Source organism: Podarcis raffonei, chromosome 13 (genome assembly GCF_027172205.1).
Source record: "Podarcis raffonei isolate rPodRaf1 chromosome 13, rPodRaf1.pri, whole genome shotgun sequence".
Classification (NCBI taxonomy): Eukaryota; Metazoa; Chordata; class Lepidosauria; order Squamata; family Lacertidae; genus Podarcis; species Podarcis raffonei.
Window position 1 is genome coordinate 549,618 of NC_070614.1, and position 144,179 is coordinate 693,796.

At 45.4% G+C, this 144,179-nt stretch overlaps 3 protein-coding genes across 6 annotated transcripts in view; all 3 read right to left on the bottom strand.

Moving 5' to 3' along the window:
- LOC128400777 (beta-crystallin B3-like) overlaps positions 1–5,585 on the bottom strand; it is a 13,259-nt gene extending 7,674 nt beyond the window's left edge. The window contains exons 1-2 of one of the 2 annotated variants that reach the window (XM_053363262.1): positions 5,540–5,585; positions 4,578–4,670 (exon numbers count right to left, since the gene is read on the bottom strand). In XM_053363262.1, coding sequence (XP_053219237.1) covers positions 4,578–4,652 — 75 coding nt within the window. In that variant the 5' untranslated portion in view covers positions 4,653–4,670; positions 5,540–5,585. Of the gene's footprint in view, positions 1–4,577; positions 5,151–5,539 lie in introns of those variants that run through there. The other variant, XM_053363261.1, reaches the window with a different exon arrangement.
- Positions 5,586–8,942: 3,357 nt separating this feature from the next.
- On the bottom strand, positions 8,943–93,370 carry KIAA1671 (KIAA1671 ortholog). 3 transcript variants are annotated; one of them, XM_053363259.1, is made up of 8 exons: positions 93,305–93,370; positions 40,507–40,625; positions 29,438–29,678; positions 29,170–29,347; positions 27,707–27,831; positions 23,480–23,610; positions 22,072–22,189; positions 8,943–9,796 (listed from the first exon to the last, which is right to left on the bottom strand). In XM_053363259.1, exons 1-7 carry the CDS (start codon positions 93,353–93,355, stop codon positions 22,111–22,113), a joined length of 924 nt encoding a protein of 307 aa, XP_053219234.1. In that variant the 5' UTR covers positions 93,356–93,370; the 3' UTR covers positions 8,943–9,796; positions 22,072–22,110. The 3 variants fall into 3 exon arrangements, with proteins under 3 accessions (XP_053219234.1, XP_053219233.1, XP_053219235.1); XM_053363258.1 differs by lacking the exon at positions 93,305–93,370 and adding an exon at positions 66,542–67,925; XM_053363260.1 differs by lacking the exon at positions 93,305–93,370 and adding an exon at positions 45,711–45,865.
- A 7,947-nt stretch (positions 93,371–101,317) lies between these two features.
- LOC128400775 (uncharacterized protein KIAA1671-like) lies at positions 101,318–106,222 on the bottom strand. Its single transcript, XM_053363257.1, has 3 exons — positions 106,115–106,222; positions 103,857–105,578; positions 101,318–101,399 (listed from the first exon to the last, which is right to left on the bottom strand). Exons 2-3 carry the CDS (start codon positions 105,539–105,541, stop codon positions 101,318–101,320), a joined length of 1,767 nt encoding a protein of 588 aa, XP_053219232.1. The 5' UTR covers positions 105,542–105,578; positions 106,115–106,222.
- Positions 106,223–144,179: the final 37,957 nt, after the last annotated feature.

Sequence of the window (144,179 nt, forward strand, 5' to 3'; positions counted from 1 at the left end):
GGAGGAGGGAAGGCCAAAGAATGAAGACTCTCTGAATATGTTTGCAGCTTCCAGCAGCTCTTATTTTTCATTTGTATTCCACCTTTCCTCCATGGAGCCTGAGGTGGTATGCATAGTCTTCCCGCTTCTCGTTTAATCCCCACAACCACCCTGTGAGATAGGCCTGGCTGGTCTCCCTGGTCCAGCACTCTAACCACTGCACCACACCACAATTAAGACACAATTGTGGAGAAATTTGAAAGACTTTATTCAGGGACAACAAGGACACAACCACAGAGGCAGGGGGACAGTGTTCAAAAAGTAGCTTCTAACAAGGGGCCCAAGAAAGGTGCAGGAAAACTTTTGTTAAGGAAAGTTTTATAAGAAAAAATCTGCTCCTTTTCCCTTATGGGGTATCCAAGTGGGTTTCCTATCAGTTGGAGAAAATAACAGAGGCCAACCAGAGTATATACAGAAGCAAAGTGGCTAGTAAATCTGATCTTTATTAACTGTTGCAACAGGGTCCCCACTCCCCACATGCAGGAGGGAGGAGAGAACCCTGAACAATGGAGCGTGAGGCCTTATACAGACTCTTGAAACTGTCCACCCTGTAGCTCAGGACCCCCCCCCCCAAAAAAATCATACATACATCACAGAAGGAGGCGGTCTACAGCAAAAATAAATCACAGGAGGTGGTCTACAGCAGAAATCCTGTCTGCCAGGATACCTGATAATGGTCAATGATTGCACTGATTACATTACCTGGGCATTACCTGGGCAGCCAGGCTCACCCTTATACACAAATACGCGCCCTTAAGACACGATTTGTAAGCAAAAGACAATGGGGAGGATTTCCCATTTCCTTCCTCCTTGCAGAGAAATATTTGAGGTCAATTTGGGAGAGTCAAAATGGCTTTAGGATTGCTCTCTCAGACAAATGGTATGTATGTGTTTGCCTTGTACATTTATGAACATTTAATTTATATTTGAGACCTTAGAATTCTCATAACAAAAGCCTTAGAGAAAAGAGGTGGAAGTGAAGGAGAGGTGTGTGTCGAGGAAAGTAATAGTTCAAATATGTAGCAAGTGATGGCCAGCTCATTGAAAGACGACAAGGTCTTGAAGATATGATTGCCAGGTCTCCAGGTCTGATTTGAAGCCTCTGGGTTTGCCTGGACCCCTCCAGCTGGAGGACTTGATTCTCAGGGTGGGTGAGAGTACCTTTATCAATAAGAAAAAATATCAAGCTTCAGCTTGGCAGGAGCTGGCTGCAAATTGGGTGGGGGGGGGTCCCTGCCTTCCTTCACTCCCCTCTCCCAAGTAACCTCTGTTTCCTGGGCCTCCTACCATGACATCACCAGGGGCCACTCTTAGGTTTCAGGCCATCACTGGATGAAGGCAACCATCATCACCAGGCCCAGCCTGGCAGCCCAGCCCAGCCTGGCAGCCCTGATGCCACTGTAAGAACATTCATCCCCAACAGGCTGTGCATATCTGAACACAGGAGGCTCTTCAGCAGTCGGCCCAACCATTAGACACAGTGAGGCAGCTGCCTCAAGTACAGAGTGGTCAGGAGCACCCCAGGTCCTGAGATTTCAGATCTCTCTGATATCCAGACGAGTTTTTCAGAGATAGGGAGCAATGCCACAGGCTCAAGAGGTCACTGGGAAGGCAGTTGAATTTAGGTATCCAAACTCTTGAAAAAGAAGAAAAGGAGCAGAAGGTGGTCTAGTATAAACCACCAGAAAGTTTACACAGACAGCCCAGAACGATGAAGTGGGCTCTAACCAGTTATGTTGTTGCAGAAACCCTTGGCTGTCTTTGCACACATGCGCAGCACATGCCCACAAACACCTCCTACCACAGCCGGCTGTTGTTGGGCAGGAAAGGAGAGGCTGGGGAAAGTGTATGTGCTGGGGAGAGGGAGAAGCTATGGGGAGCCCAGTGCTTGGGAAGCAGGGAGGGCCTGAGGAAGGGATGCACCTGTGAGCACCCATACCCTGCCCTAGACGAGCGCAATGCCCTTGAGTGCAAGGTGCAAGCAGGAGGGCTGAGGAGGTGTGTGCAACTGCCAACTGCAGGCATAGGAGTCAACTCCTAGGGGCCAAGGGATCTTTGCCCTCCCTTAAATATTTGAGGGGCTGCCCCCCAAAGTGGATAGGCATTGCCTTTCAAATGGTGTGTGTGCGCTGCATCATGTGATCAATTATGGGGACGGGGCTTACACCCCCCAACTATTGTATTGAACTTTATTACGGCCATTGGCCCATCACACGACAGTTTCCCATACCAACATAATGTACTTAAAGCTCCAAATTTAAAACCGCTAAAACTTACAAAAAACAGACAAGAACCAAAGCAAAACAAAAACAACAGACCAACATCATACATTACAATAAATCTGTAACATAAACATCGCCCTCTACTCATAAATTAGTAGAAGACATCAATGGTGATATCACCTAATTACATCCTAAAACATGGATCATAGTTTAGAGGGATTATCCGAGCCGCACAGGAGTCCGTTTCTCTTCTTTAGGGATAGAACGCTGATCAAGAATCTGGCAACCATGAGTGATCTTAGGGGGTCATCATCATTTAATAGATATCTCAGTTTGGCTTCATTCGTATCATCGGCAATTCCCTTTAGATATTGAGCAAGAAACTTGCTCCTGGCCGATGAGTGAAATGCACAATCAAAAATTATGTGATGCAACGATTCCGGTGCCCCACAATTACAGTCACATAAGAGCGATATCTGTCCATTGGAGAATCTATTTCTCAGCACGTTCGATGGGAAGGTGTTGAATCTTGCCTTTATAAAGGCATATCTATGAGCCGAAGAAGTTAAGGAACTCAAATAGTTTGGGAGCCTTAAGAGGGGTAATAAACCAAGATTTAGAGGTGAGCAGGTACCATTGCCCAAGACCATTTTCTGCTGCAAGTCCATCTCCTCTAGTTTACAGGTTACTGTTCTTTTAGCTGGAACTATATCCTGCTCTAGCCCCCAACTTTTATTCAAGTTGCCACCCCAGCTGAAAGGGCTATGGCTAGCAAGACAGTGGCCTGGCACATCCTAGCCCAGTGATATGCAGAAATGGCAACCCTGGTGAGAAGTTGGCCGCGCAGCACCCATACCCAGCTGTCATGGGAGGCAAGCGTGCTGCCCCGCCACCTGCCCTGATCCAGCTCACCAAGAGGTGCCACTTGGGCAGTGAGTCCTGCAGGAGACCCAACTAGTCCCCAGGGTTGGGAGAACAAGGTTGCCGGTCAAAGTGCGAGAGGAGCCGATTGCCCAGCAATCCCAATTCCGGCCTGAGTCCTAAGCTACAACGCTTGCAACGTCAATGTTTTTGCACCCTTAAGGATTTTGCTCCCGGGACAACTGCCCCAACACCATGCCACTGGCAAAGGCCACAAACTACATGCTATGGAAAGATAATCACATCACTCCTTGCATGTTTGCTGGTACATGGAGGTCCGGCTGTGCTCAGACTTGCTCTTGGCAAGCAAAAGATTTGTTGGAGAAGTCAAGAGTGCCATCTTCTGTCTAAATCTAGAACAACCAGCTTTGAAAAAAATACAGTGGTACCTCGGGTTAAGTACTTAATTCGTTCCGGAGGTCCGTACTTAACCTGAAACTGTACTTAACCTGAAGCACCACTTTAGCTAATGGGGCCTCTCGCTGCTGCCGCGCCACTGGAGCCCGATTTCTCTTCTCATCCTGAAGCAAATTTCTTAACCTGAAGCACTATTTCTGGGTAAGCAGAGTCTGTAACCTGAAGCGTATGTAACCTGAGGTACCACTGGTATCTGCTTCTAGTAAAATGTGCACCATGTATTGTTACATGCCCCCTATTCAATCTCTGAGCAGTGAGAGAATTCAGGAGTTCCAGGAGCTTACCTAGTTGCATTCCTTGGAATGAAGGTCAATGGAGACTGTGGCGTACAGTTTCTGGGTCATGTGGCCAGCATGACTAAGCCGCTTCTGGCAAACCAGAGCAGCGCACGGAAACACCGTTTACCTTCCCGCCGCAGCGGTACCTATTTATCTACTTGCACTTTGACGTGCTTTCGAACTGCTAGGTTGGCAGGAGCAGGGACTGAGCAATGGGAGCTCACCCTGTCACGGGGATTCGAACCGCAGACCTTCTGATCGAAAAGTCCTAGGCTCTGTGGTTTAACCCACAGCGCCACCTGCATTGACATTATTTACACATTATTTACAACATGAGCATAAATGGAGGGACTCACAGCATTAAAACTCCCAAGGATCTTGTTTCTCCATTAGTCAAGTCACAGTTTGGGATCCAGCACAGAGCAAGCAGGCCTCTGGGTCTCTGGCTTCCAGCCTGTTTTCAGCTCAAAACTCACTCTCTCTCCTGGCTATTGTTCTCTTACTGAACAGTTAGGTGAGAGGGGTGGAGGCTTGTCTGAACAGCTCAGCAATATAACCCTTTATTTCTACCCTCACTGGGTACAGGACCCCAAGAAGGGGCTCAGGGCATCATCCAGACTGACTGCCCAAACCTGCAACAGTATAAAATCTTCAGGGGCTTTGTGGGACAGGGAAGGGATGAATTCAACACTTGCCATACCTTGTAATTTGACCCCATTTCCTCTGGGCTCTCCGCAGCTGCCATCTCCTCCATAGGGGTCTGTTGTTCAGTCATGGTGTCTGCAATCAAACCCTGTCCCGCCCCCATCCCCCTGCAAGTTAGAGATGGTTGTTGCTCCAAGGAGGAAAATCCTCTCTGCCAAAGATTTCTGCCTGGCTTTCTGCCAGAGAGCATGAGAATGAAGAGATCATCATCTGCATAAGGAGACTCCCAGTCTCCAGGGACTCTGGGAGATTGACCTGCAAAGAACTGGCCAAAGTAAGGCAGTGGTCATTCCTACTTTATTGTCTAGCTTTAAGACCAAAAGGGCAGGATAGCTTTGGGGAGGAACCTATTTGTGATGGAGGCAACTGTCAACTTCATTGGACTGGAGACAGGGGACACAGGGGTGGAGAGTAAACACATCCCACACCCAGCTGGTCTTTTTCTCATTCCTTATTACTGGTGAAGCTGGTTGACCCTTAGGATTCCTTCCAACTGCAGTTCTAAGCTTCAGGGAGGCAGAGACACATGGAAGGTTCTCCTCCAAGAGTGCATGACTCAAAGCTCTGCACCTCAAGGATCAACCCTGTAAGATTCCTCTCAGCACTCTGCCCACCCACTGACCCACAATGAGTTGTAGTTCAAGACACCACCTCACTTGCAGCTTCCTTCAGGTTTCAGTCTTGGAATTCCACTGCCTGGTGTTCCAGTTCCCCACCCTCCCAAGGCCCTCCGCGACATCTCCCTGGCCTTCCCTCACTGCTGTTGCTGGTACAAAGACAGATGCCGTTACATACAACTTACTGTCTTTAGGTCTCATCTACCTCTTTTTTTGGCTGTGGGGGGATAACATGGATCAAAAGCTTAAGTATGACATTCAAAAGCTTTTGCTGGAGGTAGGGAAGCGCTATGCGAAGGACTCCAGGGTAACCATGTGTCTGGTGAGGACACATTCATACCTCCTTTTCCAGATGCTGTTGGAAACTCTTGACAGGCAGGCAGGCAGGCAGGCAGGCAGGCAGAGGAAGCAGGCGCCTATTTATGCGCTTGCCTCTGAGCGCAGCCCTGGCTTTTGAGGGGTGCTGAGGCAGCAGCAACTCCATCCAGCAGACCCCACCCATTGCCTTTCACTTCAATATTGAGGGCTCCACTCCACAATACGGAGCCATTATGCAGAGGCCTCCCAGCTGACGGTTTGGAGAAGATTAACAGCCTGCCTGCGAGTCAGCCCATCAGCATGTTGGCACTGCTCCTTGCCAGAACTTCACAGAAGTTCTGGGTCAGCAGCTTTCCAACCCCAAACCAAAGCCCTTTCAGCAGCAGCAGACACTCATGCTGTATGTCCCAGGCCAGGGAGATGTTGCAGAGGGCCTTTCCATTGAAAGGAGCAAGAATTCTGTGCCTCCAGTCTCAGGTTGCTGGACTTTAAAAGGCAGGCTCATGAGAATCCTCATCCAGGTTATTAAAACTACGTGTTTATTCTAGCGAGTGGAAGTGATTTGAACCAGCAATGTAAGGAGGATATGGACAAGCTGGAACATGTGCGGAGAAGGGAAACCAAGATGATTAAGGGTCTGGAAATCAAGCCTTATGAGTTGAAGGAGTTGGGTATATTTAGCCTGGATGAAAGGAGTTATGATTGTTATCTTCAAATATCTTAAGGGCTATCACACAAAAGATGGAGCAAAGCTTGTTTTCTCCTGCTCTGGAGGGTAGGACTCGAACCAATGGCTTCAAGTTCAAGAAAGGAGATTCCAGCTAAACATCAGAAAGAACTTTTTGACAGTAAGAGCTGTTTGACAGTGGCAAGGTCTCCCTTGGGAGGTTGTGGACTCTCCTTCCTTGGAGGTTTTTAAGCAGAGGTTGCACGGCCATCTGTCATAGCTGTTTTAGTTGCATTGCAGAGGGTTGGACTAGATGGCCCTTTGTGTTCCGTCCAACTGTACAATTCTATGATTTATGAATTTTGCTCTGTCTGTTTTGCACGTCTATGCATCTTCCTCTAGGTGCCAACCAGCTTAGCTTCAGCAAAGTGGTGAAAGCATCACAACACTCATTCAGATCATTCTCTGAAGCCAGCAACTTGTGGTCTTGCAACTTGTGTGGAATTGTTTTGCTATGCTTCATAGCAGCTATCATCTGGTAGGATGCAAGAGTTGGAACTGGGACCCAAGCTGCCCGAAAATGGTATAGTTGCCACCTCAGGAGTAAGAAAGGGCCCTGCCAAACTCCCATCTCTAGTCTTCTCTCCTTTCCAAACTATATGTATAGGAGGGGGAAGAAAAAGAAGGCAGAGATGCTGGGGCCCTTCTTCAGCTACCTGTTCCCTCTTCCTGGCTACCTCAGAGAGAGAGCAAGCAAGGCTGCTGCAGGTGAACAACCCTTGCCCCCCCATCCTCTTCTGAGAGAGTAACATTTAAAAACAGACTGTGGAGTCTTCTATGGGGGAGGAAAAGGGGAAGGAAAACCTTCTGCTTCAATAAATGTGAATAGTTTAAAAGAAAATGAAAGATGGACATGCAAAGTCATTCTGAATGCTGTTTTTAATCAGATATAGTTGTCCAAACATTTCTTAGTAGTAAAACTACTAAAATACAGAATTTCAGTGCCTTGCAGAAGCACAAAAGAGAACCCGTGTGTGTACAGATTCAGAGGGATTTGCCCTGATGCCACCTTAATCCTGCTCCTTTGTGCAGGGCCAGCGCCCCGGGGAATCCAGGCATTGCATACATTCCAACAAACCCCCTGCCTCCCCCCCCCCAACATGAAAGAGATGCTGTGGATGCCCCAAACTTTGCTGCAGGCCCTCACATCCCAGCAAAAGGTTTCTGCTAGGCTGGGAAGGAGTCTGTAGGATGTGTGTGTGTCTGTGTGCATACTCAGTGCAATTTAAGGAAAGGCTTCTAGCACACATTAGAGTCACAGGCGGAAATCAAACCAAGTGAGAACACCAGGACAAAATCAACTGATTTATTTTTTTTAAGCGAAGCAAATGGGAAGATTGTCAGCACCTTCAGGGGCATTTTGGTGCTAATCACGTTTGCCACTACAGCACAGCCAACCCACCTAGCAAACAAAACAAACAGACTAGGGCCAAACCCAAATATCCTGAGTCTTAGGAAGTGGCAAGGTCTGGGGGAAAATCTATACCCACAGCTACTTGAAAAGGAGGGGCATTGTGACAGCATCTCTCTAATCCCCTTCCCAAACCATGCCAACTGGGTCTTCCCTGTGGGCTGGGAGTGGGGTGAGGATGCTGCTAAGCAGCACTGAGGACCCCAGGATACATCCTCAGTGGTGCTCAGAGCAGAATATATTATGTTTTCCTATGGCAAAATATTACTGCTATTTCTGCTCTGAGAGGAACCCATGGGAGGTGTCTGGTTTAATAGGGGCAGATCCCCAGGAGACGTACAAAGGTTATTCTGCCTCATCCCAAGGAAGAAGGTCTCCATCCCAGGCACAGCCACTTAGCTGAGGAATGGTCTCCTGAAAGGGAGGGGCTGATTGGGAGACAGCACCATTTGCATGGGGCTTGGGCATAGGCCGAAGACTGCAAAACCCACGTGGGGCAGGGCAGGGAAGAGCAGAAAAAGCCAATTGCGTGAGGAATTGGCACAAAGGTTACGAATGTCTGAAAGCCCACAAGGGCAAATTGGGGATGCTCATCTTCAGGGTTAGGCCTAGATCAGTGGGACACATCCCCTGCCCGTTCCTAAGGGCCAGTGCAGATGCATTTTTGTACTCCCAACAGGGCTGTGAACTTGTGAGACACTGCTCAGCAGTGAAATCTTCTGCCCACCACAGACCGTGTGTGCATGTCCATGGAGGACATCTGTGCAATGCAATAGAAATCTGTCTAATTCTGTGACAATATAAACTTTAATTTTCTGAAAATAGAACATTTCTGGGAAGAGCACTTAGGGGTAATGCTATTTTCTTAACATCCAAAGAAGGAATCCCAAACATGGGGGCTTTGGGTAAGGAAACAACAAAAGCAACAGAGAAACCTCACTATGGAAGAAAGAATCTTGCAGATCCTTCATGGGAACTTGTTCAGGTAAAGAGGCTTCCTAGATGGCAAAAGCAGAGACTCAGTAATGGAAAAGAGGAAGGAAGGTGCTTTGCAGGGTCATAATTCACCTGCCCCCCCCCGTACATTCACAAGAATGAGCAACCCTGGATTTCTTTTGACAGATTGTGACAAGGTAAAAAGGCTTCTTAGAGTCTGTCTCCAAGAACGCTTGGAGACCACAGGCAGGGACCCTAAGCTCCTTCACTGATATCATCCAAGTTTAACATTTGTGGAAAAATAGGTACACACTTCTGCAACTGAACTTTTGAAATAATCAGAGGAATATAAACTATTTATTTACCCCTTTATTTACAGAAAGAAAAAACTTAAACTTCCAGCAAGAGAACCCAGCATGGTTCCTACGCAGCCCTGATACTGGCAAGGTGAGACTTCCCTTCTTTTTTCAGTAAATAGTGAAGGGTGGGGAACCACCCCTCAGATTATTTACAACTATTTTAATCAGGACTGTCTGATGTTATTGCTTTATCCCTCTAGAAATGGGATGCTCATTACTCTGTGTGCTGACAAAACACATGCACATACAATCTCACTTAAACAATAAAATCTCCTTTGATCCTAAAAAAGAAAGAAAGAGTATATATCACATTGTCTTGGCGGAACAGATGATCCACAAAGTTAGTACCAGTCAATCAAAATTTTCTTAAAAAATAATCAGTCAAGTTTCCTCTTTCAATATGGCAGTAAACATAATCTGTTTCTTCCTCTTTCCATTTCCCATCCTCAGACAGCAACAAGTCTTTTTGCAAGAGACCAGCCTATAAGTTCATCCGCTACAACATCCTCTCTTTGTTCATAAGCCAACAAAGAGCAGGTTGGTGTGCCCAATTCCCCAGCCAGAAGGCCAGTGTGTCAGGCACAGCACCGCCCCGCCGGCAGCTGGAGTGGGGGGTCAGCTCTGCAGCACAACTAGGAGACCATAACAGCCACAGCTGCGGAGGGGCGGAATGGATCCTGAGGAGTTGGACAGCCTTCTGCATCAGGCCCACCATGGACTATGGAGAAATTCTTCACACCAGATGGAAAGGCACACAGCAGTCAGGGCAGGAAGCAGCAGTAGTAGGGGAGAGGGGCGTGAGCAAGTTAAGGCTTCTTCTGTCTTCCAAGTCATCCAGACTTCCACCTGGAAAGTTGGGGGAGAAACACTATTTCATATCTGCTGGTGGAACAAGGCCTTCTTCACACAGTGCATAGTTAAACTGTGGAACTCTCACGGACAGGAGGCAGCGATGGCCACCAACTTGGATGGCTGTCAATGGCTTCCAGACACAGTGGCTCTGCTCTGCCTTCAGAGGCAGCAATACTTCTGAATCCCAGCTGCTGGAAAACGCAGGCGGGCAAGGGCTGCTGCGTTCGTAGGAGCAGTGCATCTTTCCCTCATTAGGGTCTAACTTAACCCGTGGGGAGAAATTGTTGCTCAGTGATGGAACACGTTTTGCATGCAGAGAGCTTCAGATTTATTCCTTCGCATCTCTATTAAAATAAGAGCAGGTGGCTGGTAATGGAGAAGAACTTTCTTTGCCACAGACTCTGGAGAGCCCCTGCAAGCCAAAGGAGGCCATGCTTTCATATATTATTATTATTATTATTATTATTATTATTATTATTATTATTATTATCATTATCATTATCATTATCATCATCAATAAATTATTACTATTATTACTATTGTTTAGCTGCTAACAACCCTCTTCAAATTCCTGATAGCCATCTTCAAATATCTCAAGGGCTGTTACAGGGAAGATGGAGCAAGTTTGTTTTCTCCTGCTCTGGAGGGTAGGACCTGAACCAATGGATTCAAGTTCTAAGAAAGGAGATTCAGACGAAACATCAGAAAAAACTTTTTGACAGTTCAACTGTGGAACAGTCTCCTTTGGGTGGACTCTCCTTCCTTGGAGGTTTTTAAGCAGAAGTTGGATGGTCCTTTGTCACAGCTGTTTTAGTTGAGATTCCTGCATTGCAGGGGGTTGGACTAGATGATTCTTGAGGTCTGTTCCAAATCTACAATTCTAGGATTCTACAAGTAACTTGTGTCTGCTAATTCCAACAGGCAGGAGTGGCCCATTTCACCACTTGAAGCAAAATGGGAATTTCTCCCTCCTTCCCCCTCCCCACCCCATCCCTTCCCTTCCACCGCAGGAGCCTTGGTGTCAGGGAACTGCCATCAGCTCAGAGGCAGGAGGTGGAAGGGCAGTTGGATTACAGGGAGCCGCCAAAGATTGTGAGAAGCAGCTTGTCCTCCGAGGAGGAGCGAAGCCATGCCTCCAGTGGGGAAAGGGATGCAGGGCTCGGAAGATGCAAGGGAGAGCCACAACACTGAACCTGAGCGAAGCGGGGGGGAGGCAGGTCCCCCCTTGCCCATGCCCTCTCTGCACAGAGAGGGGAGGCGTAGGATGGGGGTCAAAAAACTGCTCTGCTGGGGAAAGTTTAAGGACCACCCACTCCCAGATTCTGCTAGTGACTGAGCAGACATGGAAAAGAGTCGATCTGCATTGTGAACATTTTGGACAGATAATAAAGCCTTGGAAAGACACCAACAGGAAGTCTTGCCTGTTTGCTCTTGAGCAACCAGGCCGGCATTTATAACACTTGGCATTTGCAAAGCGTTGCTGATGTGTTTCTCTGCCTGCGGACAGGGAAGCCGAGTGGTGGCCCCTCCTGCTGGAACACCCCCTCTCACCAGTGAGAGGGAGACATTCTGGGAGCAGGAGAAGCAGTGGGGCAGGTGGAGAACCACCTCTTGCATTTCCGCTGCCTGAGCCGGGTGCTTCCCCTTGCCTCATAGGTGGGCCAGCTTTGTCAATTAGGGAGGCAAAAAGTTTTCCCATTCATAAAGTTTCCAGAAACTTACAGACTTACACATTAAATATCTGGGGGGGTATGACTGACAGCTAAAAACATTAGACTTTAAAATATATTTAAAGACAATTACATAAATACTTGGAAAGAAATACAGTGGTACCTCGGTTTTTGAACAGCTTAGTTCCTGAACAACTTGGAACTTGAACGCTGCCTATCATTCAAGTGTTCTTACAAAAGTCAGTGTTCTGGTTTGCAAACTTTGCTTCGGAAGCCGAACATGCTCCTGAACTTCCATTTTCACTGTTGAGCTGCTAATTTGCATTGCCCCATTGTAATCAAAGCCTTTTTCCTCCCATTTTCACTGTTGCACTGCTAATTTGCACCCCCCATTGTAATCAAAGCCTTCCCTTTCCAATTGCAGTGTTCTGAGGTGATATTTGGAGCTTATATTTGGTGCTTTTGTTTTTGCTATTTTTTGCATTTTTGTTTGTGTGGCTTTTTCGTTTGTGTGGCTTGTTCTTCATTTTATTATTGATTGATTGATTGATTGATTGATTGTGTGACTGCAGAAATGGATAAAAGCCCCCCATCCAAACATTGACTATCATCAGTGCAGGTAAGAAAAAAAATAATTTTAATTTTTATCATCTACAATACTTATTTTATAGTATAGTACATTGATTATTGCTTTCATTTTATGGATCAATGGTTTCGTTAGATAGTAAAATTCATGTTAAATTGCTGTTTTAGGGGTTGTTTTTACAAGTCTGGAACGGATTAATCCATTTTGCATTACTTTCTATGGGAAAGCGAGTCTTGGTTTTGGAATGCTTTGATTTTGGAACAGACTTCTGGAACAGATTAAGTTTGAGAACCAAGGTACCACTATAAAAAGAAATTTAGAGATTTCGGGTAGGATGAATTTATCTTTTTGGGGAAGAATATGAGTGATACCGGTGATTGGAAGTACAGGACACTTCAAGGAATGGCAAAAAGTTATTTCTAGATTTATCTGGCAGGGAACAAAACCAAGGATAAAACATAAATTGTTAACAGATGCTAAAGAGAGAGGAGGCTTCGCCCTGCCAGATTTTAAATTATATTATGAAGCGTCCTGCAGTTGCTGGATCTGGGAATGGATAACATTGGAAAAAGAACGATTGGCTTACCTGAGGTGTAGATTTATAAAATGGGGACGCTGGGGAAAGTGGATTGGGTATTTCCTCTCACATGACCTCAGGCAAGAGCAAAGACTTGTGGGAGGCAGGCATTTCCTCAGTTTTTCGGATTTGCCAAGCAGTAACGTTCACCAATGCACCAGAAACAATAATAGCAGCCTGCCTCCCTTCCTGGCTCATAAATCAATAAAAATAGAAGCAACAGAGTCAATAGTACCCCTCCTAAAGGAAAAAAATCAGTGCGACTGCAGACCATCATAGGGAGGGTTCCACTGTCCCCAGCATCCCCAATTCATAAATCTACACTTCAGGTAAGCCAATCATTCTATTTATTTCATGGGACGCTGGGAACAGTGGATTGGGACATACCACAGCACTTCCCAATCCGGCTTACGCACTGACTACAAAACTTGGTATACACTGTATGGCCAAAAGCCGCCTCAGCTGAAGACATTTAGTTTAACTTACAATGCCTAAAGACCAACTAAGTTAGTTCTTGGTATGAGCTTTCGTGTGCATGCACACTTCTTCAGATACACGAAGTGCTACTGGAAGGAAAAAATTTTTTTGTTTTGACTATGGCAGACCAACACGGCTACCTTTCTGTAATTACAATGCCTAGTGAAAGTGGAAGGAGGCGACCAAGTGGCTGCCCTACAAATCTCTATTAAAGTGGCATCAGCCATAAAGGCAGCAGAAGTCGAGGCTGAACCAGAGGACTGAGCAAAATATGAGATGGGTGGGGCAATTTCATAGTATCATAAGCTAAGGAAATGCCCGCCCTAATCCCTCTAGCTAAGGAAACTGAAGTGCCCTTTGCTCCTAAGGTGGAAGGATGAAAAGACACAAACAAAGAATTAGTGTATATACACTTTTAAGGCTCTGCGGACATCCAAAGAGTGCCAAGCCTTTTCCAACGGATGTTTTGGATCAGCACAAAAAGTCAGGAGAATGAGTTCCTGTCGAATGTGGAATTTTGTAAGATCTTTTGGTAGAAAGGAGGGATCTTCCACCTTCTCCTAATGGAAGATGCATAAATGCTTTGCTACCGACAAGGCTGACAGTTCTGAAACTCATCTCACCTGAGGTATCGTAACCAAAAATAGGATTTCAAAAGAAAGGGTCTTTAAGGAAATTTGGCATAGTGGTTCAAATGGAGGCAGTTGCAGTGCTGACAGAACAGAATGCAAGTTCCATGATGGAAAACGGTACTCACTGGAGGATGCTGTAACATAGTTCCTTTGAGGAAACGTTTGATTAGCAACGTTCTGTGACAGCGAAGAACAGCCAGCAGAACTTAAAGTCGAAGAAATGGTGGAAAGGTGACATTTTAAAGTATTGGGCCATAGACCATTTTGCAGACCATGTTGGAGATAGTGGAGAACTCTGCGTGGCCACAGCTTTACACTAGGAGGTAAAGGCTGACCATGTTGATTGATAAATACATCTTGTGGATGGACATCTGGAAGCTAGAATGGTGGAGATAACAATCTCATCCAGACCACGATATTTCAGTCTATAGCGCTCAAACGCCATGCAGTCAGGTTCAACCATTGTAGGATTGGATGAGTCAATGGTTCCTGGCGAAGTAAATACAGGAAGATGAAATGGTGGTGCCACTGAAAGCCTGAATCTCTGACAGCCAAGGTCTGCGGGGCCAGAATGGTGCAACAAGACCCACCTGAGCTGTTTCCAACCTGATCTTTCAGAGGACTCTCGGAATGATAGCTTGAGGAGGGAAGGCATACAATAATTCCTTCGGCCATGGTGTCATTAGGGCATCCCAGGTGTCTGCTTGGTTGTCTTTGAACCTGCCAAAGTAATGGGGTAGCTGACAGTTTAGCTTGTGAGCAAAGAGATCGACTTGTAGAGGACCCCAGCATTGTTCAATCTGAAGAAACTCCTGTTCATTCAGTATCCATCCCCCTTGATTTACCTGGGATCTGCTCAATCAAACTGTTTGCCGTCACCGGTGGTAAGATCTGCCGTGAGGCTGAGGAGTTGACTCTCAGCCCAACTGAAGAGAAGAGCCATCTCTTTCTGGAGAGATTCCAAATGGGTCTCTCCTTAATGAGATATGTGGACTTTTGTTGTTGAGTTGTCTGTTCAAAGTGATGGAGTTGAAGACGAGAGGAGAAGCAAACAATTGCCAGTCTGGCTGCTCTCAACTCTAGCCAATTGATGGAGTAAGTGGCCTTCGGAGGCATTGAGTGTAGAGAGATTAAACCTTGTAAACATGGTTACCTGAGTGCTGCAGGGATTTCTGAATGGAATGCCTTTCCAAAGACTGGAGGTTTGCGCAGCATGGACAGTTTGAGTTGAGGAGATAAGAGCAAAGACCTGGGCCAATTTTGAATGATCTCTCATTGATGCAGAAGTAAAAACCACTGCAGGGTTCTTGTGTGGTGTTTCGCTCAAGGTGTAATCTGAGAGGCTCACATGCAGAGACCTAGAATTGTTGACAGTTGTTTGGCTGCCATCTTTTTTGTCTTTAAGATTGAAGCTGCCGCTGTGGAGATTTTGCTGATCTGCTCTGGTGAAGAGTCACGAGATTTGAACCGTATCTAGCCGGGTACCTAAGTGAATGATCCTTTGTGATGGAGCCAAGCAACTTTTTTGTAGTTGATCAAGAAGCTGTGAGATTGAGGGTGATCTGCAAATGGAGATGAGCCTGTTGAAGGGATGTTGCCTGGAGGAGCAGGTCGTCTAGGAACGGATAAATATGAACGCGTTCTCTTCCAATGCCACAATCATGGACTATGGGAAATGGCACAAACATACATCTCTCCAATGCAGTCACAAGTGGATTGGGTCTGCAAGACGCAGAATAATAAGTGAAAATAATAATAAACAATTGAATCACTCCTTAACTAGGAGGTTCAGAAGCAGTCTATCAGTGCCTGCTCACTCCGTTGCCATGACTGCGAACTGGGAGGAGAATATATTGCTGAGGAATAATAACCCCAACTCCTTCTGCCGTACCACGAACGAGGAGAGTAGTCAATATGAAGCCTTAATGAAGCCTGAAATGATACAGAAAATAATGGCTAAAGGCTGTAGAAATCACCAAAGAAATGAGGTGGTGATTTGGAGCCAGCAGCCACTAAAATTGAGCTGCAATTGCAAAAAGACTTGGGTAGGATCCCACCCCCCCCATCTTTAAATCTGATAAATGTGGCAAAACGGAGCCAGAGCATGCAAAAAACGAGCATATTCAGTGACCGTGAAGGAGAACATTATACAAGGATGCTCTGCAAGAAAGTATACGAAATAAACTAAAAACAAGAAGAACTAAGGTTGCTAAGGGAAACAACCAGGGTCGGGAGGGATGAAATATTTTTGGGAGAGTGTGTGTGTGTATGCAAGACTCAAAGACGGGGTAAGTTGCTAAAACTAAGCAGGACTAGATAAAATAAAGCAATAATAAAATGAGATCAAAATTGAAAAACTTATCTGAAGAAGGAAAGCCAGGCAAAACAGACTGCTGAGTAAGGCAGGAGAAAAAAGACTGAGGAGGAAGTGCCTGCCTCCCACAAGTCTTTGCTCCTGCCTGAGGTCATGCGAGAGGAAATACCCAATCCACTGTCCCCAGCATTCCATGAAATAAATTGCAGATCTTTTAAATCTAGAAGGACACGATAATAGATTTGGATGGCACAAATACTTATGTTATGAAAAAGCAAAGGTGCATAAAGGTTTTCAGAACCACTTAATAACAAAATAAATTTTTATGATAAGGGGAAAATATAAAAACTTATTAGAACAAAAAACATCTTGGTGGCTTTAGAAACAATATCTCTGAAAAAATTGGCCGACTAGGAGGCGATAAGAGATTTATTAACGGATTGGTTACAGTATCACCAATTAGATTATATCTCTAAGACAGATAAAAAGAAAAGTTTTAGTTGTGAAATATCAAGATTTCAAAAACAGTTGTTAGAAAATAATGTTAAATTATTGTCCAAAATGTCTAGTTTGCTTTTAGAGTGGCATACAAACATGAACAAGTCAGTAATGATACACTGGGCAAAGGATTTGGGACATAATATCCAAATGGCAGATTGGGAAAGGTTATGGAAAACAGACTTGAAATTTACAGTGCACTGAAAGAAAACTATATGAAAATGATGTACCAATGATATCTGACACCTACTAAGCTGACAAAAATGTATAGGACAAGTACAAATACCTGCTGGACATGTAAAGAAAAAGAAGGTACCTTTTCATAGAATCATAGAATCATAGAGTTGGAAGAGACCTCAAGGGCCATCGAGTCCAACCCCCTGCCAAGCAGGAAACACCATCAGAGCACTCCTGACATATGGTTGTCAAGCCTCTGCTTAAAGACCTCCAAAGAAGGAGACTCCACCACACTCCTTGGCAGCAAATTCCACTGTCAAACAGCTCTTACTGTCAGGAAGTTCTTCCTAATGTTTAGGTGGAATCTTCTTTCTTGTAGTTTGGATCCATTGCTCCGTGTCCGCTTCTCTGGTGCAGCAGAAAACAACCTTTCTCCCTCCTCTATGTGACATCCTTTTATATATTTGAACATGGCTATCATATCACCCCTTAACCTCCTCTTCTCCAGGCTAAACATGCCCAGCTCCCTTAGCCGTTCCTCATAAGGCATCGTTTCCAGGCCTTTGACCATTTTGGTTGCCCTCCTCTGGACACGTTCCAGTTTGTCAGTGTCCTTCTTGAACTGTGGTGCCCAGAACTGGACACAGTACTCCAGGTGAGGTCTGACCAGAGCAGAATACAGTGGCACTATTACTTCCCTTGATCTAGATGCTATACTCCTATTGATGCAGCCCAGAATTGCGTTGGCTTTTTTAGCTGCCGCATCACACTGTTGGCTCATGTCAAGTTTGTGGTCAACCAAGACTCCTAGATCCTTTTCACATGTAGTGCTCTCAAGCCAGGTGTCACCCATCTTGTATTTGTGCCTCTCATTTTTTTTGCCCAAGTGCAATACTTTACATTTCTCCCTGTTAAAATTCATCTTGTTTGTTTGGGCCCAGTTCTCTAATCTGTCAAGGTCGTTTTGAAGTGTGATCCTGTCCTCTGGGGTGTTAGCCACCCCTCCCAGTTTGGTGTCATCTGCAAATTTGATCAGGATGCCCCTGAGTCCATCATCCAAGTTGTTGATAAAGATGTTGAATAAGACCGGGCCCAAGACAGAACCCTGTGGCACCCCACTAGTCACTCTTCTCCAGGATGAAGAGGAACCATTGATGAGCACCCTTTGGGTTTGGTCAGTCAGCCAGTTACAAATCCACTGAGTGGTAGCATAGTCAAGACCGCATTTTACCAGCTTCTTTACAAGAATATCATGGGGCACCTTGTCAAATGCCTTGCTGAAATCAAGGTAGGCTACATCCACTGCGTTCCCTTCATCTACCAGGCTTGTAATTCTGTCAAAAAACGAGATCAGGTTAGTCTGACATGTCTTATTTTTCAGAAATCCATGCTGACTATTGGTGATCACAGCATTCCTTTCTAGGTGCTCACAGACTGTTTGCTTAATGATCTGCTCCAGAATCTTCCCTGGTATTGATGTCAGACTGACTGGGCGGTAATTATTTGGGTCCTCTCTTTCCCCCTTTTTGAAAATAGGGACAACATTTGCCCTCCTCCAGTCTGCCGGGACTTCACCTGTTCTCCAGGAATTCTCAAAGATGACTGCCAGTGGTTCTGAGATCACATCTGCCAGTTCTTTTAATACTCTTGGATGCAGTTCATCTGGCCCTGGAGACTTGAATACATCTAAACTAGCCAAGTATTCTTGTACTATCTCCTTAGTTATTCTGGGCTGTGTTTCCTCTGCTGAATCATTTGCTCCAAATTCTTCAGGTCGGGCATTGTTTTCTTTATCGGAGAAGACTGAGGCAAATAAGGCATTGAGGAGTTCAGTCCTTTCTGTGTCCCCTGTTTGCATTTCACCATCTTCTCCTCTGAGCGACCCCACTGTTTCTTTGTTCTTCCTTTTGCTACGAACATACCCATAAAAGCCTTTTTTGTTGCTTTTAACCTCTCTAGCAAGCCTGAGTTCATTCTGTGCTTTAGCTTTTCTGACTTTGTGTCTACATGTGCTGGCTATTTGTTTGAATTCCTCTTTGGTGGTTTCCCCCCTTTTCCATTTTTTGTACACATCCTTTTTTAATCTTAACTCAGTTAAAAGTTCTTTAGATAGCCACCCTGGCTTCTTTAGGTACCTTCCATGTTTCCGTCTCATTGGTATTGCCTGAAGTTGTGCTTTTACTATCTCCCTCTTAACAAACTCCCAGCCATCATGAACTCCCTTTCCTTTTAGTACTACTGTCCATGGGATCTCACCCAGCACTTCCCTAAGTTTTATGAAGTCGGCTTTCTTAAAGTCAAGAAATTGAGTCCTAGTATGCTTGGCTGCTCCTTTCCGCTGTATAGTAAACTTCAGAAGAGCATGATCACTCGCGCCTAATGATCCTTCCACTTCTACCCCACTAACCAGGTCATCAACATTGGTTGGGACCAGATCTAAAATGGCTGTTCCTCTTGTTGCTTCTCCCACTTTCTGGACAATGAAGTTGTCTGCAAGGCCAGTGAGGAATCTGTTTGACCTTATGCTCATGGATGAGTTTGACATCCAACAAATATCCGGGTAATTGAAGTCCCCCATTACTACTATCTCCCTTCCTTTTGCATGCTTGGCCATCTGTTCCAGGAAGGCATCATCTATGTCCTCCGTTTGGCTTGGGGATCTATAGTAAACTCCCACAATGAGGTCACTGTTATGCTTCTCTCCCTTAATTTTGACCCAAATGCTCTCACTTTGGCTTTGAGGTTCTAAATCTTGGATCTCTTCACAGGTATACACATCCCTGACACATCCCTCCTCCTTTCTTGTCTGGTCTGTTTCTCTGAAATAGATTGTATCCCTCCATTATTACATTCCAATCGTGGGACTTATCCCACCAGGTTTCAGTGATGCCTATTATGTCATATTTAGTTTGCTGTACCAAGAGCTCAAGCTCATCTTGTTTATTTCCCATGCTTTGCGCATTAGTGTACAGACATTGAAGTCCATTAATCATTCCCCCGTGTCTCTTATTTAAGGATTTTTTCCTCCCACCACTAGGTCTGTGTGCTGTTTGCTCCATTTGGTCTATGACATTGGGATGATCATCTTCATCAATTGATAGACTCCTACCTTCAGGAGCACTGTCTCCCTCCCCCACATTAGTCAGTTTAAAGCCCTCCTGATGAGGTTTCTGAGATTTTTGGCAAAAACATTCCTCCCAACCATTGTGAGGTGCAGCCCATCGCTTGCCAGAAGTCCATCTTTAAGAAACTGCATTCCGTGATCTAAGAATCCAAACCGTTCCTGTTTACACCATTTGCGAAGCCAGTTGTTCACTTCCACTATTTTTCCCTCTCTCCCTGGGCCACGTCGTTCAACTGGGAGGACAGATGAGATGACAATTTGTGCATTTAATTGCTTCAATTTCCTGCCCAGAGCCTCGTAGTCTCTTTTGATCTTCTGGAGGCTATTGCTTGCAGTGTCATTGGTTCCCACATGAACCAAGAGGAAGGGGTATTTGTCAGTGGGTTTTATGATTCCTTGCAGTCGTTCAGTTACATCTTGGATTTTAGCCCAGGGGAGACAGCACACTTCCCGAGACATCTTGTCAGGCCCACAGATCACTGCTTCTGTTCCCCTCAGTAGGGAATCCCCTATCACCACTACACGCCTCCTCTTAGGTCTGGTCGGGGTTCTTCCGTGAGCTGTCCGTTCCACGGTCGCCTGCACATTCCCTGAGGACTGACTTTGCTGCTCGTCTTCATATACCTGATCGACTGTAATGAGGGAGAGATCCTCAAATGGAGTCTGCTCTTCGTCTTCCATGCTAGGGGAGAGGACATCAAAGCGATTGTGTATTTCTAAACAATCAGAGTGAAACCTGGGCCTCCTACTTCTTTGAGTCACGTTTCTCCATATATCTGGCTCCTGTGTTGGTGAACTAGCCTCCTTCTCAGGGGAGTCCCCTGTCTCCTCCTTGGTGGAGATGGTGTGCTCTGTTGCTTCCAAGAAGAGCTCCAGCTCTCTAATTCTTTGGAGCGTAGCTACACGTTCCTCCAGTTGCTGGACTTTGTCTTGTAAGAGGGCAATCAACATGCAATTGCTGCAGGTAAAGCTGCCTGCAACCTTTGGCAAGATGGCAAACATTGCGCAGGAACCGCAGGCGACTGCAGCTGTTCCCTCACCCTCCATCTTGAGAACGTGTCCATATGTGGTGGAAATGTAAGGTAATAAAAGCTTTCTGGGAGATGATATATAATGAAATAAAAAAAATGCTTAAAATAACCTTTCTTAAGAAACCAGAAGCTTTTCTATTAGGAATTACAGGTACCAACATTCCAAAGGAACAGAAAAGACTTTTCATGTATGGAACAACAGCTGCCCAGATGTTACTCACCCAGAAATGGAAAGAACACAAAGTCCCTACCAGAGAGGAGTGGCAAACCAAACTGATGGACCATGCCGAGATGGCAAAACTGACTGGAAAACTCAGAAACCAAGAGGACAAAACTTTATAGAAGAATGGGAAAAATTTGTAAGTTATTTAGGAAACCACTGTAAGCAGATGGAAACATTAGCAGGACTTTGATTTCATTTGTAGTGTAACAATTACCATGTATAATATGGATTGATATAAAAGTTGCAGTAGCAAAGAATATGTAGTAATAAATGCAGTGATGGCCAAAATTGGCCTTCCATCTGTTTTGGGACTACAACTCCCATCATCCCTAGCTAACAGGACCAGTGGTCAGGGATGTTGGGAATTGGTAGTCCCAAAACAGATGGAGGGCCAAGTTTGGCCATCACTGATTAAATGTTTAAAATGGGACCCCATGGAGTGGATTGGGGGAAGTCCTCAGATTTGGAGAAATCTCTATATATGGATATATATTTGGATACTTTTTATAACTTTGTACAGTCATACCTCAGGTTGAATGTGCTTCGCATTGAGCATGTTTGAGTTGCGCTCCGCGGCAACCTGGAAGTAACAGAGCGCGTTACTTCCAGGTTTCGCCGCTCGTGCATGCGCAAATGCTCAAAATGACGTCACGCTCATGCACGGAAGCAGCAAACCGCAACCCGCCCACGTGCTGTCGCTTGTTACGTTCGCTTCAGGATGCGAATGTGGCTCCGGAACGGATCCTGTTCGCATCCCGAGGTACCACTGTATTTGTAAAACCAACTAAAAATGATTTCAAAAAACCAAAGTTTCTAAAAAATGCTCGCCACCCCAGCATCTGGAATCCAGAGCTCCTCAATGAGACATTATGGCTGATGGCCCCATGTCACCCTTTCCCCCCTGCATTGGGCCACGCTCATTTGCTCTGCAGACCCTCTTCCACTCAACAGGCAGCTAACCCCATCACCGCCACTGCCGCCACCTCCAGACCTCGGTCGTCACACTTGGTTCTCGTATTGGCTCTGCCTCTTCTTGGACTTCAGCTCCTTCAGCCAATGTGGAGACAGCTCCTCCGACCTGGAATGCAGGAAACAGGCCTGGGTCACCCCCTTTACAAACAAATGCACATCCCATTCGAGGTCCTTCCATGAGAAATTCATTACTGGGGAGCTGAAATAAGGAGGGTGCCTGCATCTCGCAAGCCCATCTTCCCTCTGCCCTTAGCCCTTGTTTGGTCCTCTTTGCGCACAGGTGAGAAGGCGGGGAACACATCCTGGTTGCCCAAAGTTTCAGCAACACCTTTGGATTCAATCCTACTAATGCATCTAAAGGAGGATCTTTTCCCTCTGCACTGCAGCCATTGCTCCCTCACAGCTGATCAAGCTGAGCTTGGCTGGGGCAGAAGTTCGGAAGTCTTGCCAATGCAGCCCTGGCTGGTGATTATGGTCGCCTGAACCCAGAAAGACAAGGTGGTGTCGGCCCACTTTCCTCAGCAACTGCTTTGCGCTTCCTCCCACTGACACCATGAGTGAAGCCTTTGTTTGCCTTTTGAGATGCTGCCAGATGACCAAATCTGATAGAAGGTGCAGCGAACAGGATAATACAGTTCTGCTGGGTTATTCCTTATTGGCTTCACTCACAGAACAAGAAGAAAAAACTTAAAATACGGACATTGAAAATAGTAGCTTATCTGGGGCTGGAAACAGGGCAATCAAAAAACAAAGAAACTGCATGAGTCCCCCAAGTTTCCCCAAGAGGCTTTTCATGCCTTTTGAAAGCACACTTCTCATTTAAAAAATGTTTAAAGTGCAAAAACTCAGCAAAGTGCTGGTATTTATGTAAATACAGTCTCAAAACTGGGGACAAGAATAGGGTCTGTATGTAGTCTTGAATGTAGTACAGTGGTACCTTGGTTCAAGAACAGCCCTGTTTATGAACTATTTGGAATACGAATTCCGCAAAACTGAAAGTAGTGTTCCAGTTAGCAAACTTTACCTTGGTCTATGAACGTAAGCCAAATGGTGGGATGGCACCGGCGGCGGGAGGTCTCATTAGGGAAAGCACACCTCAGTCTAAGAACGGCTTTGGTTTAAGAACGCATTTCCAGAATGGATTAAGTTCGTAAACTGAGGTGCCACTGTATAAGCTGTAGAATTCCACTTCAAGATGTAGAATTTTAAAGTCACCAGCCCTTATGACTATAAAGGCATTTAAAGTATTTGGGCAACCCCTGCTGGAATCTCAGAAACCAAAAGACTTTTGGGAAGCTAGAAGGTGGGGCTTTCACAAGTAGCAAAGCAGTAAAATCTGCAGAAAAACTTAAAGGTGAATTTATCAGAATGTCACCCTGACAACAAGCCTCCTCACCTCTCTTCTTTCTCCGTGCCAACAGGCAGAACTCTGCCAGCAGGAACTCCAGCCTGAAACGGGAATTTTGGTGACTTGGACAACTGCACTTCTCCTGTTCCATCTGGTTCATGTCTTTTCCTGAGTTGAGCCTGGAGGGTGGCGAGAGGGGAACCCTCTGGTAAATGTCATGGTTGGATCACAAGTTTCACAAAAGGCAGCGTGAGAAAGGGACCCATCAGCAATGAGCTCACTCCAAGAAATGTCTAGCCAAGGGCCATCACCAGGCAGGGGTGGTTATGCATCATGTGGAGGGGCATATTTTTGTAAAGAAGCTGGTAAAATGCGGTCTTGACTATGCTACCACTCAGTGGATTTGCAACTGGCTGACTGACCGAACCCAAAGGCTGCTCATCAATGGTTCCTCTTCATCCTGGAGAAGAGTGACTAGTGGGGTGCCACAGGGTTCTGTCTTGGGCCCGGTCTTATTCAACATCTTTATCAACGACTTGGATGATGGACTCAAGGGCATCCTGATCAAATTTGCAGATGACACCAAACTGGGAGGGGTAGCTAACACCCCAGAGGACAGGATCACACTTCAAAACGACCTTGACAGATTAGAGAACTGGGCCAAAACAAACAAGATGAATTTTAACAGGGAGAAATGTGAAGTATTGCACTTGGGCAAAAAAAATGAGAGGCACAAATACAAGATGGGTGACACCTGGCTTGAGAGCACTACATGTGAAAAGGATCTAGGAGTCTTGGTTGACCACAAATTTGACATGAGCCAACAGTGTGATGCGGCAGCTAAAAAAGCCAACGCAATTCTGGGCTGCATCAATAGGAGTATAGCATCTAGATCAAGGGAAGTAATAGTGCCACTGTATTCTGCTCTGGTCAGACCTCACCTGGAGTACTGTGTCCAGTTCTGGGCACCACAGTTCAAGAAGGACACTGACAAACTGGAACGTGTCCAGAGGAGGGCAACCAAAATGGTCAAAGGCCTGGAAACGATGCCTTATGAGGAACGGCTAAGGGAGCTGGGCATGTTTAGCCTGGAGAAGAGGAGGTTAAGGGGTGATATGATAGCCATGTTCAAATATATAAAAGGATGTCACATAGAGGAGGGAGAAAGGTTGTTTTCTGCTGCTCCAGAGAAGCGGACACGGAGCAATGGATCCAAACTACAAGAAAGAAGATTCCACCTAAACATTAGGAAGAACTTCCTGACAGTAAGAGCTGTTTGACAGTGGAATTTGCTGCCAAGGAGTGTGGTGGAGTCTCCTTCTTTGGAGGTCTTTAAGCAGAGGCTTGACAACCATATGTCAGGAGTGCTCTGATGGTGTTTCCTGCTTGGCAGGGGGTTGGACTCGATGGCCCTTGTGGTCTCTTCCAACTCTATGATTCTATGATTTCAGGGATGGAGCACCCGGCTAGTGCATCCAGTCACCAAGTAATCAAGGAGCAGCTCGTGGAAAAGACCTGAGGAGGCCTTTGAGGGGAGACCAGGCTGAGACCAGACTGCCCTAACACTTACGACACCCAGCAGATCTCTGCAGTTTGCTGGACAGTCTCTCCTGCAAGTTCCCAAAACCCTACTCCACAGGAACTCAGGACAGGGCTTTTAGTGCAGCTGCAACTGTTCTGTGGAACAGCATCTCGGATGAGAGATGGAAGGAGTCCACTTTCTGGAAACAGCTGAAGACATTTTTGTTCCAACAGGCTTTCCCAACCAGATAAACCATGGACTTTGCCATGAATGCCTATTTTGTATGGTTTTAATCTTGTTTCAAATGTATTTGTTACTTTAGGACTTCCGGGTTAGCGCCATCGGCTAATGGCGGATTCCCTCCGAGCTCCGGAGGGAATCGGCTCTGCAGGATCCGGGTCTTGCCGCTGCGGCGTCACAGGGACCCTCAGAAATCACAGGCGCTGAAGCCTGTGAACCTGGTGACTCGGCGGGCACCATTTGCGCCCCCCCGACCCGCGAAGGAGCCTTTTTAAAGGCTTCGGAACGGGGGACGTGCTGAGAGTCGACTGCTTCTCCTGCGGAGTGAAGCCGCATGCCGTGGTCGGAGAGCGCTGACTTCTTCTTGTGAACAATTGGACTCTAAAAGCAACAACCCGTGAGTAATACGGAAATTGGATTTGTAAAGAAAATTTTTTTTTTGAATTAGACACGATCGGGGAAGGCGCAAATAGGAAGTCCGTCTCCCCGTCTTATAAATAATCTAAAGCAAGGAGTAGCTAACTAAGGTCGAGAGAATTTCTTCTTCTTTATTGGGTAAAAGACATTAATTTCACGATTTGGCAGTATAAGTAATTTCACTGGAGGATAAGAGCTAATTTTGAGAGCTGAAGTGCCACCCCCCCCCAGACCCGGGAGTGATCCGCGAGAGAGCCTGTTGAGGAGATATAGAAGAGTTGGTGACAGCTGTCAAATTAGCTGTCAAGAAGGAAAAAGAGAACTTTGTTTCTGCTGTCTCTGCTGGATATATTTGCTACAATTTGGTTATATTTTGTTGAAAACAAGGAAGAACTAACTTGATTTTTGGATTTGAACTGGAAGGAAGATAAAGTAACCAAAATCCCTCTAGAGGGGATTTTGGGACATTACAAGAATGGCTGAAGGAGGAAAAATTCAAGCTAAATTGGACAGAGTGTTTCTTCTCTTGGGAAAGTTACAAGGCCAAATTGATGTTTTGGCTACAAATGTTGCAACTCTGGACTTAACAGTAAACAAATTCATTGAATTTGATAAGGACTTGACTCATGAAGTCCATGCAGCTGGACAAGAAGAGAAACTTGAAAGATTTGAGAGTGTGGAGAAAGAGATATATGTTGTTTCTGAGGAAAAGGAAGGAGGAGATGTAATGTTGCAGATGACAAAGGAGAGCCAGAGGCCTGACATGATGGCTACAAAGGAAAATAAGTACTGGATGATGAAAATCTGTTTTGAATTGAAGATTGAAGAATGGAGAGATCTCCTTATGTGGAGATCTGAAGACCTACGGATTACAAATTTGATTAAGGTGAAAGTTGGAGCTTTTGGGACATTTGGACTTAAAAGGAGTAAGAAACAAGATTCGGGCTCCGCTTTTAAGTATGGAGGTCTGGCTGGAAGAAATATGGACCCTATCGGGACAGAGCTTCTCCGAGATCTGGTGTTTAATATTAAGGACTACCAAAAAAACTGGCAGAGAGGAATTGAGAGAGAATTAAGAGCCTCGGACGTGAGGTCTCCAGGCTGATAGTAGACTAAGACTGATGGACATTTGTTGGGGATTGAAACCGGGAAAGGGGGGGGGTTGGGAATCCAAAGGGTGCAGAATTATAATCTGGTTTTTTTATTTTGTTTTGTTATTAGTATGAAAATTGGGAAATTCGTGGAAGGGAATTTGGGTCGACTTTAGAAAAAAGTTTTAAGAATGAGCACTGATGCTTAAATACTGATGTTTATAAGTTAAAATTGGTTTTTTTAAAATGAATTAAATATAAAAAGGTCAAAAATTGGGGACAAGAACTTGTTGAATTAACAATTTGAATTGGAATATAAGAAGGGGAGGTGTGGGGAAGTCAGGGAAATATGTTATTGAAAATAAGGATTGTAAACTTTATGTGTTTTTAACTTTTTTGTTTTTTTCTTTTTTTGATTTTTTAATGTATAAAGGTGGAAAAACTCAATAAATATCTTTAAAAAAAAACAAATGTATTTGTTACTTTTGTGTTTCTAACTGCTTTTAATTATCTGACGTGTAAATCACCTTGAGATGGTGGTTTGGAAGGCAATAAATAAATTAATTGTAGCAATAATACAATAATACAAACGTTCTGACACGGTAAGGGGCAGCTTCCTAACTCTTCAGGCAGCGTGGAATGGAGGCTCACAGCACAGGGCATGGGCCTCCCAGCTGTCTACTGGGCATCCTGTTCCCAGTCTCCAGTCACTCGCCCCTTCCTCCCACACCGTTCCACTGCCTCCTTGCATGCAACATGTGAGGTACTCCATTTCCATAGCCCACCCTCAGGTGCCTTTGGGGCTCAGAATGGGCTCCATTGGTACCTAAAGTGCCCCCAAGACATTTCTCTTCTTGTGCTACCAAATTACATGAACTAGTACCCCGTGTTTCTCAGCGCAGGTTGAGGCAGAATCAACCTCTCCACAGTGTCTCTGAAATACACTCCACGACAGGTTCCCAATGCTAAGGACAAGTGTGTATGGGGGGGTGCACCAACATTCACCTTGAGGGCTGAGTGGTCCATCCCTGGAAAGACAGGGAGCCTCTGCAGCTGAGAGATGGGCGACCTCTCTGTTGGCTGTGGGTTTCCGTCCTCACCAGAGTCTTCTTTCTTGGCTGAGTTTTCTGCTTAAGAATGAGGATTACTCATGAGGCTTCAGACACTTTGGGAGGGAGGGAGGGAGGGAAGGCACAAAACACAGGGCTAGAAACCCACTGCTTGTCCCCCTCCCACCAGCAGCTTCTGTCTCCTTTCAAAGCAGTCCTTGGGATGACTTTCCAATCAATTCTCCCAAGCCAGAAGCACCAGAAAGCAGCTTGGTCAGCCGGGGGATGCGACTTCACCCTCTGCCATCTTTGCTCCTGCCCAGGCCTCTGTGACTTTGCTGACCAGGTCCCTCTGTCTCCAATCTCCCTGTGGTGGAAAGGTCAGGCACTGTGGCCCCAAGACTAGCCAAGGGCCCACTGCTGCTCCAACAACCACCCGCTTTGCAACCAGAGGCACCATGGGGGAATTCTGGGTCTACACAACCTTTCCTGACCCTTCCAGGTACAGAGATGACTGGAGAGGTAGCAGGGCAGCAGTAATAAGATCCTTGCTGGCTGGGAGGTGAAAATCAAGTTTAGCCTCCCCCTCCCTTCTTTCCTGCATTTGCACCTGGAGAACTGCAGCCTGTTGAAGAGCCAGAAGGCTGAGCCAGTGAGTCCCACAGCTACAGCTGCTTCCAGAGAGAAGCCCGTCGCATGGGCCATTGTGTTGTGGGTGGCAGCTGTGTTTTGGTCTGAGCACAAATGCAGCTTGGGAAAGTATGAAGTATGAATAACCGTGTGCTGCTAAATGGATTTACGTCCACATTTGTATTTACTATAGCTTTATTGTATTGTCTCTCATATTAATTTGTTCACCGTTTTGTGGGTCTTGGCCAGAAAACAGTATAGAAACAAGTGGACGAAGATGATGATGAAAGTCTCGGAGCCGCACTGATGGGTATTTCCAACCTACAAAGGCGGGAAGTGCCCAGTTCCATGTGCTTTTGGCTAAGGTCTCCCACCTCACCTCTCCCTCACAGTGAACCATCCAGATAGGAAGCTAGAGAGCATGTAGCTGCACCTGACAATGTATCCATTGGACACTATTCTAAGGGCACAACGACCAGGCACACAGCTCTGTGCTATCCAACACCCTTTCAACATGCTCAAGGATGGCAAGTAATCCAGGTTCAAATTGGCTGGGATCCTGCAGCTTGGCTCGCTTACTTGTATCACTCATGGAACTATTTGGCAGATTCTGGGGATTTGGGACAGGTTATATAGCACAGGGTCTGGTTATATAGCACATGAGTCTGACCAAACTGCGGGAGGCAGTGGAAGATAGGAGTGCCTGGCGTGCTCTGGTCCATGGAGTCACGAAGAGTCGGACACGACTAAACAACAACAATATAGCACAGGACACCTTCCCTCTGCTACCTGTGGAGCCCTTGAACAACCACGTGCTGTCTGCCTCTTCTGTCACAGAGAGCCGCTGCTCAGTGTCTCCCCCGGTGCTTCTTCTGAGTGAGTGGGAAATTGGGGCTCGGTGCTGGCGCCTCCTTTTGCTGAGCTGCACGCGGGTTTTCAAGACACTGGAGTCCAGCACAGGAGTTTGCTTTGAGAAGAACAAACACACATGCTGTCAAACACAGACCTGCAACACTGCCTGCAATGTGTCCCTCAGGGACATGCCTCAAGAACTTACCTCCAGGAAGGAGAAGTCTGGGCCGTCCCCTGCTAACGCAGGGGCCTTAGCCCCGTCTGCAGATTCTACATCTGTGTTGAAGCGGTCCAGACTGGTGCTCCTGTGGTCCCTGGAGGAATCGTGCTGGTCGGTTGCAGAGGCAGGATCTGTTTGAGAGGAGAAGGACGAGAACCGGCTGCTGGGGGGCTGTTTCCGGGCTGAAGCCATGTTGCTTTCTGAGGAAGGGGACTCTGGCACAAAGCTACGACAACCAAGGGGAACAGAGCAGTGGTTAGCCAGAGGAATACAAAGCAGGGAAGGCTGGGGGGTGACTGAATCACCCCCAAACCAGGAGACAGCTGCCTCTTGAAGCAGGCTGCTTAAAGCTCAACCTCACCTCCTGTGTTGGGAGGCCGGCCTTTCTTGTCCCCAGAACGGACTCAATGGCACAAACAACATGTGGAGTGCTATTTTCCCTAGAGGCCCACCCAGATGTTAAGATCAGCAGAGGGGGCCCTTTCGGTAGCTCCCTCAGGATTGCAGGGTGGGGGTGGGGGGCTGGAGAGGGCCTTCTCTGTTGCAACCCCTGAGTTGTGGGACCTGCACCATACAGCCTTGGGGAAATGCCGAAACCCTGGCCTTTGGCACCTGAGATGTGTATCTTTAGGATCCCTCTTAGTTCTGTGATTCTAAATTGTTTTAAACTGTTTTCGATGCTGTTTTTGAATGTTGTAACCTGCCCTGGGACCTTAGGGAGGAGGACAGTTAATGAATAACAGTAGTAATACTGACAATAACCTATTATCTCACTTGGCATTCCTCCTTTCTTGCCCCTTTCTTGCCACAGAGCACAGGAAGTGATATGTTTACAAAGCCAAGGAGAGGCAGGGCGTCCCAGGATGCCCTGCAACACTGAAGAGTCCAGGTACCAAGGAAGAAAACACTGACTGCATCTTGGAAGGAAGTGCAGAACTGCCATTTCGGAGTTTCCATGAAGAGAATGATGGACATTTTAAGAGAAAAGCCCCAGTGATCATACCCAAAGAACCATCTTGTCCCTTACTCTTTCCCCACAGTGGTTAGCCAGATTGGGAACCCACACACTGCATGCCCACAGGCTTCTATACACCAACATCAGACCAATGGTTCAGGTTGAAGGGATTACCTGGGGCTGCTAAGAAGCAGCAGAGGGGGCTGGAGGTATAAAGGAGTATCAGGCTTTGGAAAGCCTGGTTGTCACATGCAGGAGGCGTTTGAGAAGAATGGAAAAGCAAAGCCCATTTCAGCCTGGTCTCAGATGGCTAAAGACTGACAGCTCCCTCCATGGACCCCTATGGGACCTAGGCTGGCTTTTGAAACCCTGGGGGGGGGGTCTCCTCTCCTGTGAAGGGCTGTTGTCCACGGCAAAAGACAAAGGGGGGTGCGCACAGGGTCAGCAGAATTACTGAGCACTCTTTCTCTGTGCAACCTGTCTGCTTCCTTCCCTCAACTCTTCCTTTGCTTCAGCACCCCCCTCCCCACAATTAAGGTAAAGGTAAAGGTACCCCTGCCCGTACAGGCCAGTCTTGCCAGACTCTAGGGTTGTGCGCTCATCTCACTCTATAGGCCGGGAGCCAGCGCTGTCCGCAGACACTTCCGGGTCACGTGGCCAGCGTGACAAGCTGCATCTGGCGAGCCAGCGCAGCACACGGAACGCCGTTTACCTTCCCGCTAGTAAGCGGTCCCTATTTATCTACTTGCACCCGGGGGTGCTTTCGAACTGCTAGGTTGGCAGGCGCTGGGACCAAACGACGGGAGCGCACCCCGCCGCGGGGATTCGAACCGCCGACCATGCGATCGGCAAGTCCTAGACGCTGAGGTTTTATCCACAGCGCCACCTGCGTCCCTCCCCACAATTATTCACCCTCTATTAAGACAGATCTGAACTGGTCACTTGCAGAGGACCACGTGGAGTTAGGCAGGCTCCCCAGTCCCAGTTCAGCAATTGTTCTGGATGGTAACTCAGTGACATCCCCTAAAGGGACCCTTCCTGGCCAAATCAGCATTCCCAAATGGTTTCTAACGACAGCAGCAGAAGCGTGGCATAGTTTGACAACCTCCTGGGGCCTGGCTGTTCTTAGCAGGTGGCCACCTGGCTGAGACACAAACCACCCTCCCACCCCAGGGAAGGCTGCTCACGTCTGAACTCACCAACAGTGGACAGAAGCCTGAAACAACTAAGCATCATCTCACAGCACCATTTTAAGAGGCTGCTGCCTTAAAAAGACACTGAACAGGCATATTTCTCAAGCTCTGGTGCCGACTGACTGAGAGGCAGACAGGCCTTGAAAAGAGAACACTCAAGAACAGAATCTTTAGGCAGCTTCTTCTGCCCAGAAATGGCAGCACCAGGCAGCCAAAGGCAGCCTCTTCTCATCAGCTCTCCAGGTCAATTAAGACCACCTCCTAATGACCTCACCATTTGCAATGAAGGATATCTTTAACTCAGGGATCAGCAAACTTTTTCAGCAGGGGGCCGGGGACCAGATACGGCCCAATTGCCTCCTAAATCTGGCCCACGGATGGTCCAGGAATCAGCATGTTTTTACATGAGTAGAATGTGTCCTTTTATTTAAAATGCATCTCTGGGTTATTTATGGGGCATAGGAATTCATTCATTTCACCCCAAAAAGTATAGTCCAGCCCCCCACAAGGTCTGAGGGGAAAAGTTTGCTGCTGGAAAGGTTTGCTGACCCCTGCATTAAAGGATGGACCTCTGCCTGGAAAGATGGATAACTGATGTTTTACAGTGGTTCCGCTCCTTCCTCCTGGGTCGTGTCCAGAAAGTGATGGTGGGGGATGAGTGTTCAGACCCCTGGGCTCTCACTTGTGGGCTGCCTCAGGGTTCCATCCTCTCCCCCATGCTTTTCAACATCTATATGCAGCTGCTGGGAGATCATCAGGGGGTCTGGGCTGGGTGTCCATCAATATGCAGATGATACCCAGCTCCACCTCTCTTTCAAATCAGAACCAGTGAAGGCGGTGAAGGTCCTGTGTGAGTGCCTGGAGGCGGTTGGAGGATGGATGGTGGCTAACAGATTGAGGGTGAATCCTGACAAGACAGAAGTACTGTTTTGGGGGGAACAGGAGGTGGGCAGGTGTGGAGGACTCGCTGGTCCTGAAAGGGGTAGCTGTGCCCCTGAAGAAACAGTTGCACAGCCTGGGAGTCATTTTGGACTCACAGCTGTCCATGGAGGTGCAGGTCAATTCTGTATCCAGGGCAGCTGTCTACCAGCTCCATCTGGTACACAGGCTGAGTCCCTCCCTGCCCGCAGACTGTCTCGCCAGAGTGGTGCATGCTCTAGTTAGGAGAGTCTACCACTTCCTGAGGGAGATTGTTCCACCATCGAACAGCTCTTACTGTAAGAAGTTCGTCCGGATGTTTAGTCGGAATTCCTTTCTTGTAACTTGAAGCCATTGGTTCAAGTCTTACCCTCCAGAGTAGGAGAATACAAGCTTGCTGCATCTTCCATCGGACAGCCATTCATATATTTGAAGAGGACAATCATATCTCAGTTCCCTCTTTTTCAGGCTAAACATACCCAACTCCTTCAAGCGCTCCTCATTTGGCTTAGTTTCCAGACCATTGATCATCTTGGTTGCCCTCCTCTGCATATGTTCCAGCTTTTCAACATTTTTATTAAATTGTGGCACCCAGAACTGGATACAGTATTCCAGGGGTGGTCTGACCAGAGCAGAATAGAGTGGTACTATTACTTCCCTTGATCAGGACACTACATTTCTGTTGATGCAGGCTAGAATAGCATTAGCTTTTTTTGCAGCTGCACCACCCTGTTGACTCATGTTAAGCTTGTGGTCCACCAAGACCCCGAGATCCTTTTCACATGTACTGTTAGTAAGCCAGGTGCCTTCCATCTTTTATTTGCGCATCTCACTTCCAGTTTCCTGCCGAGCGGAATGGCAGCGTGGAACTGATCGCTCTGTAAATAGTGTTCATTCCGAGGCTTGCAGAGACAAGAGGGAAGCGTGCCAGGGCTAGGCACCCCCCCACACACAAAGTTTCACTGAGGTTAGTGAAGTGTTGAGTGGTCCATCAGAAGCACCAAGCTCCCACCGCCCACCCAAGAACCTTGCTGAGGGGGGGTGGAGTGCAGTGGAGCGCACTCCAGGCTTCATCGCAGCTCTGCCTGCTGAAGTCACAGGCTGCCGCAGCAAGCAAGAGATTTGCATAACAACAATTGAAGCTGAAGAACAATAAGCAGTTTAAAAGTTATTTTATCCAAATAAAATTAAATTTGCCAAACAGAAACTAAAGAGGAAGTCAACTTCCGTTTTCTGGCAATCTGCCAACTGCAAGGGAAGGATTTGTAAGTGCTTAAAGGACAATATTGGACGCTTCTATGGTGAGAACTATATTTTCTGGACTTCTGCTTGAGGCGCCACGGAAGATGGCTGAAAATACCATCACTCTGGCTCCTACGGGGTAATTAGAGGCTGAGATGGGAGTAATCAGCCTCCCAAAATCTTCCTGGGGTATGGGAAGATGCAGTGTCATCTGCGGATGCCCAACAAACCAGCCCCAATTTCATAAAGAAGGAGGGGGTGAGGGCACTGGATGGAAAGCCCCCAAGGGAGTCTGGATCTCCCAGACGCTGTCTCTGCAAGCGCACCAAGTTCCATTTCTTAAGATGAAAAACTGGATTTAAGTTTTGGACATGCTTCGAGTGAGGAGGGGGAAATTATTCTGCCAATTAAGCCAGCCACTGAGATACGGAAAAAGGATAACATATAAGTTGGTACGTTGAACGGAACGGAAAGGGGGGGGTAAGCCTTTTTTACTATTGTATTCTGATTTATTATGATACTTGGCAAAAAACAACAACCCAGAAGAACCGTTTACATCATTTATAGCAAGCGAGACTGAAAAGTTTTCTATTTGTTGATATAAATATGTCTCTAAAACTATAAACTGTGTGGAAATAATAATATTATATAATTAAAGCTTTTGATCTTTGAATTGCTTGGAAGAAGATAAAAGATTCTCCAACTGTTGATATTAGAAAAAAGCAGGATCTCATTAGCCGCTGGAGGATGTTAAAATTTTTTGGATGGTTTCCTAGATTGTGTTGGAGGATTCATGACACATTTTTAATTTGGAAAACCACCATGATGGAATAAGACTGAGCTGCAGAATTATAAATAGTCATAGGGGGAGGTGAGCCTTTAATATGCTACTGTATTTGTACTTCAAGTCCGATTTGGTAAATCTCCCCTAGAAAGGCTAATGTTTGATGCAACCGGTCTGGGAAAATTAATGAGCAGACGCTTATAACTGATTACATCGGAACTGAGAGAAGATGGCGGCTGCCAGCAGCGAAAAGACTTTTGGATTGATTCGGCAGAAATACCAGCATGTGAGGAGATACTGCAAAGGACAGAGGGGTATCATACACATAAAATTCACACAGAAACACATCATTTTACTTCAACTCGCTTGTGGAAACAACTCAGAGGCCATGAAAGAAGGAAAACAACAGGAAGATTTAAAGGAACTATTAGAAATGACTATCAAAAGCAGTCTGAACTTGAAGCATGGGAAGTCCCAATAAAAAATTAATAACTCAGCAGAATATTTGGATTATTTGATGTGTATATGTATAATTTGGAATACTTAATGTGATTTGATTGGATTGTTAAAATGGAAAACTTAATAAAAATTATTATTTTTTTAAAAAAAAGAACTATTTTTTTTCTTTTTTGGAATTTAACAGGATTGGTTTTGACACTAAACTTGGAAGGTGCTCTATTAGTCCTGATTTGGAATAATATCCTTTAAATTGGAGCTTGACAAAAGAGCACCGGGTTTCTGGATTTTGGATTAATAACACCTGGATCTCCACAATCAGACCCAAAGCTAAGCAGGTGAACACTCACCCAACTCTGGGAGGGACCCTCGGGACAGGAGAGTGCCTGGAATTAGCTGGAGGGCATACGTTGTGAGAAATACCGTATTTTTCCCTCTATAACACGCAGATTTTTTTCTCCTAAAAAGGAAGGGGAAATGTCTGTGCGTGTTATTGAGCGAATGTGTGGTCCCTGGAGCCAAATGGCGCGAGGGGAGGCAAAAAAAATCAGGCAAAAATCAAATCGCGCGTCTCGGAGAAGGGAAACCTGAAACCTTCTTTCCTGCATTTTGCCTCAGGGTCTTACTGCCCACCCTCCTCTGTTTCGTTGCTGTGTTTGCTCAAACGGAACAAAGAGCAGGGAAAGCCCCTCCCCTCCAGGCAAGCAGAGGGGAAAGCAGAGTGTAGTCTCTGTGCTCCGGTGCTGCTGAAAACATGCAGGAGGGAGAGGGGGGGGGAGCGAGCTGGCTGGCTTGGGTGGGTAGGTGAGGGAAAACTTTTGCCTTCCTTTCCTCCCTCCCGTTAAACCCCTCTCCTGCTTCTCTGCACACCCCTCTCCTGCTCCTTGTCCCTTCTGTGTTTTTCCTTCCCTCCCCACTTAAAATGTGGTTAAAAAGCATGGATCCACATGGATCCTCCGGATCTTTGCACTGGGTCACCCCAAATTCACCATCAGATCACATAGCATGTCCATGGCTACAGCCTGCCCCCCCAAAATCACGCACCCACTGTTGCCTGGGGCTGCAATGGTGCAAAAATGTGGTTAAAAAGCATGGATCCACATGGATCCTCAGGATCTTTGCATTGGGTCACCCCAAATTCACCATCAGATCACATAGCATGTCCATGGCTACAGCCTGCCCCCCAAAAATCACGCACCCACTGTTGCCTGGGGCTGCAATGGTGCAAAAATGTGGTTACAAAGCATGGATCTACATGGATCCTCAGGATCTTTGCATTGGGTCACCACAAATTCACCATCAGATCACATGTCTGTGGCCACAGCATGAAGCACAAAAATGATACATCCACTGTTTCATTCAGAATGTTTTTTCCCTTGTTTTCCTCCTCTAAAAACGATGTGCGTGTTATGGTCAGGTGCGTGTTATAGAGCGAAAAATACGGTAATATGAAGAATGGTGAAGACCAGTGTGTAAGGAAAATATCATATTAATTTGGATTTACAATTATTTTGGATGTATAAACATTTTGGATTTACAATTTACAATTACCCACGTGTGACAGGAACTATTTGGAAGTACTGAAAGACCAGGTATAGGGCGGTATATAAATTCAGTAAATAATAATAATAATAATAATAAATAAATCAAAAGAACTGAGCAGCCGTGAGCAGCATTACATTTTTAAATTTTTTTTTGTTAACTGTGCCTACAGTTTAATCTTTAAATTGTTTAATCTTTAAATTCCTATAAACCTAAAGTTACATTGTCCATATTTGCTAAATGCGTACTCTTTGTATTGGTGAACATACTATGTCTCTGCGAACAGTTTGATTTTTTTCGTTTCCATCCTGTTTGCTCTTGTTATTAGGTTGAGAACCGAAACAAAAATCTGAACAACTAATAAGAGCAGGGGTAGGCAAGCTAAGGCCCATGGGCCACAAGCGGCCCACGGGGGTCATTTAACCAGCCCACGAGCCGCCCCCGAACCGAGCTGCCTGCTCGGCGAGCCCCCACACGCTGTGCTAAACCGGTGCAGCGCAATGCAGGGACTCGCTTCTGTGGTGCCAAAAATCGCGTCTGCGCATACTCAGACGCCGAAAATCTCACCTGCGCAGCAGACACCGGAAATCACGGCTGCGCATGCTTATGCATGCACACGATCTGGCCCATGGAGGGATCTCTAGTGGAGTGAACCAGCCCAAGCGAGATAAACCTTGCCGACCCCTGGATAAGAGTGACACCGAGAAGCCATTGTTTTGCCAGTGTTTTTAATGTCTGTTCTTAAACAGACATAAAATTGTAAGTAAGCAAGGGATGGCCTCTCCAACTAGAAAGAAGTAAAGGCCTCTCAGGTCGATGAGATTCAGTTCCTGAGGGCAGTATAGCATCTGAGATGGTTTCCATTTTGGGAGACTTTAAAAAGGAAATGCTGGCACAAATGCAAACACAATTTGATAGTGTCAAGGAGGATATTAGGGGGGAGATACAAGCATACAAAAAAGGTGACAGATGCCATGGAAATAACCGTTAAAAATTTGGAGACCAAAACTCAAAAAACGGAAAAAGTCACCCAAGAATTGCAGGAAGAACAAGAGGTAATTAAGAGCGACATGAGAGGTCTATCGGGCAGGCAGGACCAATTTGAGCTACAGCTTGCCCTCCTTGAGATGAGGCAAAAATCCAATGTTCTCCGAATAAGAGGTTTGCCAGAGAAGGAGGGAGAAACAAGATTTGTTGACATATTTGTTGACAAGACAATTGCTGATTGGTTGGGGGAAAGTCAGGAGTATCTGGAAGAATCAAGTTGCTACCGGGTTTCGTTCGAAGACTTCTAGAGCTAGAAAGGCAACCTGGAGACTGCTTGGGGTCAGGGGAGCTAATCTCCAAAAAATTATGAAAACAGTCTCCAGATTGACAGTAATGAGGTGGCCATTTACAAGGAAATCCCCCCGATTTTATGACAAATGGCAAAAATGTATTTCTATTTGGAAAGGGAAGAAACCGAAAATAAAACATAAAATATTAACAGATATTAAAGATAGAGGCGGATTCTCCCTTCCAGATTTTAAATTGTATTATGAAGCAAGCTGTGTTACTTGGATCCGGGATTGGGTCAAATTAGAAAATACTGATTTATTAGACCTGGAAGGACATGATTTGGCTGGCAATGTGTATTTATGGTACAGTAAAGAGAAGGTACATAAAGGCTTCCGTAACCATATAATTAGGAAATCATTAATAAAAGTATGGGGGAAATATAAAGATTTATTAGAACAAAAAATGCCCTGGTGGGTTGCCCCAACAGAGGGAATATCAATCAAAAGGATAAATATGGAAACTGGATTATGAGGAGATTAGAGACTTTGTTCATGATTGGCTGCAACACTGCCAACTAAATGAGGTTTTTAAAGAAGATAACAAGAAAGGATTTGGTTATACCATATCTAGATTCCAAAGAGAAATTACAGAGGATAATAATAAACTTTTAAAGAAAATGTATAATTTATTGTTAGAATGGGAGACGAAAGACGAAGAGGTTAAATCGGTAATGATTAAATGGGCACAAAATATAGGTCATAATATACAAATGGAAGACTGGGGAAAGTTATGGAAAGTTAATTTAAAATTTACTGATTGTGTATTGTTAAAAGAGAATTCTATGAAAATGATGTACTGATGGTTTATTACACCAGGGAAAATGGCCAAAATGTATAGAACAAGCTCCAATAAGTGTTGGAAATGTAAAGAAAAAGAAGGAACGTTTTATCACATGTGGTGGAATTGTAAAATAATTAAAAACTATTGGTACATGATTTATAATGAAATGAAAAGAATGTTTAAGATAACCTTTGTTAAAAGACCAGAAGCTTTCTTATTAGGCATTTTAGGTCAAGATTTGCCAAAAGACAAGAAAAAATTATTTATGTATATTACAACAGTGGCTAAAATTTTACTAGCTCAAAAGTGGAAAGGCGATGAAATGCCAACGAAATAACAATGGAAAGAAAAACTGATGGAATATGCTGAAATGGTGAAGTTGACTGAAAGACCTAAAGATAAGGACAATATTGACTTTTAAAAAGACTGAGAACCTTTTATGATGTACATACAGAAGCAACATAAGGAAATGGACTCACTTGCAGGGTTTGAGTAAACACAATCAACAAATAGAACATAATAATGAAGTATAATCTTAACTTTACTATATTAGGGAATAAGATAACATGCAGGAGAAGTGAATACGTTATAAACCAGAAAGGGAAGTTGGGGAAAATCGTGGGGTGGGGGTGTAATTGGAAATCTATTTTGTGACCATCTTACCAGTAGGGATTATGTTAAAATTTGTTCATATATATATATACAGTCCCTATTAAAATTCATTTATATATTTAATAGGCGCTGTGGGTAAAAGCCTCAGCGCCTACGGCTTGCCGATCGAAAGGTCGGCGGTTCGAATCCCCATGGCGGGGTGTGCTCCCGCTGCTCGGTCCCAGCACCTGCCAACCTAGCAGTTCGAAAGCACCCCCGGGTGCAAGTAGATAAATAGGGACCGCTTACTGGCGGGAAGGTAAACGGCGTTTCCGTGTGCTGCGCTGGCTCGCCAGATGCAGCTTTGTCACGCCGGCCACGTGACCCGGAAGTGTCTCCGGACAGCGCTGGCCCCCGGCCTCTTGAGTGAGATGGGCGCACAACCCCAGAGTCTGTCAAGACTGGCCCGTACGGGCAGGGGTACCTTTACCTTTATATATATTTAATAGGGACTATAGATATAGATATAGATAGTCCCTATTAAAATTCATTTTGTTAGCTTGTGCCCAGTTCTCCAATCTGTTGAGGTAATTTTGAATTTTGAATCTGTCTTCTGTGGCATTAGCTTCCCCTCCCAGTTTGGTGCCATCTGCAAATTTGATGAGCATCCCCTCAATTCTTTCATCCAAGTCGTTTATAAAGACATTGAACAACAATGGGCCCAAGATAGAACCCAGTGGTACCCCACTTGTCACTTTTTTCCAGGATGACAAGGAACCATTAACCAATACTGCTTGGTCAGTCAACGAGCTACAAATCCACCTAACAGTTACATTTTACCAGCATTTTCACAAGAATATCATTGGGGACTTTGTCAAAAGCCTTACTGAAATCAAGTCCAGAAGCTCAAAAGCCTCTCAGTTCTGCCATTCTGTACAGCTCTAGCTTACCAAGCCGCCTGTGATACACAGCCTTCGCTCTGCCCCTTTTGCAAAAGGGGAACTGAAGCTTAGAGGCAGCACCTCTGCCCAAGGACACAAAACAGATCAAGGGCTCAGTTTCCAAGGTTCAAGCCTATTGCAAAAATGCAGGGATCAGAAGGAGCCACTGCCCAGCTCCCATCCATTATAAGAGACTGGGAATGAGAAAGGTAGATCCCAAGTGGATCCTGACTCCAGGTGGGAGCAAGCCCTTCTCCCTTACAAAGGGATCTGTGGACCTTGGCTGCTCAGGGTTGCCACCCCAGGAGCCTCACCTGTCCACACTGTGCCGCTGGTCGCTCCAGGTGCCATACTGACTGTCCGTCTCTTGCACAAGCGTGTCGGTGTCCTTGGCTTCTGCAGCTGGCCTGCCAAAGCACTGCTTCAGCTGATCCTGCAACACACAAGGGGGGGGGGAGAGCATGCATTAGCCCCTTCTAGGGCAAGGAACAGCTAGCAGGTCTAGGGAGTGATGGCGAATAAAGGGTCGTGATGTCTGTTTCCTCCTGGCACTTAGCAGGGTGTGGCCTCCCCAAGAGGCTTCCCAAGCATCCCACACCCACCTTCTATAGGGAATCATCTGTAGAAACTGAGAGGTGTACCCTTGTTCCATGGCTGCTTGCTTGTTCTTATAAACAGCCCCACCCCAATACAGCAAAGGGCCAAAAATATGGGGAAGTCACCTTTAAAAGGACAACTTTCAAGGAGGCTGAAACCTGGTGTCACTTAAACTGCTCTAGGTATTGTTGCTGTGTGAGGGCTATGAGCATCCTTGACTAGAAAGCCGGCTGTGTGACAGAGGGGATTCCCAGGAAGAGTAATGGGGGTGGGGCTCCTGGGTCAGCCTTCTTGTACCATGCGGGAAAAGAGTTAGAAGGACTCACAGAAAAATAGCAGGGTTCTCTCACAAAATGTGCCAAATTTTCCTCTTAGGAAACAGAGCATAGACTCATCTTGCCTAGACAAAGCTAGTTTTAGAAACCAGTGAACACCCCAAAATCTGGTACTGAGTGTTCCTTTCTCTCACTTTATACATTTTTCTTTTCTGTTTGGCTAACCCATGGGTAGGCAAACTAAGGCCCGGGGGCCAGATCCGGCCTAATCACCTTCTCAATCCGGCCCGCAGGTGGTCCAGCAATCTGCGTGTTTCTACATGAGTAGAATGTGTGCTTTTATTTAAAATGCATCTCTGTGTTATTTGTGGGGCATAGGAACTAGTTCATTCCCCCCCCCAAAAAAAATATAGTCTGGCCCTCCAAAGGTCTGAGGGACAGTGGCTGAAAGAGTTTGCTGACCCCTGGGCTAACCTGTTCAAGGTCCTTCTTATCTTGCCCAACCCCTTTTGTTTACGGAATGCCCATCACAGGCCTGCTCTCTCTCTCTCTCTCTCTCTCTCTCTCTCTCTCTCTCTCTCTCTCGCTTGGCAACTGTGCCACGATTAGGTCACTACCAACGGGCAAAGCTATTGAAAAATAATATGGTACATGTTAATTAATGGAGACAGCAAAGCGAAAGAGCAGAATAAAGCTAGGTCAGCCCAATAAAAGCCCTTTGTTTTATGCAGTTCCATTCCAGCCACCAAATGATTCTGGTCCCTTCTACCCAGCCTATCATGACAATCGCTTTTCATTAAAAAAGAACTATGTGCTTCCTTTGCCAAGGCCCTCTGAAACCCAAAAAAGTTATTTGATCTGCTCTCAGTCCTGCCATCAGCATCCCTCTAGAAGGGAAGTAAACACAGGAGGAGGTTCTTCAAGCACTGCCAGGGTCCTCAAACTCAGCTGCTGGCTGGCCACACTCTTCCGTCCTCAGAACCTTCCCAGCTCAGGGAAGTAAACACAGACATGTGACACACCAGCCACAATGTTAGCAACAAAGGAGTGATTTGCTAACAACACACACCAAGAGTGGTCACTCCAAAGGATTCCAACTTGTGCACTGCTAATGGCAGGGACCTTTACAACATAGACACACACTCCTTTCTGTGCCTGAGGAAACTGAGAGAAAGTACAGCCAGGGGTAGCTCAGGAGGGCAAGTCCCAGCCACAAACAAGGAGGCTCTCTGTTTAAGCCCTGGGGATCTACTCAGATCCCAGAACCCAGGTTATAGTCTTAGTTGCTTAGTTGCTTAGACCAGACCAAGTGGCTACTGGTGAGACAAGGCAGAACTCGAGTAAGAACTTGTCCAGTGGACAACTTTGCCATGGTGTCCTCTGGGCTGTTGTCCAACAGAAGCCACAGAAGACCTTTAAATATTTGCTTCAAAAATTCTTGTGCTCACTGGAAAGGGACCTTCCACTCAGAAGCACAATCAAACCCCTTGTTTGAGTCACAGCAAGCTTCACCAGACCATAATCTATGGGTTCTTGTGCCAGAGAACATCCTGATGGATTGGGGCTCTCCTCTCTCCAAAGCGGGGTGACTTTGCATTGACCCACAGGGAAAATTCAGAAGAGCTTCTGGCTGGACAACACAGGCAGGGAGAAAAGGCTTATTGTGAGAAAAGCCCTGGATTTAGGGAGGGGGAGAAATTCTATTTAGTCTGCATTTGAAGACAAACTGGCCAAACTCCCATATTCCAAATCAAATGTGACTCAAATCACAACCATCCCTTGAAATGTGCATTTCTTTAAAAAAAATCAGGTATAGTTCCCTAGTCAAGTAATGTGTCCAAAAGTGCAGATAAAAGCTGCACAGATTAGTGAAATGCATTGTGCCGGGGAAATTGGTATGCATGAATGTGTGTATTGGGCACAATTGCATACAGAATGTATTCAGATAAATTCACACCGAAATGCTGATGAACTTTCATGAGCTTTTTCTAAAAGAAAATTTCAAATTGTTGCAAGAATGTGGAGAACTAAATTTAAGGTTGGAAAAATAAGAAATAGAGAGAACTGATTTGGATTGTGAGAGACTGTGGAATAATTACATGTTGCTCTAAACTACTTGACCCAAACCATATGAAAGTTTCCAGTTTGTTAGTACAGCTGCTCTACTAAGGTAATGGAGACTCCGTGGTACAACATTTTTGTTTTAGACTCAGTCTTGGGGAAAGAGTTTAGAACCTCCAGCTCAATGAATATCTTGAGGCAAACAGCCACCACATGTTATTTATGCGACACATTAAATACCTGCTGGAACATGCAGGGTGTGAGGTTGGGAGCCACACCACCAAAAGAAGGCCCTGCAGTCAGCTGGCCAGAGCAGGCCATGTGAACCTACAGGAGCTTCTGGGTGAAACTCGCTAACTAGTCCGCTGGACAGGAGCCTGGTTACTCACCACACTCACCATCAGCAATGGGAATTTTAAAAACCCAGTAAATGTGTACATGGAGTACAATGAAAAATCTACATTTTTAACACACCTCCTGTGAGTAAAAAGTCTGCTAAAGGGACAGCTTGAATGTGTAAGCCATGACTGTGTCATGAAAGATTATCTTTAGACATCAAAATGTGCTATGGAAATTCTTCTACCAATGATGGGAAGTGTCAAGAGACACCCAAAAAAATCCTCCAGGCAAAACATTTGAAAGAGTTGCACCCCAGTTTGTGGTTCGGGGGCACATAGATGCAAGGCTGAGTTGCACACTACTGCTACAGGCTGTTTCTTGGTGGGTCCATGTTGTCCACATAAAGTGAGAGGACTGGTACAGACACAGGCTGGCACCTTCTGGTAGCAAAATGGCGCTCTCTCTGTCTCTTATCCTTTGCATTTCAGCTGGTAGCATTTGATTGCAAATTCCTTCCACAGGTTGATCACAAACTTTGTAAAATAAAATAAAAAATAAAATAAAAAGCCCAAGTCTGTGGCGTATGTGAGAAACAAACACCCCCCACCCAACCATACACCCCTTTTTCAGAATATCTGTGCTGCAGTTGGGACTGTGGCTGGTGAAAAGGTTTATATAACAATAACAATTTATTATTTATATGTCACCCATCTGACTAGGTTGCCGCAGCCACTCTGCCCCCCCCCCCCAGTAGTAAAAACACAATGTGCCCTTATCTGAAAGAGTCTGATGTTCAGGCTGCTCTTTAAGCCAGCAGTTCTTAACCACTGCAAGCAAAAGTCATCACAAAGGCAACCTAAGAACACGGAAATTTCCTCACCATACAGAAGCATTCGTATGAAGAGTTCAAGGTGCCCCGCCCATAGCCAAGTTGCTGAGCAATAGCTCCCCTAGACCTGTAGCAGTCTTCTATGTCATTGCTTTGCAATGTAACTACTCACCAGAATCCACATGATGCATTCAAGGTGCAGCAAGCAATCCTTGGTGCCTGCTTAGTTAAATACAGTTCTGTTCACCACACTATCCCACTGAAAACATGACACACAACCAAACAATCAGCTAAAATACACCAACCCTCATGCACCTCTTAGCTAGGCTCAGGTTGGGGTGAATTTTCAGAAAAAGGAAGTCCAGCCACTCTCACAAATGTTTGTCCACACACATCCTAGTTTCTAAGTCAGTGGATGGATTGGAATTTCTCTCAGAGGGAGATCAGATATACCAAGATGGGGCATAGAGAGGCAGTCTCTGGGATATGTTTTTTTGCTTCAGTGCAACTACAAAAGTATGCCCCTGCCCTGATAACTTTCTCCAGCCTTCCTAAAAAGCTATGGGCCACCTGCAACCCTAAAGTAAGACAACCACCAACTTTTGCAAAGTGCTTGAACTGCCAGAGGCAACCCTGGTAACCTGGTGACTAGCTACTTGCAAGCCTCCTTTCACAGTCAACCCGTGCAGCTTGTGCCTGGAAAACAAGCAACCCCCTTCTACCAGCACAGCTTTAGGAGTGCCTGCAGTTCCATGGCTGCAATGTTTAGCTAGATGGATTAAAAACCCTTTCATTGACTAAAAATGTGCCCTCAATTACTCAATGTGTTCTTTAAATCTATTTTTAATGCAATGAATTTATAAAAAGAGAGGGTGGCACAGCAGGCAGACGTGGCCTGTTTCCCTTTGCATTGTAAAAAATGCCTCCAAGTTGTCAGCCTACTCCATCTTGGTTCCTGCCCTCCAAATGTTTTGGACTACAACTCCCAGACAACCATGCCGGCTGGTACTAATGCAGGTTGCAGGCCAGAACATCTGAAGGGCATTAGGTAGGGGAAGGCTGCTCCAAGGGCATTCTATAAAACAGAACTATTGCTTTTACACATGTACATATTTAAGTGATTAAACTGACCACAACATTTTAATCAGGTGACAATTTTAATGTCACTTTACTCAAGGTTTCCTGTCTCCACTCCAACTGAGCAGAGGGCTAACAGAGTACTCATGCCCTGCCTCCTGTTCTCACAGTGGCCAACCAGATGCCCATGGGAAACTGAGTGATACAGAACAGGCACATATTTCTTTTAAAAAGTTTACTGACCACACAGAAATGTAAAGGCAAAATCCACATATTGCTCCCCAGAAAGCACACCAAGACACACACACACAAAATCCAAGCACCATTTCCAAATACTCACTACTGGATAGGTTAACTTTGCCCACAAGGATCTGAACATGGCCCAATGCCTTCTTCTAGACCCGGTGAAGAACCCCTGTCCAATGTGGAGATGGCGTTAGGCAGAGCAATTTCCTGAGTGAGAGGAACCTTCCTCTCCCCTAACGTTTGCTGCTGCAGCAACAGATAAACAGTTCCTAGAACTGAGCAGGATCCTATCCCAGCTGACCTCACCAGCCATGGCAGTTATCTGGAAGATTTCCCACAGCATGAAGACACAGCATTTTTCTGTAGCTGATGACTCCTCTGTAGATGCAGAGAGGAGAAGGAGCCAGTGCAGCCACCAGCCCAACCCTCTGAACCCCAGCACATGAGTGGCTTGGGGTAGCCAACATTTCAAGGGCAGGGTGGGGGGAAGGGCCAAGAAGGAAGCAGTCTAAAAGGTGTGCCTTGGAGCCCTGACAGGGTGCTGGGACACCATTGTGGGTACATGGGAAGCTCTCTTATGCCAAGCCAGATCTTCGGTGCCTCTAGCCTGTTCTATTTGTACTGCCCGGGGGTGGTTCTCCAGGCAAGGGACCTTGTCAGCCCCATCCAGAGAAGCTGAGGATTGACCCTGCGTCCTTCTGCATGCACAGCACATGCTCTGCCAATGAGCCACTCTCCTTCCTTTGCCTATAGTGTGGACTCCCAATATCCTCTATGTCTGAAGCATCAGATAGTCCAAACTTAAGCCATCCAGTTGAATATCCCTTGTCTCTGAAATCCAGCAGAGGACACAGAAACATCACTGGGTCTAGGAAATATTGACAAGGAATATTGACTTTTTTCATGGGTTCCCCCTTCACAAAGTCTTACAAATGTCATTTTAAGAAGGTGTCTAGACTTTTCCCTGCTAGAACTCTTTAGCTGGAAACCACAACAGTTAAACATGACAGAGTCTGACTTACATGTGTAAGAGAGTGGTAGGGGATGTTTTATCCCAAGTTGATGGCCTTTCAGCTGATTCCCTGGTGGCCCGCTGGAATGCGGAGCTAACCAGGGCTATTGACTGTCTGGCTCCGAAGTGCCCTCTCTGATTGCATGGAGCCCGGAGAGCCCCGTGGTTTTCCCCGGAGCTGATGAAACAATCGTTGAGATGGCTAGAGCGCCGGTGGCGGAAAACTCATTCTGAATCAGACCGGACACGGGCTAGAGCTCAACGTCGAGCCTACCAAGTGGCAATGGCAACAGCGAAGAGGGCCGTTTTCACCGCCTCCATTGCATCTGCAGAAAACAGCAGCAGGAGACTCTTTCAGGTGGTTCGCAATCTATCAGAACCACCTGCACCACCGGGGCCTGGTAGGGACCCCAAGATCTCCTGCAATGCTTTTGCAAAGTTTTTTGCAGATAAAGTCGCTCAGATTCAGAAGGAGGTAGACTCCACCGTGGGAGCAGGGCCAGGGTGGGAGAGTGCTAGAGTTCTGTCTAGTCCTGTTACATGGGATCAATTCCAATCTGTTACCTCCGAGGATGTGGACAGGCTGCTCGGACAAGTGAAACCGACCACCCGTCTCCTTGATCCTTGCCCTTCCTGGCTGATAAAAGCTAGCCGGGAAGGGCTGGGCGATGGGCTCTGCAGGGTGGTGAATGCTTCCCTCTGTGAGGGAGCCTTCCCAGACCCGCTGAAAGAGGTGGTCATTAAACCGCTTCTTAAAAAAACATCTTTAGACCCAGCCAATTTGGCCAACTATCGCCCAGTCTCAAATTTACCATTCTTGGGCAAGGTGATTGAGTGGGTGGTTGCCAAACAACTCCAAGCACGCCTGGAGGATGCGGACCATTTGGATCCCTTCTAATCGGGATTCAGGCCTCACCATGGGACTGAAACTGCCTTGGTCGCGCTGGTTGATGATCTCCGGCGGGCTAGGGACAAAGGTGAGAGCTGTTTCCTAGTTCTGCTGGATCTCTCAGCGGCCTTTGACACCATCGACCATAACATCCTTCTGGACCGTCTAGAGGAGCTGGGAGCTGGGGGCACTGTTATACGGTGGTTCCGCTCCTTTCTCCTGGGCCGTGTCCAGAAAGTGGTGGTGGGGGATGAGTGTTCAGATCCCTGGGCTCTCACTTGTGGGGTGCCTCAGGGTTCCGTCCTCTCCTCCATGCTTTTTAAAATCTATATGAAGCCGCAGAGAGAGATTATCAGGGGGTTTGGGCGGGGTGTTCATCAGTATGCAGGTGACACCCAGCTCTACCTCTCCTTTAAATCAGAACCAGTGAAGGCGGTGAAGGTCCTGTGTGAGTGCCTGGAGGCTGTTGCAGTATGGATGGCGGCTAACAGATTGAGGTTGAATCCTGACAAGACAGAAGTACTGCTTTTGGGGGACAGGGGGCGGGCGGGTGTGGGGGATTCCCTGGTCCTGAATGGGGTAACTGTGCCCCTGAAGGACCAGGTGCGCAGCCTGGGAGTCATTTTGGCCTCACAGCTGTCCATGGAGGCACAGGTTAATTCTGTGTCCAGGGCAGCTGTCTACCAGCTCCACCTGGTACGCAGGCTAAGACCCTACCTGCCCGCGGACTGTCTTGCCAGAGTGGTGCATGCTCTAGTTATCTCCCGCTTGGACTACTGCAACGTGCTCTACGTGGGGCTACCTTTGAAGGTGACCTGGAAACCGCAATTAATCCAGAATGTGGCAGCTAGACTGGTGACTGGGAGTGGCCGCCGGGACCACATAACACCGGTTCTGAGAGATCTGCATTGGCTCCCAGTACGTTTCCGAGCACAATTAAAAGTGTTGGTGCTGACCTTTAAAGCCCTAAACGGCCTCGGTCCTGTATACCTTAAGGAGCGTCTCCACCCATATCGCCCACTCCATACCGCCCAGTCAGTCTGACACCGCCCAGTCAGTCTGACATCAATACCAGGGAAGATTCTGGAGCAGATCATTAAGCAAACAGTCTGTGAGCACCTAGAAAGGAATGCTGTGATCACCAATAGTCAGCATGGATTTCTGAAAAATAAGTCATGTCAGACTAACCTGATCTCGTTTTTTGACAGAATTACAAGCCTGGTAGATGAAGGGAACGCAGTGGATGTAGCCTACCTTGATTTCAGCAAGGCATTTGACAAGGTGCCCCATGATATTCTTGTAAAGAAGCTGGTAAAATGCGGTCTTGACTATGCTACCACTCAGTGGATTTGTAACTGGCTGACTGACCGAACCCAAAGGGTGCTCATCAATGGTTCCTCTTCATCCTGGAGAAGAGTGACTAGTGGGGTGCCACAGGGTTCTTCTTGGGCCCGGTCTTATTCAACATCTTTATCAACGACTTGGATGATGGACTCAAGGGCATCCTGATCAAATCTGCAGATGACACCAAACTGGGAGGGGTGGCTAACACCCCAGAGGACAGGATCACACTTCAAAACGACCTTGACAGATTAGAGAACTGGGCCAAAGCAAACAAGATGAATTTTAACAGGGAGAAATGTAAAGTATTGCACTTGGGCCAAAAAAAATGAGAGGCACAAATACAAGATGGGTGACACCTGGCTTGAGAGCAGTACATGTGAAAAGGATCTAGGAGTCTTGGTTGACCACAAACTTGACATGAGCCAACAGTGTGACGCGGCAGCTAAAAAAGCCAATGCAATTTTGGGCTGCATCAATAGGAGTATAGCATCTAGATCAAGGGAAGTAATAGTGCCACTGTATTCTGCTCTGGTCAGACCTCACCTGGAGTACTGTGTCCAGTTCTGGGCACCACAGTTCAAGAAGGACACTGACAAACTGGAACGTGTCCAGAGGAGGGCAACCAAAATGGTCAAAGGCCTGGAAACGATGCCTTATGAGGAACGGCTAAGGGAGCTGGGCATGTTTAGCCTGGAGAAGAGGAGGTTAAGGGGTGATATGATAGCCATGTTCAAATATATAAAAGGATGTCACATAGAGGAGGGAGAAAGGTTGTTTTCTGCTGCTCCAGAGAAGCGGACACGGAGCAATGGATCCAAACTACAAGAAAGAAGATTCCACCTAAACATTAGGAAGAACTTCCTGACAGTAAGAGCTGTTTGACAGTGGAATTTGCTGCCAAGGAGTGTGGTGGAGTCTCCTTCTTTGGAGGTCTTTAAGCAGAGGCTTGACAACCATATGTCAGGAGTGCTCTGATGGTGTTTCCTGCTTGGCAGGGGGTTGGACTCGATGGCCCTTGTGGTCTCTTCCAACTCTATGATTCTATGATTCTATGACCCCCATCGTTCAGCCCGGACACTGAGATCCAGCGCCGAGGGCCTTCTGGCGGTTCCCTCATTGTGAGAAGTAAGGTTACAGGGAACCAGGCAGAGGGCCTTCTCAGTAGTGGCGCCTGCCCTGTGGAATGCCCTCCCAGCAGATGTCAAAGCAATAAACAACTATTTTACTTTTAAAAGACAACTGAAGGCAGCCCTCTTTAGGGAAGTTTTTAATGTTTGATGCTGTACTGTTTTTAATATTCAGTTGGAAGCCGCCCAGAGTGGCTGGGGAAACCCAGCCAGATGGGCGGGGTATAAATAATAAACTATTATTATTATTATTATTATTATTATTATTATTATTATTATGGACATGCTAGAAAGAGTTCTGATAGTAGCACAGCTCATTTAAACAAGGCTCATTTAAAGTTGTTATTATTACTACTACTATTTATTACGCATCCTTTACCCCCAGGTCCCAAGGCTCGTTACAATAATTAAAACACAAATGCAGCACCACCCCAAATCACCAGTCCTACTAAGAGTAGATGCATTGAAACTAATGAACATGGCTAACAGGTCCATTAATTTTAGTGAGTCTACTCTGAGCAGAAGTTACTTGGATCCAACCCTCAGGCTCCAGCCTGGTCTACACAAGTGAGGTGACAAAACATTCCTGGACTGGAACTTCCGGGGGCGGCGCGAACGGCAATGGCGGTCCCCTTTCACTTGTGAAGGGGAAGCTCCGCAGAAACGGGTCGTCCGCTATGGCGAAGCGGAGACCCTCGTTGGAAACCCACAGGCAGTGATAGCCTGTGGTTGTGGGACTCGGCGGGCACCTTTAGCGCCCCCCGAAAACGCAAAGGGACCCCGCAAGGGGCTCCGGAGCGGGACGGGGTTGGCGCGGTGCTGTGAGTCGATCGCTCTTTCTGTGGGGTGAAGCCGCAAAGCTGCTGTCGGTGAGCGCTGACCCTTTTCCTGGGACCATTCAGCTGAAAAGAAAACTACTACCCGTGAGTAGGTGATTGAATCAGGATTAAAAATAAATCAATTTGGCATACAAGCGGGAGACGCAACCAGGAAGTCCGTCTCTTGGCTTTGTTTAAAGACTAAAGCAACAACGTTTAAACAACCTATGCTTTGGAATTGGGAGCTTAAAAGAATCAAACTTGCACATCAAGCAGAAGACCCCACCTCAATTTATTTGGGGTGGAGAAAGTGAAAATTGGCTTTTTCCTCTTCGTTTTTGGATTTATAAAATAACTGAACTCCCGGTTATCGGGCTGTCAACTTTGGAACTTGAAGGCTGTTTGGAACTGTTACATTGTATCTCGCACTTTTCTTTTGGGACATTGTAACTCTTCATGAGCAACTTTGCAAAAACTCAAAGGATTTTAAAGGATTCTGAAGGTTCTTTGGTAACTGGCTACTGTAAACTTGTTGGGGGTCCTTTGTGACTTTGGGGAAAACTTTACTAACTGCGACATTTTTAAACATAGTGTCCCTCTAGTGGTGCATTGAAGTTTGACAACACACTGGGGGAATTTTCCATCTCTGGATTTGGGGATTTCCACGGGAAAAGCAGACTGTGGGACTGACCTTGACGCATAGACAAGAAGTGGGATGAGTGGGAAGACAAGATCAGCTAAAGCCAAAACACTGCAGACTACTATAACTTCACAGCTTCGCAGATCATCTGTTCCCACGATTTCTGTGACACAAGAGGAAGATTTAGACCAAACTAGGCCTGAAGGAATGGCCTCAGGAGGGGACTTTACCTCAGTGTTAAATAAATTTTTTGAAAAATTGGAGGGTCTAAGCAAGCGACTGACCAGTCAGCTAAAATAGACCAAAATACTGCTAGCATCAACAAATTGACTCAGCAAGTCAATTTAAATGCGCAAACCATTGGGAAATTATTGGAAGACACTACTGCAAATCGTAAAACAGCTGAGGAGGCCAAGCAGAAAGTTGAGGAAGTTCAAGAAGAAATTAAACCTATGCGTAAACAGATAGGGGAACACCAGGCACTTCTGTCTATGATAGAGTTAAAAAATAAAGAAAACAACTTGAGAATAAGGTCAGTACCAGAAAGTGATAAAGAGGACTTAACTAATTATCTGACAAAGGAATTTGCAGAATTTTGGTCTCTGGAAGAGGAGAAGGACTTTAAAATCGTAAGTGCATTCAGATAGGGAAAGGGAGGGAGGAAGATTAAGTCGAGAGACTGTCTGATCTCCCTCAGAACGAAGGAAGAAAGGGATAAGATTCTGAGTGCGCACTTTAAGAATCCTATAGAGATCAAAGACTCAAGGGTGGAAATCTACAAGGATATTCCGAAACATCTGCTTGACCTTAGAGCTAACTACGGAGATCTGGTGACACTACTGAGAAGTAACAGAATTATCTTCAGATGGGAATTCCCCCAGGGGATGTCCTTTACTTTTAAAGGGAAAAAAGTTAAAATTAAATCTGTAGAAGACAAGGAAAAATTCTTGAAGGACTACGGAGAAGACCTTCAGAAAGGGATTGAAGAAGAAACAAGAGACTTAGGACCTGGACTATTAAGTTTAATACCTACACCTGGGGGGTTGAAAGACCCTGAGAAAGAGACACCACTTCTGGGAGCAACAGGAGGAAAATAGAACTACTTCAACATGTCTCTGCAACTACTAAGCTGGAATATTCATGGCCTGAATTCCCCGGAAAAGAGGAGAAAAATCTTTCATTTATTAAAAAAGGAACAATTGGACATAATTTGTTTGCAGGAAACACATGTGATTAGGCTTCATAGGAAAGTTTTAATAAATAAAAAACTAGGCCAAGAATTTATCTCATCAGACAAAGTAAAGAAGAGAGGAGTGCTTATCTATGCAAAAGAAAGCCTATCACCAAAATTTCTTTTTAAAGATGAGCAGGGAAGAATTTTGGCAATTGAAATTCAAACCCAAGGAGAAAAATTTTTGATTTTAGGAATTTATGCGCCAAATGAGGGGAAATCGGAATTTTATAAGAAGTTGCATAAGACAATGTTGGACTTTATGGATTATAACAACATCATTATGATGGGAGACATGAATGGAGTGGTATCTACGAATATGGATAAAGCACAAAGACAGACTGTAACGAAAGAGGGCAGACTACAGAAAACTTTTTTTGAACTGACTGACAATATGGACTTGATTGATATTTGGAGAACCAAAAACCCCCTAGGTAGAGAAGGGACATTTTTTTCTGAAGCCAAAATGACATGGACTAGAATTGACCAAATATGGATAACTAGAGGACTGGCACCCAAGATAAAAAAGGTGGAAATCTGCCCAAAAACCTGCTCCGACCATAATGCTGTAAGGATGGAAATGAAACTAACACCTATCGGTTCCTTCAGATGGAAGATGAATGACACCTTGCTAAGAGATCAAGAGATTGTAAAGAAGGCCCAAAAGACCTTGAGAGACTATTTTGAGGTAAATTTGAAAACTACGGTGGAAAAAAGAGTAATCTGGGACGCAAGTAAAGCGGTTATGAGAGGGTTCTTGATTCAACAGAATGCAATAAAAAAGAGAGCTCAAAATGAGAAAAAAGGAAAGATTTTGGAGAAAATAAAAGGAGAGAAGAAGTTAAGATCAAAACCAAACTCAAAAGAGATTTTAAGAGAAATTAAATTATATCAGGTACAATATATGAAATTGATTAATCAGGAAGTAGAGTGGAAAATTAAACAAATGAGACAAAAGACTTTTGAGTCTGCTAATAAATGTGGAAAATTATTAGCGTGGCAGTTGAAAAAAAGACAGAAGTTAAATACGATTACAAATCTTGAGATTGAAGGGAAAAATATACAGAACCCGGTGGAGATCAGAAGGTGTTTCCAGAGATATTTTAAACAACTTTACACGCAAGGGCCACAGAAAGAGACTGACATAGATCAATTTTTAAGAACAAATGGATTACAAAAAATATCTCAAGAAAATAAGACAACATTAAACCACAAAATTACAGAACTTGAAATTGAAGGTGCCATTCAGAATATGCAACTGGGCAAGTCTCCAGGGCCGGATGGGCTAACCTCCAAGTACTATAGGGCCTTGAAGGACTATTTAATTCAACCATTAAAGGAGGTTTGTAATGAGATTATGGAGGGGAAGAAGGCGCGGGAGTCGTGGAAGGAAGCATACATCGCATTGATACCGAAGACAGAATCTGAAAAGACACAACTAAAGAACTACCGTCCCATCTCCCTTTTAAATGTGGATTACAAAATTATTGCAGATATTTTAGCTAATAGACTTAAAAAAGTGTTAGCTGAAGTAATACACAAGGATCAGGCAGGTTTTCTCCCAGGCAGACATTTACCTGACAATACAAGGAATATAATTGACATTTTGGAGCTGTTGCAAACGAACATTAATACAAAGGCAGTATTAATTTTTATTGATGCGGAGAAGGCCTTTGATAATATTTATTGGAACTTTATGAAGAAAAATCTTAAAGGGATGGGAGTGGGACAGGGGTTCGAAAATGGTATAGAAGCAATTTATTCAGAACAAAAAGCAAAACTGATAGTAAACAATGTGGTGACTGAAGAATTTAAGATAGAAAAAGGAACACGCCAGGGCTGCCCTATCTCTCCATTATTATTTATTTCGGTCCTGGAGGTGCTGTTGAACATGATCAGAAGGGACCGGTCTATTAAAGGAATTCAGGTCGGAGCTAAACAATATAAATTGAAAGCTTTTGCAGATGACTTGGTTTTGACAGTACAGGAGCCAGAATCTAGTACGAAAAGAGCTTTGGAATTGATTAAAGAATTTGGTCATGTGGCAGGATTTAGATAAAATAAGTTAAAAACTAAAGTATTAGAGAAGAATTTAACACCAGTGGAAAAGGAAAGGTTTCAGAATGAAACAGGTTTAACTGTGGTTAAGAAAGTGAAATACCTAGGGATTAATATGACTGCGAAAAATTTGAATTTATTTAAAGACAACTATGAGAAATGTTGGTTAGAAGTTAAAAAAGATTTAGAAATTTGGTCTAATTTGAAGCTTTCCTTGTTGGGTCGAATTGCAGCTATAAAGATGAATGTTTTGCCAAAAATGTTATTTTTGTTTCAATCATTGCAAATTTTGGACAAGATGGATTGTTTCAAGAAATGGCAGAGAGATATTTCTAGATTTGTCTGGCAGGCCAAGAAGCCCAGAATAAAGTTTAAAATACTAACAGATGTAAAGGAAAGAGGTGGATTTGCCCTGCCAGACCTTAAATTGTACTATGAATCAGCAGCTTTCTGCTGGTTGAAAGACTGGCTGCTTCTTGAGAACACAGACATTTTGGATTTAGAAGGTTTTAATAATGTTTTTGGGTGGCATGCATATTTGTGGTACGACAAGGTTAAAGCACATAAAGTATTTAAAAACCATATTGTCAGGAAAGCATTGTTTAATGTCTGGATAAGATATAAAGACTTGTTGGAAAGTAAAACCCCAAGGTGGCTGTCGCCAATGCAAGCTAAGTCTCAGAAAAAGCTCAATATGGAGGCCAAATGGCCAAAATATTGGGAAATTTTGGAGCAAGAAGGTGACAAATTGAAATTGCAGAGTTTTGAGAAATTAAAAGATAAAGTGCGAGATTGGCTTCATTATTATCAAATAAGAGAGGCCTATAATCTGGATAAAAAAATTGGCTTCCAGGTGGAGAAATCAAAATTGGAAATAGAATTGCTAGAACCAAAAACTAAGATATTGTCAAGAATGTATAACTTGCTGTTAAAATGGAATACACAGGATGAAACGGTCAAATCAGCGATGATTAAATGGGCGCAGGACATAGGTCATAACATTATGTTTGCTGACTGGGAGCAGTTGTGGACCACCGGTATGAAGTTTACGGCATGTAATGCCTTAAAGGAGAATATTATGAAAATGATTTACAGGTGGTACATGACCCCAGTTAAGCTTGCAAAAATTTATCACCTGCCTGACAACAAGTGCTGGAAATGTAAAGAAGCTGAGGGAACATTCTTTCATCTTTGGTGGACGTGCCCAAAGGTTAAGGCTTACTGGGAAATGATATATAATGAACTGAAGAAGGTATTTAAATTTACCTTTCCTAAGAAACCAGAGGCCTTCCTTTTGGGCATAGTCGGCCAATTGGTGCCAAAGAAAGACAGAACATTTTTTATGTATGCAACAACAGCAGCAAGAATACTTCTCGCTAAGTATTGGAAGACACAAGATTTACCCACCGTGGAAGAGTGGCAGATGCAAGTGATTGACTATATGGAGATGGCAGAAATGACCGGCAGAATCCGTGACCAGGGAGAAGAATTGATGGAAGAGGATTGGAAAAAGTTCAAGGACTATTTACAAAAATATTGTAAAATGTTTGAGTGTTAATATGATGTGGGATGTGAAGGTAACATGGCATTTGGGATATGGTTAAAAGAGTTATGAAAAGAAGAATTTTAAAAAGGAGAAGGGGGGTATGACTAGAATAATATTATGTCAAAGTATATAAGGTGGAGTAAAGGACCAAGATAAGGGAAAGTAGAGATATAATAAGTGGAAATATATAATTATAAATGAGGTCTGAAAGAGGGTCAGAATTTGCTGAATTTGACGGAATAAAGAGGAACACAAAAAAGAGAGATGTGAGGAGGTCAGGACAGAGGGATATGGAATTTTGAAACTTAAAAGTGGATTTTTCTTTTTTCTTTTTTTTCTTTTTTTCTTTGCTAAGTGTGTATTTCTTGTTTTTCTGTTCTCTGTTTTGTTATATGTGATTGTTTGATCTATGTGATTTGGTGATTTCTATGTTTTGTAAAACTCTAATAAACATTTTTTAAAAAACAAAAACAAAACATTCCTGGACTGTCCCATTTCAGACTGCAGGGGATGTACTATAGACAGACACACACACCACTTTGCATGTGGAAAACATCTCCAACCTTTTGCTTAATAAGCTGGTTTGCTGTGCAGAGTGAGTTTATTTGGGAAGAGCTCAGATATGCAGCCGCCTCTCCTACTAATGGCAGCCTGCAATGGTACAATCCAGGAGCACAGTTTTACCCCCACCCCCTCTGTAGTGTGACCAGGATTTCAGAGAGTTCCCCATCAATAGTGCAATCACCAAGAACATACGCACGCCTGCTCTCGTGGTATGTAGGTGGATGTGACAGAACAGCAAATGTTATGGACTATTGCTAAAAACCACAAAGGGACACGGGTGGCGCTGTGGGTTAAACCAGAGCCTAGGACTCGCTGATCAGAAGGTCGGCGGTTCGAATCCCCGCGACGGGATGAGCTCCCGTTGCTCGGTCCCTGCTCCTTCCAACCTAGCAGTTCGAAAGCACGTCAAAGTGCAAGTAGCTAAATAGGTACCGCTCCGGCGGGAAGGTAAACGGCGTTTCCGTGCGCTGCTCTGGTTCACCAGAAGCGGCTTAGTCATGCTGGCCACGTGACCCGGAAGCTGTACGCTGGCTCCCTCGGCCAATAAAACGAGATGAGCGCCGCAACCCCAGAGTCTGTCACGACTGGACCTAATGGTCAGGGGTCCCTTTACCCTTTATTGCTAAAAACCACAAAGGGATGAACAGGAGATGAGACCTTACCGATCCTTGAGACTTACTTGGTCATTAGCAAACTAGGACAGTTGCAGGTTTGGGAACACACACAAGCCAAAGAGATGCAAAACTCTGACAGCTTGCAACAGGCCAGGAGATCAGAATGTATGTGTCTCTCTCATCTCCATGCACTAGGAGAACAAGACCTGCTGCTATATTAAAGCAGTGCAGGAGATGCAAGCAGAGCTCATTTTTCTCAACATCTAACTAAACATCCCACCTACTCTTGTGCCATGTAGCTGAATGCTCTCACTGCTAATAATACCAGCCGCTACAGCTCCAAGGTTGCTATGCAACCAGAAGGCTGCCTGAATGATCTAAGTTACGTATTTCTCTCCCATAGCATCCTGCAAGTGACATCACTTTTGTGGAGCCATGAACATTTAGTATCAACAAACATTTTGCTTGTTGTATGCAGCAGTGGTGGTATTCCTTATGATTTTGTGGCCTATCTTGCAAAAGGTTTAGACTGGATGCCACAAACATAAAATCAGAAGAGATATAATAGAGAAATGAAATCAACCCTATCAACAAAGCTCAAAACTGAAAGGGCTCAAAGGAGAGAAAGCAGTAAGGCCAGCAAAGCACACACTCACTTGCACTTAAGTTTCGCAGACAGAAAAGTCCTTCTTCACACAGCGCATAAACTATGGAACTCTCTCCCACAGGAAATGGCTTTAAAAGAGGACTGGACAGATTCATGAAAGAGAGGGCTTTCAATGGATACTAGCCAGGATGGCTATGTTCCTGTTGCAGGAAACCACAGGAGGGAGAGAATGCTTGTGCTTATGCCCTGCTTATGGGGTTTCCACTGAGGCATCTGGTTGGCTACTGTCAAAGCAGCATGGTGGACTGGATGGCCAGATCCAGAGGGCTCCTTTTTTGTTCAAAACGCTGCTGGTGGGACACTCAAAGTGCAGTCCATCTGAGCAAGAAGGGGAAGGGCCAGGTGAAAAGGAAAGGTTAAAATTCATATGGTATGAAGTCAAGGAGATGGAGTGGAGTGCACCTGATGGGACAGGCCCCATGGCAAATGGAGAAGGTTGACATTTCAAGGTATTCAGGAAGCCATCACCAGGTGGCTGGCAGAAGCAGAATGATGCAGAATCCTCATCTGCAATGAATACCAGGTTGGTGCACTCTTTTCACAGGTTCAGAGGCACCCGATGGCATCAAAGTGCTGCTCCAAAGGTTCACATGGAAACAAAGGTGTCTGCATAGCTGATTCTGCAGTACAAGACTGCCAACCTCAGGCTTGTAAAGGTCACCTCACCAAGCGGGTGGCAGGCCTGCAAAGAGATGGTGTTTGCTTTAAGATCAGAGGAAGCTTTATGAAATGATGAAGCAGGAACTGGGAGGACAGGGCAGTTCAATTTGGTAAAATTAAAAGCGAGTGTGCTCTCTGAATGCATGGAGAAGCTGGAATTAGAACTGGAAATTTTATTATCTAACCTGACACAAGCATTCCCTGGGCTGATGTTTAGAAGCAAGTAACCAGATGGCTTAACATATGGGTCTGAAAGCTTGCAGCTGGAGGAAGACCCAGATTATCCCTGACCACAGATGGCTTACTTGAATACCAAGATCTTGCACACTACTTCCTGGAGACGCTCAGGCCTTTTCAGACCTCTCTTGTCTAGCCTGCCCTGGCAAGAAACAGCTGGAATTTGAGATAAAGATGGCAGCAGCTGATTTGCATGCAAAACCAGGCTGAACAGGCAGCAGGAAGATGACCTCTAGTCTAGGAGTGGCATTCAAGTAAGCTTCACTAACTGTAAAACTTAGTCTCATCCATTCATTTCAACGTTTCTACTCTGAGTAAAACTTACTTAAGTACCACACTAGGTTTCTTCCTGATATGCTGGTTTCCCCAAGAGAAAATCTCTTCCTGCAGTCTGATGTCGTATGGTCCGCAAGTCTTTACCAGCTCACCTGCTATGTGTGTGTCAGCTAGGCATGAGATCCAGTGGAATGGGGAAGTCTCCCACAAAGGGGTTCCAGCATAAGCACAGTTGCTGCGCATACTCCCTCGGGCCAGCCCAAAGAGCAGCCCCTAAGGGCTTTCTGGAGAACACAAACACAGTTCTCTCTTCCAAATTCCTTGGCAGTCAAACACTAGCCACTCATTGTTTGGCACAGACTGGGTTTACACTATGGCGTAAAACATTAGTTAACATCTCCAAGAATGTTCCTTAACCAAAAAGGGGGTGGGGATGATGTATTGTTATGAAGGCTGGTAATGTCGTTTAATAGGAGAATGTAGGATAAAGCATGACACAAACAAATTGCCCAAGGTCACTATGAATGGCAAATCCATCTTCCTGCCTGGCGCTAATTTCCCAGCTGTAAGCACAGCTTCACTGCACCTTTCCTACCAGCCCCTCAAAAAATCCGTGACACTCCCTCTGCATCCTTCCAAAGGCATAAGATGCTTCTTGGGGCAGGCAGGAGTCTCACATTCACACCTTATGTACTGATCAGCCCTCCACTTAACTGCTCTGAACCTCAGTTCTCCCATCTGAAAAGTGAAGATATACTAGCAAAATCACCAACCCATAAAAATGGCTCCACGTTGTGCAAGTTAGAAAGTGACATTGCCAACCCAGAATGCAGTCAAAGATGATTTGGAAATGGCTCTTGTGAGTGCTAACAAGGAGTTGGTTGCCAAATGTAGAGGCTCTCCCTTCCAAAGGGAGACTAGTTCCTGATGTAAAATCCAGCATTAGTCTTGGTTGCCTTTAAAAGACTTATAGCAGGCTTCCTCAACCTCGGCCCTCCAGATGTTTTTGGCTTACAACTCCCATGATCCCTAGCGAGCAGGACCAGTGGTCAGGGATGATGGGAATTGTAGTCTCAAAACATCTGGAGGGCTGAGGTTGAGGAAGCCTAACTTAGAGGCTCATGGAAAGCTCCTTTAACGCTGTAGTGGTTCATGTTAAATTTTCTTCTACAAAGAATGAGAGAAAATTTCTTCTCCAATGAGAGAAAATATTTGATTTTTACATTTCCTGCAAGAATATTGTAGCACATACTTTAGAAAGAATCTGAGCAGCTCTGAAGAGATCAGCAGAAAATCTGACAATGATGAAAACAAAATTTTTATCTGCTTTTAAATTTTGTCAACTTATAAACAAAAAACCCAGAAATTGTTCTAGTGAGGAATGCTGAGCTGAGAAGGGTAAAACTAGCATTCATGTGGCAGGCAACCAGCAAATTGCTATTTTTTGACGTACAGAGCACCTTAACTGGTAAACATTTTCCACCCCTTCCTTTGGTTTATCCTTGAAATCAATTGGGCAATAGGGAACTACATCCCTGCCTTTCATTATCATTAGGTACTCAAGAATGCTTATGGAGCTGAAATATAGACAATATCAACCAAACCAGCACCACGTATCAAGAAAACAGCAGCTGGAGAACAAAGCAAAACATTACAACCAGGACAGAGAACATAAGAAGGATGTCCACCAGCTTCCTAACCCTTGTGAGGGAGTGGGGACCAGGTGGGCTTCTCTAGGAGGTGAGTTTCCAAAGGAGTGGCACCATCAGCAAGGAAACTTGGCTGCCTCCTCACCTCTTTGGTAAAGAGAGCAAAGAGGGGAAACCTACTCGCATACCAGCTGCAAGTGCCATAGCATCTGGAAGAGAGAGGGTGCTTGAAACAGCAACAGCTGTTTCATGAAAGCACAAAAGGTTAGGCATGTCTACCATTTCAGCTGACCTACTAACATTTACCATCACTTCTGATAAAGTGCCCAAATGATCCCCAATCCTCCCTGCCTGGTAGCTGAGATGTGACCTGCCAAGTGCCACAGACCTGGCTGGCATCTGAAAGATTTGTTGATTCTGCTTAGCTGAATAAAGCACTGCTGGGTCACTGCCACCAGAGCTATACGTGGAACACCTGAAAGATTTCATAGAAACAGCAGCAGCTGCCTTATATGGACTCGGACCCTTGTGTGCATCTAGCTCAGTACTATCTACATATAGTACTGGCAGCAGCTGTCCTGGGTTTCAGGCTGGGATTTTTCCCAGTCCTACCTGGAGATGTCTGGGATTGAACTGGGGATCTGCATGCAAAACAGGTTTCTGCCAATGAGCTACAGCCCTTGCCCCAAAGGGAAGCTCTTCAAACTTGTTACCCTTAATCCACAGCACCACACTGCCTCTCAGAATGTTGCTCTGAGTTACCCACAAAGTGCAAAGGCAACAATTATTATTCTATTCAGAATTTTGGGTTAAAAAAAAAAAGATGTATGGCCAGCATGTCTATGGAATCTTACAGCTGTCTGATGTTTCCCTTTGCATGTAACCAAGGAGTAATTAGTTTTAAATACCATTTGCTTCTGGGTGCATTCTCAGGAGGCTTCCTTCTTCTTTTAGAATAATTAGGACTACCTTTCAATAAAGTGACTTGCAACATATAAACATGCATCCCAAATGCAACAGAAGTGCAGTAAAAACATTCCAGAGGCTCCTCCTTCACGGGCTGATTCTTCTGCCCCCAAAGTAATGCCACCTGCACCAGCAGCCGAATGAGGGCGGAGCATGCTGAGTGGCCCCTGGTAGTGGGGGGAGCGGGAGAGGAGCACTGTATGTGGAATGGAGTATTTTGGGGAAAGACCTGGCTGGCTGGAACCTTGAGCAGCAGCACTCCATGCTGCAATCTTGTGCTACACTAAAGATTACTAAAGATAAAAGGGAACCCTGTGGTTTAACTCAAATCATTTTGGGTCCCATTTGTCAGGTTGGTTTAGCACAATTATTCCACTTAACTCTGACGTGTCAGATTGAAACTTGATACACACATTCAGAAACACACATTCTACATTCTAAACACCAAGCCCCAGTTCAACTCCTGCAACCATTTTCAAGGGGAAGATAGAATCATAGAATTGTAGGGCTGGAAGGGACCCCAAGGGCTATCTAGTCCAACCCCCTGCACTGCAGAAATCAATAACATGATGTGGACACAATGGGGTATGGAGATGTTGGCAGACAAGCAGGTGCACATGTACAGGGCACAAGGATAGATTTCCAGTTCAAGCCTGAGCACCACTCCACCCATTTTCAAGAGCAAACGAGGTCTCTGACTGCGCTATGTTAGGGTAAGTTATCTAGGAATATTGCCTATTAACACACCAACTTCGTTTTAGCTTGGTGAGACGTGGTTTCAAGAAGGCACCATCTGAAAACTGGAGATGGGAAGAATACAGTAAACAGAAGAAGCCTTTTTCTTAGAGGCCAAGCCTCTTCTGCAAGCAAATTCCACAGCCTATTAAAGAGGTTATCAAGTGGAAAACTATGAACTGCTTGGGTGCCAGTTCTAGTCCCCTTGTTTATTAAATTCAGTTGATTTGTGTTGTCACTGTGTATGATAGGGTTGCCAAACATATGACAACCCGTGTCGGCAGTGTCGTTTTTGGCAATTTCCCTTTAAAATAGCTCCAAAACTTCATTTATTTTTGGCGAATTTGCCAAAAAAGCAGAAGAGAAAAACCAGCCAGTGCTCTGCACCCTCCTACCAGCTTTATGGGCTTTCATTTTACATAATTGTAAAAAGAGCTCTGCACTAGCCTGGCCCACTAAGTGACTTAGCTGCCAATCAGGGCCTCAAAAGAAAGACAAACTGTATGCCATGGAATAATACACAGGAAGTGGAGTGCCTGGGTCTGACATTGACAGCCCTTCCCTGCACTCAAGTCTGCAAAATCATGGAAGTCCAGACCAAAAGTAATCCCCAAATGTAGGTCATTTATGTCTTTGGCATAAAAGGGGTAAAATGCCAACATCCATCTTGCCCCTTGATGAAGCTTAAAGCCAGATTCGGAGAACGCTGCTGCTGCTGGTGCCTTAAGTGAGGCTCCCATAGTTTGTTTACCCAATTAGACTCTCAACGTGAACTTCCTTCCGGAGGAGCCATCTGTAGGCGCTTGCCACAATGAGCAGCAAGACAAAGTGAGGACCACGAGCCCTGCTTAAGGTCAGGAAGCTCCAGAGTCCAATTATGATCAGAGATCCAAGCTTGAAATATAGGCAGGATCATCTGAAGCAAAGAGACAGATTCTTGACTAAACAGACTGTTTCTTTAAAACCCTTCAGTGCAACCATGGGGGTGGGGGTTACAAAAGAAACTTTCTCCCCGTTTGTCAAAATGTGGCCTCTGGTCAGGTCCAAAACAAGTCAGGAAGTCACTCCATGTCAGGAACCAGGAGTTCCTGGAGACAGGAGGAGAAAGGATCTGGGGGACAAAAAGAAAACAATGACATAAATCCAGCTGACAAGTGAAGCAGTCACTGCCCCAAAACTCTACTGCTACAGCCTCTGCTTTTCAGGGTTGAGAGTTGCCAACCAATATGACAGCCAGCCATCAGAAGCAGGAGTCTGTGCCCTAAAGCTACCAAGCGTCTGGTCTGTCCTTTTGGAATTCAATCTCCGACATCTTCCCAGGAGGGCTGAGAAAGACTTTGCCTGAAATTCTGGAGAGCCAACCCCAGTCAGTATAGACTAGTTCTGCCATGACTCTCCCATGTTGGCAGAAGCCATCATTTTTGTACATGTTCAAGGCTACATGGAGATCACAAACCAAGGCTGCTCCCCTTCATGGGAGCCCCAGTCTGAGGACAGATCCCCACCATGTATTTAAACCACACCCAACACACATTTTAAAGTACATGTCACCCACCAAAGAATTCTGGGAGCTGTAGTTTCCCTTTACAGAGCTGCAATGCCCAGTACTCACAACAAACTACAGCTCCCAGGATTCTTTGGGGTGTAGTCATGCACTTTAAATGTATGTTAGATGTGACTTGAAAGCATGGTGTGGATCTGCCTTGTGGTCTTGGCTAGCTGTGCCAAGAGTCTTGGTTGGTACAGGGCAACTTCCTAAGTACCTTACCACATTCATTTCTGTACTACAAACTTCTATCAGCTGTGCACCAGTGCAATTTTTCACGACCTCCTCTAAAGAACCCTGGAACAATAACTAGTGCAGTTGCAAAACTACACGTTTAAGCAGTTCCTGTTCATTCTGAACAGGGCTGACACAGGACAATATCCTTACAGAAAAGAGGCATAACCCTTGGGAACTTTAGGTTAAGAATTATATGGCACAGAGAAAATTAAAAGCCTCAACCATGGCAGGTTCAATGTGGAGACCATGTGCTTGACCTCACCTTCTGGACAAAGTTTTTCAGCATGACCAGATATTTGCTGAAATTAATCAAATTTACTTCTGATAACTGTTGGTGCCATGCCAACAACCGCCCAGATGGAGTAGATTTCTGGCACCAAATTGCTCTGCAACCTGGATCAGCCATAAACAAGTCATTCAATCCAGGTGCCACTTTTAATCTCTACAATTCTGATCAACACCACTTAAGGTACATTCCCCTCCCGCAACCAGCTTTGTTATTCAAACAACCTGCCTTTGCCTACCTCTTACACAATAATGTCTTTTTAGTTTCTCTGGCAGGCCCAGCCAAAGAGTAAACAAAGAACAGCTCAGGCCATGGAGGAGGTTTAACTCTTCGCTCTCAAAACACTCTAGCATGAGGCTGCAGAAGCCACCCTTCTGCTGTGTTGTAGATACCAACATGGAAAATCGGAAGCAGTGTCATTAGAGATAACAAGTGTGGTAGCTGTGACCCTGGCACCTCACTTCTGGATGGAATAAACCTTCTGGACATCCCACAGGGCCTTCTGGAGAAGGTGGGTTCAAGGCAATGAAACATGAAGGGTGAAACTGCTGGGCCTGTCTAAGCCCAGCTGGAGCAGGGGGAAGTCAGCCAGCTGGAAGAATATTTCCCCTAGGAACCGGCCAGAGAGTTGAAAAGGCAAGACCTATCCTGCCCAGTCTGAAATTTGGGGAGCCTTTCTGAGAAGCCTTCCTGGGACACTGGAGAACCTGAAGATGCCAATGGGCAAGAGAGAGCTTGGCATTCCACACAAACCAAAGAACCCATTTTTAAAATTATACTCCCAGCCCACTCTTGCTTCAGCAAATTCAGAGCACTCGCAAACTTACACTTCCTCCTATCTACACTTTCCTCAAAGTAATAAGAAATGTCCTTGCAGCATACTCTCAACGTTGGAGGTAAATTCCCACTCAAGGCTGAATTGGCTAAGTTTAGAATCACAGCAGCCTTTCCTGGCATTATGCTGGAACTGAACAAGGCCGCAAACAATGATTTCTTCAGGAAGCCCTTGTGTGTGTGCACTATGCAACTGCAAGTCCACATGGTCCTGTTCACACTCACACCCCCACATCCCCCATTGACCTGGTTAGACTTTTAAGGGAAGCTGAGTATGAGTGAACAAGAAACCTTTTACATGGCTCCCCAGCAGGGACTTAGCCCACAACCACAGACAGGCACCCAGGTGTTACGTTATCAACTGAGAGAACAAAAAGGCCAAACACAGCTCTTTTGTGTTTTGCCACAGGGCCCTCAGAAAGGGTGGCCGAGGGAGCATGTTGATCTTGGACCCAGGGTCAGTCAGGGACTTAATGGGAGGAAGGGTGAGTCAGGCTTCACCCCAAATACCATTTCCCAAGCTCCGGTTCAAAGTCCTCATAAGAGGAAGCACCCTTGAGCATTTGCAGTGTTTCCAGCTGTTCCTTCCTTGCCTCCCCTTCAAAGTTTAGAATTAGGGAAGCAACATTCCAGAACAGAGGAGAAGACATTTATTCAGGACCAAGCTCCAAGCAACTGTCCCTAGGAGTGCTTTCTTTTTTAGCCCCATGCCTGCATCCAAGGACTTTGAGTTATTTCAAGAAGAAATGAGCCACAGACCAATCGCCCTGTTGCCCAAGTACCTTTGGGACAATGAAGGCTAAAAGATCTGAAAGAAACACCCAACAATGCTAAAATGATCAACAGAAGGAGGCTTTTTTCCTTCTTAAAATTAAACAGAGATACATTTGCAAGCACACAAACTGTAGCAGGGTTACCAGCCTAGAATGCAACAGCAACCATCCTGGCTCAGTTCATATCATCCACCGGCAGCTTAAAAGGGTGCTTACAAGGTCAGGCTGCTCCGAGCTGGCTTGCCTCTTCCTCAGAGAGGAAAGCCTTTGCTGACTGCGCATGGAAAACCTGCGGAAGGACTCTCTGCTCCGGGATGCAAAGTGCCTGAAGGAGGAGGTGCGCTTGAAAGGGGCTCTGCTTGCTCCCACCCCACTTGTTCGTTCATGGGCAACTGCAGTTGTGACTAAATTCAGCGCCTCTTGCAAGGACCTTCGCACGGAGCCCACCCAGTGGGTCATGTGGTTCTGCGCCACCGTCAGCTTGTCTCCAAGGTAATCCATCGCTCCAAGGCACCCAAAAAGGCGGATGGGCTTGCGGGGGGGGGGGGGAGACAGACCGAGAAATTTACTTCCCCCTAAAATGAAACCAGAGCTGCCCGGGAGCCAGAAACTACTAAGCACTCTTGAAAATCTAGTTACAAAAAGAAAAATGGGGAAAAGGAGCATGGGGGATGGGGAGGGGAGAATGGAATAAGGCTGGTAAATTTCTAAGTTTTTTAAAAATCAAGTATTTTTCTTCCTCAGTTGTGGATGCCTCTTTGAGCCAAATTCACCCAGTAAAAATGCATCTGATATATCAAGCACATGAAGAACAGAAATCTAGAGCTTGCTTTGGCAGCAGAATGGCATTTGGTCTTCTTTCTCATTCCCACACAGTCTCAGGGAACTCCTTTCCATAGGCCAGTTTGGCAGCTTTCGAGTTGAGAATCCTAGAAAAGCAGCTCCTCTTCTCTTCCTTCCCCCTCTGGCCTGGTGAGCTTCTGAGGCAGCAGCACAGAGAATGAAGTTCCGAAGGTGGCCTTTGACCCATTCATGAGATGGGCTCTTCCCATCTCCCTAGAAAGCCAGTCCTTCAAAGGTAGGTCCCAATGATGGCCACAGAAGCCCCCACCCTGTCAGAGGTCCGTTTTAATCTCCGGCATCACCACGACCAGCACTTGCCTTAATTTCTAGAGCCCCATCAGTTCCAAGATGGGGAGAACGACGTGAAGCATGCTGCCTTTGAGACCCTGCTTGCCTGACTCACAGCCTCCGGAAAGTCTTTTGCATGGCTCTCTGGCTCAGGAAGGGGCTTCCGTGGGGCGGGATGTTCTAGAGACTGAGAGCTTGAGAGTGAGCGATTGCTGGCTGTTCCAGGAGAGGCAGCAGAAAGGCAGGCTTCCTCAAAGCACTCCTCTCCACCTTTGTGCCACTAGAAGGCACCCTCCAGAAATGCTGCTGGCTGCTGCAGCACTGGACAAGCCCACCTGGGTGTCTGCAAGTGGAGGGGTAGCTCGCTCAGGGAGACTCTGAGAGCATCTTGAGGCAGAAGGGGCTCCAGGCGGTGGCCTCCTCCCCACTTAGAGGCACCCGGTTCCTCCTCTCCCCTCCTCTGCAACAGGAAGGAAAACAATGAATGAGATATAACCGCTGCAGGGGCTGGGCTTGATTAGAGTACAGCCCGGGTTGTCATGGCAACCAAGGGGAACAGCATCTGCCTGGTGACTGGGCAGGCGGAGATCCCTTGGAATGATTCAGTTTGCATCTCATCACGTGGAACCTGGGCAATTGTTAACCCTTGCCTGCACACCAGGAGAGAAGCCACCTGGGCTTCTTGGAAAGCCTCCCTTTAGCAGCAACAGCCAGCGGAGGACTAAAACTGGTCACCCAGAGTGCTCTACAAAGCAAACCCCCCCCCTTCTGTTGACTGGGAGCAATTGTTTGTTTGTTTGGTCATCTGATGTTCTCCCCTAGTTTCATCTGGAGCTTGTAAGCTACTACAAACTTAGTATGGAAAAGAGCAAAGCAAAAAACGTATCCCCATTAAAAAATAGCTGTGAAGACAAAATGCTAGTCAATCAAGGTTAGCCGAACATAAATTATATGAAAAGATTCCAGAAATAAATAAAGTTATTCAGTGTCTGCACTGTCGGTTGAAGTTTACTTAATAGTTAAGTCACAGTGGTTCCTTCAGGGAACATCGACTGGACACACCAAAAGGGCAGCAGCTCAAATCAGAAACTAATAGATGCTTCTAAGTCATAAAAACCCCAGATTGTATCTTGAATAGAACCACCAGTTACTATTGTAGGAATCAGAAACTCCTTTTGGTTATATTAACCCAAGGAACTGCCTCCTGATGAATAGCCAACTCCTTGACACACCTATTATTTGAATTTATAAGTTTGCGTAAGGTGGGTTTCTGAATACACTCTGTTCATGAGCAGCATTCTGGCCAGATCTTCTTCTGTTGTTGTTGTTGTTGTTGTTGTTGTTGTTGTTGTTGCTGTTGTTGTTGTTGTTGTTGTTGTTGTTAACACCACCACCTTTCACAAATATGTCTCAAGGTGTTGCACAAAACATAAGAAAACAGTTAAAAACAGCAAATTAATTTTAAAAACTATACAAAGAAAAAACCTATGGCCGAAATCAATTCATTCAGCTAGGAAAACTTGTCAGAACAAAAAGGCATTCAATTGTTTCATGAAAGCAGCAGCCACAGGAGAAGCCTTCCTCTGAGCTCTTTGGAACTCTCCCGCAGACCACAGCGACCTAATGGTTATATGAAAGATATGATGCTCCTTCGAGAAACCTTCCCCTGAGCTGTATAGGGCCAAAATCTTGAACTTCGCCAAATAGCAGTTGGCAGCTAGAGCAAGTCCTACAAATAAGGTGCTTTGTTGAAGGTTGTGAGTCTCCACCAGCAACCCAGCCACTGCATTCTGCTGCATCTGCAGTCTCTGGACCAGCCTCAAGGGCAGCCCCACATAGAGGAGCACATTGCAGTAATCTGACCATAAGGTCTCCAGTCCATGGACAAGGGTAGTTACACTATTTTGACCAAGGAATGGCAGTAGCTGAAGCTAGCAAATGGCACTCCTAGCCACCGAGGACACCTGCGCCTCTGTCAAGTGACAGAGCTGAATCTGGGAGCACCTCCAAACTGCGCAGCTGCTCCTCCAGGGAGAATGAGACTCCATCCATGACAGACTGGGGTGGATGAGAGCGGGGAGTCCAACAGCAACTGGAGGATCCCAAATTCTTCATCCTGCACTAACAGGGCAAGAAGGCTTGTTCCAAGGGTCCTCTCATGTTCCAATGTTATCTTAGGTTATCATGTAGGCTCTTCTGGAAGCATAAAGGAGGGCAACATCACAAGAGGAGGATAGTTGAACTATGGAACTCCATCCCACAGGAGGCAGTGATGGCCACACACTTAGATGGCTTTGAAAGAGGATCAGACAAGTTTGCAGAGGAGGGGGCTATCTTTGGTCACTAGCCTCCACAGTTGGAAGCAGAAATGCTTCTATGGGGAGAGGGCTGCTCTTGTCTGTAGATCCTGCTTGTGGGTTTCCTGCAAGCATCTGGTTAGCACTGTGAGAACAGGATGCTGGACAAGATGGGCAGTTGATCTGATCCAGAAGACTCCTCTTACCGTCTTAAATGAAATGTTTGAGGGGGAAGGCTTGGGGTACAAAAAAGCTTGGGGTGCAAAGCTTTAAATCAGCTTTGGAGAACCTTGTAGGTAGCAGAGTTTAGTTCTGCACCCTCAGTACAAAAAAATATCAAAATCAATCAAGATGGTCTCATTCTATACAAAACTAGGGTTGCCATGTGTCCTCTTTTTCCAGGACTCCATGGCCTCTTTTTCATGATGAGTCATCATAGAGATCCATAGTTAAAAGCAGAAGTCAGCAAGTGTTCTCTTTTTTGCTCTTCAAAAACTCCCACCAAAGGAGCAACCATGTCACTGAAGTTACAAACCTGCTTTGATCATTATCCATTTGCAACCTATTAGGCACCTCCATTTCTGCAGCATTCCCAAAAGGATATCTCCCCCCCCCAAAAGAGGAGGAGGAGGAGGCGGAAGAGGAGGAGGGGCGAAGCTTTCTGCCACTTGTTCAAAGCTGTAACTATCAGGAACTATCAGGCTGATGAACCTTTTTGTAGCAGTCATCATTCCATTATTTTCTTCATGAGAGCACCACACCCTGAGCTCTCTCATTTTAAACGCATTGAGCATTTCATACAATATATCCTTGTAAGCAATACATTCTAAGCAAAAATCTGAAAGTGTTTGTCAGATTGGGGGTGGGTGTCGACAGGAGGTTATTAGCCATAAAGAGAAGCAAGCAGCAGTAAATTCAGTTTTATTCTTAAGTGAAATATGCACAATAATGTAAGGGGAACATCTGCAAACAGTGGTGTTCCAGCAGCAGGAAATGGGAGCTTCTAGAAGGAAAACAGAAACAGCCCCTGCCCCCTGCAAAGAACGAGATATTTGCAGCTCAATCCTAATTTAGAGGAGAAGCAGCAACCTCAGCAGGTGGGATGCTATAGCACTTGGGGCAGCCTTCTTGATGGGCCTTGAGGACAATGATCCTAAAATTATTTTAATTTGGCAGCAAAGAGGATGCATGACCAAAACGTAAGAACATGATCATAGAATCATAGAATCATAGAGTTGGAAGAGACCACAAGGGCCATCGAGTCCAACCCCCTGCCAAGCAGGAAACACCATCAGAGCACTCCTGACATATGGTTGTCAAGCCTCTGCTTAAAGACCTCCAAAGAAGGAGACTCCACCACACTCCTTGGCAGCAAATTCCACTGTCGAACAGCTCTTACTGTCAGGAAGTTCTTCCTAATGTTTAGGTGGAATCTTCTTTCCTGCAGTTTGGATCCATTGCTCCGTGTCCGCTTCTCTGGAGCAGCAGAAAACAACCTTTCTCCCTCCTCTATGTGACATCCTTTTATATATTTGAACATGGCTATCATATCACCCCTTAACCTCCTTTTCTCCAGGCTAAACATGCCCAGCTCCCTTAGCCGTTCCTCATAAGGCATCGTTTCCAGGCACATAATGGATGATGTGTGGCACATAATGCACTCAGTTTATGGGCATTCGGTATACTAGGTCATGCAAATGTTCCATCCAGCAGTGCAAAGATTTTGTGTTGGCTTTATAGGCAGTCATTATTTGTCATCACCAACCAGCTCAGCAGAGTGGGCAACAAATTACCCCGCCTGTCTCCAGAGGTCTCTGCAGTTAAGGAGAGGGAATGGGAGTTTTCAGTGCCGGGGGGGGGGGCAGATGTTATAGGTGAAGGGGATCGAGATATGGATATGCTCGTACCCCTTCCAATCTGCGCCCCATCCCGAGGGACGAGGGTAGGGCGAGCAAGGATTACTCACCTCCGTCACTGGTGCTGTGCAATGCCAGGTCTATAGGCAACAAAACCACCACCCTGCGAGATTTCTTTACCTCGCAGGGGGTTGACCAGGCTTGTGTGACAGAGACCTGGGTGCGCGAAGGGGAAACAGTTACCTTATGAGAGATGACGTCCCCGGGTTTCTCCGTCCTCCACCAGTCACTGACTGTGGGCCGGGGGGTGGGGGTGGCATTATTAATCTGGGAAGATTGTTCTTTCAGGGCTCTACCATCACCATCGATCCCCGGCATTGAATGTGTTGGCCTAGTGTGGGGCTCCGAGGTGAGCTTGGCTGTCTGGCTGGTGTACCAGCCACCTAGCGCACCAGCAGCCACCCTGTCAGGCCTGCTGGAGGCGGGGGCCGGCTTTGCCTTGGAGTATTGGGGGACTTCAACATCCATGCTGATGCCACTCCCTCCTCACAGGCTCTGGACCTGGTGTCTTCCATGGCGACACTAGGGCTCTCCCAGTTTGTTTCAGGCCCCACACATCAAGCAGGCCACATGCTGGATTTGATCTTTGGCGTAGGTATAGATGTGATCATGTCTCCTTCGATGAAGGTGCCATGGTCTGATCACTACACTCTGAAAGCCAGGACTGACTTTCCACTCCCACCCTGCTTAGGTGGCGAGCTGATTTGGGCTCGCCCGCAGAGGTGATGGACCCTGATAGATTCCGCCAAGCCTTGCGGGACCTTGCTCCCCCTGGCGACCCATTGACTGAGCTTGTTGAGGGCTGGAATATCCAGCTCCTGGCAGCCATCAATGAGATCGAACGTAAGCGCCCTCTGAGACTCCGCAGAAACCGGGCTCCCTGGTTTACCGAGGAGTTCCAGAAAATGAAGTGGTACCTCAGACGGCTAGAGCGAGTATGGCAGGGTGCCCGCAACGGAGCCTCAAGAACATCTTATAGGGTTTTCATGAAAACCTACGAGATGGCAGTGAAGGCCGCTAAGAAGTCTTACTTCTCGGCCTCCATTGCATTCGCTAGCTCTCACCCGGCGCAATTATTTAGTATAATTAAGTCTTTAATGTCCCTTGAGGGACAGCCAAATTTAAATAACAATTTGACACACAGCTGTGAGGCATTTGCGAGCTTTTTTGCGGAGAAGGTCCTGTCGCTCCGCCGTGACCTCCCTGCCAATTTGGATACAATAACGGAACTGGAGGCCCCTCGACTGTCCTCGGGTCCAGTATTGGACCACTTTGACCGGATATCCCCAGCCAATGTGGACAGACTCCTCCGAGCTGGAAAGCCCACCACCTGTCCTCTTGACCCGTGCCCATCCTGGCTGATTAAAGCGTGTCCAGAAGAGGTGCGGGCCCCCCAGGGGATATCATCAATCTGTCCCTTGGCACCGGGACATTCCCAGGGGAACTGAAGGAGGCAGTGATGCGCCCGATCTTAAAGAAAACATCATTAGATCCTTTAGATCTATCCAATTACCGCCCGGTTTCGAATCTTCGGTTCCTGGGTAAGGTGATTGAGAGAGCAGTTGCTGAACAGCTTGGTGGGTTTCTGGATGAAACATCGGCTCTGGATCCATTTCAATCTGGCTTCCGCGCTGGTAATGGGACCGAGATGGCTCTGGTCACTCTAACAGATGATCTCCGCAGGCAGCTGGATCGAGACGGGTCGGGGTTGCTGATTCTTCTAGACCTGTCAGCAGCCTTCGACATGGTCGATCACAAACTCCTGGAACACCGCCTTGCCGACGTGGGGATCCAGGGCACAGTCCTTCAGTGGCTGCACTCGTTTCTCTCTGGTCGGGGACAGAGGGTGGCGCTTGGGGGGAATTGTCATCACGCCACTCCTTGGTGTGTGGAGTGCTGTAGGGTGCGATACTCTCCCCGATGCTTTTTAACAACTTTATGCGCCCCCTCGCCCAGCTTGTCTGGAGTTTTGGGTTGGGCTGCCATCAGTATGCTGATGACACCCAACTCTATCTGTTGATGGATGGCCATCCTGACTCGGCCCCAGACACACTGATCAGATGTTTGGAAGCTGTGGCTGGATGGTTACGTGGGAGCCGGTTGAAGTTAAATCCTTCGAAGACAGAGGTCCTTTGGCTGGGTCGGGACGATATGGGCTTGGGGGGGCAACTCCCATCTCTTGCGGGGGCGCAATTAGTGCCAGTGCCGTCCATTAGGAGTTTGGGTGTAATCTTCGACACCTCCCTTTCCATGGAGGCACAGATTGCAGCTATAACAAAGGTGGCATTTTTTCATCTCCACCAAGCTAAGCAGTTGGCTCCTTACCTCTCTCGCCCTGACCTAGCCACTGTGATCCATGCGGTCACCTCCAGACTGGATTATTGTAACTCGCTCTATGTGGGGCTGCCCTTGAGACTGACCCAGAAACTCCAGCGGGTGCAGAATGCTGCAGCAAGACTCCTTACGGGGTCCTCGCTGCGAGATCACATTCACCTGGTGCTATACCAGCTGCACTGGCTCCCGGTGGAGTATAGGATCAGGTTTAAGGTGCTGGTTTTAACCTTCAAAGCCCTATACGGCCTAGGACCCTCGTACCTGCGGGACCGTCTCTCCTGGTATGTCCCACAGAGGAACTTACGGTCTTCAAACAAAAACAGCTTGAAGGTCCCAGGCCACAGAGAGGTTAGGCTGGCCTCAACCAGAGCCAGGGCTTTTTCGGCTGTAGCTCTGATTTGGTAGAACGCTCTGTCACAAGAGCCTAGGGCCCTGCGGGACTTGACATCTTTCCGCAGGGCCTGCAAGACAGAGCTGTTCCACCAGGCCTTTGGCCAGGGCACAGCCTGACTCCCTCCTTTGGCAATCCTCACAGAACTTCTAGCCCAATGGTTGCCATTAATTTGATTGGAATTAATTTTATAATGAAATGATTTTAGAATGTTTTATCGTTTTACTGTTGTTAGCCGCTCTGAGCCCGGCTTCAGCTGGGGAGGGCGGGATATAAATAAAATTTATTATCATTATTATTATTAACATTTTACACTCTTGAATCATAGATTTGTAATATTGGAAGGTATCCACAATGCCGTGTAGTCCAACCCCCTGCAATGCAGGAATCTCAACTAAAACATCCATGACAAGCTCATATTCATCATTCTCCCAAATGGGGCAATTTATTGCTGCATTAAAAGCAAAGAGAAACATCAGCCAGAATGGAAGGCAGCATGTATGCAACATCTTCATTTCAAGGAAGTCAGAAACAAAAGTTCCAAGGCCTCCCCTCCCCAGGCAAGTGGCCGTTCTCTTCACTACATATCACAGTCACATTTACATGTCATAAATATATATGTTTTAAGAGAAGAAACTTACTGAAAGGCAGGCTTTGTTTATGAATTTTTTGAATGACAAAATTAGAGATAACATCCCACCCAATGCCTCTTATACAGTGGTACCTCAGTTTACAAACTTAATCCATTCCGGAAGTCTGTTCTTAAACCAAAGCCCTTCTTAAACCGAGGCATGCTTTCCCTGATGAAGCCTCCTGCCGCCGGTGCCCTTCCACTGTTCGGCTTCCGTTCGTAGACCGAGGTAAAGTTCTCAAACTGGAACACTGCTTCTGGTTTTGCGGAGATCGTATACTGAATAGTTGATAAACTATTCTTAAACTGTTCTTAAACCGAGGTACCACTGTACATTGCTCCAAAATAAGCTGAAAACCTGTTGTACAACTGGGGTAAATATGTGCAATGTATGAGTCCAATTTTTTATGCTTTACTTGATCTGTGATATTTTTGTAATAAAAATACTAAGCGACATTCTTAAGCAGCACTTAGGATACTGATGTATGATGGGACACAAGCCTTGCACATTTTAAAAATATATTCCAGGTGGAATGGAGAGAACCAGTGAAACACGGTTATTGCTGGATATAAGCTCTACAGGAAGGATAGGGAAAAACATACTGGTATTTATTTATTTATTGACTGACTGACTGATTGATTGATTGTATATACCACACTATACCCAGGGGTCTCAGGGCGGTTCACAGAATAAAACCAATATATAAAATCACTAATCATTAATAAAAAATAAAAACAACCACGCAATAGCCCCTCTCCACACACACAAAAATTATATTACTTTGTACGCCAAAGAGGGTACCAAATCCACCTGGCTAGAAATCCAAAACCAGGCAGACTCTTCCACAGAGTTGTTGTGGGTGACAATGCCAGGCCCCAAGAGTAATTTAGTACTGGGGATGTGCCATTGTCCCCTTGATAAAAATGTTCCAAAAATATTGACATGAAGGACATTGACGAGGCACCCATAAGAGGAAATGTTGAAGCAATGGGTGACCAACTACCCTCACATAGATGGGCGACATAGGTGTTCTAGTAGTGGCAAAGAGGTAACATTCTGTTATGTGAATCAAGATACTACAGGTGTCAAATCAGCGGACCCATTCCAGGATGTTTGTATCCTCACCCCCACTGCTATGTGAATGGTCAATGTAACGTGCATTTAAGCTATAATCCTGTTGGTTGGTATACACTTTCCTCTGACAACAACTTACAGTACACTTCCTCTCCCCTTCCAACCAGAGGTGCATGTGTGTCTGTACATTTGTGTGTATGCCTGCCCTATCCCCACTCCTGACCCACTAAGGTAGGGAAAGACCTCATGCATATGATGAAGTGGACTCTGGTCCATCCCATAATAAATTTATTGGTCCTTGAAGTTCAATAAGACACTGTTACTTTTGTTGCAATAGACTAGCAGGGCTACCCCTCTAGAGATAATTAGGAATGCATAAGGAGCACTTTCCTCTCCTTTTCATTTCCAAAAACTGTTGTGTTTGTGTTGGAATGTGTGCTAGGACATGCTCCATCTCCAGCTCAATTTGGGAGGGAAGTCTTGGCAAAATCCAAGACAGCCGGCGAGGTGCGCCTTTATCACACCCCTTTATTTGGCTGTATGACTCCAGGTTTCAGGGCATTTTGTGGCCCCTTCTTGGGCTTTCCCTTGTAAGGCTGCAGCGACCATGCATTCCACAGCCATCATGGTGAATGTTCATTAGAAATATTACTTCATTCGAGCCAGCTGGCTTTGTCAGAGACAGTTTAAAAATAGTCAGGGGTTTGTACTGATCATCATCCCAAGAGAACAGGTGTTTGGAAGTTCTCATCTCCTTCTATGTCAACAAGAGTCACACAGTGCCTCCTATATTTTGCTGTTTACAGCACTGCCCCAAAGGCAGAGTGAAAAACCATTATTAAAAGTTGATTCAGGGATCTGAAATCAGATTACTGAAATAAATGACCTGAACTGGAAACAACAGTTCCACTGTGAAAATCAAGAGACTTACTCTACTTACAAGGCACCCTCCATCCCTGCAGCCTTTCCCAAGGAGGCATAAAACATCAAAGCAGCTTGCCTCCTTCAGCTTGCCCCATCTTCACACAACTGGCATTCCAAAGAATACTTCATCTGGCCCTGGAGGTTCCATTCAGTTATACTCCTGTGTAATATCCACCAGCAGACTTAGGTCCTCAGAATATCTGTCTAATCCTCTTTTTAAAGTATGGCCATTGCCATACTTAGTGGCAGCAAATACTGTGAATAAGTCACTTATTTTGCCTGTCCTGAATCCACTGTCAATCAGTTTCACTGAGTGACACCCTGCCCCCTCCCGAGTTCCAGTAATATACAAGGGGGAGCAAAGGTTTTCTGCCCACTTTCTCCACCCTGTGCTTCATTTTGTAAACCTCCAGCATATCTCCCAGTTAGCCACCCTTCTAAAGGAACAAAAGCAAAAAACCCTCATCAGCTCAAGCAGCTGGGCTGAAGCAAGAAAAGCTAGAGATCCATTTTCCCATCTCAGTAGCAGTCTGCTCTGAAACCACTGACTGAAGCCATTTGCTAGCTGAACTTACTCAGAAGAGGCCAGGAAGCAGAACAGAAAAAAGGTGGCAAGGTCATCAGCAGGGTTAAAGGACTCTGCACAGCAGCTGGCCTGAAATCTCTTCAGCAAACTGAGCTAGAAACTGCCTCAGTTAATATTTAAACCAACAGCATAAATACCATTTTAGGAAGACATTCCCAACTGCAGTTTGGTTGTTCCCCCCACCAGCTGGCAATCCCACACTGGCGTGGAACATTATGTGTGCAGATGCGTTCAAGGTGAAGGGATGGTGTGGAGAACCTCAAGGAGGTGCACAGCAGCCCTAGGGGAGCTGCCTGAATAGCATTAAGAATGCACGCCCTGCGAGGGAAGAGCCCTGAGTCAATCAGGAGCTCATCCAGAAGCCAGGCTCTTTCCCCCAGCCACCATGACACATGAGTGGCAAGAGCCATTTTGTGAGATGAGCACCTGGGAACCATCAACTGTGTGTATGTGCGTTTGGGGGGCAAAGAAGGAGAGAGCACCTGGACAATGTGCCTGTATTCCATTATTCCAACATGTGCTTCAGCTGGCCACCATTTAAAAAACATTGTACAAGGTATCATCATTTGCGCATGGCTGTTCATTACAGTGGCTTCCTTCTACTTATGAAGAATGTATCCAACTAAGTTCTACTCAGAGTAGGTCTACTGTGTGTGTATCCCACATGCAACAGAAACCCACATGGGCCACAAAAAGCCAGTGCAGAGGAGGATACCAGCTGAGGCCAGCTCTCTACTCGGGAGCATCAGGACAGGGCTTCCTCTCCTTCAGACCAAAACTGAACAGCAATGCCACTGAAACAGCCTCCTTACCTCCCTGGTAGGCAGGGAAAGAGTGAAGCAAAACACATACACACCTCAGCTGGGAACTGGATAATGCTGAGGCAAAGGGGCACATCTCCTTTTTGTTGCAGGAAGAGGCTGCTAACATTAGAAACAAGCAAGTCAGATCCAATGGAAGTATCTGTGCCGCAGTAGACAAGCTTCCTGGTGCCCTACTACTGGATCTTTCCTTTTCACGTTGTTGGGTGTACAAGTACTGCCAGACACACACTCAGGTGAGCATGTTGCTGAACTGTGGGATGCAGCTTTTAATTCAATAGTGCAGGGTCCAGGTGATAAGTTCACAGAGATTGAGCAGAACAGAAATTCACCCCCTTTGCATTAAGTAAACCTAAAACTGTCTCAATGGTTGTTTTAAATTATGTATTTCTAAACTGATGTTCAACCAAGCATACACTTGTGTTTTCTATCTTGTGAAGAATGTTTTCTGAGTGGCAGGATGTAAGTTCACTATATAAATCCGTCTGATATAACTGCCAACAAACTCAAAGAAGAGGCCCAGCAAGGATGTGGGAGGTTCATCCCGCCCTACTTCAGTCACTAAGAATTCCTTGTCCCACTGTAAGGAGAGGCAGAGTATGAGCACCCACATCCCATGACTTGCCATGGTGTAATTCAAACAACCTGAGAGTGCAGAGTGGGGGACTTCCGGGTTCCCGCGAATGGTGACAGAGCACGAGCCTTGATCTCGGGAGAAAGGCTCAATCGGTGAGGGGGGCTCGGGGAAAGTACAAGGACGTTGTGCACCCCCCCCAAAAAAGCGAGTTTTCAAACAAAGAATTTTCAACCAAAATGACAGGATTGGAAAAAAATCAGTGCAGGGGATGGGGGGAAAATACAAAAGACCTTGAGGAAACAATAGAAAAAACACAAACAGAAGGGGGAAAATTGAAAAGGGAACGTGATAAAATGAGGGAAGAATCGGCTGAGCTGATGAAGATGCAGGAGGCCGCCTGGGACTCGATTGCAGTTCTGTAAATGCAACATAAAGATTTAACTTTGTGTTTTCGTGGGATACCGGAGGAGACTGAGGAAGACATAAGAGAAAAAATAATACAGGAATTAGTCATCTGGATGGAGATACAAGAATAAGTAGTCCAAGCGATCAACAAAGCCTTCAGGATAAAATTAAGCTTTGCAAAGGGAAAAATGTTGCCAGGGGACTGCCAGGTGACCTTCAACTAACGTATGGCAAAAGATGGAATACTACAGATGAATTATCAAAAGAGACTTCAAACAGATGAACTTAATATAATAATTCTGAAGGACATTCCAACTGGATTCCAACATAAGTGCCAAATCGCAACCTGCAGATCACATTCGCAACCTGAGCATCCAATGTAATATATGTAAATATGTATATATATACACACACACACACACACACACACACACACAGTGGAAGATAAAGGGGAACCAACTCCTGAGGATAAAGAGGAGAAACAAGAAAGAGAGAGATAATAGAAAATTTGATTTAAAAACCTGGTAAAGATGCAATTAAGCAAAATAGAAAAATGTTACAAACACAATTTTCAATGTTAGTGAATTGAAAGAACGATAAAAACACTAAGGCAGAATTTTTGTAAATTCGCTAACAAACCTTGGAAACTGTTGGCATGGCAGTTGAAGAAAAGACAGGGAATGAAAACTGTTAACAAATTGAAAATAGATGGAAAAATAATAGATAATTTGAAAGACATAAGATGACAATTCGTAAAATTCTATACAGAACTATATCGATCGGTAAAGAAAATAAAGGTGAAATCGAGAAATATTTGATGCAGAATAAATTGCCACAAATTCCAGTTCAGAAAATTAATTATTTAAATGCACCAATAACGATGGTGGAATTCCAACAAGTACCGTATTTTTCCCTCTATTACACGCAGATTTTTTCTCCTAAAAAGTAAGGGGAAATGTCTGTGCGTGTTATTGAGCGAATGTGTGGGGTGCCTGGAGCTGACAAGCGCGAGTGAAGGCAAAAATCAGGCAAATATCAAATCGTCCGGAGAAGGGAAGCCTTGAAAGGAGGAAGCTCTGCCTCAGGGTCTTACTGCCCACCTGCTTCTGTTTCCTTACTGTGTTTGCTCAAACGGAACAAAGAGCAGAGAAAACCCCTCCCCTCCAGGCAAGCAGAGTGGAAATAGAGCGTCCAGCCTTCTAATTCCTCTCCGTGCGTCTGGGACTCGCAGGCAACATGCAGGTTGGGGGGGGGGAGAGAGAGAGAGAGCTGGCTGGCTTGTGGGGGGGGGACTTTTGCCTTCCTTTCCTCCCTCCGGTAAAACCCCTCTCCTGCATTCTTAGCCAGCTGCCTCTCTGCACACCCCTTTCGGCGCTCCTTATCCTTTCTATGTTTTTCCTTCCCTCCCTACTTAAAACGTGGTTCCAATCACGGATCCACATGGATCCTCAGGATCTTTGCATTGAGTCACCCCAAATTCACCATCAGATCACATAGCAATGATCTGATGCAAAAACAGGGCTGCAATGGTGCAAAAACATGGTTACAAAGCACGGATCCACATGGATCCTCAGGATCTTTGCATTGGGTCACCCCAAATTCACCATCAGATCACATAGCATGTCCATGGCTACAGCCTGCACCAAAAAAATCACACACCCACTGTTGCCTGGGGCTGCAATGGTACAAAAACGTGGTTACAAAGCATGGATCCACATGGATCCTCAGGATCTTTGCATTGGGTCACCCCAAATTCACCATCAGATCACATAGCATGTCCATGGCTACAGCCTGCATCCAAAAAATCACGCACCCACTGTTGCCTGGGGCTGCAATGGTACAAAAACGTGGTTACAAAGCATGGATCCACATGGATCCTCAGGATCTTTGCATTGGGCTACCCCAAACTCACCGTCAAATCACATGTCTGTGGCCGCAGCATGAAGCACAAAAATGATACATCCACTGTTTCATTCGGATTTTTTTTTCCTTGTTTTCCTCCTCTAAAAACTATGTGCGTGTTATGGTCAGGTGCGTGTTATCGAGCGAAAAATACGGTAATCAACCAGACAAAAATAGGCAAATCACCAGGACCAGACGGACTATCAGCAAAATATTATAAGAAATTACAAGATTTTCTCATATAACCCTTAAAAGAAGTAATGAATAAAATTTTGAACCAGAGTCTTGGAAAAAGGCATATATCACTTTAATCCCAAAGTAAGACACAGACTTACTATCCGTAAAAAATTATAGGCCAATTTCTCTGCTACATAATGATTACAAACTATTTGCCAATATAATGGCAATCGTATGAAAACGTTGTTCAAAGATTTGATTCATCAAAATCAAGCAGGCTTTCTGGCCGTCAAATGAAGGATAGCATAAGGAATATAATTGATGTTATATCTGGAGGTCAGGAATGATCCACATTAATGTTTATAGATGCAGAGAAGGCCTTTGACAATGTGTCATGGATGTTTATGGAAAAAAACAATAGAGATGATGAACTTTGGAGAGTCATTCCAGAGGGGAATAGAAGCAATTTACTCAGAGCAATAGGCTTTGCTAATAGTGAATAACGTGATAAGAGAAAAATGTAAAATAGCTAAAGGGACAAGACAGGGATGTCCCCTGTCCCCATTATTGTTTATATTAATTTTAGAAACCCTGGCAAGATGTATAAGATCAGATGATGGAATAAAAGGTATTACAGTTGGGTGGAAAGCATATAAACTGAAAGCATTCGCAGATGACATTGTGATAACAGTAGAAGACCTGATGGTAAGTATACTAAGGGTCTTGGACAGAATTCTGGAGTTTGGCCAAGTAGCAGGTTTTAAGTTAAATAAAAAGGAAGCAAAAATGTTGGTTAAAAATATGACAGAACAACACAAAAAGGACCTACAACAAAAAACAGAACTGTTTTAATAGAAAAAAGCAAGGAATATAAACATTTTAAAAGACAACTATATAACCACTTGGAAAGAAATAAAGAGAAATTTGGAGGTATGGGGGACGGAGTGAGCGGCGCGGTGCTGAGAGTCGACTGCTTCTCCTGCGGAGTGAAGCCACACTGCCATGGTCGGAGAGCGCTGACTTCTTCTTGTGAGCAATTGGACCTTAAAGTAACAACCCGTGAGTAGTACGGAAATTGGAATTGTAAAGAAAAAATTTTATGAATTGGGCACGATCGGGGAAGGTGTAAACAGGAAGTCTGCCTCCCTTCCTTGTAAATAATTTAAAGTAAGGACCTGCTAACTAAGGTCGAGAGAACCTTTCTTTTTCCTTTTTTGGTAAAAGACTTTAATTTCACGGTTTGGTAGTACAAGAAATCTTACTGGAGGATAAAGAGCTAATTTTGGGAGCTGAAGTGCCACCCTCCCGGACCCGGGAGTGTTCCGCGAGAGAGCCTGTTGATGAGGTACTGAACAGTTTGACAGCTGTCAAATTAGCTGTCAAGACGGAAAAAGAGAACTTTGTTTCTGCTGCTTCTGCTGGTTATATTTGTTACAATTTCGTTACAATTTGTTGAAAATAAGGAAGAGCTGATACAAACTAACTTGATTTTTGGATTTGAACTGGAATGAATACCAAGGAACCAAAATCCCTCTAGAGGGGGTTTTGGGACATTACAAGAATGGCTGGAGGAGGGAAGATCCAGGTTGAATTGGACAGAGTTTTTGTTCTCTTGGGAAAGTTACAAGGCCAAATTGATGTTTTGGCTACAAATGTTACAATTCTGGACTTAACTGTAAACAACATTATTGAATCTGATAAGGATTTGAATCAGGAAGTCTATTCAACTGGACAAAAAGAGAAACTTGAGAGCTTTGAGAATTTGGAGAAGGAGACACATGTTGTTCCTGAAGAAAAAGAAGGAGGAGCTGTAATTTTGCAGATGACGAAGGAGAGCTTGAGGCCTGACATGATGGCAACAAAGGAAAATAAAAACCTGATGTGGAAAATCTGGCCTGAATTGGAGATTGAAAAATGGAGAGATCTTCTTATGTGGAGATCTGAAGACCTAAGGATTACAAATTTGCTTAAGGTAGAAGTTGGAGCTTTGGAGACATTTGGACTTGAAAGGAGTAAGAAACGAGATTTGGGCTCCACTTTTAAGTATGGAGGTCTGGCTGGAAGAAACATGGATCCCGTAGGGCCAGAGTTTCTCCGAGATTTGGTGTTCAACATCAAGGACTATCAAAAAAACCGGCAGAGAGGAATTGAGAGAGAATTAAGAGCCTCGGATGTGAGATCTCCAGGCTAATAGTAGATTAAGACTGATGGACATTTGTTGGGGACTGAAACCGGGAAAGGGGGGGTGGAGTTTGGGAATCCAAAGGGTACATAATTATAATTTGTTCTGTTTTTATTTTGTTTGTGTTATGTGTATGAAAATTGGGAAATTCATGGAAGGGAATTTGGGTCGACTTTAGAAAAAATGTTTTAAGAATGAGTATTGATGTGTAAGTATTGATGTTTAAGTTTGGATAAGGTAAAATTGGTTTTTTAAAATGAACTAAATTAAATGAAAATAAGGTTAGCAAAAATAAATTGAGGAAATGGATGAAAGAGAAAAAGTAAAATAATGATATGTTAAATTAAGTATAGAAATAGGTTAAAAATTACGGATAAGGATTTGCTGAATTAACAATTTGAATTGGAATACAAGAAAGGGAGGTATGAGGAGGTCAGGGAAATATGTTATTGAAAAATAAGTATTGTGAACATTATGTGTTTTTAAACTTTTTTGCTTTTCCCTTTTTGATTCTTTTTTCTTTGTATTAAATATGAAAACCTTAATAAATATATTTTTTAAAAAAACACAAAGTTGGCATACATAGTTCTTTTCCTCTCCACTTTATCCTCACAACAACCCAGTAAGGTAGGTTAGGCTGAGGTTAGGCTCAAAGTCACCCAAGGAGCTTCAAGGCCTAAACTCATTGCCAAGCCTTCACGTGAACTAAGCGCAATAGAGTGTGGGATGCAGACCATCAAGCAAATTGAGGCTTCAAGTCTCTCCTTTGCTGCTGCTGCTGCTGCTACCTGCCTACTCTGGGTTCTTTAGTGACCCCTGGAAGAAGAGGCTTGGTCACAAATGCTGCCTGTCATTTCACCCCAAGTTGTAGTTAGCACAAGCCACAGTTTCCAAACCAACTTCAAAACGGATGTTTCCTTTTCTGGCTTACCAGTTACAAACCACAGCTTGGTTCTGATGTCTGAATTAGGCCTATTGCAGTATAATTACTCACAGGACACATGATCCTCCACCACTGCATTTGAAAATGTTACATGCTTTCAAAAGTAGCCCCACAAATGTGTTTCCCCCCACTCCTAGACAGAAAAGAGAGATGAAAGGACTTCTACCAGTTTCTGACACAAATGCCAATTACCCTCTCAAACATTCAAAGGCAACTGTCTTAAATGTTGTAACAGAGCTATTCATGAGCTCTAGAGAGCTTTAAAAAATGAATGAATGAATAAACAATACAGTTAGAAACGAGCGTAACCAGAGCTTGTCTTTGCAAGCCTCCCCACCTAGCAGAGCACTCAAAGTGCCCACCTGCATCGGTCCCAGGTGCAAGCCCTCCCCAGGGTGGAAAAAGGCCCTCGGGGTCACTTCTGACACAGAAAGCAGTACTGTGACCCAGGTTCATTTGGTTCGGCTGGGAGATGGGGACTGGGTATTTTGTTGACTGAATCCGAGCGCAGACAGGATGAGGTTTCAGTGGCTGGCAAGTCTGGGATTTAAAGGTGCCAGCCTTCTCATTACCAACAGGCTCCAGCCCTTCTATCTGGGCATGTCCACAGGTTTCGAGTCCACCTGAATTCAGCAATGCACATATAGTACCAGAAGCCAAGGAATGTGGGTTAACATAAAGGCCATGACTGAAGTGCTAACATCCTGTTACCGGCACAGTTTATGTTAATTTTAATCCTGAATCCTGCCAACATCGTACACCATCCCTGGTGAAAGTCAGCTGACAAGGAGCAGGAGCAGGAACAGCACAATCCAAAGCAACACTGTGATCGCTGTAGTAAAGAGACACTACTCACTGGCCTCAGCCTGCTGCAAGGATCTCCTTTTAGTTCAGTTTGGGGTGGCAACAGAACTGAAGAAGTGGTGAGCAACAAGCCCCCACACTAGCAAGCCTGCATGATGACTAAAACACACAAGGCGCTGGGAACCAAAGAGATCCTAGGTGAGCTTCCAAACTTCATGAGCCATGCAGGCTTCCAGAACAAAGTATGTGCTAGTGCAGGGCTTCTGAAAGGGAGCAGTACAGCCCCTGGGGAATCACCTAGAGGGCGCTATGTGGCAGGCCCTCCCCCCAACAAGCACATCAACCACTTATTTACAACTGACCAACCTACAGCCCAGCAAAATGCCTTCCTCACTTTGTATTTTAAGCTCTACTGCTCTATTTTTATAGGGTAGGGCAGGGGGCACTGGGGATGAGTTTGTGGAACTGAGGGGGCAGTGCCCCCTCCAAATGGGAACCACTGTGCTAGAGGCACAATGAAAAGCAGGAAGGCCAAGGCATGAAGGGGCTGAGGAGGCAAGTTCGACATAATGATTAGAAAATTCATCCAGGTCATTTGACCACTGTCTCTGGTTTGGTTTCCTTCCTATTTTTCAGCACACAAGATACCCTTCAGACAATGCTAAAGGAATAGTTTTCTCCCTTTAATTTGTAACCTGGGTGCAACTTACTACCTCCAGTCACCCAATCGCTAGAAGCAGGCAAAGAGACACATGGTTTCCCAGGTAATGGGAAACAGAAAGCAAACTACTAACAATGTTGTTCTGCCATAGCACTCAGTGGGTGTTTCACCTGTGTTCCTGTGTGCACGACAGTTGAGATGTACAAATCAACAAATGTACACCCTTTCATACAAACACTAGCACCAGTGTTCAATGCAAGGTGTGTAAAGGTAACATGTATCCCTAACAGGAAAATATGGTGTTAGGAAGATGGTTGGCTGACATTCAGGAACTCTGAGCCAGCAAGGGCCCTTGCCTAAGTCACACCCCCTTCCATGGGTGTCAGGGAAGAGTTAGAGTTAGAAGATTCCAGTTTCCCAGAGGGAGAAAGCATTCCCCAAGGGGGGGAGGAGAGCAGTGAATTGAAGAGAAGAGAGCAACAGGGAGGGACCGGCTGTTCCCAGGAAAGGCAAGGGTTCAGTTCTAGCTCAGATTGGGAGGAGGAGAGATACAGGCCAGCTCTAGCCAGGAGGTTAGAAAAAAGAGCGGGAAAGCGAAGGGAAGGGCGCCTTCGCCATTTTGAGAGTGGCTGGTCATGGAGAAGCAGAACTCAGAAGGTATCTGAAAGAAGTGACTCTGAGGAATAATATTTAAGAACCGTTTATAAGAATGTTTTGTTAATACGCAATAAAAAGTTTTATAAAAGAACAAGAAGCATTTGTGTGGTGATCTGAAGAGGACAACGACCAGTCCTGACAGAATACCTTCTGCTCTGCGCCTCTTCACTGTAAGTAAAGAAGGAGAAGCCAAAATGGAGGGAGCTGTGGCGCCAGTTGGGCAAGGAGAAACCCCAGCGCTCCAGCTAACATTACAGGACTTATGGGAACAGAACTTACAGTTGAAAAGTCAAGTCGACATACTATCAGCAGCATTGGGAGAACATAGAGCCATGTTGCAAGCGACGCAGGGAGATAGAGTGAGTAAAACATTTACTGTACGTCTGCGTAGCTTCAAGGGAGAAAGCTCTGAATACATGGCTTTCAAGACAGAAATTTCTTACATAATAGAGATAAAGGATAAAGAATTTCAATCTGAGCAAGAGAAGGTTGCTTATGTGATTAATTTCTTGGAAGGGAGGGCTAAGGACTGTGTTATACCCCTAATATCTAGGAGGGATGCTGCCCTAGGAAATCTACAAATTTTTCTGCAGTATCTAGACACGATTTTCTTAGACCCTGCACATGAAACAACCACAGCTAGGCAGCTGTTGAGAATGAGACAAGGAAAGGACACTGTGGGAGTTTATTGGTTCAACTTTAGTTTGCTGGTGCAGAAATTAAAATGGGATCTGAATTCCCCAACAGTTGCAGCCCTTTTTAGGGAAGGACTGAATAATGAGATTTTAGACCAATTGGCCCAAATGCCAGAACCTAGTTCCTTGGACTCTCTGGTCCGAACTTGCCTGCAATTGAGCCTACGCGTGGAACGGAGGGCTAGTGAAAAGAAGGAACAATGGCGAGCACGGTGGCGGGAAAACAATATTATTGAAAGTACAGAGAGCAGAGCGGGCAACATGACAGGACGAGAGTGGCCAGAGCCCATGGAATTAGGAGCAGCCAGACCCCTCCCAGTGACTACCACTTCCATGGTAAGAGGAAATGCAGGAAGAGACACAAGACGTTGCTTCGTCTGTGGAAAACCAGGACATCTAGCACGACAATGTCGCAATCGTAAAGGATGGGAGTCTCTATCTGGAGCAGACATGAGAGAAGAAAATTGCTCGAAGGAACTGCATCAGGGTAACGAATGTCCCCGGCTGGAAATGGGAGCTTGCAGCCGGGTGGAGAAGCAATAGAAGGCTCTCACGCGGAACCACCTATCCCAGGACTAACGGTGAAGGTGCAACTACAACTACCCAAAGGACATAGGGTCCAGGTAGAGGCGCTGTTGGACTCAGGAGCGTCAGCAGATTTCATAGACCAAAAATTGGTACAGGAACACAAAATCGCTTTGTTACCTTTGAATTTCCCACTGCGAGTGAAAACAATCGACGGCAGACCGCTACTGTCAGGAGAAGTGACTTACGAGACTCCACCAATGAGAATGGATATGGGTCATCACTCAGAGACCAGGGCATTTCATGTGACCAAACTAGCTGGGCACCCAATGGTGCTGGGCATGAGTTGGCTCAATCGTCACAATCTGGTGATTGCCTGGCATCAAAGGTCTTTGGTTTTTGGTTCAATCTATTGTATGACACATTGTTTGGGGGAAAAGGGAAAAATCTCAGTGGAAGTAATGGGAACAGAGGTGGAAGGGAAGTTGATGGGGAATGAAAGTGAGATTCCGTCACAATATATTGCTTATCGGGATGTTTTTTGTGAAAAAGAAGCGGATAAACTTCCGCCACATAGGCCCTATGATTGCAAGATAGATCTGGTCCCTGGGGCACAGTTGCCACCAAGCAAGATATATGCCATGTCGGAAGTAGAATCTGCAGCATTGAGGGAGTTCCTGCAAAAGAATTTGCAGAGGTTTTATTAGAGAGTCCACGGCCTCGGGGGGTGCGCCCGTCTTTTTTGTCAAAAAGAAAGGGGAGGAAGGGGCACCGAGATTAGTATGTGACTTCAGAATCCTTAACAGCCAAATGAAGCCTCGCGTGTGCCCATTGCCACGTATAGACGACCTCTTAGAAAGAGTAAGGTCAGCCAAAGTCTTTACCAAGCTTGATCTACGAGGAGCATATAATCTGATAAGGGTCAGAGAAGGGGATGAGTGGAAAACCAGTTTTTGTACTAAGTATGGTGCATTTGAATTATTGGTAATGCCTTTTGGCTTACAAAATGGCTCAGGGGTATTTCAAACCTTCATCAATCACGTCTTAGCAGGTATACTGGATCAGTTCTGTGTCTCTTATTTAGATGACCTCTTAATATATAGTGAAAGTATGGAGGAACACGTAAAACATGTCACGCAGGTGTTAGAGAGATTGAGGACCAACAGGTTATATGTGAAGTTAGAGAAGTGTAAGTTCCACACACAAAAGGTGGAGTTCCTGGGATATTGCATTTCCCACAAAGGGGTCACATGGACCCCAGTAAAGTTCAGGCAGTGGTGGAATGGGAGGCACCTAAAACTAAGAAAGATCTACAGAGGTTTTTAGGATTTGCTAATTTCTATCGTAAATTCATAGGTAATTACTCCAAAATCACAACGCCACTGACTGATTGTCTAAGAGGGAAGGGCCCATTCAGATGGTCTGAGGAAGCACAGAAGGCCTTTGATAAATGAAAGGCGGTGTTTGCTTCAGAAAAATATCTTATGCACCTAGATCCAAGTAAACGGATGAAGGTAGAAACTGATGCCTCTGATAGGGCTATTGGGGCCATTCTGCTGCAACAGGACAAGGAAGGGGACTGGAGACCCTGTGCATTCTACTCTAGAAAATTAAATCAATCAGAACAAAACTACACCATATTTGATAAGGAACTTTTAGCTGTGCATGCTGCCTTTAAAGTGTGGAGACATTTTTTGGAAGGGGCGTCACATCAGGTGGTGGTACAAACAGATCATAAGAATTTAGAGTATTGGAGAACTGCTAGACAGCTAAACCAAAGGCAAATTAGGTGGGCGGAGTTTTTTGCTGGGTTTAATTTTAGGATTGAGTACATACCTGGGCATCAAAATGTTCGTGCAGACGCGCTATCGCACAAACCTGAGTATATGGAAGGGGAAGCACCTCCCAAGTTGCGAGAAATGCTGAGATCGGGTCAGTGGGGGTGTGCAGCCGTAGTAGTGGACGGCAGGGAATTCCAGCAGTTGACAGTAACAGATGAGTTTGCACAAAAGAAAATGGAGGAACTGAGAAAAGGTAGAGGGGAAGAGGAAGGTTTCAAGGAAAAAGGTGGATTGTTGTACAGGAGAGGGATGCTGTATGTACCTGCAGGTGAATTAAGAGGTAAAGTGTTGAGGCAACATCATGATAACCTGACTGCAGGACATTTTGGTAGAGAAAAAACCCTGTATCAGATAACACGGCAGTTCTGGTGGCCAAAGTTGAGGGAGGAGGTAATGCAATTTGTAAGAGGTTGTGAAGTAAGTCAACGAGCTAAGGCACCTAGAGCAGCTCCCGCAGGGTTGTTGCAACCTATGCCCACACCGGGAAGGCCTTGGGATGTGGTGTCTATGGATTTTATAACGGATCTACCATCATCGCATAGGCAAACAGTGATCTTTGTGGTGGTTGACATGCTAACCAAGATGGCGCATTTCATACCATGTGCCAAAATTCCGACCGCGCAGGAAACTGCAAAGATGTTTTTAGATAATATTTTTAGGTTGCATGGTATGCCATCACAAATCATTTCAGATAGAGGGGCCCAATTTACATCACAATTTTGGAGAAGGTTAATGCAGTTACTAGATGTGGAGCTAAGCCTCACGTCGGCGAGACACCCGCAAACCAATGGGGAAGCTGAAAGAACGAATGCAACACTACAACAATATCTGAGGTGTTATGCTGGTTATCAGCAAAGCGGGTGGTTAGAGAAGTTGAGTCTAGCAGAGTTTGCGTATAATAATGCAATGCATGTGTCTACGGGCAGAGCCCCATTTGTGGCAAACTATGGCTTGCACCCAAGGGCATTCCCAGGTCAAGAGGAGCAGTTAGCAGTACCAGCAGCAGAACAAATGATAGAGGAGTTGAGGTGCATTCATGAGATATTGAAAGAGGATTTGGAAGAAGCTAAAGAGGCTTACAAGAAAGCTGCAGACAGGCACCGGCGAGTTGGGGAAGAAATCCAAGTAGGGAGCTGGGTATGGCTGTCTACCAAGGGACTACCAATACGAGGGAGGTGTAAAAAGCTAGAACCAAGGAGATTGGGACCTTTCCAAGTAAAGGCTCAAATTAACCCAGTTGCTTTCAAGCTTCATTTACCTGAAAATATGAGAATACACCCTGTATTTCATAGATCTTTATTGTCAGTGTTTGTATAAGCGCATAAGTATCAAATTTCAAGGGAACCACCTCCTTTCCCCACCATGATGGGGGAAGAGGAGGCTGAAGTGGAAGAGATATTAGACTCGAGAATAAGTAGGAGGAAATTATAGTATTTGGTTGCATGGAAAGGGTTAGATGAGTCTGAGAACTCATGGGAACCAACAGAAAAAATTAACGTTCCGGAATTGCAGAGAGAATTTCATAGAAAATATCCCCACAAGCCAAAACCCCATAACTGGCATCTTCAAGAAATTTTTGAAGAGACAGATAGCGAGCAAGAGGAGTTCATAGGGTTCGGTCCTTCAGAAACAGAGGAGAGCGAGGAGGAGGAAGGGGGGCTTAGGGGAGGGGGTGATGTCAGGGAAGAGTTAGAGTTAGAAGATTCCAGTTTCCCAGAGGGAGAAAGCATTCCCCAAGGGGGGGAGGAGAGCAGTGAATTGAAGAGAAGAGAGCAAGAGGAACAACAGGGAGGGACCGGCTGTTCCCAGGAAAGGCAAGGGTTCAGTTCTAGCTCAGATTGGGAGGAGGGGAGATACAAGCCAGCTCTAGCCAGGAGGTTAGAAAAAAGAGCGGGAAAGCGAAGGGAAGGGCGCCTTCGCCATTTTGAGAGTGGCTGGTCATGGAGAAGCAGAGCTCAGAAGGTATTTGAAAGAAGTGACTCTGAGGAATAATATTTAAGAACCGTTTATAAGAATGTTTTGTTAATACGCAATAAAAAGTTTTATAAAAGAACAAGAAGCATTTGTGTGGTGATCTGAAGAGGACAACAACCAGTCCTGACAATGGGATCCCCTCCCACAATGAGTCTACGGCCTTAGCCCCATGATCACCAGCTGCTCCTGCCCTTCATTCCAACCACCTGCTTCCTTGCAGGAGGCAGAGCCACGGAGCAAGCAGGCAGGAGCATCTCTGGGCCCTCCTTGCCCCATCAGGAGGAGCACCACCCCACTGTTGTCAGGGAGAGATGGGTGGGCAAGCAAGCTGGTGAAGAGGGAGAAGAAGAGCAGGTGCCTCTTGCTGGGGTGAGGGTCCTCAGCAGATGCCCGCCCATGCCAACCTTTGACAATGGTTCTGGGAGGCCACCGGCAGCGCTTACAGAGCAAATTTCTCAAGGAGTTTTACTAGGCCCAAAGACTGAATACCCCACTCCAGATTACATTTCTAATTGTAGCAGACTCTAACATCTCTGTGTAAGGGGAGGGGGCTGGGAAGAAGCAACGGGGGAATAAATATTTTTCTACCCTTTGAAGGCCACTAAGAATAGAACTAGATTTGCCTTCCTCAACCTACTGTTTATTTTTATTTATTTCATAAAATTAAATGCCACTTGATTGTTAAAAAAAAACCCTCAAAGCGCTTTACAAAAAGAATAAAACAATAAGATTATCAGTAAAAACAGCTAGGTAAATAATTAAAATCAGTGATAAGTTAAAACCAGATTAAATCACATATCAGGACAGGTTTGGTGAAAGAGGACAGCGAAGGCCCCTGGCAGGGAGTTCCCAAGTGTGGGCACTCCCAGCCTAAAATATCAATTTCTTGCAAATGTGGGACATGTATGATGTACCTGTAACAGCGCCCGTTCCGCAGATGGAAGCGAACGAGGGGCCATCTTTGGGGTAATGTGTCCCCAAGTCATTAAGGCCTTTCTATGCTAATAGTAACACCTTGAACTTGGCAGCCACTGCCAATCTCTGAGCACAGGTGTGATATGTGGACAAGGTTTCACGGCTGCCAGCAATTGTGCTGCACTAATGGCAGCTTCCCAATCAAGCACAAGGGAAGCCCCACATAGAGCCCATTGCAGTGATCCATTCTTGATGTAATTAATGCATGGACTATGGTGGCCAAACTGCTACCCTCCCAATGTTTTTGACAGCTGCCATCAGCCCCAGTCAGCATGGCTGCTTTGTTTGGTGCTTGTCTCACCGAAAGGTGTTAGGATCCCAGTCCCATATACAAACCACAGATCTATGCTGTCATCTTTTATTATCCTACCATGATTAAATTATTTTCAAGTGTCTCTTTTCAAATGACCTTCCCCTCCTGGCTCCTAACCAAGAGACACCAATTGCCCTCCCTCCCGACAGACAGGTCTCAAAGCCATGGACAGATATACTTAACGGGAAAGAAAGTGCACCCCAATACTGAGAATATGAGCAAGAGGCAGATGTTCTACTCACCCACAGAGACCGTAAAGACTTCAGCAAGTTTGGGCAGTAATAATACTCCATTCTCACCAGAAGATGGAAAGAAAGCGTGCTCCCCCACCTCCGTTTGTTTTGCTCTTTAGTAGAAAGTCATAAGCATATCAGCCCAATTAAAGGCACCATGAATAATTCAGAGAGCTGCTCAATAGGAGGAAAGGATCTGTGCACCGTCTGTCCCTTTAACAGGTGGGGGTGCTGGTGCTAAAGCCACTTCCAAGCCTATTTACATTAACCAACAAGTGCTAGTAGATCACCAGCAAGAGTGCAGCTGCAATTTCAATTTCCAATTATACTTCTGACCAAAACTTCTTTTTCTGAAAAAGGCCTGTTGAGCGGATACAGGCTGCAGTATATGGCAAAAGGAGCAGCCCTTGCTTTGTGGCTGACTGACCTCATTTCCCCTGAGCTGCAAACCACAAAAGGGGGTGGGGGAGAGGAACAGGCTTAGCATAAAAACACTTTTCAAATTAAAGAAGGGGATAAAACTATTCTAGAGCATGGAATAGTCCTGCGCTCCTCTGATGACCAGCAGCACTTGCAAACTAAAAACCAGCAGTAAACCCTACAAATTATTCATCAGCTGCTCTGTGTTCCTCTGCATGCAGCTTCCTAAGCAAAGGCTGCGAGAAGGAGGAGGAGAAGGAGGAGGAGCTTTGCCACCTCTCAAGATCTCAGGTGTATGAGAAGAGGAAGAGGCAAAAGAGAGGTCAAGATGCTGCTGCCCACACTTCTTTGAGTCACAGACTGCAGCCTGCTTAACCCTGGGAGCCTTGCCCTACTCAATGGGGCTTACTTCTGAGTAGACTTGCGCAGGACTGCAAGAGCAGCCAGTGCCAGATGAAGACCTTGAGAGGCCCTAAGCACTGGAAAGATTCTGCCCCCAAATATGTAACTCAAAATAAAAGCAATACTAAACCATAAAATAAACACATGAGATGATCTGATTTCCTCTTATTATTTCAATCTACATTAGTAAGACACAACCCTGGTTCATGTAGGTGCAGATGAGTAATAAAAAGAGAACGTGAAAGGGGGGAAAGAGTGTGCAATGCAGTGTAAGGAAGTTTTACAAAGTTCTCATTTTTCCCATGATAATGATGACTTCAACACTTTTTCTTAAATATCAAATGTTAAGTTCTTCTTTTTTTAAAAAAAAAAAAGATCACATTTTTTGGGGGTGCCCCTGCTTTGCTGGTGCCCTAAGCAAATGCTCAAGTCTGACTGCTAGGTAATCCAGCACTGCCGGCAGCCTCCCCTGCTTACCTAAATATAAGTGCTGTAAGTCAGCACCCAGAACCTTGGGCACAAGGTAAGCAGAAGTTCTTGCAACAACAGCTGAGCAGGAGCCGCAACCCACCCACCCCCCGCCCAGGAGGACTTCATCTGACAGCAGTGGATGTGGGGAGGGCTGTGTGGAAGCAAGAGTTTGCAGGTAAGACTTGGGGGGGGGTCATGGCAAAAGGCAGAATTGCCTATCCTGTTTTTCAGGTGCAACCAGCTGACACAGATTAGCCCTTTCCAGGGCTGGGATTAGCGTGAGGAAATCTGGACTCCCACAAAGATTAAGCCCTGTTATGATTAAAGTCATCTACTTCCATCAGCCAATCCCAGTGTGCAGTGCTGGGTTCATAGGGAAAAGACAATTGTGCCCTTGGTGTACTGAAGCAAGAATAGGAGAGCTCACACCGTCTGAGGGCACAGGTTGGAGCACACAAATGAAAACTAAGAGACTTTTAAGTGAAATGAGGGGGGACACACACAATGCCCCGTGCATTGTCTGTGCCCCTATGGATTTTGTCGGCTGCAGACAATATGGCCAATGGTCAGAGATTAGGGAAGCTGGAAACCAACACTGGGCAGTGGGGAGGACAGTTTCCAGTATTCACCTCTCTCCCACAGAACATATAAAAATCATCATAATCTCATGATTTCCCTTTTCAGCAACAGTGCAACATTATGATGAAAGCAAAACCCCAAATCCACCCCCTTGTCATTACCCCTTAATGTAAGGAGATGGAATTTCATATTGTTATTAAGAATATTTTTTAACGATTGAAATTGGGTGACGTTTCAAGGGTTTGGCTAAACCTGTTGTTTAAAAAGGTGGGTTCTTTTAACACACACACACACACACACACACACACACACACAAACTTGAGCGATAAGGCTTTAAAGGGAACAAAAATGGGTACCTTGCCCAGAATGAATGGATAAAATGTTGAAACGCCAATGTGGTGGCACCATTTAGGACTGACACACACCAAGCACAATGCAAACATACCTTGGCTTCCCATTAGTAAGAATCTCACTACCAGACGAGAGATTGATTCACTCAGAAGACAGTGAGCCAGATTTTATATTGTCTCCTAGTTTTTCAAACTGGGATTCCACCAAGGCACATCAGAGCTCTGCCACAAGAAGGCTGATAGTCACAGACAAGTTATCAGACAACCACTGTTCCTGGTCTTCCCCTGTTAACATGAAGCTCCAAGGGATGCTGGGTATGTTTCAGGGCAACTTTGCAGGACAACAATAATGCCCAATAAAGTTTACAGGCATCCCCCCTCCCCGAGACTGGATCCTAGAAAGCACTCCCCAATCTCTTGCCCATGCACAGACATCACAACATGGACATGACAAGAGTCCCCCACCTGCCAACTTCCCCAGTCTTAGTACTCCATTGCTAGCAGCTGCTAAAAAAAGCATACAATTTTCTAAACAAGGCAATCCTTTCAGTCACCACATGGTGGAGTTGAACACCCAGGTGATCAGCAAATCTTTGATTTAAAGCACACTTTTGAGTTTCCTATTTGCAGGCACAACTCTGAAAAGCTTCCTCCTCAAGGATAAGCACTTAACTGGCAGTTTACTACTGTCACCAGCGTCCCATAACCCATCAGACACTGTTCCTATCCTTTCATCAATGCTGATCAACAGCAGCACCAAATAACACCAACTTCCACCTCTGCTGTTTATGCACTGGCACCTCAGAATTCAAAAACAAAACACATAATTCTGAAAGGGAGAGGCTGGAAGGAATATGAAGCAACACTTGAGCCTCACACAGTGAGATATCATTCCCAGCCACAACATTTAATATGCTTTAGCCCCTTTTCTGGGACAGGCGCCTGTTTCAAATGAGTTCTGCACCATGGTCAATTTCATAAGGTAATGGAGAAGGAATGGCATTGATTGCAGGCATTCTGGCAATTATTTTCAAATACTTGCCTCTTAATTTCACCTCATGCATCCAATTATAGGTAGTTACAACAACTCACAAAAGCTTTATTTATTTACTGCCCTTCATCCAAAGATCCTAGGGCAGTTCACAACAGAAAAATACAAAATGAAAATATAAAATATATAACAAAGACAAAAACAAACCAATAACCTCACTTCCACAAACACATTTCAAAAGCTACAGAATGTTAATCAGCCCAAGGCCTGGTTGAAGAGAAACGTTTTTGCCTGGTGCCTAAAGGTAGCCAATGAATGAGCCAGGTGAGTCTCCCATGGGCATTCCACAAATGAGGAGCTGCTGCAGTAGCCTTTAAGATGACAGCAGGCTCACTAAGTCTTGCCTTTGAGTATAAGACTAACTGCATGGCTGTTTCTTAGGTTCAGTATTCCCACTCTCAAGAGGGTTTCTAGATAGTGATAATTCAAAGTAGCCAGCAGAAAACTTCCGATTGCCTTTTGGTTTTTTGAAGTCTGGCTTTACTTTTTAGATATTTTCAAACTAAAACCTATTCTGTGCTTATAAATTTTTTTTTATTTTTTTTGAAGAGAAAGGTTCAAAATGAATTGCATATTTCACAATGTTTGGGGTGGGGTAAGGATATTCTCTACATCTATGAATAGAAGGGAAAAGTACCAAGTAAATTTGTCTACCAGATGGCTCAAGACTAAAGTATGCTTTTATCAGCAGAGCAAAGAACACCTTGTTTCACTTGCTCATGTCTCCCTCGCTATCCACTTTGTTGAGCTTGATCCCCTCTTCTAAACTTATGCCATATTCTCCTCCATCCCAACCAATCACGCTGAGTCAACAATAGGACTGGGCAATGTCTGATTTTCAACATCGTGATATATCACCAGATCACTAAGCAGCCCCTTTTAGAGGCAATCCAGCGATCTAGGAGAGACTCATTGCTCCCTCAGCAGCCCCACAGAGAAAGGACTGGCGCAATGTGATTTAGGCAAGTCACTGGCCCACTCTAGACCAGGAAACCTTGGTTGAGCAAGGCTACGGAAAAGAGTAGGCAGGGGGGAAAGCACATCTGCACTCATAGCAAAGTGTGTAAACCATTCTGTGGGCAGTGAAGCTCTGAGGCCTTCAGTGCACCACATTTACGCAACTAGATTTGCAGGCCTGGAAAAAAAATCACAGAAGAAGAGAACCTACCGCTGCCCAGTGGTCAGTCCTTTTGTCTTTGTAAAAACTGTGGCTCCTCTGCTGTAGAGGAAGGTAGGGAGAATTTCTTGCTCCTGAGCCATCACGGTCCTGCTTGGTCCATTCTTTGTCAACATCCTTTTAGAGAAAGAAATTTAAAAGAGAACTGAACTCACCAAAATCAAGACCTTGCTTTAATGCCACGAGTCCTTGCAAAGTTTTTATATCTGCCACTGCAGAGAAGTGGCAGAAGGTGTGGGTTTGTCTGCCCATCTGCACAGCTAATACAGCTTGCCGGTGGTGCACCCAAGGGTCAGCTGTATGTGCTGTGCAGATGGGGCAGACAAACCTTGTGGGGCATCATAGATGACACGAGAACAAAAAGACCTAGAATGGTCATTCCCCTCACCCTTTGCTCATTCCTTTCAGTAGCCTTCCCCATCCTAATGCCTTCCAGATGTTGCTGGGCTGCAATTCCCATCACCATGGACCACAGGCCACCCCGGCTGGGGATGATGGGAGTTGGAGTCTAGCAGCATCTGAATGGTTCCAGTTGCAGAAGGCTGCCCTGCAGAATACAAGCTCCACTCAGTGACTGGTTCTGTAATGTACCTTTGTCCTTTCAAGGAGGAAAGAGTCCCGTTGAGATGTCCTTTGTTGGTTCAGCTGGCTGTCCATAGATTCTGGTGGGAAGCTTTGACATACTCTGTTTTGGTCTTGTCTTCCTCTTGTTTCTGGCCCAGAGGGTAAACTGCCCCTTGCCCTGGACTGGCGACTCTTTTCAGAGTACGAACGCTTTAAGTCTGGTAGGTCACAGGCCAAACCAGATGTGGCGCGACTCCATTTGGCTCTGCTCTTGACTGCAGAACCGTCATTCTCCAGAGAACTTCCACCTGCACCAGCTTGCTTCTTATCAGCCCCACTCGCGTCAACACTGGTGCTCCAGTTGCCCTCTGAATGCACAGCTGACAGTTGCTTCAGGCTCACATCCTTCCCCAAGGCACCGTCACTGAGTACCTGTGGGGGATGAAGGACAAAGCTTGTCTCCAGTTCCACATCCGTACTGACAAGACTGGAGACCTGTGAATTGTAATAACCATATTTTGCACTTTGGTGCCTTAACACAAGGTCCTCTCCTTGATCATCATCAACAATGAATGTTTTTTTCCTAGTGCTGACTGGATCTGCTGCAGGTGAATACTTTGGTTTTTCTGCAACTGCCCTTGCCTGGAAAGGAGGGCTGAAATTCACATCTATGGCCTTGGAGGGATTCAGCTGCTGGCCACAGTTCCTCAACAGCTCTCTCTCTCTTATGCAGAATTCTGTGGCGTAAATATCCTGCCTAGTGCTCCCTGGAGAATTCCTTTTATGTGCCAATCTCTCCCAAGGAAATGAGCTGCTATCTTCAGGAAGACCACCCTCTTTCTTGCCCAGAGCCACAGAGTCCTTCTTAGAATCTCCTTCATATTGGGCCATCAGTGCATCAATGTCAAGAACTTTCGACCTGTAATAATCAGAGGCCTTACCTTTGGCCATACTGTGGCTGTGGTCGCTACACTTCTTTTGCCCTAAATGCTCACTGTCCCAAGGAAGAGGTCTGAAATAGAAGAGAGACTCTGGCCCTGCTAGATGCAGGGGATCTACTTCTATAACCCTCGCTTTAGCATCCTCTAGTCGCTTCTCTGGAGCCATCGAGTTCCCATCTCTGGTCTCAGTTAGTGTATGTTTAAATGTTCCTTTCTTTGGAAGATCTGAGACACTACCTTCTCCCCCTTCAATCCAGTTCTTTTTAAGATGCCTGTCCAGAGAGACATGTGCATCTGTAAATCTTTTACTATATTGGTAATTTGGGGGACAGGATCTTCTGGAAGTACTAGTATTGGGAGTAACTGAAGCATCTTTGGCTAGTGAAGAAATGTGTTTGCTTCTGAGAGGATCAAGTAGTTTTCCAGAGATATTTGCGTTTTCATCAGGGATCTGGTAAGTAATAGCAAAATATGTTGCCTTTGGCTCTGAAGGAGAGAGCTGATTCTTAAGATCATTGTCTGGACTGCTGGGAGTGACTAAACTCCCATCCTGTGGCTCTGCTCCACACCTGGGTTTTGGGTATCTCTTTGCAATCAATTTGTCATGAAGTTGCAAGGAGTCCCGTCTGCTCAGGACTTTGCCACTCTCCTGAGCCAGCAGCCCAGCTTCCTCAAACTGGGCAGCATCATGAGGCAAGGTCTTCCTTCGCCATCTTTCTGAAGCTTTTGGACCAGAAACATGACGGCCACTTCTCCTGACCATCTCTTCTCCACTGAGCTGTTGATGCTGGTGTACTTCAGCTTTGTGCTCCAAAACATTCCGTTCTTCTTGGGCACTGTATGCCATTGAGCATGTCGTTAATCCAAATGCTTTAGATTCTTCTTCCTGCTCGTAAGATATTGTAGGGTCTGCCTCTGGGTGGGGACACTTGCTGCTGTGCTTTTGCCACTGGTAATGGGTCATCCCACACAGAGAAGTCTGGCTCCCTTGCTTACTGGTAATGGGTGAAGAAATGTTCTGACCACCATTTGCTCTGGCTTCACAGCCAACTGTCTTGTCTGGACCTGCTTCAAAACTCTCTGGGAAGCATTTCAGCATTTTGGAACTCTCCATCTTACCAGCAAGAACAGCATCACTTTTTCTTTTTTCTGTCCCTGAAGACAGCTTAGAGACTGTGTCATCTGTTTTCCCCAAATCCTTCTCTCTGTTAGTGAAGTATGAAGCTATCACAGTTGCATGCTGCTGTCCAGTCAGATTTTTATCCAACTCAGCTCCTTGCTTGTGGGAAACATGTTGGCTTTGGGAGGCACTAACTTCTTTCAGAGCAGTTACCTTTGTTGAAATTTCCTCTGCGTCTCTTGCTTTGAAAAGGAAAGAGTCATCTTCCCAGCCATCACCCTTAATGTCGGAGCTACGGGTCCAAGAAGCATCCACAGCACTCCCATCCGTTTTTCTCCTCTCTTTCAAAAATCTTCTGCTGCGTAGGGTTACAGCCTTATCCTCAGGCACAACTGCAATTGCCTCGCTTTGCACCCTTTTGCCAACTGTCTGGAGAATTTCATATCTTGGCTCTATCCTTTGGTACATTAATGAGTCCTCCACATGCTTTGCAGTGGGTTTTTCATACTTGTCTTTTGCAGTGTATATCTCTGATGCCTGAGGAACTTTGTCTTCATTTGAAATGTTTGCATTTCTTTGTTTTCCAGCATCTGCTGATATATGAGCCTGCCTGGAGGACACTTTCTTTGGGTTCATTTTAGCCTCCCGAGCTTTTTCTAGCCATGACTCCTTGCCAAATCCTAGCTGCCCCTCAACAAGCTCATTCATTGCCTGCAATGTAGACTCAGCTTCAAAGTGATCAGCAGCTATGTGGTGCCTCTGCACATTGTGCTCAAACATGGTTGCTCTGACAGTTTTAATGCACACATTTTCTATAGAAGGCTTGGAATGTGTTTTCATGTCATGATCTGTGACCAAAGCAGGACTTTCACCCTGCAGAGTGACATTTTGACTCTCTATGGCAAAACTACTATCTCTCTCAAGGTGCCCATCTCTGTGTGGGATTTTTAAAGGCTGCTGTAGCTTCCAGGGAGTTCCAGCCAAATGGGCTTCTCTAGAATCTGTTGCATGCAGGAAATGTGCCTCATCCTGAAACAATATAACATTAGAAAAAGATATTTTAGAGCATTTCTAAATGACATCTTACATATATGCCACTCCTGTAGCATTAAAAATAATTAAATCATAAGAACAACCTTGTAACATCCCAGAATTTTATACCAACTCACAAGTTTTGGGCTTTTCTTAAGAAGTTTGAAACATTTCAATAACAACAGGAACAGGATCTTTCCTGCAAATGGTTTTTGGACTGTAAAACTATAGCAAAAATTGCATGCAGTAAAATTGGACTATTTCCCCCAAATATAACCACTATTCTCCTCTGATTTGGATGGTGCATGGTTTCATCCTAAAGGATTCAAGCCTGAGCCAATTTCTGCTGAGCCCTGCAGGACCAATGGGCGGTATCCAACTAAGTTCTGCTTAGAGTAGACCCACTGAAATTAATGTACTGAAGCTAGTGCTTTAATAAAATTAAAGAGGTGCTAATAAAATATTCAACAACTCTATTAAACTGTTATTTTTCTCCATAGTGAGACCGAGCTAGACTGAGCTAGGAGAGTACATCACCAGCCTATCTGGGACCTCATGAAAATTTACTAAAGCATGGCAAACTTTAATTGACTGAGATTTAAAAGCAAACTGAACATCTTTTTTAAAGATATAAAAATATGCCTTGACACAAACTGAGAAACAACAAGTCTAACAGTGAAACTTCTGTCCATATCCAAGTATCATTATGACAAATGGAATGAAATGTTTAGAGAGAGTTAATTGATGGCATAATGATTAAAACAAACTAGCACTATTCACAGGAGAAAGAAGAGAGGCAGGGAACTCTTTCATAAAAGGCTACTAAGCTTACTGAGGCATTTTGCTATCTTATGCTTAGAAACAACCATACACATGAGCCAAACACCCCTAAATTAAGGATTTTTCTTTGCTGCCTAGTTCAGCAAAGGAATTAGCAAGTTAAGCACCTTAGGATTAGGTCATTCTTAAAATGCACAAGGTCCACTTCTTGATCAGGCATATGCACAAGCAGAGCCTGATACAATGTCAAAACAGGCTTACATTTAGAAGAACCAAACCCTACAATGCTCTCTCACCTCCTGAATATCTGGCGTTTGACTAACAGGCTTCTTGTTTGATTCAGACTGTCGCTCAGGCTTCGTGTCACCAGAAGTCACAGGGTTGGAAAACCTGTTTGCAAAGATTCCACTGAGTTAAAAAGGAATGATCTAACCTGAGTAACAAAATTACTAGCCATTTGCTCCAATACAGGTACATCAGTACATTACAGGTAAACAGCATATTAATTTAGCAAACTTCCAAAAATTCCAAAGCAGCTTTTCATAAAGGTCACTGGAAAAATTAAATTTAATAGCAATGCATCCACTCCAGAAAACCCTGACCTGTCTTACTGGCCTGCCATGATGTGTAAATGGATCTAATTCTGTCTGCCCTTTGCCCCAGACCTAATGAGGGCCAGCTCTGGATCTAAACAGAGCAGGCACAAGACAATGAGCCACTGGAGCCTGGCCCAGCAACCACCTCCTCCCTCCCTCCTCGGCACCCTGACCCCCCCCCCCCCGCCAACTCCCCCGCCCACCATGACAAGCAGTCAGACTGGGGGGGCACCTTTGTCCTTCCCCTGAGCCACTCCAGACAAAGTGACAACAGGTTGCCTCAGCTTCAGTCTGAGGAAGCAATTGACGGTGCCATGTGCAGGGCTGCCTGAAAGAGTGCTTGTGCCAAAGCCATTTTTCTGCACTTCCAAATGCAATGAAATTAACCTGTGTTTTAAAGCAGTGGTAGTCCAGGCACTCTCTGGTCAAGCTCATCCACAATACCTCACTCTGAGCAAACCTGGGAGAACCCATGCCACTGCTGTGAGAGGGCCGGCAAGCAGAAGGGGGGAGCAGCAGGTGGGCAAGAGGGAAAGTTAGCCGTGTCAACCCCCGTGAACTGCAGGGAGCAACTGGCCCCATTGGCAGATGGAGATGGTGTACAATCTGCTACCCCTCCCATTAAAACAGCTGAACACACTGAAAATATTGCCCATTCAGCTAACAAAAAAATAAACCTATTAGACTCATTCACATACATTTGTTAGTTTGATAGAACTATCAATGCTTGGTCCTACCTTACATTATGAATTTTGCATTATTAAAAAAATCATTATTTTAAAAATCAAGGGTAATCCTGCTTCTTTAAGGCTGTGCTGAAACCTGCAGGGAATCACAGCCCCCAACCAGAACACACCATTTTAAAGAAACAGTGTGCTGTCAAAGGGCATCACTGACACTCCTTTCCACGCCAGCAACTGCCCCTATCAATTTGCAAGGCAAAATGTCAATGCTTGTGCAGACAGATAAGATTTCAAGAGCAACTGAGGAAGTAGGAGAATGAGAATAGTGGAAATGTTCTAAAAAGAAAATTTTATCTGAATTTATGGAGTTTACATCTAATTCTTCCAAAACTTACAGTTTGGTCAAGTCTGCAGAAAGAGGCCGCAAGCGGAATGACTGGCGCAGGTTTCCTGGCTTTGTCTCTGTATTTTCAGCAGTCAGTTCTCTGATCCTCTGCTGGATGTTCATAATTTTGTTTTCTTTCCCAGGACTTTCTGGGAAGGATTCAGCATTCACTGGAGGTGCGCAGCTTTCAAATGCATCTGGTAAATTCACTTTTTTTTTTATAGTGCCTTCCCTCAAGCTTTTGTTTTTGGTGTCTGAAACATTTGCAGAGATTTCACTAAAGGCACAAGTTCCCTTGTGGTTTGGTGCCATTCTCTCTTTGCCAGACAGCGCTTCGCTACGGGGTGGCTCTGTGTTTTTTCCTGAAGTTGCTGCAATATCTGTTTCTCTCCCATTTTCTTCCTCTTGGCTTTTAAGTCTCATCTCCCATAGGTATTTTCTGTGCTTTGCAGAGACTTGATTCAAGTCTTTTGGAGTGTTCCGGCCTAGGGACCCAACTTCATTTGAAGAGGGCTTCTGGATTTGAGCAGTAGTTTTACTTTTAATACCCAGGCAGTCATCAACCTGAGTGGCACTTTTCAAATGTGACTTAGAAGAATCTACTTTATTTAACCCTTCTGCTTCACTCTTGGTCCTCAGTTCAAATGGTCTGCTGCTGCCCTCATTGGTAAGGAGGTTCCTCTCCTTGCTTTCAGATGGGCAAGATTTCCTTTGAATTGAAAAGTCTCGGATTTCAAATTTTGCTGTAAGATCCATGGATAGTGGGCGAGGCTTCCTAACCCAGGACTTTTCAGGATTAGGTTTTTCATCAGAAACATCAGTTCCACACTGCTTTTGATCCTTTAAGGACTCCAGAAAAATGGCAGACACTGGTCTCTGTTTGGGCCTTGGCTGCTCCTCGCTAGCCAAACTAGCGCTGCTCTGCTGCTTTCCAACATTTTTAGGCCTTTCCTCAGTAGCACCTGAAAAGGACTGTTTCCTTTCGAGAGATCTATGAGGGTTGCAGGAGACAGGCTTGGACTCTGAGGAAACAGAAAATTGCCGTTGAATGGCAGCACCTTCAGGTCTTCTGTAGGACATTTCTGATTCTGAGGGAAGCTGTCTCTCCTGCGCCCGTAAAGTGCTGTATGTTTTCTCAGAAGATAACTTCATCCTTGTTTCCTCAGTACTTCTGGTTTCAAATAGGATTACTGTGTTAGCCTGGGGACTGGAATAAAAGGGCATATTTGCAACAAACTCACTTGTGCTTTTGTTCTCGATTAAGTTTTGCTCTACCAAGGGCGGAATGCTTCCACTAAGCATTCCCTTAGCATCTGCCACATTGTCTTCAATGTTTTTGGCAAATGCAAAGGGTGTGCGGGCGACATTGCCAGGTTTGGCTGTGGGGACAGGAGCTTTCACCGCTGCAAAAGTGTCCCAAGACTTCTCCCTTGAGAATGGCTTTGGAGTTAATCGTGGCCTTGAAGTAGCTGGAGGCATTGTTGCTGGTCTCATAGGGTTCCCAAATGTGCTCCTTCCTTCTGAAATTTGTGGGGACACAGAACTTGGATGTTCATTGGACTTGTTGCTTGTATCAGAAAGATTGCTGGCAAAGGTGTGTTGAAGTGTTGCCTCATTCACAAGCTCGCTTCGATTGGTCAGGGATGTCAGGACAGAGCTGACTTCAACTTTCGTTGCCATCGCTCTCACTACCATCCAGGGGAATTACAAAGAACCCATGAGGAAGAACATGCTATAAAAAAGCAATAAAATTAGGTGTTACTGCCCCTCAGTTCAACAAATGGGAGGTGAACAAGCAGACATGGATATGGACGGAAATGGACGGGTGGTGACAGGATTCTAACAATGTTTTTAATATCAAGAGTTTCTTATTTGGAGTCATCTTTGCCAATAGATATTTTTGTGGGTACCTTTTGCCCACATAAATGATTTCCATGTAGAAAATGCAAGTTTCTCAGATTCAGACAATCATTCTCATTTGCAAAGGCACACTTGTAGTTGAACATATTGTCCCAGCCCAGCCCTCTTTGTTGTCTATTTCCACTTGATTCCCAATGCACTTTCCATCACAAAAACACATTTATATCACACAAAACACAAAAACACAGTTGCAAATATCCGAAAGAAAGGAAGGAAGGAAGGAAGGAGTGGCATTTGAAATCCAATGGTGTGTCAGAAGCGAACGTGTGCTTCCAATGAATTTGTTGTAGTAACATCAAACCCACAAGACACTTTCCAGTACCCCCCTTTCACACAAACCACACTGACCTTAGTCTCCCTGGCCACTGGAAAAAGAGGCAAGCTGGATCTGGAGACATTCTGCAGAGAGTCCTCTCCATGCATCACATGAGAAAAGTGTTGCTCCTCCTCCTGTGAATAACAACAGGTCTTTTTAAGAAGACAACATTCAGAGGCAAAGGAAGATCCTGAGAACATGCAAACGCACATGCTTTACTCAAACTGCTGTGTAACCTCTCCACTCGAGCTGTGTCGCTCATAGGACGTCTTCTTAGGATACTGACTGACTGCACAACTTTGTAAGGAAAACGGCAACTGGAACTGAGGAATCAGCAACAAGACCAAGAAGCAAGGAAGGGTGAGGAAGTGACAGAAATCTAGAAATCTAGACTGATGCAGCACAACATACTTAATTTCAACAGGCTCTAATAAGGATGATGAAACCAGATGGCAGGAACGTCTCTCGCTTATGTGAAAGTAATTGTCTAGCTCTTTCTTAATGGTGTTGTTGAAACCATAACAGTTAAACAGGATTTTGTTGACTTAAATTTTTTGTATTAAATTTTTGAATTCTGTATTTTTGTGACAACCTTTGCTGGGAGCCTTTCATTGCTGAAGAAGGTATAGAAATAAATATTAACAATTACTGTACATTTTAAAGTGTCATCTGTTTGCCACAGGGGCCTGCCCTCTTGTACTCTGTGAAACACAATGTGTACATTTATGTTACTAAATATACTGTATATACTCGAGTATAAGCCGAGTTGAATATAAGCCGAGGCACCTAATTTTACCACAAAAAACTGGGAAAACTTATTGAATATAAGCCGGTTCACCACACCACAAACCTCCTGGTGGGCCGGAGTGTGTGTGTGCATGCGCGCATGCGCACACGGCAAAGGGGGCTTCTCTCTCCCCCCCCAGCCCCTCCCGTCCCCCTGCCTACCTAGGGTGCTGCCGAGAGGCAGGGGCTGGTGGTGGCAGCAGCGGAGGAGGAACAAGAAGCCCGAAAGCCTCTGCCGCTGGAAATGTACTCAGGTGGGACCCTCACTTGAGTATAAGCCAAGGGGGGCTTTTACAGCATATAAAATGTGCTGAAAAAGTCGGCTTATACTCGCGTATATACGGTATATTATTTTCTTTCATTACTAAACAATAATGTCACCCATATGATCTCTCTGGCACTTCTAGAAAGGGCTGGGAAAGAACCCTGCCTGAAGCCCTGGAAAGACGGTACTAAATATAACGGCAAGTCCAAGGTCTGGATTTGTAGCAGGCGATGTTCCAATAGAAAAAGTCACTCTCCATCACCATGGGAAGTGGGGTGGGAGTGTGGTGTACCAGAACGAGAGCCGCTTGCGTAACTGCTCTATCTCCTGAGCTTCCACGAGCTCCTGGCAGCATTGGATGGTACTGGTTCCTTTACGGAGCAGCTGGACAGCTGGACAAGTGGAGGCAGAGGTGGGAAGAGTCCCCAGCCTCTCCTGCTAAATACTTAGTCAGCAGCCAGGGATCGCACAGCCTGTGATGACACACCCAGCAGAGAAAGAAGGGAGCCGCCAGATTTTGCCTTCCCGTTGCAGCAGTGACCTGTTTGTACTTAGAATCATAGAATCATAGAGCTGGAAAAGACCACAAGGGCCATCGAGTCCAACCCCCTGCCAAGCAGGAAACACCATCAGAGCACTCCTGACATATGGTTGTCAAGCCTCTGCTTAAAGACCTCCAAAGAAGGAGACTCCACCACACTCCTTGGCAGCAAATTCCACTGAAATCAAGGTAGGCTACATCCACTGCGTTCCCTTCATCTACCAGGCTTGTAATTCTGTCAAAAAACGAGATCAGGTTAGTCTGACATGACTTATTTTTCAGAAATCCATGCTGACTATTGGTGATCACAGCATTCCTTTCTAGGTGCTCACAGACTGTTTGCTTAATGATCTGCTCCAGAATCTTCCCTGGTATTGATGTCAGACTGACTGGGCGGTAATTATTTGGGTCCTCTCTTTTCCCCTTTTTGAAAATAGGGACGACATTTGCCCTCCTCCAGTCTGCCGGGACTTCGCCTGTTCTCCAGGAATTCTCAAAGATGACTGCCAGTGGTTCTGAGATCACATCTGCCAGTTCTTTTAATACTCTTGGATGCAGTTCATCTGGCCCTGGAGACTTGAATACATCTAGACTTTGCAAAAGACATGACGAGAGACACTGATCGAGAGACTCTGCTGCAACAAAACATGTGAGGCAAGTAACTGTGTGTAGCTGCTGCTTCTACAAACCTTGATGATCAACAACAGTACTTAAGGATCTGTGGGTGTTTGGGATACTCTTGAAGAACTTTTTCTGTGAGAAGAGGCTTCCTATTATTCGAGTCATACTATTATGAAAGAAACTGGCTGAAGTTTGTTATGTCTAATAAACTGCTAAGAAACTCATGAGCAATATTATTAGATTTTTCTATAAAAACATTTAATCTTACCTATTATAAGAAAAAGTAAAAAGCGATGTTTTTGTATGTACAGTGGTGCCCCGCAAGACGAATGCCTCGCAAGACAGAAAACTCGCTAGACGAAAGCATTTTCCGTTTTGGAGGTGCTTTGCAAAACGAATCTCCTATGGGCTTGCTTCGCAAGACGAAAATGTCTTGCGAGTTCATGCGGGTTTTTTTTCCTTTCCCCCCCCCTTTTTCTAAGCCGCTAAGCCGCTTATCCGCTAAGCCGCTAAAAGCCGCTAAAAGCCGCTAATAGCGCTAATCCGCCAATCTTGCTTCGCAAGACGAAAAAACTGCTAGACGAAGAGACTCGCAGAACGGATTCTTTTCGTCTTGCAAGGCACCACTGTATTGGAAGTAGAGATGGGAAGGCGGGGGGGGGGAATGGAAAAATTGGGGGAAAACAGTTTTTTTCCATTTTCTTCCAAAGCCGTTTTTTTCCAATTTCCCTGGTTTTTCCCCATGACTTCCCATCTCTAGTTGGAAGCTGCCCAGAGTGCCTGGACCAACACAGCCAGGTGGGCAGAGTAAAAATAGAAGAAGAAGAAGAAGAAGAAGAAGAAGAAGAAGAAGATCTCTTTTCTTGAAAGAGAAAAATGAAATCGCTCAGTGGGGATAAAAGGAAAAATACCTAGGAATTATTGGCTGGTGAACGTCGCTTTAAAATTGTCGAGCTGAAAACCAAGTGGCAGGTGGCCCCAATGCTTCCACTGCTAACGAGAAACTGCCTTGAAAATCGATGGACTCCTATTGCAAAAGAAGACTGAAAGCTGTTAAGCTCACCCAAGTTTCTCCATTTCTCTTATCAAGTCACATTTCTTTTAATTGTACTGAAATAGGACTTCCGGGTTGGCGCCATTGTTTAATGGCGGATTCCCTCCGAGCTCCGGAGGGAATCGGCTCCGTAGCGTCTGGGTCTGGCCGCTGCGGCGAAGCGGAGACCCTTAAAATCACAGGCGCGGATACCTGTGAACATAGAGACTCGGCGGGCACCATTTGCGCCCCCCCAATCCACGACGGAGCCTTTTTAAAGGCTTCGGAACGGAGGCAGGGTGAGGCGTGGTGCTGAGAGTACTCCCTCGCCTACGGAGTGAAGCCGCAAGCCATTGACAGAGAGCGCCAACTTCTTCCAAGACCGACTGGACTCTAAAATATAAACCCGTGAGTAATACGGAGATTGGAACCTTAAAAATTTAATTTTGGATTTGGAACGAGCGGGAAGGGGCTAAAAAGGAAGTCACCCCCCCCTCTTTGTAAACAATTTAAAGCAAAGGACTGGGCAGCTAAGGTCGAGAGAATCTGCTACTTGTTTTTTAATGAAAAGATCCTGACTTCACGGTTTTGACACTATAAGAAGATTTACTGGAGGACAAAAAGAATTTGGGGAGCTGAAATTTCACACACCCCCCCGAGACCCGGGAACGTCCTATGAGAAAGCCTGTTGCATGGAAGATTTTGACAGCTGTCAAGTGAGCTGTTAGTCAGCTAGTTGTCAGCTGGAAAAAGAGAACATTGTTTCTGCTGTTTCTGCTGGTTTATTTGGCACAACTTTGTTGAAAACAAGGAGGGCTGATACAAAATAACTGGACTTTTGGTTTTGAGCTGAAAGGAACATTAAGGAACTAAAACCCCCCTAGAGGGGTAATAGGGACACTACATTACAAAAATGACTGGAGTATGTAAATTCCAAGCAGAATTGGACAGAGCACTCGTTCTCTTGGGAAACTTGAAAGATGAATACAATGCTTTGTCTACAAAGGTATCACTACTATACTGGACAGTAAACAACAGTTTTGAGCCTGATAAGGACTTGAAACAGGAAGCCTATTCAACTGAACAAATAAATGAAACTGAAAGTGTAGATACGATGGAGCAATGTGTTGTTTTTGAAGAAAATGAAGGAGGAGCAGGAGATTTGCAGGAGTCAAAGGAGAGTTACAATATGAGGCCTGACATGATGATAAAAAGGACAATAAAAATTGGATGTGGAAAGCCTGGTCTGAATGGGAGTCTGGAAAATGGAGAGATCTCCTCTGGAGGAGATCTGAAGACCTGAGGATTACAAATTTGTTGAAGGTGAAAGCTGGAGCTTTGGGGACATTTAGATCTGTAAGAAATTTGAAACAAGAGTTGGAGCACCCCATAGGCTTTGCTTTTAAGTATGGAGGACTGGCTGGAAGCAACATGGATTCTGTTGGGCCGGAGCCCCTCCGAGACTTGGGGCTTAACATCAAGGACCATCAAAGAGACCGGCAGAAAGGAACTGAGAGAGATATAAGGGCCTCGGACGTGAGATCTCCAGGCTAAATAAATAACATAAAGACTGATGGATATTGGTTGGGGACTGGAACCGGGAAAAGGGTGGGTGGAGGTTGGGAATCCAAAGGGTACATAAGGATAATTTGCTTTTTATATTTTGTTAGTGGTAAGGAAATTGGGTAAATCGTGGAAGGGAAATTTCGGTCGACTTTAGGAAAAAGGTTTAAGAATAATTAATGAGGTATAAGTATTGATGTGTGATTTTAATAAGGTAAAATTGGTTTTCTCTTTTTAAATTAATTGAAAATAAGACTGTTAAAAATAAATTGAGGAAATGGAAAAAAGAAGTAAAGTAAAACAATAGTATGTTAGAACAAATGTTTAAGTTAAGGTAAAGAAATAAGTTAAGGACTTGCTGAACTGACAATTTAAATTGGAATACAAGAAGGGGAGGTGTGAGGAGGTCTGAGAAATAAGGTTAAGAATAATAAGTATCAGAAACTTTATGTGTTTTTTCTATTTTTTTGTTGTTGTTTAGTTTTGAATATTATGTACTTTTGTGTGTTTTTTTGTTTTGTTTACTTCTTGTTCTTGTTTGTTGTGTGTTTCTTGAAAATGCCAATAAATATTTAATAAAAAATAATAATAATTGTACTGAAATAACTTTAACACAGTTAAGGGCTCATTGAATGTTAATATGCAGTTATGAATTAATTGCATGCAGGGATCTTCCTTCCATACTTTTTGAATAGATTTCCCAAAAGATATAGTAGATAAAGTTTAAGTTTTGTGTGTTATATTCAAACTATGATAACTAGAATTTCTGTTTACTATCTCATCTGTAAACCAGTTTACACAATTTAGATTAAATAACAAGGTGAGGTTTGGGACCTGAAGTCTCTTTTTTGTCATAAAAGATTTTTTGCTTTTAATCTTGCTTTCTTTATTGTTCCATATAAATTTCAGAATAAGTTGTTGCCACTGATGAATTTACTTGATCCTAATTGGAAAATATTGAAATAAAAATTATTCTAGACTTTTCTGAAGTTGCTCTGCATGTATGACTGCACAGAGATCATGAAAGGGGAGGACACCTTTGCAGACCCACAACATTCTTTGCTTTAAAAAAAAATGCTCGCAGTTTTATCTTCTGCATGTGCCTCTGTATACAACCCTGCACTTAGATCTTTGATCCTTAATCACCCAGGGCACAAGTCCTCATGGGAGCATCCTAAACACAAGAACAGGAAGAATGGAATCAGGCTAGAGAAGGTCTGGCACACCCTAGGAACTTTGCCCTTTGCCGTCGGCGAAGCAGACAGCCCAGGGGACTGGCAAGAAACCACACAGAATACCTCACCAAAGATCACTGGGCAAGAGTGTTCCCAGGCACCCCCCGACTACTGTTGATTCACTGCCCTGATAATCTTTAGTCTTACAACCTTGATCTTTAGATTTACAGGCTTATAAAAAGGGTGCTGCAATGCGCGGTGCAAATTTATTCAAAAGGCCGTCTGTTTTGCTCTACAAAAGACTTACGTGGTGAACACTTGCTCAGTGAAATCAACAACTTGAAAACATGATCAGCACCCCTGCTCACATGCATCACAATCAAGCAATCAGAAGTGTCCATCAGTATGCAGGATGGATGGTCCATCTTAATTAAGAACTTACCTGGCACTGACCACACTCCACACAGTGCATTATTTGACTAGTTAATGGTTTTTCAAAAAATAAGGGCAGCCATTGCAGCAGAAGACATGCATTCATACGTCTCTCTCAGTACACAACTTAGGGAGCCAAATCCCACTAGTAGTGACACAGCAACACAAGTGGATTTTTAATTTATTATTGTAAACCAGCAGCCTTATGCCTGGTGTTGCTTAGGAATGCTAAGAAACAAAAAAACAAACAAAAAACAGTGCAGTTTTGAAATAAATGGTTAAACTCAGTGCAGTTTTTAAGGGTTCAGTCTGCAATCTTGATTAAAAAGGGAGAAAAACGTGGTCTGATCTCAGGAACCATCATGCAAATTTTGGCTACACTATCTTAAGAGGAGTTCAAATGCATAGTGACTTAGTGAACAAACAACTTTCTGAAATATATTGCATGTGGTTCTATGGAAATAAACCAGGGAGGAGGGGTGTTATTTCCACATAGTAAAAAAAAAAAAGTATTTCCTCATAGTAAACAAAAATCCCAGGCACTTGACCAGTTTACTACTTAGAACTTGGATACTGCAGCAAAATCATTTGAAATACTGATTGAAGTCCCTACCCATGGCTCATGAATTTGTTGCATCTGAAGGCAGCCCTGTTTAGGGAAGTTTTTTATGTTTGATGTGTTATCATGTTTTTAATAATTCTGTTGGAAGCCACTCAGAGTGGCTGGGAAAACCCAGCCAGGTGGGCGGGATTGTTGTTGTTGCTATTATTATTATTAGCTGGGGAATCAGGACTGGATGTGTAAGGACAAACCCACCCCCTTTCACCAGACAAAAAACAATATTACTGCCTCATAATTAGCACCTTTGGTCTGTTAATAACCATTTTGACAAGCACTTGTCAACTGGACATTGTTAACCGTGAAGCCAGACATCTCTGTGCCACCTCTAAAAGTTACATCTGGAAACCTTGGCCACTTGGAAGAAAGGATTGTTCAACTAACTGTAAAATGAAAAACACCTGAGAAAACAAAAGCCAAATCACACCTAAGCACTAGCTAGCACAAATCTAGGACTGAGGTTAAAAGATTCCTCAGGTAAAACATTATAAAGTCATGAAGTGCCAAGTACAGCTCCCTCTGCCCGTAACAGGAAATCCTATCTCTTAAACATATTTAAGCAGGCAACCCAGGAGTTGTGACCACTGAGAAGCCACTGTGATTAAGCAATATGGGGTGCAAAAGGCAGACTATTCGTTAGCTGGAAGGATATGTTCAAAGGTATGTGCAGACTACCTCTAAGCAATTCCACTCCCAGAGTAATGACCTGAGAGAGGTCTCTGCTCCAGCACTAGAAATATATCCTTCATTGCAGCTGCATGGCTGAGACACAGCTAGCTGTCTTTTTAAAAGACCTCTCTCTAACATAAGATTTGTTCCCCTCCTTAAAAACTTAGTGAGTGTCTGAAAAGTAAAGGAAAGTAATTACTCCTTGGCTGCCAACATGGTCATCACTCTGGGAAAACACAACCAGCACTCCAGTAGAGTGAGGAAGGGAAAGTTTTCTTTCTGGATGCAGAAGATGAGTCTGCCAGGGCAAAGGAGCTCAAGAAAGCAGAAAAGTAAAAGAAAAGAAAAGAAAAGATCTGAAGGAAGCAGGTTGTGATGACAAAAGGAAAGGGGGCCTTTGCTTATGTACTTATTCTGTGTAGGTTGCCATGTTACAAGAGGATGAACATCAACTCATTAATACTGCTTGTTCATCCTTCCACGGTAAAGCAGCTTCCAGTATTTTCTACTGCAATACGTGACACTTTTCTTTCTTCTTGGGTAAGGCAGGAAAGGAAGGGAAAAGATTCCACATTTTTGCTGCAAGCCTGTCTAAGAAGCCTCACCCGTCTGCATAGGAGAAGGAGACATCAAGAGGCCACAAAAATGGCTGTGATGCAACATGGCATGTAGGCTTCATATCTTATGTCCATAATTCAAACTCAGCTCCAAGACCACTCATGGCTCATTAGGGAATGACCCACTGAAACAGCAATAGCAGAAATGTTTAAAAAAGAGAGACTGGTTTATTTAACAATCCTGTATACCTCTGTTTGTTCTTTTTGGTCGGGTCTTTTGTTCCTGCTCCCATTTAAGTCCATATCTCAGTCATTCTCAGCAAGCGGCGGGGGGGGGGGATCAACATATTCTGGCTGCACCCTCCCTCCCAAAATCATACCAGAGCACAAGAGACACAACTCCCATGATCCCTAGCTAACAGGACCAGTGGTCAGTGATGATGGGAACTGTAGTCCCAAAACATCTGGAGGGCTGAGTTTGCCTATGCCTGCTGTAGATAGTCTTACATAAAAGTCTTCCCTCTACACAGTTTTAGAAATCTTAAACATTCTTTTCATCATTTTGAAATATTTTACAAACCCTTTTTAATTCTTCAGGAAAACTGCCTTTGGCAGGGGCAATGGGAGGGGGGTGTCCCTCCACCCAAAGGCCCCCCCCCATGTTTTCTGAGGCCTTCACATCTCAGATGCTGTGTATGCGCAAAGAGTGCCAATGAGTGACTGGGCCCAGCCCCTTCGATTCCAGGTAGCCTTCCCACCATCAAGCTTGCCTCAGAGTTGCCTGCATGTTATCAATCTTCCTATCCAGGATGAAGCCACTTCATATATCTACTGAAGTAGAGCTTTTCCGCAGAGTCTTTAGCACCATTTCCTACCTGGGAAGGAAAATCAACATCCCACAATGTACTTCATTTCAACTTCAGAGCCTCTTGCTTGACCCCCCCCCCAAGTGTGCTGCCAGTAGCCACATTATTTGCCAAGTCTTCCCTTCTGAACATGGATCAACTTTGCCCACACACTTCCCTTTTCGCAAAAAACTGTGTTCCTTCCATCTGCCGTTTTCCTCCTCCATGAACAATATCAGTCTAATGATGCCTCTGCTTTCTCCCCATAATATGAACTTGTGCTTGAACTGGATGGAGATACACCAGAAAGAATTCAAGGTGACATCTTCAGCAATTCCTCAACTTGCTTCCCCAGAACAACCTCACTCTCCTTGCTTACCCTGCCCAATAAAGAGGCCTCACTGATACACCTGCAGCTCCTTCCTTCCTATTAGCCATTTTCTCTTTCTTGTCGCTTAGTCACGTTTCTGTGCTGCCTAAAACTATTTGTGTGTGGAGTCAAAAGCGCATTACAAAAATCAGGTTTCTTCCGATAAAAGCTATTGTGGTTTCAAAACCTCTGCCTACAGTTTACCTTTACGACTGGGTGCCCAGTCGTATGTAGGCTAAAATGTGCTGAATACATGGGAAAGTTGTAAGAAATAAAGAATTGGGGGAGAGAGAGAAAATAAAAAAGTTAAGGGTGTGGGTAAGACAGCTGACAGTGGCCAATATCCACCCAATGTTCAGAATACTTTGATAATAATGGCATCTAGCCAATACCACAAATGTTTTGCAGTTCTTATTTTTTAATCTGCATATATATCTGATGAAGTTCCACGAGTGTCCAACATGTAGCAAAAGAGATTTCAGTAATTCACAACTTCTCCTTCCCATTTCAGTACTCTGTAGTTAGCAACCCTCAAAACAAAATTCAGATAAAACCATATTATGCTCTTAACCTCCATTACCTCTCTCTACACAACGCTACACCTGAAATAACTGGAAATACAAAACACCTAGACAAATCGAAATAGAAAAAAAAATCAGAAGAGAATACACATCTAAGCAAAAGCCTATGGCAAGCTAAACAAATAAAAGTTAACAAGAATTTAGCTTTACCAGATTCACCCACAATAAACTCAAACCTGTACAAACCTAAGTATCCCCAAGCTAGGTCACCAGCCCTGTGGTTTGTTCCAGTAATGGGCTGAAGCCAGAAACACATCATACCTGCAATGCCAGATCTGCATCACAGACTGCTGGGCTTCTCACAGATCTAGCTGCCGCTACACAAGCACTGCAATTTCAAATCTTCATGCATTAAATATAACTTCCATTTTAGCCCACAGCTTGCTGCAACCTACGAAGTACAGCAAAGCCTGAGATTACTTCATATTCAAGGGAAAATCAAAGGCAACTCTGTTCCTGTGACTGTAATTTGTCATCACTGTGTTTAATTCTGAATGTTAAGTTGTTGTAATTTTTGTGGGTGTTCCTGCTGAAGGGCGTGTAATAAATTTAGTAACAACAGCAGCAGCAGCAGCAACTCTCAAAGACACAAGATTTGGGACAAAATACTAGCTCCTGGAAATTTGTTCAACTTGCTAATGAACAGTTGGGCCAAAGGAGACACCACACAGCTCCCTTGGCTGAACATTTAATAATTAATAAAATAATAATAATAAATAATAATAATAATAATAATTTATATCCCGCCCTCCCCAGCCGAAGCCGGGCTCAGGGCGGCTAACAACAATAAAAATATGTGGGGGTGGGGGGTATCACAAGACTGCTTGAGTGATGGATCTGACAAGCAACTTGCCTGGGAGGAGCTGCTGCTGCCCACGGATCAGTAGCTGAATTAAAAGCTGCCCTGCAGAGCTAGTTGATTCCTGCTTTCCCCCCCTCCAGACAGGGGTGGTTTTTTGTGGGGAGGAGTGTTCTAGAATATTAGAGGACTGGCACCCAGCCAGTGCCTATCAGCTGCATCTACACCTGAGGCAACAGCATAGAGTGAGGGATATAATCTCTAGCTCTCTATAAGAAGAACCTTGTCTAGCGGAGCCTTCTTGCAAACTACAGGGGACAGCAAGTCACAAAAAACCAGAATGCTAGCACAGTGCTGCCACATGTTCAACAGCTGGAAGCACCGACATAAGGGAGAACTAAGGCCTATCAGGTGACCCTCCTGATCACTGCATGATGGCAACAGGGTTCCCTGTAGGAAATGCCTTCACTTCTTATTTCCCAAGTGCTACTGCAGAGGCACCAGGTGAAGTGGAGCATTTCCTACAAGCTATGGCAATGACATTCTTCCAAAGGGTCTTGGGAATTGTCCTTTCAGGCAAGTGCTGAAAAGTCTCTGCATAGAGACCTGTAATGCAGAGACCTGTTATGAGAGATCCTCACAGTAATGCAGTTCCCAAGATTCCCTGTGAAAAGGAAATTACTGTGAAATTCAGGCTACTCAAGATGGTTCAGCTCACTCATGATGTGCAAGAATTGCACTTGGGAGGCTGCAAAGGGAAGATTTTGCAAACTGGGGATGCTTTCTTTGTTTTAGGTTCCTGAGAAGCTGCAAATGGCCCACGCAGGTATATGTGGACAATTAGGCTACAAAATGCTTTTTGTGGACTTTTGTAAAGTTGGTTTGACCAGTCTCGGTTTCCAGTGCAGATTAGCCCTTGGTGTGGCACATCAATGATTTGCCTGCCCGTCACTCAGTTACTTCAACAGACATTCCTCTGGGATTACCAGCTTTACCCCGGCACAGGCAGGCCTCTCGTCCTCTATATCATGAGCCCTCTGAGCTTTAGCAGTGAGTGTCTGACCCACCCTGTCCACCCAGAAATCTGCCCGCGGAATCTGGGCAGATCAGGAACTGTGCTGCATTGAGAAGACACAAAACAGAGAGGGGAAGGAGCCACCCCCTAAAAAACAACAACAACATGACACTCAAGCAACAGGAGAAAATCATTCCTGTATTTACTTGAATCTAATGCTCACCTTTTTTGGCAAAATTATGTTGCAAAAAATAAGGTGAGCATTAGATTCAAAGGCACATTTACATTTGCCTGCAAATACCTTTTTGGGTTTCAAGGTTCTGAAAACTCAGGTGTGCATTAGATTTAATGGTGCATTAAAAGGTAAAAAGGACCCTTGACAGTTAAGTCCAGTTGCGGACGACTCTGGGGTTGCGGCGCTCATTTCGCTTTACTGGCTGAGGGAGCTGGCGTTTGTTTGCATACAGCTTCTGGGTCATGTGGCCAGCATGACTAAGCTGCTTCTGGCGAACCAGAGCAGCGCACGGAAACACCGTTTACCTTCCCGCCGGAGCAGTACCTATTAATCTACTTGCACTTTTGGTGTGCTTTCAAACTGCTAGGTTTGCAGGAGCTGGGACTGAGAAACGGGAGCTCACCCCATCACGGGGATTCGAAGCGCCGACCTTCCGATTGGCAAGCCCTAGGCTTTGTGGTGCATTAGACTTGCATAAATACAGTATTTATATAAACTCCCAATAATTTACACACCATATTTGTAGCAAGTCACAGAGTAACAAATAAAAGAGTCAGGTCCCAACCACCTGGTGCATGCAATCCAAATTTTAACAACTAGCAGACAGAGGATCTAACTCCTGAATGTACTCTTCTGTGTAGAAAGTAGTTTGATGTTAAATACACACACACACACACACACACACAGAGAGAGAGAGAGAGAGAGAGAGAGAGAGAGAGAGAGAGAGATACCCTCCACAAATTTTACTGACAAATATGAAGCCACAAATGTTAAGAAAGATGGCTTCTTAATTTAGCTAGTGCAAAGCCAACTCTAGATGACCAATGGGACCATGACTTGCAACCTTGTCAGATAGCATAAAGCAACACAGACCAAGCCAAAGATTTCCCCTAGAAGATTTTCTAGTGAGATATCCTGCAAGGTGAGCACCACCCACCAAAACAGTCCTACTCTGTGCACAGTAGTGTGTACAATGAAGACACATCTGCACTGGTGCAAGAAAGCAGTAAAGGAAAGGACTAAAGTTCAGCAGTACAGCATCTGATGTTCACATGTAAATTTAATCCCTGCTATCTCCTGGGAGGTCTAGGAGAAACTCCTGAAGAGCCACTGCCAGTCAGAGTAGACAATATTGAGTCATATCAGAGGTCCTCAAACTTTTTAAACAGGGGGCCAGTTCACTATCCCTCAGACACTGTTGGGGGCTGGACTATAGTTTGAAAAAAATATGAACAAATTCCTATGTACACTGCACATATTTTATTTGTAGTGCATTTCCCAATCTCCAAAGAAAGGGAAGCGAGAAGGAGGGCGGGCTGGCAGCGCAAGCCAGAGGCTCGCCTTTGTCTCCTCCCTTCCCAGGGAACAAGCCTGCTCTGTGGGGCTTTCGGCAAGGCGCCTCCTCCTCCGAGGAGACCCGCAAGTGGAGGAGGCGGCTGCCAAGGTAGGGGCGCTGCGACACGGCCGGATCAGACAAACGCCCACCTTGTTTGCCTTGGGCAGCGGTGATCCTGTGCCTCCTTCCATTGGGAATAAGGCCCAGGGAAGGCGGCGGCGCTGTTTAAAAAGTTTGAGGACCCCTGGATTTGAGGATTTAAGATAATGTTTGTTTATAGAAAGCAGCTTTGTTGGGTGTTATATTGGATTGGATGAAGTGAATATTGTATTTATATAGTAGACAGATGAAGAATAGGAAGTTCTTTACTTTCTGAATATTTTTCTCTTTCTCTTTTCACTTCTTTTCTACTCTTTTTTCTATCTTTCTTTCTTCACCCCCTCCCACTTTTTATGTTTTTATTATACCTAGGGAAAAAGTCTTAATTTGGTTAAAAAAAGGAAATATATTAACTTTTGTATTTTTCTCTATCAATGTAAACCACCCTCCTTTTTTCCTCATGGCAACAGTGCCAAGGCAGCTACTCCCAATTCTTCTTTGTCCAGAACAAAATCCAACAGAGATTTTCATAGACTTTAAAACAAACAAACAAACCCTGTTCTATACAGAAAATATGAAAAGGTCCCAAAGAAAATAATTCAGTTGCATTATCTAAATACATTAACCATGAGCAGAGCTTTGAGGTGATGAAAGCTTTCACTCAGGAAATTGATGTCAAAGTTTTGTATTGCTAGAGGACTGAGAGCCGTGGAACATCCTTTCCAATAGTGTGGGCTCTCAAGAGTTCAGCAGGAAAGGAATCAGGAGAGCAGCCAAATCTTAGTCCTTTTTCCTCCTTTCTTGAAGCTTTTAATGCTAAAAGCACTCTAGAAGAGGAAGAAAAGTAACCACAGAGCTCCGTCTCTAGTTACATGCTTGAGCTCATCATTATCTCTGCTGAAAAGTTGGAAGAATACAGATGGCACAGTCAAGCCCCAAAGCCCTGCTCTCTCTTGCAGCCTCCTGGGGGCCTCAAGCAAGGCTGGCATCTTGAGATTAAGGGAGCTACAGTGGTGCCCCGCAAGACGAACGCCTCGCAAGACGAAAAACTCGCAAGACGAAAGGGTTTTCCGTTTGCGAGTTGCTTCGCAAGATGAATTTCCCTATGGGCTGGGTTCGCAAGACGAAAACGTCTTGCAAGTTTGTTTCCTTTGTCTTAAAACTGTTAAAACCCAGGGTGCATTGCTTGAAGAGGTGCAGTTGCGACTTGACTTCGAGGAGCAACACATAGCACACGGTGGGGTAGCCTTTCTGAGCTTTTTAAAGACTTTGCTGAATTTTTGAAGCTTTTCCAAAACTTCTTCTGCAGCCATTTGGTAAGCTAAACTTTTGAAACTTTTTTGGGGGGTTTTGGATTTTGGGTTGGGGTGTTTAGAATTCAAGGACTTGGTGTTGGGGAGAGGTTTGAAAGAATCTGGGAGCTTGTGTGGGTTTTTTCTGCATTTTTCTGATTTTTTGTGACCATTGGGCCATGTTGTTTTTTTTAAAAAAAAATTGTGGGTTTTGAATTTCTGTGTGCTGGCTGGCTGGGGGAACAGTTGAGGAGGGGTTTGCAAGGATCTGGGAGCTTGTGTGGGTTTTTTTGAATTTTTATGATTTTCTGTGACCATTGGGCCATGTTGTTTTTTTAAAAAAAAATTGTGGGTTTTGAATTTCTGTGTGCTGGCTGGCTGGGGGAACAGTTGAGGAGGGGTTTGCAAGAATCTGGGAGCTTGTGTGGGTTTTTTTGAATTTTTATGATTTTCTGTGACCATTGGACCACTCTGCTTTTTTAAAAAAAAATTCTGGATTTGAATTTCTGTGTGCTGTGCTGGGTGGCTGGGGGAACAGTTGGGGAGGGGTTTGCAACAGTTGGGGAGGGGCTGGGGGAACAGTTGAGGTTTTTGAAGACTTGGGTGATTTTTAAAGCTTTTCCAAAACTTCTTTTGCAGCCATTTGAGGATTTTGAAGACTTTGGTGATTTGCAGCCATTTCGTAAGTTAAACTTTTAAAACTTTTTTGGGGGGGTTTGGATTTTGGGTTGGGTGTTTGGAATCCAAGGACTTGGTTCTGGGTTTGAATTGCTGATTTTTTTTCTTTTTCTGAGTTTACGAAGGTAGGAGCTGTGCTGCCATGGGGCCCAAGAAGACTGCTGCTGCGGAGGCCGGCGAGAGGAAGAAGGAGAAGGTGACGCTGGAAATGAAGAAGGAGATCATCTGGAAGCACGGCGGTGGAATGCGTGTGACAGACCTCGCCAGGGAGAACGGTAGGAACCCATCGACCATCGGCACCATCCTGAAGATGAGGGAGAAGATCCTTGTGACTGATGCAGCCAAGGGAGTCACCAGGATCGTGAAGAACCGCCCAGCTGTTCTGGAGGAGGTCGAGAAGTTGCTGCTCATCTGGTTGGAAGAGAAGGAGCGTGCAGGGGACACAGTGACTGAGGCCGTCATTTGTGAGAAGGCCAAGGCCTTGCACACTGACCTCATCCAGGAACAGCCAGGAACCTCGGGCGAGCCAGAAGTCTTCAAGGCAAGCAGAGGCTGGTTTGACCGGTTCAAGGCAAGATCTGGAATCCACAGCGTGGTCAGGCATGGAGAGGCTGCCAGTTCTGATGTTCCTGCGGCTGAAGACTTTGCAGCAGAGTTCCTGGAGGTTGTGAAGACGGAGGGCTACGTTCCACAGCAGGTCTTCAACTGCGACGAGACCGGGCTGTTTTGGAAGAGGATGCTCAAAAGGACTTTCATCACACAGGAGGAGTCCAAGTTGCCTGGCCACAAGCCCATGAAGGACCGTCTGACCCTGCTCTTCTGTGCCAACGCAAGCAGCGACCTGAAGATCAAGCCCCTGCTGGTGTACCACTCGGAGAACCCACGGGCCGTCAAGAAACACAAGGTCGACAAGGAGCAGCTGAGTGTCATGTGGCGATCCAACAGTAAGGCTTGGGTCACACGTGTGCTGTTTGTGGACTGGGTCAATCTTGCTTTTGGCCCTGCTGTCAAGCAGTACCTGCTGGACAACGACCTGCCGCTGAAGGCTTTGCTTCTGATGGACAATGCTCCTGCTCATCCTAAAGTTCTTGAGGTGGACTTGCTGGAGGAGTTCAGCTTCATCAGCATCATGTTCCTGCCGCCTAACACCACGCCACTGCTCCAGCCGATGGATCAGCAGGTCATCGCCAATTTCAAAAAACTCTACACCAAGGAGCTTTTCAGGCGATGCTTCGAAGTGACATTGCACCACCATCACCCTGCGGGAATTCTGGAAGGACCACTTTGACATCGTCACCTGCTTGAAGCTGATCACCACAGCCTGGAACGGGATCAGCCAGAGAAATTTGAATTGCGCTTGGCACAGCCTGTGGCCGGACTGTGTGGCACCAAGTGACTCTGATGCACCAGAGTCAACAGTGGTGTAGGACATTGTTGCCTTGGGGAGGACCATGGGCCTGGAGGTCACAGAGGAGGACGTCAGCGAGCTGGTGGAGGAGCACGACCACGAGCTCACCACCCAGGAGCTGGTCGAACTGCAGGCAGAGGTTGCGCAGGAGCAGGCCTCGCTGGAAGAGGAGGAAGCAACTGAGGAACGGCTGTCCTCAAAAGAACTGAGGGACATTTGCCAGAAGTGGAATGAGGTGCAGGCTTTTGCACAGCAGCACCACCCTAACAAGCACGTGGCACATGACCAGGCGAACACTTTTGATGCGACAGTCATGTCGGCTTTCAGGGAGCTGCTGAAAAGGCGGATGAAGCAGCAGACCATGGACAGGTTCCTCAGCAAGAAGCAAAGAGTGGAAGAGGAGCCTTCTTCGAGTGGTCCCCCAGAGTCTTAGAAAATGTATGTACTGTGCACTTTGTTGATTTTTAAATGTTTTTCTGTCATGTTTAGAAACTTAATTTATTGTTCCTTCAATTTTTGAAATGCTCTTTACAGTATGTGTGACTTTAAAGAGCACTTAATAAACTGTTGTTGTACCAAATTTGGCTTTGTTTGAACTTTTTTTGACCATAGGAACGCATTGATTTTCAATGCATTCCTATGGGAAACCGTGCTTCGCAAGATGAAAAATTCGCTTGGCGAAAAAACTCGCGGAACGAATTAATTTCGTCTTGCGAGGCACCATTGTACTTCGGGAGAAAACTCTAACCTGAGTTTATTGAGGAAAACCACACAGAAACAAGGAGTGGGAAGGCCCTGTTGTGACAAACTGACGATGCATCATGCAGCTCGGGGTGAGTGGGGGGGAAGAAGCATAGGAAGACACATTCAGGAATCCAGCTCATCCTGAGACAGACATCCCAGACTAACTGCCAAAGTTGCTTGGACAGCCGCCCAGCTGCATCCATCAAGTAAGAAACCTCATGCACAAGAACAACATTCTCTTCAGATAAAATTGTCCTGATAGGACTGTGGGTGAACTCAAGTGGTGTCTCTTATGGGCACCCTCTGTCTCCTTCTCTCTTTGAGTTCCCTTCCCAAATCACTGCCTCAACCACAAATGAGAACCTGGGTCCCTGATGAGCCGAGTCCTTCTTCCCCTTCTGTCAAAATTTAGAGTAATCAAGAATGGGACCTGTCTCTCCCCCCTTTCTTATGATGCCCTGTAAATCACCGAGCGTGCCATTTGTGATACGTTAGTGAGGAAATCACAGTTACAGCTTGAACACAGATAACACGCAGGTTGTGGCATTGTTACCATTACCCGTTAATATACTTCTCAAGATCAAGGCATGGGCCAAAGGCAGTGTCCCATAGAATGCCATGAGTCAGACAGACTTCTATCAACAACGTCCGAGATCTCGTCCAAAGTAGGTTGGGCAGACAACATTTAGCAGTTTCATTCAAGCCAGAGTTGCACTGGAAGCTCCCCATGTTCTCTGTTTCACACACAGCACACAACTCGTAAGATAGGAAGAAAATCCAAGGTGGCATGAGGCTTTTGCTCCCCTTTTGCTCCATGTCATAGGCAAATGTCCATCTTTGGCATCTACCTCATGAAAGTGGGGAGAGACTCAGAAGGAGCTGCGCTGCAAACGGCTGCCTCATGGCCTCAGAGCTTCAGGGGCACTGGATGGCCCACACTTGAAGCACCCAAAGGCAGGAAACCTGCCCCAGCCTTCACAAGTGGAACTAATGACAGATGGATCTCCTGGTAGCATCCCCTTGTGTCCTCGGCCCAGAGTGGCAAGCAGATGCCAGCAAAGGCTTCCCACACAGACCCAAGGCAGGCTTTGGGTGCTCAGGTTTATTCATAGTCCACATTCAAATTTAAAAAAAAACAAATATTTGATTGCATACTACCAAGCGTGGAAGGGAGAGGAGGGGACACAAAATACAGAAAAGGCCTTCAAGCACTATGCTTTTCATTAATTAAATTTAAAGAAACCAGTCCACCTTAACAATTCTGTAGAAGTTGCTTATGAAACTTAGCAGCTTTGAACACAAACTTTCCAACCAATTTACTTACATAATGACCGTTTATTCATGATCAAGAACGCCATATATATACAACTCTAAAGGCTTTCCAAGGAAGGGAGCAATCAAAGGACAAATAAAGTATAGTTTTTTCAACCTCATAAAAAGTGCACAATACTAACTCATGTAGGTCACTTTCTAACTCTTCACTACCATATGGATATGCACGATTCATATTTCAAATGCTATTAAATCTTCCTTCTAAAATAGCTGAGGAGGAAATACTGAAATGAAACATATTATTTCCTATATTTGGGGACACACAACGATGTCAAAAAAAATTAACACCACCTCCCTGTAGATCCATAGCAACTCCGAAATGAAATGGAGCACAAATCTTATTGGGGATATGTTAGGATCAGAGCCCTAGTATATTTGACCTGTCTTCTTTTAGCCCAAGGAAGGGGGATGGGAATAAAAGATACAGTGGTACCTCGGGTTACAGACGCTTCAGGTTACAGACTCCGCTAACCCAGAAATAGTACCTTGAGTTAAGAACTTTGCTTCAGGATGAGAACAGAAATTGTGCAGCGGCAGCGGGAGGCCCCATTAACTAAAGTGGTACCTCAGGTTAAGAACAGTTTCAGGTTAACAACAGACCTCCAGAACGCATTAAGTTCTTAACCCAAGGTACCACTGTATTGACATACCATAGGTACAATTTTGTTTTCCAGGAAAATAATCATAATCATAATTTATTATTTGTACCCCGCCCATCTGGCTGGGTTTCCCCAGCCACTCTGGGCGGCTTCCATAGAAACCAAAAATACACTAAAATATCACACATTAAAAACTTCCCTGAACAGGGCTGCCTTAAGATGTCTTCTGAATGTCAAGTAGTTGTTTATCGCTTTGACATCTGATGGGAGGGCGTTCCACAGGGCGGGCGCCACTACCAAGAAGGCCCTCTGCCTGGTTCCCTGTAGCTTTGCTTCTCGCAATGAGGGAACCGCAGAAGGCCCTCGGCACTGGACCTCAGTGTCCGGGTAGAACGATGGGAGTGGAGATGCTCCTTCAGGTATACTGCTTGTATCCCTCATTGAGTCTTCACACACTGAAAGGGGCTGGGACATGAGTGATGGAACAGCAGCTCTGTCTAAGGCTACAAAGCATACTTTCTTGTTCTTCTCCAAGGTATGCCAGGATACTAGAAAGGGCAAGGTACAAGCACATTGTTCTCATGGCAACGGTCCATACACCCCAACCTGCTCTCAGCAGTGCTACAAATTGTGGAGCAAATTGCTGGCATCTGCAAAAGGAGCATGACGATCCATTGACTGTTCTCAAAGTCCTTCCATGATCATGATCACATGCTCTTCTACTGTTTGAGCAGAAATATGAGCTTATAGCAAAATCCAAGCCATCACATCCACCACAGAGATCCTTCTCCACCTACCACATCTCTAGCTGCTGCCGCCGCTTGGAAATTCACCTGAAAATAATTACATAACCTGGCCCACTGCGCCCAGCTCAGCAGTTGTTTGTAGGGCAAAATGCATCCCCCTCTCTCGCAAATCAAGCCCTCTCTGTGAGCTGAAATGTTTAACATGCTTCACATCTAAGTAGGTCAACTATCCTAAACTGTAAGTCAGCCTTATAATTAAAGTAGGCATCCAAACCAAAAATTTGTAGTTGCAAGGACTCTGCCCTTTGTCCACTAGGAGGATTTGGGCTATGACCTTCCATGGCCCCTTTTCAGTGGCTGCCCCCAGACTTCAGAACCCCCTTCCCAGGGAGACTGTCTCCCTCCTTGTTGTCCTTGCACTGGCAGGTGAAGGCAACTTTATTCCTGGAGACTATGGGGAACTGATTACTTTTAAGGAAAAGGCTTTTAATAGTGCACTCCTCTGGTTCACCAGAAGTGGCTTAGTCATGCTGGCCACATGACCTAGAAGCTGTACACCAGCTCCCTCGGCCAATAAAGCGAGATGAGCGCTGCAATCCCAGAGTTGTCCACGACTGGACCTAACGGTCAGGAATCCCTTTACCTTTACCGTTTTCACTACATGTATTTTAATATATCTGTTTGTTCCCTTATATAGCTGTAATGGTTCTAGGGGTTGCTCGTGCGTAAGCCGGTGCAAACACCTGGCTGGGTTGCCTGAGTGAACCTTTTCTGTCCAGACAGCCACTCACCCGTGGCTGTCTCAATCGCTGGCAGAATTCATCAGTGGGCGTTTCTTAAACTTCTTCCAGCAAAGCTCTTTGACACCTAGTCTCCTCCTACTCTCTCTGCGCGAAAGCCTTCTGCACAAAGAGGGCGTAGGCAGCGGAGGACCTCTACTCTCCCCGCTGGTCCCCGGCAAGGAGTCATGGGACCGCCTCGCCGCTTCCCCCATCTGCCCCCCTTCTCCACTGGTGCTACGCTGATTCTCTTCCCCAGAAGATGGGCTGCTTCTCCCGATCCCTGGACGCTCTCTGGAATCCCTCTGGATTTTGCTCTCTCCCTCCGGCACTGATGGCAGTTCCCTGACAATAGCCTATTATAGTTTTATTACTTTTAAACTATTATATTCTATATGGTTTTAGCTCTCTGTGTTTTATTTGTTTTCGTTTTTATTTCTGTGTGCTTCCTTGAGCTGCAGAAAGGTGGGATAAAATAAATAAAATAATATTAATAATACCTGCAAGATAAGGTGGCTGCAAGGTACAGGTGGATTTCCAGGAGCCTGAGCTGTCACCTTGTAGTTAAGGAGTTGGCAGAAGTAAAAAGTAAGTTTCAACTTACTTATACAGTGGTACCTCGGGTTAAGTACTTACTTCGTTCCGGAGGTCCGTTCTTAACCTGAAACTGTTCTTAACCTGAAGCACCACTTTAGCTAATGGGGGCCTCCTGCTGCTGCCGCGCCACCAGCGTACGATTTCTGTTCTCATCCTGAAGCAAAGTTCTTAACCTGAGGTACTATTTCTGGGTTAGCAGAGTATGTAACCTGAAGTGTATGTAACCCAAGGTACCACTGTATAGCCTAAGCTAAGCAAAGTGGTGTGTTATGAGTTACATAAATATAAGCCTCAGGGGAAGGAAAGGCAGGTCTCAGTGCTAAAGAGCTTTCAATCTAGTTTTAGATCATAGAATAATAGCTTGTGGAGTTGGAAGGAACCCCAAGGGCCATCTAGCCCAACCGCCTGCAACGTAGGAATCTCAACTAAAGCATCCAAGGCAGAGGGACACCAGCCTTTCCCAGATTATTCTGCTATTGCAAAAATAAAGATTCCCACAGGATGCTGTGTCATGGGTTTTGATTGCCTTTATACTTGTACATTATCCCACTACTTATCCTTATCACCTCAAGTTCCTTCCAACTACCATGAGTTCTAAGTCTCATGGGGCAAGGATCTGTCTTTCCTTGTTGCTCTGTAAGTACTCTGCACAGTGACACGCTTTCAATTAACAGAATAATTTATATATTTCTGTTAATTAAAGCATGTATGTGTGTATGAGAGGAAACATCTCAAAGTGATTTACAATAAAACCTGTTAGAACATGATAACAATAACAATAAAACAACACTATTAAAATCAGTATAAATGTTATTAAAAGATGGTTTGTGCCAAAAGCCACCCAAAGCATCCATATACAGGTAGATTCTTACTGTGTGTTGAACATGTATTACTGTTGGTGCCCACCATTTTTTTTGGCTGTTGCTTCAGGAGGAGGTCTATATAGAAGAAGGTGTTTGCTCTGACAAAACCCTACACAACTTCAGATCAGAATCAGGGGTCAGCATCCTAAGGCCCATGGGCCGGTACCGGCCCACAGCGATCCCTGCCGCTCCCGCCCGCTCTTACCAGCACGGTGCGGGGACCGACTTCAGGGTTGATGGTGCCTGTACGCATGCGTACGGGTGCTTCTCCGACCCAGATGTGCGCTGGAAATAGCGTGTGCGCACGCTCACTCTTCCGGGTCGGAGCAGCGCTCATGTGCATACGCTGTTTCCGGTGCACTTCTGGGTCAGAGCGCCAGAAATAGCGTGTGTGCACGAGCACAAGCACTTCTCAAACCCGGAAGAGAGCACATGCGCACACGCTCCGGCCCATCCTCCAACGGATTGAGCGTCAACCGGCCCATCCTTCAATAAGGTTGCCAACCTCTGGATCAGGTTATAAGTCAGTATCCAAAGCTTACGCCTGGCTGCTGGTAGCAAATGGGTAGCCAGTGCCAATTTTTCCAATTTTTTGTGATATGCCCTCAGTCAGCAGCTCCACTCTGCAACTTAACCACTGCATTCTGCACTAACAGCAACTTCCAAACACCCATACAGACTCCATTACAATAACCAGATCTTGAGGTTACCAATGCTTGGATCATTGTAGCAAAGTTATCCCATCAAGAAAGAGCTATACCAGCCAAAGCAGTACAGTGGTACCTTTGGATGCGAACGGGATCCGTTCTGGAGCCCTGTTCACATCCAGAGCAGAACGCAACCCGCGTCTGCGCTGTCGCGATTCGCTGCTTCCGCGCATGCACGTGACGTCATTTTGAGCGTCTGCGCATGCACAAGCGGTGAAACCTGGAAGTAACCTGTTCCGTTACTTCCAGGTCGCTGTGGAGCGTAACCGAAAACGCTCAACCTGAAGCGACTTTAACCCGAGGTATGACTGTACAAGGTGCTCCAAGCCACTGCGGCGACTTGAACACCCTCTCAAGCCACACATCTCTTCCTTCAGAGGGAGTGCAAACCCATCCAGAACAAGTAATTTGCTTGATTACTGGACCAGGAACCATCCTCCCCACCGTCTCTGCATTGCCAGGATTCTACTGCAGTTTGTTGACCTTTATCCAACCCACCATTGTGCCCAGACACACCTGACTCAGATATAACAAAGAAACAGAGCTTAGTATCTGCAGCACACTGATGACACCAAGCTCCAAATCCCCTAATGACTGCTCCCAGCACTATGTAAATAAAATGAAGTAAAAATAGTGCCAAAGTAAAGGCTATGTGAAAGATCAAGATGAACATAATCCCTGTGAACCTCTGGCAGTTGCATGCCTAAACAAGCAACATTATCTCCTAACCACAGCATACGACAGATTGACCTTGGGCTAGATACTCCACCAAGTGCCTATTCCCCTCAGATCCTTCTGAAGCATCTCATAGGCTGCAAAGCAGTGCTTTGTTCTCCTGACAGTAGCTTCATTATTTCACAATTAAGCAGAAAGCCAAAAGCACACATCCGCACCCAACAGAATCCGGTAGAGGGGCAACCAACGCAGAACAGAGATGGATAATAACCTACTCAGTTGTAACCTAATTCACTTGTAACACATCATATAAATATTATTTTACACACTTTCTGTTATACATCTCTAGATGGCAAGTTAAAGATGAGCTCTTTTCACAGTTTAAATCTTAATTTCACTAGTTGTCTTCATGGAGACAGAGAACTTTTTTTTTTGCACAGCATAAGTGACTTCTAAAACCATGCACCTCAATTATACTTTTCATGCCACACTGATCAAAAACGACTGACTGGCATAAAGGCCTATAAGAAATAAACAGTGATGCAAACTCTTGAGGCTGCTCCCCTCAAATTAGACGTGGTCTGGGAGGGGGTGAGCAAAACACCGCTGGAACGAATCTGTTTGGAAAGGAAAAGACTCTAGTACAATTATTACATTACATTACATTACATTACATTACATTACATTACATTACATTACATTACGCCCTATCCAAAGGAGACTTGTAGGCACTATAAATACATTTCACATGAACAATGATGTTTATCAACTCAAGATAAAAAAAAATTAAAGAGACAAGACTACCTAAGTACCTAATCTGACACATAAACACAGCCATTTTCAGTTTTCAGCCATTTATAAATTGCACCCTTGAAGAAAATATGGAACAAGAAAGCACCAGTCAAGGAAACTGACACAGCCTCTTAAAGGCCATTTCAGAGTGGAAGCTGGATTGCAAGACCAGCTCTTTTGACAATAAAGGATTCTATGTGGCAATGGGGATTGGCCTGTGGAAGAAAATGCATATAGCTGGGAGAGCAATATACTTTGGACCACCTTAAAGTATAAAAGTTAAAAGCTGCAAATCTGCAAAAAGCACCTCTAAGAACACTGATCTACTAAAAAGAAATCAATGCATTATTTTTCTTCTAATATGCATCCACTGTCAAACTTTAGATTGTAAGTGTCCTGGGACATGGTCTGTTCAGGCCCCGTTTTCTTCCTCTCCCTTTTTTGCAGGCACTCTGAAGATATAAGAGCTGCCTTGCTGGATCAGGTCAAAGTTCTATCTAGCCTGGCTAGTTACTCACAGGAAAGCAAAAAGCACAGGGATAAGTGACATATGGTATGCATCTCCTATTTCTTTCTGTCATAAACCAGAACTGAAGACGCTTCTAAAAAGCATCCCAAATACAGTAGCTTAACTTGTAACTTGTTTGTTATGACAATACACACTACAGAGCCAGGGGATTCACCCCATTTGTCACATTCCCAACCAAAGTCAACAATGTCTTCCCCTTGATACAGTCAGTTTCCATGGTGCTACCACCATACAATTGGAGGCTGGAGTTGGCACACCATTGATACGAGAGGTTTTCTAAAATTACCATACCCTGGATAATTGCAAACTCCCTAACTGGTTTGACTAGAAAAACTGGCATGTCTTTCCTATACATTTATACATGGGTCCATAATCTTTGCCTGTTCAGTTTAACAGGTGATTTAACACCACCCTGGTGAGCAAATTACTATTTATGTGGCAAAATCAGTGCATGGTTCTTCACAGAGAAATGAAAACTTATATATAAGACAACAGATGCTCTAGAGCAGTTAGGGGGATCAAGATGCTCATTAAGTGGCAAAAACAATCAGGGTGGTTTGAAAAGTCAGGGGAAAACTTATTTGTGCATCACAAAATGCAGTGTCCAATTTTAAAAAATCTTCTGCCAAATCAAGCTGTCCAGGCATGTAAGATTTAGAAACCATATTTTAATTAATATAGCCAGGCTACCATTGTTTGATAGTGCATCCACCCACAACCTAGTCCAGATGTTTTGGAATACAACTCCCATCAACTCCAGTCACAACTGCTGCGCCGGGAGTCCAAAACATCTGGAGGATATGAGGTTGTAGCTGGATGCACTAGTGATATTGTGTGAATGAAGTTGTTAAAGCAACTGAAATAGCCTTATCATGAAAATATCACTCATCTCCCAATAACCAATTAACTTTAGAAGAAGTTGGCAGTAACACAAAACAGCAATTCCAGCCAGGTAGGGAAGATCTCCTCACTAGCAGCTCCATTTTTTGTCATGATCAACCCCTATAGAACAGGGGGTTGCATTCATTTACCATATTTTTCGCTCCATAGGACGCACCTGACCATAGGGCGCACCTAGTTTTTAGAGGAGGAAAATACGGAAAAAAATATTCTGAATCAAATGTTGCACTAAACTATTTAAAGCAGCAAAATGGGTGGCTCCTGTCCGCTTTGCTGCTTTAAATCAAGCCTCAGAGGAGGGTAGGAAGGGGAACCATGGCTTATCTAAGTCCAGTTAATAATGCTGAGCCTGACTTATGGCCATCGAGATTAGCCTGGCCGTCTCAGTGGAAATCTGGGGAGGCTGAGGTGGACTTTCAGTGGTCAAAGTGTGGTTGTGTCTTCCCGCCCGGCATCTATTTCCTGCCGTCTTTACCCCCTGCACCCCCGCACCCTGCTTCGAGGGAAGGAAGCGGAGCCATGGATCCTCTGCTCACAACTGCAGTGGATTCCCTCCACTTTGAAGCAGGAAAGTGGGAGAGGAGCTGCTTACACGAGTGTAAGCTGCTCCTCTCCCACTTTCCTGCTTCAAAGGGAGCCCAGGAGGAGGGAATCCGCTGCAGCCGCAAGCAGTGGAGGATCCATGGTCCCTTTCCTTCCCTCCTCCGTAGTTGCTTTGAAGCAGGAAAGTGGGAGAGGAGCTGCTTACACGAGTGTAAGCTGCTTCCCTCCCACTTTCCTGCTTCAAAACAGTCACGGAGGAGGGAATCCGCTGCAGCCTCGAGCAGCGGAGGATCCATGGTCCCCTTCCTCCCACTTTCCTGCTTCAAAGCAATCACGGAGGAGGGAATCCGCTGCAGCCTCGAGCAGCGCAGCGGAGGATCCATGGTCCCCTTCCTTCCCTCCTCCGTAGTTGCTTTGAAGCAGGAAAGTGGGAGAGGAGCTGCTTACACGAGTGTAAGCTGCTCCCCTCCCACATTGCCGCTTCAAAGGGAGCCCGGGAGGAGGGAATCTGCTGCAGCTTCCCCCACCTCCCGCAGAAGCCGCGCGCTCTTTAAAGGGGCTGCACGGCTTCTCCTGGCTTTTCTGGGAGGTGGGGGGATTCCCCCACCTCGTAGAAAAGCCCGCAGGAGCCGCGCAGCCTTTAAAGAGCGTGCCACTCTTGGGGGCTTTTCCCCGAGGAGGGAGAAGGGACTATGTGGCCAGTCAGTCCCTTCTCCCTCCTGGGGAAAAGCCCGCAAGAGCGCACGAAGCTTGTGTGGGGCTTTTCCCGCCTGCCTCCCCCCTGCATTCGCTCCATAGGACGCACACACATTTTCCCTTGCTTTTTAGGAGGGAAAAGGTGCGTCCTATGGTGCGAAAAATAAGGTAATATGTTGAAAAGAGCCAAGAAAAATTGTCGCTCTATAAGCAAGGATCGTTTGTGATATTATCATGGGTTGCACCAGCTGTCTGATACGTCACATTTATCAACTGTAAAGTTAACTTTTTTCACTCTATTCTCACACTCACATTATTTAATTTGTATTTTGATCAACTTGATTAGTTGTGATATTTCAAATTTTCTGTTGTCTTTTCATCAAATGCACTACCTACTGGTATGACCCAGAATGCCAGAGAAACAGTCCTGGACATCCTCTTAGCCTAAAGGCCTGCTCTGTAATGCAAAAAATGGGTGAGGTATAAATAATAAATTATTATTATTATTATTATTCCAATGAGGGCCCTCAATTAAGCAGCTGCAGGGGTCAAGAACAAACCAGGAACTCTTGTAGTCTTGTCTCTATCTTCCCAGGTATTCTCTTCATTCACTAATATTTTTACTGAGGCTGCAACCCTAGCTACATTTACGTGGGAGTAAGTTCACTGGGACTTACTTCTGTGAGAATATGCATCGGATTGCACAGCCAATGTGTCTCCTCTGCTCCAGACTTCCCTTCCTTCCACTTCCTCTCTTTTCCTCATGCATTTGGTTACTTAGATGGTTTAAGTCCGCAGGCACATTCTTGTGATTTGTCCACCCTATGTCATATTTATTCTTCACCACTTTGCTTTAGGCATTTAGGAAATAATATTTGCACACAGCTCAGGTAGTACATATCATGTTGCAAGAGACTCTGAGGGGCACCTTTTGAATTATGGTGCAGTTGCTTGGGGGACAAAAACTTTTTGGTTCAGGCCTGTACACGTGACTTTTTAAGAGTGCTGCCTACAGCTGCTGAGAGTAATGGATCATTGCCATAGAAACATTAGCTACCCTTTTTCTCGCAATGAAATTTTCTCATAATTGTCACCAATAAAAAGTCATGTATGACAGATCAATAGCCATATGTTGCAATCCCTGAATAGCGATGCCAACTTCACTTAATGATTGCACTCGCCAGATTAATTTGAACAGAATTGTATGATCCAAAGTACCTGGAAGAGAGAGATACTCAAGATCATTCACACATTAAATCATCATTAGAGACACTGAGGTTGAGAGATCAAACTTGAAAGATTATGAACTGGATACCATGTGGTACACTGATTAAGTCTGCATCCTGCCATCTGTCAAAGACTTTTCCTAATCCTACTTTAAACACGGAAAATACAAAACTTTCTTCAAGCCAGACGTCAGGAAAGCACCTGTCCTTCCAGATTAAATTGCTCAGTTTATCACACAACAGGCACAATCCCCAATGGGATTTGCAGAGATGGTTTGCCTCTGCAAACTGAACATGTCATGCAAATAGGGCCATAAAGGCAGATTTGACAATCTGAGGAAAATGTTTAACCCGCAAAACATTTGCAGGATACCCAGTAGCTGGTCATTTTAATGATTACTTGGTAGTGCTTTTAATGTATTTTTAAATGTTTTTATATTGCTGTATATAGCGACATTGGTATGTTATGAGAGGGTCGTTGGTATATTCTTTTGTAAATAGACACTGCCATTACACAAGGTTAGCTTGCCGTCTTAGACAAGACACATTATGCATGTTTTGGTTAACAATGTTCAAAACCAGAACATGTGCCACATTGCTTAAAGGGCAGATTGAATATACTTGCTGAGTTTCCTTTTATCCCTATGTGATCTTTTCTCACATTACAGTTTTTTTTCTCATTTCTTTCTTTTAGGTTTGCATTTCTTTATGAATCTTTCATCTCCCTCCCCAATCTGAATATAAGTACCGGTATGTATGTACCTGTTTGAACTGAAAATTGAATAGAGAAACTAAAAGAAAACTATTTGACAGTTCTAATACAACAAATGCAATGGAGCATCATATAGCCTGTGTTAATTCAAGTCAGTACAGCATGAAAACTCAGGGTCGTAGCTTCCAGGCCCACATTGGGCAAAAGATTCCTGCATTGCAGAAGGCTGACTGGATAACTCTTGTGGTCCCTTCCAACTCTACAATTCTTTTTTTTAGCAATTTCAATATAACAAAATATCAAAACATATCCTATTCATTATTCCCCCCCCCCTTCAACTCTACAAATCTATGGGGTACAACACTTCCACAGTCAAAGATGACATGACCCGTGGGCAGTTCTCAGAGGAATGGGAACTAGAATCTCCAATGCCAGCACAAGGAGCCCACCCTAGTCCTTGAGGGCACATTTTCTGACAGGGCAGAGCAGGCAGGAGGCTGAGGCTGCTGACACATGGAGGCTATCTATCCATTTGCTAAGCAAAGGGTGCTGCTGTAGCTGCCACAAAGCAAAACACATTTTGCACAGATGCAGCCAGCAGAAACAGAGCTGGGCTCCTCAGGTTGAAATCATAGAACTGTAGGATTGGAAGGGACCCAAATGGTCATCTAGTCCAACCCCCTGCAATGCAAGAATCACAGTGCTAAATGGGCTTTAAATGCTTATGTTTGTTTTCCTAACTGCTATGAGAGACATGTCATTAACATTCCTGTTTCACAGTTGGGAAGTAAATTTTATTAATTTCAGTAGGATTTTCTTCCAGGTCAATGTGCTTAACACTGGGGCATTAAACTAAGAGGTTTCGAATATCCCAGCACTCTTCCATAATATCATATCAGATACAGAAAACCAGTATTTCAAATATTCAGTAACACCAGATGTCTGATGCAGTACAGTCTATCAACAGTGTCTAGAGAACTGCTAAGAAACGACAGAGATTCAGTGAATCCACAGCTGAGAAATGATTTGACTGTCAGGTGCCTCAGAACCAAATTAACTGTGCCATCAATAGAATCAAGCTCATGCGCCCTTTTGAGTCAACTTTTATCTTTCATCTTTCAGGTTACAAGCAGAACACACACCATTGTGGATGCCTGTGGAACTAGCACTAAGCTTAATGCCACAAAGGAGACCCTAATTTGCCAACCTGGTGCCCTTCCAATGTTTCGGACTGAAACTCTTGACAACCTCATCATAGGGCCATGCTGGCTGGGGTGGTGGGAATTGTAGTCCAAAACACCTTCAGGAGACCAGGTTAGCAAAGGCTGCCCTAATTCAAAGCATCTGTCTTGAAAGAAGTTCAGCTGAAATAGGATGTCTAAAGTGTTCATCATTTAGTGACACTATTACTGCTTCAAGTAAAAAACACAATCCTACAATATCCCTTATCAAAAAAAAAAAAACTACAACAGTAATAACATCATTAATCTGTCAACTAAGTTGCTTTTAAATGAGAAATGGATATTGATTCAAATGTGTCCAAAGCTGAAGAAGTCTTTCCATTCACATGACCACTCTCCAACTACACCACACTGCCAAAACTTTTTATTAAACACTTTGTCTGAATAATAAAAAATAGACCCAGATTCATTTTACAACCATACTATCAGCACAGGACATACCACAATAAGGGACTACCCCCTTCCCCAAATTAATTTCTTTTATAATACCACAAGTCAAAAATTAGATCCCTCCAACTAGCCAGCCCCTGGCCTTTGCTCTGGGAGATGCACAGAAGCCCAATAATCCCCTCATGTACATTACATGAAGGGAAGGGAGGCTGACTTCCCATTTGCACCCCTTCCCAGTTTACAAGTGCACAGCAGTTTCCTCCAGTCTGCCCTCCCTGAGACATACACTCTATGTAGGAAATAAATGAATAATCTCTGAAGGAGAGAGAGGACAAACAATGACATTAGCATAACTCAACTAAATATAATCATCTCAAATGCAGTAAGACAAATTACGGATATCAGAATCACTTAATTATCCCATGGGGCTTTAATGAGGTTTAAATACTATGATTTAGCTATGCAGAAGGAAGAAACTCTGGAAATAGCATAATGTGATTTTTTTTAAGGGTAGGCATGATCAAGATGAAGCGGATTTCTTTTTGTTTTTAGTCAGAGCAACCCAATTTTGGAACAAGCCAAGCCAAGCTGCCTGGCTGATAAGGATCCTGCTCTGTCCTCCTGGCAGCTAACTAATGAGGGGGAGAAATGGGTCTGGGAAATGGGTGAAGAACAAGGAACTCGACCTGGCTCCAGCCCCTGTTGCTATTTTTCCTCTGTCAACTTTGGCCTTTAATCCCATCAAAAGGATCCGGCTTATTGGACGCTAAAAAGGGAGAGCCCATTACACGCAGCAAAAACAAGGGAAGGGGAGGGAGGGAGGAAGTAAAAATCACTCCAGGGAGTTTTAGACCTTAAAGAGGAGGCTCCCTTTCCTTCTTTCAAGCTTGCCTGGAGGGCTCTTCCACCCACCCACCCGCATGCCATCCCATCCCATCCTTCCATGCTCTTCTTCCTGCAAAGAAAGCAAAGCAGGCACTGACCCCCGACCTCTTTGCACGGCTGGAGGGTTTCGCAGGCAGGCGCTCTCCTCTGCCGCCTTCTCCCCAAGCTGTTGCAGAGGCGCCTGACAGAGGCGACGGGAAACAAAAAAGCAGAGCAAGGGTAGGGGGCACACAACGCAGTAGGGGCTGTTGCCAGGCAGGAAAAGAGGGGGGGAGGCTCGGTGTCAGGAGGAATCTGGGGACACAGCCCTCCCCTTGGCACACAGCCCCGCCTGCACACATATAGACCCCAAGGAAGAAAATGCAAGGGGGGGTGGAGGTGTCCGGAAGAGAAGGTGGCTTGGGAAGAGGCTGCGAAGCGGGAGAAGAGTTGGGGGGGCGCATCCCGCAGATCTGAGGAAAGGAAAGGAGGAAACGCAAACGAGGAGACCGAAGAGGACGCGGGGGGCAGGCGGGGGGCTCCCAGGTGCCCAGGAAAGTCGGGAGGCGATCGGAAGTGATTTGCTGGGGGGGGGGGAGACTGCCCCGAGGAAGAGGCTTGTCTTTCGCTCGCACAAGGGGGAGACTTTGGCTGTCTTCTTGCTTGGGGAGGAGGGGCAGCGGCTGGTCCCGGAGATGGAAAAGGATCGGGGGGGGGGCAAAGAAAGAGAGAGAAAGAGACCCGACTCCTCCTCCGTGCGAAGCACCTTTCTTGGGGGAGGGGGCGCCCCCTCCTCGTGAGGAGATTTTGGGAGATGCGATAGTCCGAAGGAAACTGGCCGGGGGGCGTCGCTGTTCCCCCCCAGCTGCATTTGAGGGAAGGGGGTCCCCAGAGGGAGGGGCCACACAATACCACCCCGTAGTCCTCACCTGGGTCCGACGGCGGTGGCGCGTGCGCGCGTGCTCCGTCCTGCCCGCCGCGCTCGGCTCCCCGTCTCTCTTTCTGGGCGTCGGGGGCGCGCGGCGCAACCCAGCTTGCTTCGCCCGGGCGCCAGGGGGCGGGGCTTGCAGAAGGGAGAGGGGCGGGGCTGCGCACCTTCATGGGCGGGGCAGGAGGAAGCGCCTCTGTTGCCATGGGGACCGCGCGTCCCGCGCAGGCCAAGGGCGGAGGAGACGGGGAGGAGTTGCGAAGCCCGCCTGGAAGGGAAGTGCCTCCCTTAAAGGGGGAATTAATGTATAATTGCATAACATTTCTCTGCCGCACGACTGTGTGTCGGAGGGGCTCCTGGCCCAGAGTTCAGCCTCAAGTATTGTATTAAAATTGAGTTGTATTGGAAGTGAAATTCTAGGATTATGAAAAACAATAATAAAAATTGGGATTTTTATTATAAAATATAAGACTTCTTCCCACACACAATTTCTCTTTTTGAAATAATTCGTATTGTTTTTACAAAGTAAATCAAACAATTAACATTTTTTTAAAAAAATAGTAAAAATAAAACAATATTTTTCCAAATCTTAGGACCTCCCTCCTCCCCTCTGTGGGTTTAAATGTCTATGTCAACTGCATATTATAGTTCATCCGAATTACAGTCCTCCAATATATCCAAAGTATAACACTGCAAGAGTTATTCAAAGCCTGCCAAAGAGTTCAAGTGTTTACTGTTGTGTATTGAGTCAAAGGATTTTATATCTGTATTATTATTGTCTGTATTTGCATTAGGGTAAAGTAACTGCCTTTTGGTTCCAGAGGGTACAGCTACTATTGGTTCATTTAAGCTGCTGTATTTGGATCCTCTGTCTTATTGGTTTCCTCCAAAAGGCAGGACTGTGATTGCCTGATATTGTTCCCTCCAAAATGTATCCTTTCTAGCTAGTTCCCTGTCCCTATAAATGTACCTCTCCCCTCCTCAGTTCTCAGTCTTGTTTGCTTTAATAAAGAAGTGTTACTACAGAACTGTCTCCAGCATATTATGTCAAGAGAGCTGAAATCACAAACCCCACGTCACAACAACTGGTGACGAGGATGGGATCCGGAATGCTGAGGAGTGGTTAAACGCAGCCCTGCCTCAGAGTCCGGATTGTAGCTAAGAACAAGACTCACTGGCCAGCTGAGAAAACGACCCTGCCCACAGGACAATGGAGAGTCCAAGGGTATTGGAGCCCTTCCAGCCATCAGAGCCCCACACGTGGGAAGACTACGTCGAACGCTTCGAGTTCTTCGCAGTGGCTCAAGGGATCACCGATGCCAGCAAAAGAAGGGCCACATTCCTGAGCTACTGTGGGCCTGAGATCTTCAAGCTGGCCAAGGCATTGCTTGCTCCAGCGAAGCTAAGTGAGACACCTCTCAAAGATATTCTTGCCTGCCTGACAAGCCATTTGGCACCCACTGAGACCAAGATGGCCCAGCGGATGGAGTTTCATAAGAGGCAGCAGCGTGCTGGGGAGTCTGTATCTGCATTCCTAGCTGAACTGTGGAAGCTCGCTCAGCACTGCGACTTCCAAGATCTGGAAGAGACTCTCCTGGATCGGTTTATTGGTGGTCTGAGCAGCAAGAAAGCCAGAAGACGCATCGTGGCTAAAGAAGAGGTTACCCTTGCTTCAGCCTTGAAGGAGGCCACCGCCACGGAGAATTATGAAAGAGAGGAGCTTGATGCCAGTCGCAAGGCCCCTAAGCCACAGATAGAAGTTGCGCATGCCATGGACGAGCTAGAGGCTACTCTGAGCCAAAGCCCAGTCCGTGGGGTCGAGTCAGTGCGTCAGGCCTGCACAGTGCACAAAGATCACCGAGGCAGGTGCCCTGGTTGTGGCGGAAACCATGAGCGGAAGAGTTGTCGTTTCCGGGATGCTATGTGCCGGACGTGCGGGAAGACAGGTCACATTGCCAGGGTCTGTAGATCGGCGGCGTTGGGAGCGACAGGAGCACCTAGACTGGAGCATCGCAGACCGCCCACGGCAAACCATGTTCTAAAGGACTGCCACTACGTAACGGAGATCAACGGGAGGGTCGTGCAGTTTCCAGCGCAAGGCAAGGCACACGTCAAGGTGAAGATTGAGGGTCAGCTGTGCGACATGGAGGTGGACTCCGGATCTGGATTCACTATCGTGTCGGACCAGACCGCGAGGACATTCTTCCCCAGGGGTAAGTTGCCCCCTCTGGAGCCCTTCCCGGCAACTTTGCAGTCATACTCAGCGGGCCGCATCAATGTCATGGGAATGTGTGCCGTGAGAGTACAGTTCCGGGACAAACAGGCGGTACTCAAACTGGTGATTGTGAAGGGCAGTCGCCCCAGTCTCCTGGGCACTGACTGGTTCCCCGCCCTGGGACTGAGTATATCAGGGCTTAATTCAATCCAAACCTGCCCTGAGATGAGCGAGGCATTATGCAAAGAATTTGCTGGTCTCTTTAATGGAAAACTGGGTTGTTATAAAGGGCCCCCAGTTGACTTTGAATTGGACCCTGGGGTGGCCCCAATCCGACTCAAACCAAGGCGAGTGCCATTTGCACTGCAACCCAAGATCGAAGCAGAGCTGGATAAATTGGTCAAGCAGGAAGTTCTCTCACCCGTGGACTCTGCTAAGTGGGAGACTCCAATCGTCACGCCCCTTAAAGCAAATGGGGAAGTCAGGATCTGTGCAGATTACAAATGTACTATCAATAAGGCACTCAGGGGAAACTCATACCCCATTCCAGTCGTATCACATCTGTTGGCTAAACTGGCTGGGGGCAAGGTGTTCGCCAAAATTGACCTGGCACAAGCTTACCAACAGCTGCCAGTAACCCCACAATCAGCGGAAGCACAGACTATTGTCACACATAAAGGGGCGTTCAGAGTTAACAGATTACAATTTGGAGTTTGTGTGGCCCCAGGGATTTTTCAAGGGCTCATGGAACGCCTGTTAAGAGGTCTGCCGGGGGTCTTGCCATTTTTTGATGACGTTTTAATTGCTGGAAAAGACCCACAGGAACTGGTTGTGCGTGTCCGTGCAGTGTTGCTCAAGTTCAAGGAGGTGGGGTTGCAACTGAAAAAGGAAAAATGCAGTTTTGGGGTGCCAACTGTGGATTTCTTGGGGTTTAAAATTGATGCATCAGGCATCCACCCCACAGATGCTAAGATTAAGGCCATCATCGAGGCACCACGACCACAGAACAAGACGGAGTTGCAGTCATTCCTGGGACTTATTAACTTTTATCATTCGTTCTTACCCCAGAAAGCTTTGGTAGCTGAACCATTACATAGACTGTTGCAGAAAAAGAATGTGTGGCGATGGGGGCAGGGGCAGCAGAAGGCTTTTGACTCATTGCGAGGAATGCTGAGTAGCAGGAGCGTCCTTGCTCATTATGATGAGTCGAAGCCGCTGGTCCTGGCATGTGATGCCTCTCAATACGGCCTGGGGGCGGTGCTGAGTCATAGGGAACCGGATGGGTCGGAAAAGCCCATCTCTTTCTATTCCCGTACGTTGTCGCCCACGGAGCGCAACTATGCTCAAATTGACAAAGAGGCGCTTGCAATTGTGGCAGGAATCAAAAAGTTCCATGATTATGTGTATGGTCGCCATTTTTTCATTGAAACGGACCACAAACCACTGTTAGGGTTGTTCAACCCGAACAAACAAACACCACAAATTCTCTCCCCCAGAATGTTGCGTTGGTCTATATTCCTGAACGGGTTCCAGTACACCTTGACCCATGTGCCGGGGAAACGGTTGTGCCACACTGATGCGCTGAGTCGATTGCCTCTTCCTGGCGGGAGCAATGAGGATCCTGCTCCAGCGGAGCACTTAATGATGCTGGAAACACTTCCGGGGGCTCCTGTAACGGCTACTGATATAGCTGAGAAAACGAGGAAAGATGCTGTTCTCTCCCGTGTGCTCACTTGGGTGGGGAGGGGGTGGCCAGGTGGTCCACATGAAGACAAATTCAGGCCTTATGCGACAAGGCAGCACGAGTTGTCCATGCATAAGGGTTGTCTCCTGTGGGGAGATAGGGTGATCATCCCAGCACCACTGAGAAACAGGGTTCTTGAGACGCTTCACATGGGACACCCGGGAATGGTCAGGATGAAGTCGCTAGCCCGATGTTATGTGTGGTGGCCTGGAATGGACCAGAACATAGAACAATGGGTACGAACATGCAAGGCATGCCAAGAGGTGCGGCCAGAAGTGGCCAGAGCACCAGTTCACTGGTGGGAGCAGTCCAGATCTCCCTGGAGCCGGCTGCACTTAGATTTTGCTGGGCCATTCCAGGGGAAGGTCTTTTTGGTTATCGTCGATGCATATTCCAAATGGTTAGAAGTGGCCATGGTCCCTAGCATGGCATCAGCTGCCGTAATCAAGGTGTTGAGGCAGCTGTTTGCAACCCACGGGTTACCTGAGACCATTGTATCAGATAATGGGCAGCTTTTGTATCCCAAGAATTCAGGGCATTCTTGGCTGATAACTTCATAAGAGGGGTCACATCCGCGCCCTTTCACCCATCCTCCAATGGGCAGGCTGAGCGCATGGTAAGAACAGCCAAAGAATCCATTGCGCACTTAATGGAGGGTAACTGGTCAGCTCACATCGCGCGAATGTTATTTTTGCAGCATGCGACGCCGTGTACTGCGACGGGCAAGTCGCCAGCTGAGCTGCTCTTGGGTAGAAGACTGGTAACGGTGCTGGATTATGTCCACCCGGGTAAAATGCCAAACCGTAATTCAAGAGCAACCCCCCAGGCTGAGACTGACACAACAAGGTGTCTCGCCCCTGAAGATCTGGTCTGGGTGAGGAACTATTCACGAGGTTCACGGTAGGTGGCTGGTGTGGTCACCCGGACTAGTGGACCTGTGTCCTATTATGTGACCTTGGAAAATGGGCAAGTTTGGAAGAGACATATAGATCAGCTGAGGTGCCGGACGCTCAGCAGGGAGGGGTCAGATAATTCATCCCTGGCTAACGATGCAGAGCTGCAAGACCAGAGTGAAAATGGCCCAGAGGTGCAGTCACCAGGGGCTTCAGCAAGTGAACCAGGGTCTGCTAGTCCTCAGGATGACGAGGTACAGGTAGGGGACCCTGCGATGTCTGGGACTCCATCTGTTCCGGACGAAACCCCTATAGCACCCCCCTACCACAGGTAACATCCAATCCAGAACCAGCAACACCTGTTGTCAGGAGATCAAGTAGAAGTTGTAGGACCCCACAGTACCTGAGAGATTACGTCTGCTGTGCTCACTAGGGGGGGAGGGGTGTTGTGTATTGAGTCAAA

What these genes read in the sequence shown, in the direction of transcription:
- KIAA1671 (XM_053363258.1), bottom strand. Translation starts at nt 66,991, where the DNA reads ATGCTCCTTTTCCCCATTTTTCTTTTTGTAACTAGATTTTCAAGAGTG. An exon ending in CAGCGGCACAGTGTGGACAG is followed by an intron (nt 29,679 to 40,506) that starts GTGAGGCTCCTG and finishes TGGTTGTCGTAG; the next exon opens with CTTTGTGCCAGAGTCCCCTT. An exon ending in CAGACTTCTCCTTCCTGGAG is followed by an intron (nt 29,348 to 29,437) that starts GTAAGTTCTTGA and finishes TTCTTCTCAAAG; the next exon opens with CAAACTCCTGTGCTGGACTC.
- LOC128400775 (XM_053363257.1), bottom strand. Translation starts at nt 105,541, where the DNA reads ATGGTAGTGAGAGCGATGGCAACGAAAGTTGAAGTCAGCTCTGTCCTG. An exon ending in TCTGCAGACTTGACCAAACT is followed by an intron (nt 101,400 to 103,856) that starts GTAAGTTTTGGA and finishes ATATTGTTTCAG; the next exon opens with GATGAGGCACATTTCCTGCA.